The sequence below is a fragment of the Onychostruthus taczanowskii genome, unplaced genomic scaffold (genome assembly GCF_017590055.1).
Source record: "Onychostruthus taczanowskii isolate IOZ18803 unplaced genomic scaffold, ASM1759005v1 scaffold19, whole genome shotgun sequence".
Taxonomy (NCBI): Eukaryota; Metazoa; Chordata; class Aves; order Passeriformes; family Passeridae; genus Onychostruthus; species Onychostruthus taczanowskii.
In genome coordinates, this window is record NW_024499128.1 from 9,690,547 (window position 1) to 9,799,533 (window position 108,987).

At 45.9% G+C, this 108,987-nt stretch overlaps 4 protein-coding genes across 8 annotated transcripts in view; 2 read left to right on the plus strand and 2 right to left on the minus strand.

Annotated features, from left to right (window-relative positions):
• Window positions 1–5,260, minus strand: part of IQCE (IQ motif containing E) — a 27,103-nt gene extending 21,843 nt beyond the window's left edge. For all 4 annotated transcript variants that reach the window (XM_041401640.1, XM_041401639.1, XM_041401641.1 and 1 more), the window contains exons 1-5: window positions 4,728–5,260; window positions 3,011–3,058; window positions 2,366–2,408; window positions 1,285–1,425; window positions 860–991 (exon numbers count right to left, since the gene is read on the minus strand). In XM_041401640.1, coding sequence (XP_041257574.1) covers window positions 860–991; window positions 1,285–1,425; window positions 2,366–2,408; window positions 3,011–3,058; window positions 4,728–5,132 — 769 coding nt within the window. In that variant the 5' untranslated portion in view covers window positions 5,133–5,260. The remainder of the gene's footprint in view (window positions 1–859; window positions 992–1,284; window positions 1,426–2,365; window positions 2,409–3,010; window positions 3,059–4,727) is intronic.
• Window positions 5,261–5,488: 228 nt separating this feature from the next.
• Window positions 5,489–13,461, plus strand: BRAT1 (BRCA1 associated ATM activator 1). Its single transcript, XM_041401637.1, has 12 exons — window positions 5,489–5,965; window positions 6,747–6,894; window positions 7,750–8,134; window positions 8,225–8,344; window positions 8,801–8,892; window positions 9,137–9,255; window positions 9,766–9,952; window positions 10,078–10,151; window positions 10,731–10,833; window positions 11,115–11,213; window positions 12,198–12,376; window positions 12,569–13,461. The coding sequence occupies exons 1-12, from the start codon at window positions 5,756–5,758 to the stop codon at window positions 13,292–13,294; spliced, it is 2,442 nt and encodes an 813-aa protein (XP_041257571.1). The 5' UTR covers window positions 5,489–5,755; the 3' UTR covers window positions 13,295–13,461.
• Window positions 13,462–35,447: 21,986 nt separating this feature from the next.
• AMZ1 (archaelysin family metallopeptidase 1) lies at window positions 35,448–43,809 on the plus strand. Of its 2 annotated transcripts, none has more exons than XM_041401821.1 (6): window positions 35,448–35,907; window positions 36,514–36,681; window positions 37,547–37,675; window positions 38,009–38,172; window positions 39,579–39,755; window positions 43,240–43,809. In XM_041401821.1, the coding sequence occupies exons 1-6, from the start codon at window positions 35,604–35,606 to the stop codon at window positions 43,807–43,809; spliced, it is 1,512 nt and encodes a 503-aa protein (XP_041257755.1). In that variant the 5' UTR covers window positions 35,448–35,603. The 2 variants fall into 2 exon arrangements, with proteins under 2 accessions (XP_041257755.1, XP_041257756.1); XM_041401822.1 differs by having other exon boundaries at window positions 39,648–39,755.
• An 11,532-nt stretch (window positions 43,810–55,341) lies between these two features.
• Window positions 55,342–89,824, minus strand: GNA12 (G protein subunit alpha 12). The gene is made up of 4 exons (XM_041401465.1): window positions 89,325–89,824; window positions 77,524–77,739; window positions 57,187–57,237; window positions 55,342–56,190 (listed from the first exon to the last, which is right to left on the minus strand). The coding sequence occupies exons 1-4, from the start codon at window positions 89,643–89,645 to the stop codon at window positions 55,621–55,623; spliced, it is 1,158 nt and encodes a 385-aa protein (XP_041257399.1). The 5' UTR covers window positions 89,646–89,824; the 3' UTR covers window positions 55,342–55,620.
• Window positions 89,825–108,987: the final 19,163 nt, after the last annotated feature.

Consider the following 108,987-nt stretch of genomic DNA (forward strand, 5'->3'; position numbering starts at 1 on the left):
GGAAACTATTTTTTTCCCTTTCCTCAAAGAAGAAAAATCAACAAGGAAATTAATTTTAGAAATGGAGGTGAAATGGAAGTGTTACTGTATGAAAAAAATCTGCCAGATTTTGCAGCCAATTTTTTCCTAATTACTTCTCTTTTGTGGTGCTATATTAAAATAGCCATCTCAAGAAAGATACAAACATCACAGAAGACTAGAGTCTCCTCATCCAAATAAATCCATTATTTACAAAAGGTTTCTAAAAGATGCCTAGAATACATTTTTCTATTTATGCTTAACATGTACAAATATATATTGTGAAGTTGCAAGAAACTGTGAATCACCAGTAAATGTACAGGTGTCATTTAAAATGGGAGTGGAATTTAAAAGTTTACAGTTCTCGTTTAAGAAAAGCAGAATAAAACTTTTAAAGTTTGCTCTTCTCATAAAACTCATTTGATTTTAATGTCACAACCACATGATAAAACACTTTCTAGAGAAGAAGTAAAAGGAGTCAATTACACAGAATTTCAGGCAAGCAGATGGTTTCTATCAATGGTTCCTAAACTATGTTTTGAAGTCACAATAAATTGTCTACAGCTGTCCCATTGAACCATATTATATTTGCAACGTTTTCAGCTGCAAATGCATGGCAATTTGCAAAAGTTTTGAAAGCTAACAGTGACTCATTGCTCAAAAAAAATTGGAAATCCCTGCCTTAACCAATTTAGGAATCTCAAAAAGTATCTCATGGATCATATTTTCACACATGTATTTTAGTAAACTAAAATGGCTCTTGCTTTTCTTAAGCAATGTGTGTTTTTAGAGGGGAAAAAAATAAATTCACTTTTATCTACCACACCATTATAGAGCTTACCATTACTGGAAGAACGAGCATGTTTTGGCTTTTTCATTCCTAGAGCTTCCTTCAAATATTCTGGAGTGCTACTGGAAACGTTAGCTCGCACATGCCCCGTGTCAGCATCTGATTTCAGAGCATGGCTCATTCCTGCCAAGAGAAATGGAACAAAAACGCAAAAATCAGGGATAATTGTGAATTAAATTTGTGGAATTATTCTGAACAAATGCAACATGGAAAGCTCCAGATGCTGTTAATTATTCCCTCTATAAATGCCAATGCTCAAGATCAGATAATTCCAACCACCCAAATAAATAACAGTGAAATTAATTCCTATGTAACCTTTAATCAAATACAAATCTATTTTTTAATAGTTTATATGTTAAGCTGTCCACAACAACGAATTTTATCCATAAATGCAAACAACATTTCTATACTAATACCTTGTTTCAGAAATCCCAGCCACATCTGCCTTGGGTTTTCAACAGTTGCATTCTCAAAACAAGCACTGCCCGTTCCCTGCACAGATCTCCAAGCTGCAGCTTTTCTAGGATACAGTTGTGTGCTTGAGCTGTAGGGAGACTCTACAGGAAAAGAAAATATCTCAGTGCTGCCTTCAAAAGCTCAAGGTTACTAAAATTGTTGTTGTCTTGTTCTTCAAAGTTTCCAGAGTCAATCCTATTACTTGTAAAAATAAAATTTAACAGCACATTCCATACTGGCTTATACGGAGCAATGGGACAGGCACATAAAAAACCCTACAAAGCCCAAAAAACTCCACTACAAATAAAAAAATACAATTTCAAAAAATGAAGAGGCTTAGAAAAAGGCAGAGTGACAGTAGTATGATTCAACAAATGTGGAAATACTTATGTGTACAGTTTGGATAGGCATCTTTAAGATACCTGCACATCAAAATGTTGTTATTAACAACACTTTAGGGTAAAGCCTTCTTTGAAACATTCACTACAAGCCAATAAAGCAAGGTAAATGGAAAAGTATAGCAAAAAAAACATAAACCCCAGAAAAAAAAAGGACAAATCCAATATTAAAACTGCAGATCTAATAATAATAACAACATTGTACTGTGAAAAAAAACCAAAACAACCCTTCACAACAAATGAAACAGAGAACCATTAAATCTACACACAGAGATTCATGACTGGATGGTGGAGAGCTCCAGTAATTCCAGAGTCTCTCTACACAACATGTATCAGCATTTCTCCAAAAAGACAAGGAGAAACACAAATTCAGAATGGCTGCCATCAGAAGGCATAACATGAGAAAAAAGTAGATTATGCTGGAGAATCAAGATTTACAACCAACCCATACATGTCAATATTTTTGTCTATACAAGCTGGACTTCACAGGTTACAGAACAGATCTCATAGGTGTGCTCTGCACACAGCAGTGAACAATTCTGAAGAGAATAACAAGATCTTATCTCAAATAAAGCTCCCAGTTCCTGTATGCTACAAATGTATCAGGTTTTGCAACTGCAGAATAAAGTTTTGGAACACTTACTTGGTGATTTTGGAGGCTTGTGAAAAATCTTCTTCTTTAACTTCTGAAAGAGAAATGGATTTTTTTTTTTTCTGTATTGAAAATACTCAGCTCTTAAGATATCATCATATAATCTCAAAATTGCCTTCAATCTCCCATTTTCTATGAAGATCTTTTGTTCTAATAAGACAAAATCTTTTCTATAGAAAAATAGTAGCATTAAGCTTATGCAGATTTGGGCACAGCAATGGTGACCAGAATTAAGGTGGTGCCAACTGAAGTCTGATTATACAGTTCTTGCTCAGAACATGAGACCTTTCCCAGCAATATTAAATATGAGTAGCAGAAAATTCAAGATGATCCCAGGGTAGAGGCTGATCTGTAGAACCCTTTAGCTGAAGGAGTTATTAAATTCCATTAAAACTCTCTAAAAGGATTACTTAAGGTCACAACTTGATAGAACAGCAAATAAAGCCAAACATCATTTGCAGTCCCAGTGCTGAGAATGTGGGAGGCAGAATTACACCTGAAATCAGAGGTTTGTGACTCAAGCCCATTGCAGTGCCACTCTTCACTCTCCTCTCTGAGGGGTGCTTGGTGAGCAGGAGGCAGCACACGGATGAGCAGGAACTCCAGAGGGGTTTTGGGGCATTAATCCAAACTCACCATGGCTGTGTCTGACTGGCAGGTTATCACAGACAGGTTGTCATCTCCCTGGAAACACAGACAGGACATTGGCTACTGAACAACTGCTTGTAATGCACATCCAGAAAACCTCCACAGTTCAACAAAGATGGAGAGCAATAAATTCAAACAGTAAACACTGTGACCAAAGCCTCTGTTCCTCTTCCATTGCATTGCTAAAATGTCAATTGTTTAAGATAAAAATAAGCCATTTTTAAAAAACACTAAAGCCACTGAAGGATGGTGGGGCTCTTGCTGCAAAAGCCAACATCATTTGCTCTAATACAAATAGTTTTGGGATATTGTAAAAGTTACTTCAGAAATGAGCCATCATAGAATGCTTTGGGTTGGAATGGGCCTTAAAGATCACCCAGTTTCAACCCTGTGCCACAAGCAGGGACACTTTGCACTTGAGTCACAGAGACTTGGCACTGCAGTGCACAGCACTGCACCAGCTGAACCTTCAGCTGGCTCTGCATAAATTTCTCCACCATTTAAGCTGCAACTCACTCAGCTCTTCCCTTCCTCCTTCACCTGTGCTACCCCTGACATGCTATGGGATTGTTCAGTTCCTGTACTGAAATGGAGAAGTGCTCAGGGCAAGGGAAGACACCTCAAATGCAAGGAAGATGACAAGTTTCCCTCCCTCTCAAATGCAATCATATCCACAGCTGAAGGAAAATTTCCACTTAGCTTCCAAATTATCTGGATGCTGCCTGCACAGAAAGGCCTTTTCCACTTGCTGCTGGCTCTGTGGCACTCAGCACCAGCCTTTGGACAGATGCTGATCTGTGCCTGTAAGAGGCAGAGGAGGGGATGAAGTATTTTTGGAAACCCTGGCTGGCAGAAGAGGAGCAAGGAGAGCAGGTTAAAGAGCCTGCCATGCTGGCTGAGAGCAGGCAGGGATGTGTCCTCACACACCAGGCCATGCAGTTTTTCATTTCCTGAGGCAATGCTCCTCACAGCACACTGATTAATTTTGTTATTTTAAGGCGTCTCATTCTGAAATATCTCTCCCTAACTGCAGCTATCATGTTTGGAATCGATGTGAGAAGTGCCCAGCTTTGATAAATGGTAACAACAAAACCTTGGCCAGGATACAAACATGATCACTTTCAGAGCCCCTTTGCTCCTGCAAAACTGCCCCAACCAGAGCCACCTGCAGCAGGCAACAACAGAACCTGGGGGCTCCCAGAGGGGCTCAAAACCTCCAGCTGGCTGCTGAGGGGGTGGGAGACAAACACCAACACAGAAACAAAATTATCTAGATTGGAAAAGCCCTCCAAGGTCATCGAGTCCAGCCTATGACCCAACACCACTTTGCCAGACCATGGCACTGAGTGCCGCGTCCAGCTCCAGGGACGGCAAATCCACCACCTCCCTGGGCACTCCATACCAACACCTAATCGAGGAAATTCTTCCTAACGTCCAACCTAAACCTTCCTTAGCACAGCCTGAGACTTTGTCAGCTCTGTGCCGTGCTGCGGGGCACTCGGGGAGACACAGGCAGAGCCCTGAACCCCGCGGGCTGGAGAAGGCAGAAACCATCGCACTCCCCCTTCCGAGCCACCGTCCCGGTGAGGCCGGGGGTGCTCCAAGGCTCTGCCCCGGCCTCGCCTGAGCGTTTCCTGAGCCGAGCCCGGGCCGAAGCAGGCCTAGACCCGGGGCCTTCTCCTCCTCCCCGCCGCTCACTCCTTACCAGCTCCCCCTCCGCGGCCGCTTCGCCGGCCCCCCGGGCCATGGTGGGAGAGAGGTGGGAAGGCTTCAGGGGGCGGCGGGGCCGCGGGGCCCCCCTCGGGCCGTGGCTGCCGGCTCGGGGCTGGGGGCAGCCATCGCCCCCCGGCGGCACTTCCGGGTCGCGGTAACCATGGCAACCCTCAGCGGCCCGGGGTGGTGACGCATGCGCAGAGCGGGGGCACGCCTGCAGGCAGTGTCGGGGGAGGACTCGGCCTGGCCGCGGAGCGCGGGTGACACCAAGCGGCCCCGCAGGGAGCGAAACCCCGGCGGGCGGCTGAGCGGCCTCTGCGAGGGCTCCGCTCCACTTGCGGGCCGGGAGCTTCTGCCCGAGAGCGCCGGGATAGCTCCGGGCAAGGCGCAACTCCATCCCGCGCAGCGCTGCTACCGTCCCGCAGCCACCGCCTGCCCCTGGAGCGCGCCCGGGTCACGCCCCCTGACCGGCCACTGGCCACGCCCCCGCTCCACTGGGCACGCCCCCTTTGCGACACTCGCGGTGCGGCCGGGCCGGGCCGGGCCGGTGCCGGTGGTCCCGGCCATGTGCGACCCCCAGTCCCGCTTCGTGGCCCGGGCCCGCCGCCGCTTCGCCATGACCCGCGAGTGCGCCGTGCTGCTGCCCGGAGTCTGCGCCGCCCTGGCCGACCCGCGGCAGCCCGGCCTCGACGACACCTGCCTGGAGAAACTGCTGGACTGGTTCCGCAGCCTGACGTGGTTCGGTGAGCGCCGGGAGCTGGCGGGGGCTGGTCCGAGGGGAGCGGAGATTCCACACGGGATCGCAGGGTAGTTCGGGTTGGGAGGGACCTCTGGAGATCATCCAGTGCAGCCCCGTGGCAAGGCAGGGTCACCTGGAGCGGGTGACACGGGGTCCGGGTGGGATTGGAACGTCTGCACCACGACCTGAGGGGCTGCGACACCTGGAAATGCTGTGGGTGCACCCGAATTCATCCGCTCTAGCAGCCGGCAGGGCTTACCCCAGCCCAGAGAACCGCTTTAATGAGACAGCGCAGCCCTGGCAGTGAGCTGCTGTTTTCTGGCCTCTCCTGGGCAGACCCCACGCTGGAGCTGGTGCAGGACAACCCGTGTCTGACAGAGCTCCTCGCCTCCGTGCTGGCCCTGCCCGACCCCAGCCCCGCCGTCCTGTCCTTCACCCTGCAGCTGGCTGGGATCCTCGCCTCTTCCGAAAGCCGCTTCCAGCACCTGCAGGTGAGTCGGCCACCCGGGTACCTGCTGCTGTGTGTCTGTCTGCTCCTTCCGTATGGACGGTCCCTAAAAACGTGAATGTTCTGAGTAGTAAATCTATGCCTTACGTGGAACAACTCAGCAAAAGTGATTCAGCAGCAAAGACCTACCGTCACCAATCCTGTTCAATTCTTGTGTACAGCTGCTTCTCACTTCTGTCTCACCACAGCAGGACTGAATGCTGATGGGTAGTGCTTCCATTTTTACTTCAAAAGAGTGTATGGGGTAACCCAGCTCTGGGTCGGACTCGATGATCCTGAGGGTCTCTTCCAGCCTAGTAATTTTGTGAACACTGCTTCACAGCAGTCACTGTACAGTACTGTATCCCAGGACAGATCCTGCAGGTTGAAACTGCACTAACAGATGTGGTTTTGCTTCTGTAGTAGGTTGACAGGAAATTTTTGGTTCCCTGCAAAAACAAGGGAGCTTTTTAAAGCCGTGCTTTCTGCACCAGGATACATTCTAGTACAAAACCCAAAAGGCTTCATTCAGGGAAGAGATGTGTACAGGTGTATAAAGCAGTCTGATGGAACTGATACACATTATCCTTCAGCACCTGCAGACAAAGCAGATTTGGTTTTGAACACTCTAGTTTATCCACATGTTGCGTTTAAGGTGAGATTCTGAAAACTGCCCTTTTTTGATACTTGTAGCAAGAGGACGTTTCACTACAGTACTGATACTCTTGACTGGGGCCCAGCAGCCCCTTTGCTCACTGTTCACTCTGTTTTCTGCCCTGCCTCAGGAGGAGAAGCTGCTGGGGAGGCTCTTTGGCCGGGAGGGGCCGCGGGGCGGCGCGGCGTGGGCGGACGCGTCGGTGCGCAGCGCCTGGCTGAAGGGAGCGCACGGCATGCTGCACCACCTGCCCGCCCTGCGCTGCCTCTGCTCCGCGGGTGAGTGCTGCTGGGGCCGCCCGCTCCCCCTCTGCTCTGTCCCTGCCATCCCAGCCTCTTGCCCGGGTGCCAGATGAGCATTTCTTGTTTATTTAAGGTTAAAGGAAGCCGTTTGTCAAAAAAAAAAACGAAGTTGGTGAAAGGTGTTGGTTAAGTTAGCTAAGCATTAAGTTAACTTCTGTTAAGTAAGTTATGCATTTGGTTTTTTCCTCCAAACACTGAAGGTGCTGCTTTTTTCAGAGGGGAAAGAATCTTATAAAATTGCCCTTATAAAATTAAGAGCTGTCTGTATTCTTATTTGTAATTCCTACTAAAGGGTACGTTTCAGCATGATTTTAGTGCAGAAAAACTGGTCACAGGCTCATTTTTCTCTTTGTGCTTGCACACATTTGCAATCCTCTTGTTGTTATGGAGGTATGTAAATTATGCTGTTAACACCAACTTCAGATCCCATGTACAGAGGGGTCTGTATTGGTATTCAAGTGCAGCACATGCTGCACTTTTTCCATGTGATGGAAAAGTGGTGCTGATACTGCTGTTCATGTTTTTCCTGCTGGTTATGTCCAGAGATGGTACAGGCTCTGTCCATAAATACACACTGAGTGTGCTGTCAACTCTCCTAATGTCACTGATGTTATATTGGAGTCTGATCCTGAGTTATTAAACCCCTGAGGATCTGAAAACAATTTTATTTGCTTCTATTTGCTTGTTTTTAAGGACTGGCTGACTTTGAGTAGAGACTACAAAATAAAGTATAAGAAAACCCTATCACCACCATTTAAAGATGTGTGGTACCTGAATTAGAGTCATAACTTGTTGTTTGTTGCTCCAGTGACTTGTTTTGTTTTCCCACAGGAGGCATGGATGTGATCTTCACTCTGCAAGGAGATCCCAGCCTGTTTGTGGCTTCAGCTGCCAGCCAGCTCCTGGTGCACATGCTCACCTTCTCCCTAGAGTCTGAAACATCCAAAGCTCTCAGTAGCAAGGACTGTGACTGGCCAGCCTGTGCCCAGATGATTGTAAAGCACATAAAAGAGTCCCTTCAGTCCAGCTCTGCCTCTCACATCGAGCAGTCACTGAAGCTGCTGAGCAGTTTGTTTGGCAGTTGTTTTGGCAGTTGTTATGCTGCATGGACTGAAGTCCTTTGGTTAGACATAGCAAAGCAAATAGAATCCTTTCTGCTGGAGGAGACTGTTCAAGCACAGCCCCTGCTGGCAAATCTTTTGCTTAATGTGGCACGGTAAAGATCTTGTGGCACCTTGGAGCCCCTGCTGAGATAGATCTGTCTGCCACCCTGGGATAGGTTACACTTACACTTCTCTCTTCTCAGATCCCCTGCATTTTGTGGCACTGAAGGCAGCTTTTGGGCTTTAGTAACTTCTGCTCTGGAACACTTAACCCCAGTACAAGCAGGTCCTCTGGCAGTGGGACTTTTGAAGCTCTGCAAATGGTAGGACTTAATGCAATGAAATTTTGCACTGTGCAGGTGTTTCTGCTCCATATTTCCCCTTTAGGTAGTGAAAAAGCAGCAAGAAATCATCAGATGAATACAGTACATACAGATACTGATTTCCAGGCTAAATAACACTCTTGTTCTAAGATAGAAGGACACTTTTGTTAACAAGATATTCCTCTCTCCCAGCCTCCTTACACAGGATCCCACTCTCTATTTGCATGGCTTGATAAAGCTGCTTCTGAATTCCAGAGCCATTTCTCCTGTGCTTTCAGTTAGCAAGGGAACCTTGGAAGAAGGCTCAAATTGTGATACAGCTTTTACTGCTCTGTCATTGCTGACGTGTTTAAAAGCCTGCATGAAAATCATTTATCCTGCTCAGCATTTGGGGGCAAGTATTTGGGAAGGAATTGAAGTTTACTTGTGTTGGTAACTGCTGTTTCCTCCTTGAAGCCCACAAGATGTCAGGATTCAGGCACTGACTGTTCTGCTTCAGCCAATGGACTGTATTTTGAGAGCGGCCTCCCAGCCTCTGGAATGTGCAGGTACAGTTGTGACAGAAAAGTCAGAGGCCAGTCTGCTTGCCAGTATTTTAAGTGCCTCGTGCAGAAAAAACTGGAGGAAAAAGTAGAAGTCAAGGACAGTAGCAGTGTTTGTGGTAAATCCTACTGCCAGTTGCATTTGAAGGCATGTTCATACTACATTAGCTGAAAGTCTTGGTTAGCTTTAAAAATCACGGCCTTTTCTATTCATTGATGACCTGAGCTCTTCCCTTCTTTGGTCCTCTAGGTTTGCTGGATGAGTCTGTCAGTGATCCTGCCACTGTTGAAAGTCTTCTGTCTTCCAAGACATCTTGTGCTGGTCTCCTGTGTCAGACCCTCACTCACCTGGAGAAGCTGCTGTCTCTGGTAACATTCAGAGAGGGGGAAAAAAGAGGCTGAGGATCAAACTGGTCCTTGAAAGACCACCTTGAAAGTGTTCAGATGGTTGCACACTTTTTCAGTAGAGCATAACAGAATGTGGAAAGAAGTTGGCAGTGAGGGTTTCCATAGTTGAAGGAAATTTAGCACAGTAGGCTCTAAACAGGAAAACAGAGGGATACTGAGACTCTTTAAGAGAGACTGCACTTAAATTTTAAATTTTTCTTGATGAGCTTTGTTACCATACCTTACTTGTATTACAATTACTGATCCTGAGAAGAAACACAAATTGAACTGCTTTCAAGCAGTCAGAAGAATCTCCTTCCATTTGTGCAGCAGTTCTTGGAAGAGAGGAAGATCATTTATTTGTAGTTACTGATATTGTGGTACCTTAAGAACTCAGTAGAAGTTGCAATTTTTTGCTGTCTTCTGACATAAAACTGCTCTCTACTTGAGACTGTTGCTGGAATCTCTTTTCTTTTCTTTCTCACTCATTAGAAATGTTTGAGAGTGGATTTACCCTGTGTATCTTTGCTGCACTCTCTCATGACAATATTACAATTCTGCAATGGCTTCCTGAGCCCAACTTCTCCTCTGGGAAGCACAATCAGCCGGAATTTGATCAATTGCTTCAGAGTGCAAAAGTCAGCTCTTGATGTCCTTGCAGCACTCTCAGAGAAAAAAGGTGACTTAATCTTTGCTTCCTTATCCAAAGCAATTTTACAATTCTGTGTCTTTGTGTATTTCAGCAGGGATTTGGCTGCTCCATCTCTCAGTATTGGTCCTTTGGGTTTGTTTTCTCTGTTTCAGACTGTGACACTCTCATAGGAAATCTTTTTGATGTCCTCCTGGCATATCTGCAGAGTCCAAACACCAGCCCTACTGTGAGTATAGAACTAGGAGAGATCCAGGTCTATTAGCTTGCCCCAGTGGGGTGTAATTCTCATAAAGGGTCTGACTGCAGTTGTTTCTCACCACACTTTGTATTAGAATGTGTAGGACACTTGTCTTGTCCTGGATGGCTTGCAGAAAATAGCTAAAATTGCAGTGAGCAAGTAACTGACCAGTACATTGAGAGTTCTTGAGAAGACAGGAGCCATCATGTCTAAGAGTAGCACTGACATACTCACCTTGAGATGGTCATGAAGTATTGAATTCTTTTTATTAAGGGGGTGTTTTGCTTTGTTTTGTTTGAATGACTCTGATGGCAGCTGCAAATCCAAAGCTGGAGGCACTAGAACTTTGTAATCTAAGCTGAACACAGGGATTTTCTAGATGTTTGTTAGAAATGTTATTTAAACACCATTTATTTGTGGTTGGCTTCTTAATAAGGAGTCATATGCACTTGTTTACTCTGAGAGTTTCTCTGTAAGTTTGAGGCTAAAATGAATTTTACCTTTAAAGGCATAAAGGCAACACTGCCTCCTCCTGTAGTAAAGTCAATCTGCTTTACATTGCTTCAGGTTCTGAAGAAAACCTTTCAGGCTACATCCAAGTGGTTGGTGCACTTGCAGGAACCGTCCTCCTCCACCAGTCAGTGGCAACAAACTGAGAAGATTTTGGAAGGTAATGAAGCTGTTCCAGCTGGGACAAGCAGCAGCTAGTGGAACACGTGAAGTCTGCTCCTGCCTGCCTTTCCTGCTCAAAGCACTGGATTCACTTGTTCACAATTATGTTGAATTTAAGTTTAGCTGCCCAAATAGTGCTTTGCAGAACTCTGGAAGAGGCACCCAGCAGCAGCAAAAAGGATTGTATGAGATGAAATGATGTAGAGATGGTACAGTGAGTGTTTCAGTAAGGTTTGTTGCTTTTCATGTCCATTCAGGTTTGTCACTTGCCTTTTACAGATGTGTTGGTGGTGCTGCAGAAACGTTTGTGCAGTCCTTGCTGGGAAGTAAGAGATTCTTCCCTGGAGTTCCTCACTTCCATGGTTAAATGCTTGAGAGGTAGGTGCAAAGATTTACCAGTTCAGGTTTCAGGGGTATTTCTTTTAATGCTGTGAAAGTCAGTCAGGCTGGTGAAGCATCTTCTGACCTGTAACTGGAGGGCTGAGAAAAGAAAGAAGTGTCAAGATTTTTACTCTTAGATCATGATCAAAATCTGACAAAAATAGTAATAAACTTACCCTGCTTTTTCTGTTGAACTCAGATTGCTGTACCTGCCTTAATGGCAGTTTTGGTGATTCAAACTGAGGGGTGTTGAGACATGTCTGTCAAGGCAGGTGGCAGTGCTTAATGGCAGATAATACTTTCTAGTTTTCAGTTTGCTCTGCACTGGAGCCTGGTTTCTTTTAACAGGCTGGGGGCTGACCTTTAGGAGGCTAAAAGCCTAGACCTGCTTTATATGCTTGGGATTAATTACTGATTTTCTACTTTACTGATAGCTCAGGCCTTGCAGCAGGTAGCACTGAGGCAATGCTGATTTTCCTTCAGTAGCTCTGCAATGTTGGAAGGGAGGGGAATGTTATCAACTGCTGTTGTCCCCAGGTCACAAAGGAAGTATCCAACATGCTCAGCTGCATTAGCACTTCACCCTGCAGCCCCTCTCAGTGCTGCAGTTACTTTTGTTTTCTCTGCCATATGCCTGACAACAGGAAAGGAAGACTATTTTTTCTTCCTTTAAGCATAAATTTTATGAGGCTGGAACCATGTCCCCACTTGCCTGCAGAAAGTTTTTTCTTGCTGCTAAAACAACTCTAAGTGCAATTTTGCAAGTTCCAGTGTCTGTCAGGGCTTGACTAAAAGCTGCTGGGAGAGGGGGAGCCTGACACAGAACATCTGCCTGGTCCCTGCAGCAGCTCCTCTCCCTGGCAGCTGTCCCTGCAGGCAGCAGCCATCCTTGTACGAGGCAAAGGGCTGTTTGCCTTGGAAACAGCTCCATGCTCAGAGGGAATAAAGCCCCACTTCTTTGTATTGCTGTCTTGTTTACAGACCAGAAGGAGTTCAGGCAGTGTCTCCTGTCCTCAGAGGTGCTGAGGCTCACAGAAAACCTGCTGGAGGACCCGGAGAGCTACGTGCGAGCGAGCGCCGTGACTGCTGTGGGACACCTGGCCCCCTTTGCTTGCTTTGCTCCAGAGTCACCTGCCGTTGGCACTCAGTATGACAAAGAGGTAGGATAACCTTTTCTGCATGAGCAATTGCCATCAGTTTACTGCTGTACTGCTTATAACTTTCTTCACAAGTTATCTGCTCATGCAGGCAGGTTGCACAACCAGTAATGAGATTTTTCACCTCTGCTGTTTTTGTTCCTTTGCGTGTTCCTCCACTCACTGAGACTTTCTCTTCTGTCTTTTTGCATCTAGAGCATTGTAGCAAAGCTTCAGGAAATCTTGTCAACAGACTCAGAGGGCTTTCCCAGGAGGGCTGTGATCAGCATCTTCACCAAGTGGCTGAGAGAAGGCTGCACAGGTCAGCTGGAAGATACAGAGCAGTTTGTCTCTAGAGTCATCCAGACTGTGGAGCATGACTTAGACTGGGAAGTCAGACTTGGTGGTTTGGAGCTGGTTGAAGTTTTCTGTAGTCAGACCATTTGCCAGCTTTCCCAGTGTCCCTATGCTCCTGTCTCCTCTGCAGTGACAAGTTCCACCCCTCAGAACGAGCTGCTGCAGGTGTTTTGTCGAGCAAAGCTGTTTGGGTTTTTGTTTAAATCTTTGTGTGACTGTGACAAACCCGTGGGGCAGAGAGCCTGTGATGTGCTGGTTGGCTTGAGAGGTCATTTCTACCCCATGAGTACTTTGGAGAATCCACAGCAGATTGAAGATTCACCTACAGGACGTGGCATTGCCTGGTTACAGAGGACACTAAGACAGGGTTCTCTGGCTCAGAACTTCCCCATGGATGGTGATGGTGGGGTGGATTTCCAAGATCCAGAGAGCATGATGTTAGCTTTGGGTGCAATAGACTTACTGGAGCTGCATGATGAGCTAAATAAAAGTAGTGACCATGTGGAGGAAAGCCCTCAGTCCCTCTTACAGGACATCCTTGCTGCTGTGGGGACCATAGAGGATAATGAAGTTGACTGTTACTGAACCCAGCTTTTGCTCTGAGGGAACAGTGCTCAAGAAGTTTTCTTCTGGCAGAGAAGAATGGTTTTATCTGTTAAATGGGTTAGAAGAAAATCTACTTTAATACTGATGATTTTTTTTTTTGGTTAAAAAGTGTAGTTTCCAATAAACTGTTGTTTCTTTTTCCAAGTAAAAACATTAAGAATGGTATTTGTTCTTTTTTTTTTAAAGTTGTTGCCTTTTAAGAAAGCACCAGACCATGCCTACATAAGGAAGCATTTAAAAAAATGAGTGACTGAACACAGCAGAGTGACTGAAAACAAGCTGTTGCAGGCTCCTTTTAGAGCCAGAGTAGCTACAACTGATGGGGACTGGTTTTAAGGGACACTTGTTTTGACCTTTCTGTATTTATTTTATAAACAGAGCTCTCAGATTTCCTTGTGCATTTTGAGGTCTAGAGCAGAATGTGGCATTTAAGGAGTCAAAAGCTGATCATCCTTGGCATTACAAATTTTCTCCTGTAGATCACAGACTTGTTTGATCTCAGCAGTGACACCAACATGCTGACTTTGGTTTTAATTGAAGCCAGAAGCAAGTCCATTTTGCTGATTCTTTTTTCAAGTGCTCCTATTTTCCATTGCTAAAGTACTCCGTTTCTAACTTTTTGAGAGAAACTTACACTTAAAGATTTTTCAAGATAAATTTGATCTGTGATTACCTTTAGTAACAATTAGAAATCAGCAGACATAGTGTGAATGGCAACATGATTTTCTGAGAAAAAATTGCCAGGTTTTAAAAACCTATGGAAGAGTGCAGTTTGCAACTTGCTCCAGTATCTTGCCATGTGCTAAGAAGCTCTCTGCAACCTAGAAAAAACCCCAAAGCAAACAGTACCTTTAGCAGCAGATCAAACCATGGTGGGTTCTTTCCCAGCACTGAGCATCCTTTATCCTCCTGCAGCTGTGGAGAGGCAGAACATGACACTGATTTTGGGGCAGTGGAGGCTCTAAAACAGTGAAAGGACTGTACAAATCTCCCTGCAGCAGTACAGTGGACTGAGGTGTGGTTTGGATCTCTTGCTGCTGAGGCTCAGGTTTGCTCTGTGCCTTTTGAGGAAAGCAGCACACTTGCCTATTGCTCTGTGCACAGCTTTATGTGTGACAGAGCCCTTGGGTTTTGTACCAGCAGCTGTTTTTGGGAGAGAATGGCTCTGCTTCTGACACACAATTCCACCTGAGCTGGGTCTACACCTGGCAAAGGACAGAAAATACTAAAATTCAGGCCTTTTCCTGTCACTGCGTTCATCTCAGAAATGGAAAGGGTTAGTGAGAGAGAAGGGATGTGCTTTTAAAGAGGTGTGGAGTGTTTGTGGAGTTCCAGCAGTCCTGTCCAGTGAAGGCACTGCAGTTCCAAAAGCAGCATTCTGTGTTGACAGTAGGTCAGCTGTGCTCCAGGAGAGGAGAGAGCAGGTTGCTGGGTGAGCACCTCCCTCCTGTTCAGCACTGCAATCCTTGTCATTTCAGGACTCTGCTTGAGGAGACTCCAAGGAGTTACTGAGATATCAGCAAATTGAAAAAGTGAGTTGTTACAGAAGGAGAACTCGCTGCTTATTATCAAGGTCTCTCATCTCCCAGACCTATTAATTTTTCATGGAATTCCTTTTTCTTTTTAATAAGCTGGGGTGAGGGTGACACTATATTTGTAGCATTTGCCTAATTGCAGTCCAAAATTGTGTTTATACAATTGTACACTAAAAACCAAATCTACAACAAGCCGGGGGGGGGGGGGGGGGGGGGGGGTGGGCAGGATTGGGATGGGGGGATTGGGCTGGAGGATTTGGAGGGGGGCGGGGGGGGGGGGGGGGGGGCGGTGTGGTGTGGTCTCCTTACCTTTAGAAGGAGTATTAGGGACTTATTTCCTCAAAAACAGGTCTCCACCTCCAGCAGCTCTGAGACAGAGCTGACTGTGTATTTCTGTCCTGTCTGAGCCCCCTGCTTTGCCTTTTATTTTCTCTGCTGCTCCAGTGGCAGTGGGGTGCCACTGACACCGAGGTGCTGGCTCTGCCATGCTGCCCCTGAGCTGGGAGAAACAGGAAGGGTCAGGGACATCTGGGCGGAGTGTGGAACAAGTGCCCAGGGCTAGAGAGGTTAAGGGAGATGAAAGCAAGCTAAAAACTCCACAATTCTTTCTACAGAAAACAATGGGGTGGCATTTTTGAGCTGGAAATTCAGCTATCAAGTTTATGAACACACACCAACAGCTACTGATGTGGCTCATCCCTCGTCCAGGGATATCCTCTCTAGGATGTCCATCTTCACCACTTGAGGACTCATACAAGCCCTACCCCACTTGCTTACACCCACAACTTATTTTAAACCCACTTCTTACCTACCCAAGCTTATTTTGCACCTCCACAAGATCCTTATCCCAGCCACAGAGCTTCCTCCTGGGTTAAGAATTACACTCTGTGCTGAATCTTGCCAAGGAGCTGTGGTCATGCTGCACTGGGGAAAAGGCTTGGCTCCCATGGAGACAGCCCTGAGCAGCTCTGGCTGCCCTCTGGTGCATCCAGAGCATTCACTTCAGCAAGTGCCATTGGTATTTAACCCCTTCACAGCCCAACAACAGTTGTCCCTCCAGAAACTACCAGCAGCTCACTCTGTCACATAGCATAGAGAAGGAGGGGGCTGCCTGGCCTGCTCTTATGGACATTTTGGGATGGATTTCTCTGAAAACTCCAGCGTTCATCCCATCAGAGCTGTAGCTGTGTTTGGTTCTTGCAGGAGGCAGGCACCACTGAGAGTTCTTCCAACACCCACAGAGCTGATTGTGCCAGAGGCTGTGGCCACACATGGGTGTCAATGCAAGAGGACACGTGTAGAGGATTTTGTGGACAGTTGGCTAGCTGACAAAAGTCATACTGACATAATACCGTTAGTTAAGCAAGAAGGAGACAAGGTTAGGAGTCAGAAATCAGTGTCCATATGTGGCAAGGGCACTGTGCCCTTACCACAACATGAATTTGGAGGAGAGGATCATTAGCTAGAAACATGAAGAAAAGATAAGAAAAGCTACAACAGAATAGCCACAAGAATGTAGAAATAGGCGTAGTTAGCTGATAAGTAACTAACCAATAATGAGCTCTCCTTTTGCAATATGCATTAGAGTCATTAACACCAATATAACTATGTGTGCCTATCAATAAACTCTTTAGCCTCATTAACACCAATATAACTACGTTTGCCTATCAATAAACTCCCGAGATTTGCTGATCACTCCTATTGCGTGCCGCATTCCTCCCGCCGATTCTCAACAGACACGAGGCTCAGGACTGTCCTTTGTTTTTAAACAAAACAGCTGGCAAGAGAAATACAGGTGGTATTGACAAAAAAAACCATCAATCACAGCTTAAGAAAATTGTATCTCTGGTGGCTGGTGCTGTGAAAGAAGAAAATTTCAAAGCTCATTTCAGCTCTTTATCTGCACAGGGGCAACGTTGTGTTGTCTGATCTGTACACAGGTAGGAAATTCCTAGAGTTACTTTCAACACATTTCAACAAAGCTCTGAAGAGAGGATTTATCCTTTAACTGCTCAGACTCAGACACTAGAGAGAATAAGCATCTTTGGCTCAGCCCTACACTAGCAATGGCTTAATGAAAGCTGCCAAGGAAATGGCTGTTAATTTTCTGGTTTAATACACTAGACATTTAAAATACAAAGAATATTCTTTGCCTAATTACACTAATTGCACAACTTAGTCAAAAATGGTCTGTAAATGTCTAGGGCTGTTGCTTCAGCTTATATATACGTGATCTGTGATTACAGATCAATTTGTGCACATCTATGCAATTCCTTCTCTCCTCCTCTGATAAAATCTACTCTACCTTTCAATACATATTCATTAAGTCTTCTAAAAACCAGCGTGCATTAGAGAGGAACTCATCAAAAAACTTCACTGCAGATCTCAGCAATTTACAATGGAAATATATACCAGAAGCAGCAGCTCTGTGCTCTGTGTATTTCCTCTCAGAGCAGTGGGTTTTGTCTTCTGCTGAGAAATAAAGCAGCACTTCAGCAGGGCCAGACCTCTGCTGCTCCAGGGGCAGGACAGCTCCTGCCTTAAACCTTGGAGCAGCACACACAGAAATGGGGTTTGAAGGAGCAGTGTGTTCATCTGGACAAGGCAGAGCAGAGCTGAGGATGTGCAGCTGTGAGGAAACACATCCTGGGGGCTCTCCTAAAGCCCCCCGATGGAAGGGGGATGAACAGTCCTCTCCAAGGGTCCCTGCAGAGCTACAGGTGCAATTGCACAACTTCAGTTAAAGCAAAATGAAATCAAAGAAAACAATGTTTCTATCTGTGGTACCAATACTCACTCTCTGGTCAGAGCACAGCAGCTGAAAGTGCTTATTTACATAATAATGAATATATAGCAGGGCTCCAAGGATACCCTTCACACCTCTGCCTCCAAAACAAGCCCATACAAACCAAGTTACTCCCCACTCGCCTGGTTGTTAACCTCCATGCCAGGCAAAAACCCAATGTCTGGCACAGAGGGTGCACTCACCTCTTTGAGAGACATTTCTTAGTTAGGTCAGATCAGATCAGATCAGGTGTTAAACCGAGACCTTAACCAGTTCCTGCGGAGTGTTAGAGCTTGAACTGTCATAGGTCTGGCCCTTTTCCCTCATTGTCAATGCAAGATAGGTGAGAATTACCCTCAAGAGACAGAGACCTTCAATCTTCAGCTCTCCCATCTCATTGTCTTTCACTCCTCGCATGTCCAGTCTCCACTGAGCCCACATTCCCTGGGCTCTGGGGCTGGGTCAGCAGCAGGGAGCAGGATCTGGTGCACACAGACATCCAGGCTTGCCCAGGCTGGTCCCTCCCTTCTGCACTCAGGGCCTTGGCCTCGAACCAGGCTGGGCTGTGCCCAGCACGGAGGAGCTGCAGAGCCAGGGCTGGCAGATGGTGAATGCAGGCTGCACATCTTGAAACATGACTTGGCCCAGCCAAGCCAGCTCCTAAACAAACCCTTATTAAGCTGCATTAGCCATCACATGTGAAATCTTCTGATTTAGGCTGGGGCACAGGTGAGTCCTAAAACCCATCAGTCTTGATAACAAACACCCTCCATGGGACTGATCTCGTGATTGCAACTCTGATTACGTGCCAACAACAAAAAAGCTGCAGTTAAAACACAAATGGCAGTGGTTGCTAAGTGACAACATCCATCACAGCCCTGAGACAAACAGCTGTGGCTGCACAGCAATCCTGTCTTGTCCATGTAATTGAGGGTAAAAATGCTGTTTTCATTACTGTCTAGTAACCTTAACTTTGACCCAACAGAGTATTTTGTGCTTTAGGTTCTGACAAAGAGCCCTGTGAAAACAAGGCTAAATCTTCCACTGAAACGAGTTGAAGTGAATTTGATTCAAAATACCTTTAATATTGCATACTCTTTCAACATATTTTCTTCCCAGTGAAGCAGTGCATAAGACAAACATGGCTTTCTCAGTTAAATGGCCCATTTCTGAAAACAGAGAGCAGTGACAATATTTTCAGTGAGGGTCATGTGAAACAACAACAACATCAACAAAACCCCCACTTGCCAGCTTCTAAAGGGAACCTGTGGGCTTTGTTCAACACTGAAGCTTTCTGCAATATTTGGAAAAGATGATAAGATTTCAGAACGGTAAACAATATTTATCCTCATAAATAAAGTATCTAAACTGTAAATTTAAAATTACATGAAATGATGGTTGAGTTGTTCAGGAGCCTGAGATCCAGCAAGGCGCAAAGGGGTCACTTGTTCCAGGGAAAGCAGGGGTGGGAGCAAGGGGCTTAAGAACTGGGTGAAAACCCTTAGAGAGACCCTAATTAACACAACTGGCAGCTCAATGCATTTGAGGGAGATTATTTAGAAAAAAAAAAGGAGGAAAACCAGCTGTACACAGCATTTGCTCACCCTACACTCCCCTACACGCTGCAGTAAAACCATTTTGGGGCCGTGCTGGCAGCTGAGACAACGGGCTGGATCCGTCCCTGTCCTGTGAGCAGATCTGAAGTGACCAGGGCAGGGCACACCGCGTGCCCAGCGGGGCACAAACGCGGAGCAGGAGCACCCAGCCCTTCCTGCACCATGTCCCGGGCAGCAGCTCTCAGAGACTGCTCTGCTAATAGAATGATATGATAATGAATTCTCTGCTACTCTGTCCACAGAAGCCTCGGTTCCCTGTGCCAGCAGTAACAGATCTGCCCTCAGCTCCAAGAACACACGAGTTGCTGGCGCGGTCAAAGCTCAACCATGTGGATGAAGCCAACTTGACTGCTGCCCTTGGTCACTCTCTCCATGTCAGAGTAGGAAACACTTCTATTCTGCACATTACACCAGATTAAAATGTGATTTATTTTCCCCTCTATATTTTATCCATAAACAGAGCACTTTTCCCGGCTGTTCTCATTGCTTCACCACAGTCAAGAAAGCGAGTGTGCATCACACTGGTGTTAAACCCCTGTGTCTGTTCTCCCAGTCCTGCAGCACGGGGGGAATATTGCAGACAAAGGTCTGCCTCTCCAGCAGCATTAAATCAGCAGCTCCAAGGTGCAGAGTGTCTGGCTGGCTGCATGAAGGGCACGTTCTCCATGAGTGCTGGCGGGCACACAGCTCAACCTCCCTGCCACCACAGACATGGCATCGGGAGGGGATAGAGAGAAGCCTCCTGTCACCCTAATTCCTGTTGAGAACTTCTGCCCCGTAGGGATCAGCCTTGCCTTCCTTCCTAGTTTGGGAGCATCTTCTCCGCCCTTTATTTATTTCAGCGAGATCAAAGATTCATCTCCATGGAAACGTCTGAGCTCAAAGAGTTTCTGCACTACAGCTTTGCATCCTGCACGTAGGGTTTGGCACTGGTTTTTTGAAACAGAAGCTTTGAGATGATCAGCAGTCAGGTCTCTCCAGAAATGGTTTGACGAGCAATAATCAATAACATGAGCAGTGTGGGTATGTGTGTCACTAAGACACACAGCAGAGTGGAGCTGCCATTCCACTGTGGAGTCTGGGGCCCATGAAGAGCACATGAGGGACACTGACATGACTGCTCTCTAGGTGCTGGCACTGTGTCCCCATATCTGATATTTGGTAGGACTCCCAGGAGACCAGAGCCACATGGGCAGAGCTGCTGGAGCCCATCACTGCCCACCCTGTGCTGCAGCTCATGCCTCAGAGGAGGCAGCTGCAAAGCTGCTTGGATTTTCCCAAAGGAGGCAGTGAGTGGCCCAGCACCCAGCCCAGCAAAGACCTCAGGAATTCTGCATTCAAACTGCTGCCTCTGGGGCACTGGTCTGTGTCATTCCAGTGATTTCCCGCCCAGTAGCTCTGAGCTCCAATTCCTCCGGCACAGTCACTCCTACAACTAGTTCCCAGGAGAGGGAAAATTTAAAAAATTAAATAAAACAGACATGTTTAATGCTATTTTTGTTCCCTTTTCAGCTCACCACATGGCCACACAAACTGTTAAACTGTTGTTCTGGGGGGCAGGAGCAACCAGCCAGGAGGAAAACTATTCAGACATCCATGGCAGCTGCTGCTGACAGAAAGGGGCCGTAGAGCTGCAGCCTCACAGGAAATCCCGAATTCTACTTAATTCTTACATGAAGAAAAGGAGGACAAAAATGAGCGAAACAGAACTCATTTACAAGACTCACATTTTCACAGGCACGTCCTAGGAAGGGTGGGCAGGGAGTGGAGAGCACAGTGGGGCTGCATTTTCACTGGAGCAGAGCTAATAGCATCCACCTGGAGAGCATCAGAAAGCACCTGGGGCAGGAGGAAGCCCCTTCTCCCAGCACTGCTGGGGGCACAGATTCCGCTCTTGAGGAAGTCAGACCACACCTCACTGCTTGCAGCAGTGCACAGCCCCAAGTTGCACATATGCAAGCAGAATGTGATTTTTATAATCATATTTAAAAATTTCAGAATAGTAACTGTGCAGGGAGCAATCCAGCTGCCAGCATTTAGCCTTATCCTAGGGCACAAGCAGAATACGCCAGCCATGAATTAATACTGCATAAGCTGCACCATGCTGGGTTTCATGGCTTAATTATAAAAGAGAAAGCAATAATCAAGGGATCTGTAAGGCTAATAAATGTTCTGAGAACACCAAATGTGACACAAGAGCTGCAGCCAGTGTGACAGGACAAGAATGCATTTAAAAAGCACGTTAATCACACCCTGTGCATTAATTCACAGCTGGTTTCCAGTGACAGCACTTGGCCTTCAGCCGCCTTTGTAGCGTCACCAGGCGCAAGCGGATCCTCACCCAGCCCAGAGCAAATTGGGCTGTGGTCAGCTCCCCAGCCAAAAATCACAGCCATGCATCAGCCCAACGAGACACAGAGATGAGCTCTGATCGAGGCTCTGCAGCCCTGTGCTTCCCCTCTGCCTGTGCCTGAGCTCAGTTCGGTGCCCACTCCTGTCCTGGCACCCGGAGGTTTCTGGGTCAGTGCTGTGTCCCCCCGCTGCCCAGCACCAGTCACCGGGCTCAGGACAGCTCAAAGGGAAAACCAGGCAAATCCTCCAGTCACCTCTGCAACAAAATACTTGAAAATGCTTCTGTTTCTCAGTGCCTCCAACTATCTGTGCTCTGCATCTCGTGTCTCATCTCACTGCGGTGTTTTAATTACGCAGACAGAGCGTTGCAGGGCTCTGCCTCTCGGGCACAGACCTCCCTCCTTCTGTGGGGAGAGCCTGTTTCACATTACTGACCATGTGCAACCTGGTATCTCTACATCTCAGGGAAAACTGATAAACATTAAAGCTGGGGTGCCACCAAAGACCTCTCCACCTGCACTGTCACACAGCAGTCCCCAAATTCCTGTAGACTGAGATGCCACTGCAGGACACGACCCAGCCCTGAACTGTTGACATCAGCCAGACACTCCCTGAGCTGAAATGCTGCAGGACTCAGTGCCAGACAGGGCTGCATATATAGAAACTTGAAATGCTCCCAAACATCCATTTCTGCCCAATAATTTATTTGAATTAAAAAGTTTCCTATCTGCAAACGTCTCATCCTCTAGCTCTCTACAAAGGGCAGCTCTTCCCAGTTCTCTGCCCAAAGATCTATTATCAAAGATTTATTTCAAAAGAAATAGCTGCCCTTCCTCCCTTACTAATATTCCCAAATTTATCTATGTCCTACTTTACACCTCCTCTGAAACCAGGAAGCGAAAAGCTATTTCTGCTGGACTCAGTAAGTGGACTCTGCTGAATCCCAGGGAACACAGAGCAGATACCAGGCTGAGTTTAAATCCTGGGATGGATTGCTCAGGCAGCAACCTCCTCCTTCCTCAGTGTTCCTAAAGCCCAATCAGGAGCCAAGAGGAAGACAGTAATGAAAATAGATAAATAAATAATCATTCTGTATATTCCCCAGATCTTCTAAGCCAAGCCAAATTTGTACATTGAAGTTGCATTCTCCTGGCAGTAAAAATACATATCTGCCCCCTCTTCTGCCTCTGCAACCATCTGGGAACCTGAAATCATGCTTCCTCATGGGAATGAATCATGGAGCAGCCACACTGACTTCCTGCAGAGAGACACAAAATCAATGGTAAAAAGTGTAGAAGACCCCTAAATTTTCCTCAGATTGGCACAAGACAGACTTGGACCAGCTACACGTGTGGGCTGATGTCTCAAGAGTCTCCAGCTCCAGTCAAAACTCTCAGCTCTGAATAAGCCCATAGTATTAGAAGCTGCCCAGATGCACATGAAGCCTGATCTAGCAACTTATTTGCAAATAAATGGCTCCCTTTCATCCACCCACAGATCTTCTGCCCAGTGTTTTCATCTTCACTCCAGAGCTGTTTTCTTTTTCTCTCTCTTATCTTCTCCTCCAGCATCAGCTGTGGCAGCAGATTGCACTCACTAATCAAAGAGGGGCTGGGCTCTCTCTGTTTGCTCCTTGAAGTCTGTGGCACTACAGTAACACCAGCCAAACATTTGTTTTCATTAAAGCTCCTCCCCGAGCTGCCAAGGGAGCCTGGACTGTGCCAGGACACAGCAGAGAGGGACAATTTTGCTGGTGTGGCTCTGCTGCCCCCACTCCATCACCTACCAGAAGGTGCCCGCTGCTCTCAGCTTCTCTTCTGCCACCTCCTGCCGAGGGAAGGAAGCTGTCCCTCGCTGCTGCCGGCCCCTCGGGTTTCTCAAGGGGGTCATGGAAATCCTGGAATGCCACACTCAGTGCTGCTCATCCACTCCCCCAGGAGGTTTGCTGTAGGGCTTTTTGGGGAAGGATGACGGATGGGGCACGAGGCAGCATCGCAGGGCATGTCCTGGCACATGGGATGGCACTGCCCAATGCAGGGCAGCAGCTGGGCAAAGGAGGGGCCTTTCCTCAGCACCAGCACAATGCACTGCATTTTCATGGCACCAATGGAGGAGACAAGGAGCACTTCATCCCCCTTCCACACCCTCTGACGTGTGGCAGGGAGCCAAATCAACTGATTTAGTGAGGAAGCAAAAACCTCCTGTAGTCTTGTCAGATGAGGTCCCTCAGATTCCCCAGTTCAAGGTGAAATCCTATTTTAACTCCTCATCTCCTGCCTCAGACCCTCAACCAGAACCACACCACCAGAACTTGAAAAGGGAGTGAACTTGACCCCAGACAGGTCCGTGCCACATCCTCCCAGTACCTCCCAGGATGGGAACCCTCAATCTCCTGTGCAAACCAGTCAGTCCTGTGTCTCCTCCTTTCCATTGCCATTAACATGTAGGAGATCTCACCCTTTGATTTTGAGCCTGCTCCTCCTAGCAAATTTTGTACTTGACTCATTTCTGTAGAAGCAGCAATGTGAGATTAGATTCTTACTATTTTTGTGTGGGCACTCCCTAATTCTCCTCCTTGTGCACAACACAGTCCAAAAGTGGGACAGATGTGGCTGCAACTGCTTTAGGACCAACATCAAAGTAGCTGCTGGTAGCTCTACAGTTCTGCCCAAGTGCAGGTCAGGGTTTTGTAACAGACCAGCAAAGACAAAACACAACCTGAACCCACTCTGCTCTCTCTGGGCTGCTGCTGAGGCCCAAACTTTCAGAAAGTTTCCTTGTGAACATTTATGCTTTGTGGTAGCAGCACAAACTGAAATTAGGAGCTCCACAAGGGATTTAGAAATCCACTCCAAGAGCACAGCCTTCATTTCCTAAAATCAAGGTGGGGCCACAAAGTCATGTCTTCACCTCCTCAGAGCAGAGACCACCACATTTCACCCCATCCTTGCTCTGCTGAACACAGGAACATGTACTCCCCACTTGGGGAAAGGCATCTTATCTGGAATAGAAAACACTATCGCATGGGAAGACTTTCACTTTCCTCAGTAATTTGTTCCAGCAGCTAATCAACTTCATTCTTTAAAAAATTAATGCCTATTTTCTCATTTCAATTAGTCTGCCTTCAGCCTGCAGCTGTGGGTTTGGGCTGTCTCTTCTCTCTGGCTTACACAGCTCGTGGGTACCTGCCTTTTCTGCCCGTGGCGCTATTTGTGTATCTATACAACTTTCTTTGGCTAAATAGCTACAGTTGCCTAAATTCCAGTCTCAGGCAGCACTTTTGGGATTTTTTTTCATTCTGCTTCTCCCTGAGGATGTGCTGCCCCATGAAGTTTTCTGCACTCACCAGCCCAAGGCACGCACCCCTGTATTTTGCATCCTCCCGTGGGGAGGACACAGAGTGTGGCTGCTCCAGGAAACACAGCTTTGCACAAACAGCTGATTTCAGAGCAGAATGGTGACTGCTGCTGATCACTGCAGATAAAGGCCACTTGTGGTGAGCACCACGCCTGTGCTGTGACCAGCTCTAGTGGCAGCTGAGTGAATGCTGAGTGAGTGCAGCTGTCCCTGCGCCCTTCTGCTCCCTCCACAGCCCCAGATCCCCATCCCTCTCCTTCACTGATCTCTCCAGCTCCTGGTTGTCTTCTCATCTGAGTTTTGACCACCTGCTGCTTCCTTTTCCCTTCCTTTTCTACTGATGCTCTCTTAATAAAACCACTTGCCTCCTAAAAAGTCAGAGAGTGAGTGTGTGGCTGTTTCCTCATCACTCTGTTCCTGCCTCCCTCTCCCTCACTGGACAAGGGACTCTCCCAGCTCTGCTGGACAAGGACTGCCCACCTCCCCCTGTGCCCGCCCAGGATAAATGCATCACCATGAGAACATTTAACAACAACACCAGTCCTGCTTACCTATGCTGGTCAGTCAGTGGGCTGGCAGCTAAAGCAGCTACTAATTTTTAAGTTTACAATAGGTTCAACAAAGAAATAATTGTGCATTTTGGGAGCACACTGTATCAGTGCATCTGGTTTTCCAGTTCACAGCTTCCTCTTGTAGGAGCTGACTCTTTGAGGCTTGTTATGGTTCTAAACATGTTGATGGTGTACTCAGAGCAACTCATAAATACATAATTTAAGTAATTAATACAAATAAAGTCTCATTACAAGCAGCAACCAATTAAAACAGCACAGAGGGCATCTCCTGTGCTTTGGGTAGCAGCTGAAGTGGAAGAAGATATTGTTGCAAGGCCTCAGAATTCCCTTCTGCCCTTCCCACACGCTGAATCTCAGGAAGGTTTCCCACAAGGAAGATTCACGAGCAGCGTCTGCTGCCAGGAGAAGCTTCTGCTTCGCCTTGGCCTGATTATGAGAGCAGCAAATTAGGGCAATTTTTCACCAGTGATGCTGCCAGTGCCTTCAGAGCAATGCAGGTCCCAGGCACGCAGGCTGCAGCAGGGATGGTCTCATCCTGGTGCTTGCTAACCCTGCAGCATGGCATGCAGTCGTCTGGCCACGACATGTCCAGGATGTTCTGCTGGCCCTTGCAAGGCCCGTGGTTGTGCTGGGCGTGCAGATGACATTTGGGCTGCCAGCACTGCTACAGCACCTGAGGCTGTAAAATATATTTTTTTTCCCCTAATTTCAGTTTATGTCATTTAGGGACACGCTTGGATCCCAGCCAGGGTATTCCTTTTCCCTCCCATCCATGGATGGAAGAAGTGAGGGATCAAAGCACTGAAGAGAATCAAAACATGAAAGGCAGAATAAATGAAGCCATGAAGAAATGGGAACAGAGATGCACTCCTTTAATGTAATTAACCTTTCCAAGAACAGCGAATATTCCCGAATTAAAGGACATCGTGGGACACAGAAACGCATCCGGGTCATGTGGGAGCGATGCTAGGAGCGAGGCATCAAGGAAAATGCAAACACGGCTCGCAGGGCGGGGATGGCACCAGCCACCGGCACAACCGGTCCCCAGACAGCCGCTCCTCGCCCAGCTCTCATTAGAGCACAGATTAAAGGGTTTCCACCCTCCGGCACCGCCGCGCTGCTCAGCCCCGGGTTCTCTCGGGAATGCGCTTCCCCAGCCGGGGCTGCCCGCGCTCCCGCCCCGCTCCGGGCTCCGGCAGCCGAGCGGGACCCGCCGCCACCGCCGCTCCCCGGCCGTCCTGACCCCGCATCCCGTGTGCCCTCCAGGACCTCGTGTCCTTCCTGCACCCCGTGTCTCCTCCCGGACCCCTTGTCCTGTCCCCGCACCCCTGTGCCCTCCCGGACCCCGTGTCTGCCACCTGCACCCTGTGTCCTGCTCCCAATCTCCATCTGCTCCGCGCACCCCGTATCCTGTCCCTGTCCCCGTGTCGCTCCTGGACCCCGTGTCCTGTCCTTGCACTCCGTGCTCCCCGCAACACCCGTGTCCTGTCCCTGTCCCCGTGTCCCCCCTGCACCCCGTATCCTGTCCCTCCAATCCGTGTCCCTCCTGCACTCCGTGTCCCGTCCCTGTCTCCTTGTCCTGTCCCTGTCCCCCTATCCTGTCCCTGTCCCCGTGTCCTCCCCTGTCCCCTTATCCTGTCCCTCTCCCCGTGTCCTCCCCTGTCCCCCTATCCTGTCCCTGTCCCCCTATCCTGTCCCTGTCCCCCTGTCCTGTCCCTGTCCCGGTGACCCCTGCCCCGCGCGGTCCCGGCCGCTCCCCTCGGGCGCCCCCCGGCGGTTGCCCCGCGCGCGGCAGGAGGCGGCTCTGCGCGGCCGCTCGGCGAATCCCGCGGGCTCCCGGCGGCGGGGCCGAGCCCCCCTTTGCTCCCCCTTTTCTTCTTCCTCCTCCTCCTCCTCCTCCTCCTCCTGCTGCTGCTCCTCCTGCCGCCGCCGCCACTGCCGGGCTCCGCTCCGCCTCGCCAGCCCCGAGCCGGGTGCCCCGGCCCTGCCGCTCCCTCCCGGCCTCCGCAGTCCCGGCCCGGCGGGCGGTGAGTCCTGTCCTGTCCCCCCGGGCAGATCGGGGGTGTCGCGGGGCCGCCTCATCGGGGAAGAGCACGGTCAGGGGGGAAGGGGTGTCCGACCGGCCCCGGGTTGGTGATGGGCATCGCCCCCGGGGTGACGGGCACCGCTCCGCGGGTGAGGGTGGCCACGCTCGGGGCATCTTCTGGGGTGACGGGCAGCGCTTCCCTATCCTGTCCCTGTCCCCCTGTCCTGTCCCTGTCCCGGTGACCCCTGCCCCGCGCGGTCCCGGCCGCTCCCCTCGGGCGCCCCCCGGCGGTTGCCCCGCGCGCGGCAGGAGGCGGCTCTGCGCGGCCGCTCGGCGAATCCCGCGGGCTCCCGGCGGCGGGGCCGAGCCCCCCTTTGCTCCCCCTTTTCTTCTTCCTCCTCCTCCTCCTCCTCCTCCTCCTGCTGCTGCTCCTCCTGCCGCCGCCGCCACTGCCGGGCTCCGCTCCGCCTCGCCAGCCCCGAGCCGGGTGCCCCGGCCCTGCCGCTCCCTCCCGGCCTCCGCAGTCCCGGCCCGGCGGGCGGTGAGTCCTGTCCTGTCCCCCCGGGCAGATCGGGGGTGTCGCGGGGCCGCCTCATCGGGGAAGAGCACGGTCAGGGGGGAAGGGGTGTCCGACCGGCCCCGGGTTGGTGATGGGCATCGCCCCCGGGGTGACGGGCACCGCTCCGCGGGTGAGGGTGGCCACGCTCGGGGCATCTTCTGGGGTGACGGGCAGCGCTTCCCGGCGACGGTGTCGCCCCGCGGGCGATGGTGGCCGTGCTCGGGGCATCCTCTCCCTGTGGCGGCAGGTCACGCTTTAGGGTGTCCCCCTCCGGAGGCTGGTGACCGCGCTGGGGGCATCTCCCGCCGGGGATTAGGGACCGCGCTGCGGGCATCATCCCCGCGGGCTCCAGGGGTCCTGCCCGGGCACTCTTGGCGCACCCTCCGGGGGTTTGCGGTGCCGGGGGTGAGCTCGGTGTTCGTGCTTGGTGCATCGTCCCAGAGTGCTGAGAGACTTGTTCCTGCACACCCACCCGTGTGATTCCCGCACCGGGGACTAGCATCAACAGCCCCTTTTCCACACCAGCGGGGCCGGGGGGTGTTCAGGCGTCCCAGGAGCAGCACCTGCTTCTGCAGCCCTTCCAGAACATGCCTCGCCCGCAGAACCCTCCGGCTGGCAGCGCTGGCTGCTGATCAGGTACAGCCGGCCCCTACGAAACCGTGGCTTTGGGTTCTGTCGTTGTCCCCCCCAGCCATGCTGGCTGTAGTAACACCTTGGAGCCCCTTCCTTCCCCTTGGCTGTGAAATGCACACGAACATCCCCGACCTGGCGGCACCACTTAAAAAGGATGTGTTGGGAGGAGGAGGCGGCACCGCATCCCCGTGCCTTTTTACCTTTTCACCGCGGGATGAGGCACTTTCACACCGCCCGTGCTCCAGGGAATCGCCACCCTTAGCCATACCTGTTTGGGAGTTCATCCGTATGGAAAACGCAGCCGCTTTCCTGGCTAACTCCGGGGCTGTCTCGCAGAGACCATTTAGTCTGTCTAGACAAGTATGATGAAGAGCAAAGTGCCTGGAGCTGAGTGATTAGAGCTCGGCTATCTCTGCAGTGCTACGTTTGTTGTACAGCTCTGATAGATGCTGCTCCGTGGTTTTGGATCTCTGGTTAGGAAGTGCACAGCATGCAGACGTGGATTGTGGAGGATTATTTCATGTCAGAGCCAGGGAAGGAGAACACAGCCAGCCCTTCATGGCATGTGTGCATGGGAGAAGCATCACAGGCACTTGAACCAGATTAAAATGAACAAGAAAACTCTGAAAATGGTGAATAAATGGGTGATGAGGGGGAGTAGAGGGAAAGGCACATACTGCCAGCTTACTTTCTGGAGGGCAGCACAGAGAAGTTCATGAATGTTTGTGTGACACTTAGAAAGCCTCAAATGGCAGGCACTGAAAAATAGGGTAGTGCTTTGTACGAGCATAGAATAAATAAAATCTGTAGAAGAGAAGGCTGAAACGAGGGATAATGTATGTCCTCAGGACGTATTAAAATGAAGCACAGTGCATTGAGAGAGCAGACTTTAACATAAAACAAAATCAAAGGCAAAGTGGACGTGTATGTGTTCTTAAATACTTAAGAACACTTAAGTAAGAATATTTAAATAAGGACAAAAGGAAGCATCTGCCTCCATCTTAGGTATTTAATGACCTTTACAAATCTTGTCTTTCACCTTGCAAACCTTTTTTGCACATTGTTGAGTTGTCCATCTAACTTGTCCAGCAGTCCAAGTTAATTAATGAGGCAGATTCCTGGGAGGACAAACTTCCAAGGCTGAGTCTTGCAGCAATAACACATCAATCACAGCTCCAATAGGACAGGCAGATTCTCCTCCTGGTAAATGCACGTGTGAATCCCTGAAGGTTTCCACAGCACCAGGAATGACTCTTCTCAAAACCATCTGTTTCTGAGCCACAGACATGTTCTAGACACATTGCACACAAATATTATTGGGATCTAGCACTGCGTGAGGCCAGAACTCTTTATCTGAGTTTCTGGGCTGGAACACACACAGATCTGACTCCCTGCTCTGTGGCCACTTAATGCCAACTGGACAGAGGATGCCAGAGCTCCATAGGGGTGCAAGTAGAGGGCTGAGCAGGTCCAGAGTGGATTTTCTCTGTGAGCAGAGGGGATTGATGCTGAAAACTGCTGAGTATTTCAAAACCAGGTCTGAGCCTGGCCAAAGAGATTTGGTGACCCCAGGAGCTGAGCCTACTCAGCAGGCAAAGCCTGGGTCTGTGTGAGGGGCTGTGTTGAGCTCTTGAGGAAGGAGCTGGACCAGTGAGAATTTTATTTGGAGCAGAGCTTCTCAGTCAAGAAAAATCTCTTTCTCTACATGTAAACAAATAAATTGAGAAAATTGCTTCCAGGCTGTCATTGGTGCAATACTGGGAAGCACTGAAAAGGAGAGGCTGACCCTGGAGCAGCAGTAGCAGACACCAAGTGCAAATCTCAGGGAAAGAGTTATTAAGTAACTGGAGCATGTGTTGATAATTAGTTATCGCTTGTAATGTTTGCTCTGGGCTTTTCATTTCTGTTGACTGGCTATGAATTTTCTGCACTATCACTGCTTGTTTACAGTACAGCACCTAACAAAGGTGATTAATCAGAGTTAAGAGACCCTGCTAATGTCCCTCTGACATAAAAAGAGCCAGGTTAAGTCAGTTTGCCTCCAAATACTTCACAAGAGCTGAGAGGGGAAGGGAAAAGAGGGAATCTTCTTCTGTGTATCTGCAGTGCCTATGGGAGAGTCAGAACTAGAAATTACTTACAAGTTGGCTTGTAAAATAAATAATTTTAGAATGACCACCTTAAAACAAACAAACAAACAAACAAACAAACAAACATCTCCACAATGTTAGGGTCAAATTCTATGCAATACCAAATAACTTCATAAGCACTGAATGCCCTTTCTGCACCTGTACATGGAATTTCTTCACACAAGACCATCCCTGGCTTGTCAGAATATCCCAAATGAACTCACACTGTATGATATTGCCTCGGCCTTTGAGAATCACCCTGTTACTGTCAGCCCCAGGCATATCTATCCAGGAAAGCAATGTCAATATATTAGAAAATAAATGACACATCTATGAATTACAAACAGAATAATTCATAGGTAATTTTCAATTACAGAGAATAATTTATATGTGTCTGATTTGCAAAGAGAATTATTTATGAGTAACCTGAATTGCACATGAAGCACATTAACAGGTTACTGTGGGAAAGGGAGTGTACATACTGCTCAGGTGTCATGTGCTGAGCCTGGATTTTGGGGTGTTTCTTGTGAAAACACTCACCATGAAAATAAAATCTGTCAGATTCCATAGTAAACAGATTTGTGTGATGTGCCCAGTCTGGTTTGAAACCTCGGAATGGTGCTGAAATCCTCAGGGAGTGTGTTGGAGCTCCTGCCTTGTGGAGCACCATGAGCAGAAAGGCCACAACTGGGGTCATACAACATAATCCTTGGGAAAGGCTGTTGGCTGGAAAAGACAAGAGCCAAGTGCCAAAACCTTGGGTTCTTTGTGTCTCCTCTGCACTGTGTGGAGGTGATGATGGATGATATGAAATATGCAAATAACAGAGAAAAAGAGGAGGATCTCTATGGACTGGATGAGATTCCAGCACAGGCTCCTTCCCTGCTTCCCTGCCCCTGGATCCTGCACGTATTCCATCCTGCACACAGGGACATTGATTGCTCCTTCGTATCACAGAATCACTGAGGTTGAAAGAGACCTCCAGGATCATCAGGTCCAACCTTCATGGATGTCATGTGGTCCAACACAGTTGCTCCTGTTTTAGGAAAAATTATGATGCTAGCAAATGGCTGTGAGATGGAACAACAAAATGTGTGTTGGAAACAGGATGTTTTCCTAATGGTAAAGTCAAAAATGGCACAGGAGTGGATGTGGGGAGTGTCTCTACTTGCAGCAGATCTCTAGATTATTATTTTGCTTAAAGCATTTTCTTAAGTGCCACTACAAATTACTGGCCTTTTAAACAAAAGGAGTTTACTTTCTCCTCCCCAGGACTTGCTGGTCAGGTCCCACAGCTTGTCATTTAACAAGGGGCTAAATCAGCTTCTTTAGAAGCTGAACATCTTCTGAAATACCTGAAGGGCAGAAGGATGCGTTGGAGCTTCCACTTCTTCATACTCACCTTGCCATAAAAAACTGAGTTGGGAAAGAAACCATCCAGGCCAAAGTGCCATTCTCCCTCTGAGGGACTGCCTCAGGGAGTTACATCAGGCACCCTCAGCATGAAAGCTAAAAATTATAAAGCTCTGTTGCTCTGTTCCAGTTAATGAAACACCATATCCAGATATTAGACCAAGACAAATATCTACTAGGGTTAATGTGGTAAAAGAGCTTCTTTTTCAACCACTAAAGTTGGTCCATAAAATTTTTCTGAAGCATTAATTTTCTCCAGTGAAGTATTTTAGCAAAGCTTACTAAAGAGAAGTAATTGTCTTGGATTTGGAGAGTGTAATGTGTTGCTGCTGTTCTGTTGGAAGCAAAGCCAGACTCTCCAGGAGAATGAGGCACATGTAATTCCAGACTGAATTCCTGCAAATGCATCCCTGTGCCCAAGCTTTAGAACAACTAAGGCGTCGTCATGGGCACCCTTGGGCATGAGGGACATCACAAAACACCCATGGACACAGCTGGGAATGTCTGGAGCTGGGTGAATGTCCCCTTTTAGGAAGTCTAGGGGAACAAAGTATATCCCATAGCTTTGGGCTCACACTATACTCCACGAGGGACCCTGGGGGGAACACTTAGTACAAGACTGTGCACTCATTGTATTTGCTGTCGCACACATCCACTCTTTGCTGCTTCCCATTCAGCTGAGAAAAATCCATTCATTTTCTAACCAGCTCCCCCTCCCCAGACCAACGCTCCAGTTGTTGCCCAAAACGTTAATGAAAGCAGCTCATGCTTTCAGAAACTTTGAAATTTACATCCTTTAACATGACTAGTCTCAACCTGGACCAAGTGCAAAGTCTCTTTGTTGACTTGCACTAGGCAGGCAGCAGCATCACATCCTCAGGGAGCTGAATATTGCTAAGAGTTCCCCAGTGAAAGTTCTGCAATTGCCAGGAAAAGGATGCTTGTGTTTAAAGGTTGTGCAGAACAAGTGAAATCTTGTCCATTAGTAAAATGCCAGTCTTCACCCTCATCCAAGGCAAAACTCCTGATGACCTGCTGGGGTCAGACTCTCACTTTGTGCTCCCAAATCTGGAAGCAAGTCAGAAGTGTAGAGATTTGGGTCACCAAGTGCAGGGAAACCTCACACAAACTCTTGCTGCTCTATGTAAAAAACCTGCTGGAGCAATTTGGACAATTTTAGGCAGTAAGAAGAACTAAGAAAGTGTCACAGATTTTTTTTTTCCTAAACTTTCACTGGATTAGGGCCCTTGTACCGTTTCAGATCCCCCCATGCCACCTGCTGTCAGCCTTTAATGTGAGTGAAATACAAAGCTTGCAAAAATGAAAGAAAGCTGCTTTTCCACTCCCTCTCCAAGCTACACACCCTTAGAGACAAAAAAGATCACAATAAATGAGCCCTTTTAAGGACTACCACTACACACACAGCTCTTCCCAAGGGTTAGATGAGAAGGAATGCAGTGTTAATTTTAATGGGCTGCCACTTTCCTCTTACAGTGCAAACCACCTCTGCATAACTGAGGAGAGGCTTTGGCTCATGTTGGTACTACTTTTTTAAAATATTGAAATTTCTTAATTATATTGCTCTCCTCAGGGGCCACTGAATGCCACTTACCTGGCAGAACTAGGCTACAGACCTACTTAAATTATAGACTTAACCAGTTCCTCCTTAAAATATTTAATCTCTTTTTTCTTTTTTTTCCTGTGATTGAATGCTGCTGCTAGACCAGTGATGGTCAGCAGCTGATGCATTTAGTGTCCACACAGAAAACTTTTCTGGCTCCTTTTAAGTTACTATGAAATTGCCTAGAAGAAGGTAACGCTTATTCCTAGAAACCCTGGGCTTTTGTGCATATATCCCCTGAATTTCTCATTCTGCTGTGACGAGGTGGAGCATTTACCTGTGGTAGGCAAAAAGCCCAAAGCACTGCTCCAAAATGCTCCAGTTCTGCTTGGCATGGTCTCCTTACAAAAAGGAAAAATCCAGACATGGATTTTTCATGTCACAGGGGTTGTGTTTTGTTTCCTCTTCTGATTCCCTCTCCCCAAGGTGTTCACTGGCACCTCCCCAAGTGCATAAACTGCAGAGGGGAATAGGAATAGGAATAGGAATTCTGCAGCTTTGGGGAATGCTGGCCTTAGAAAGGACCCTAGAGAGGATATTTCCAGGATACTCCAAATTTGTTTCTTTGTGCTGCAGGCTTTCATTTGTTCTTTATTTACTACTTGACATCATCCCCAGCGTTGCTGATGCTAACACAGTGTGACATGAAGCTGTTCATGAAGGGACATGATGGCAATGGGCCTGAGCGTGTCCTGCTAGGGAGGCACCACCAGCCTCGCACAGCAAGTCCCTCCTTGGCTGGACAAACCTCCCCAAATCCTGCAGCCTGACAACAGCACTGGGAGCCAGCAGATGCCCTGGGATGATAGCTAGGAATAAAAGGTGTTAGAGGGAATTGTCACCAGAGAACAGCTGCTTTCACTGGTGTCAGATAAGGCAGAAGTTTAGGCTTCTGATTGATAGATAAAGACCAATATCAACCTTTTTGTTCCTGACATGGACCTGTTCCAAAGAGTGTGGTTTGTCCCAAGCAAATAGGAGCACCATCTTTCCACATCCTACAAGGTCCAGTGCAACCAGCTGCACAACACTCAGAGGTATTTCCCATCTTATTGGGACTTCAGGATAGAGCTCCAAAAACCCCCAAACCAGTCAAGCCATCTGGTTTACTCTGGATGCCCGGCAGCATTTTGGGGCTGTGCATTCTTCAGCACCATTTCCTGGCCCAGGGTCCCTGAGCCAGTGACACCCATGGGGACATGGAGAACCTGTAATAGCCTCTCCCACATGAAGTGTAGGGCCTGGAGTGCAGCGTGCAGTGTTTACAGAATCCCACCACCCCCTGCACCTGGGATATTGGTGCTCACTGCTGTGAGGCCCGAGCGTGAGGAGGTGTTCTGTCCCTTGTGAGGCCAGGCGCTGATGGCCATGTCCCTCAAGCATGAGGAGGTTTCCCATCCCTGGTGAGGCCAGGCACTGATGGCCGTGTCCCCCAAGTATGAGGAGGTTTCCCATCCTTGGTGAGGCCGGGCACTGATGGCCGTGTCCCTCAAGTGTGAGGAGGTTTCCCATCCTTGGTGAGGCCGGGCACTGATGGCCATGTCCTCCAAGTGTGAGGAGGTTTCCTGTCCCTGCCAAGGCTGGGCGCTGATGGCTGTGTCCTCCAAGTGTGAGGAGGTTTCCTGTCCCTGCCAAGGCCGGGCGCTGATGGCCGTGTCTCCCTCAGGCCGTGCCGCCGCCGAGCCCCGCGATGCTGCAGTGCAAACACGCGCAGGAGTTCAGCTTCGGGCCCCGCGCTCTGAAGGACGCGCTCATCTCCACCGACCCCGTGCTGCAGGAGCTCTACGCCAAGGCCTTCTCCAGGGCGGAGAAGCTGTTCCTGTCCGAGGCCTACAACCCCCAGCGCACGCTGTTCTGCACGCTGCTCATCCGCACGGCCTTCGACTGGCTGCTCAGCCACCCTGATGCCCCCGAGGACTTCGAGACCTTCTACCACGCCATGCTGAGGAGGAAGCAGAACTTCTGTCGAAAGCACATTTACCTGCAGCCTATAGGTAATGGGGGGATCTTCACTGGGCTGCCTGGAGAGACACAGGAGGGTGGTGGGTGGTGTTGAGTGCTGCTAACACCCTCCTCTAAGGACTCACCTGCAAATGCAATGGCCATTGCAAAGACAAGTGTAACAGGCAAGGCTCTGAATGCCCCCGGTCCAGAGTCACAGGCTGTGGTGGTAGACCTGCCATATAAATGGTATGCGTGCCCCTGGGTGAGGCTTGCTATGAATTTATGCATATATGTATATCAAAGTATGAAACCATGCTGGAAAAACCAGCATTTCTGGAGGTCTGTCTCTGATGGTTCATTAAACAGCCACCCGTTCCCACGTTAATCATTCCGCACAACTTAAACAGGAGACAACCTTCCAGCACATCTGCTCTGCTAATGAGAGCGTACTAATGCCTTGAGCAACCTCTCAGAAAGAGCTCCCTCTTCTCCTCTATATCCATAACCATCCAGAAGTGCTCACCACATCCCAGAGTAAGCAATGAACTCCAGAATGAACCAGCCCGCCCAGTTGCTGTGGCCAGTGCCACAAAACCCTGTCAGACCCTGATGTTCACCCTGGCTGTAAGGGACTGACAGAGAGCTTCTCTCCTCAGATTTAATCGAAGGCCCCGCTGGGCTCTCGCTGCTGGATTCCCTCCAGAGCTGTGTGGAGTCTTTCTTCCTGGGCCTGCGTGTGAAGTGCCTTCCCTCCATCCCAGTCTCTTCCATCCACTGCTGCTTCCGCCACAGCCGGGACTCGGACAGGGTGCAGCTCCATGCAGGTGAGGAAGGACCTGGCAGCAGGGAGCCCACCAGGACACCAGCCTGGCTCACGGGCACGAGTTCTGCCTTCGGAAATGCCTGACACAGCCCTTCATTGCCTGAGCTGGGAGGGGATGAGGAAGGGAGTGAAAAGGCAGAAATCCTGTTCCCATGGAAAGCCCAGAGCTTTGAGGCTGGAAACAGGAATAAAAAACAAAGTGACTTTCATCATATTTTCCTCTGCTGTTTGTATTTTTCAGTGCTATTATGTTTAGGTCTAGCTCTGGATCAGATCAGCTCTGTGGGAAGGCTCTGTTGATTCGGTGCAGTCTGAGTTCTCCCATCCCCTGTCCAGAGCCAAAGTAAATTATTGGCCTGGGTGGTGCAGGGGGGGAAGTCACAGGCCTTTCATGATAGGAAATTTGGGTTCAAGTGTCACACAGTTCCCCAGGGGACTGGGTTTGCCAGCTGCCAAATTTGCACTGCACAAACATCTACCTGGAATGAGATGTTTGCAGGTACCATAGGCAGCACATGCTCAGCACAGACCCAGCACTGCAGCCCTGGGGCTGTTCCAGCTCAGTTCTGAACTGCCTGTAGGAAAATTCTGCTCCCAGGTGCTCATTTCCGTGGGTTAGTACTGAATTCATCAGCATCCCTGCTTTGTTTTGACTCTGTACCCAGCACTACTTCCAAAGTCAAGTCTTCTCTGATTTGAGAGATGGGCTACACAGCCATGGTTCTCTACCTGAGATGATGAATCCAGCAGCTCTGCCTGCCTGTGGGCTTTGATTACATCCTCCTCCCCAAGAGCAGCAGAAATTCTGGCTCTGTGCCTTCCAGGGATTCTTCATTTAAATGAACATCTCTCTTGTATTTGTCCAGATGGGATCCTGAATTTCCTGAAGAATAACAAGCCCATGGATGCTCTGTGTGTCCTTGGACTTACCCTGCTGGACCTTTACCCATGTGAAACCTGGAGCTTCACATTCAGCAAATTCCTGCCAGGACAAGGTGGGATGGTGTTCCATGGTGATCTAGAACAGTGTGTGAATAAGGCAGTACTGCACCAAAAAGCCCTTCCCTGTAGACTAGAATAGCCAAATCTTATCCTTAACAAGCTATTCCCTGGTAAGAGCAACTTTCCCTCAGTGTGAAATTAGGAGGATCAGGGCTCCTGATCCAGACAGAGGTAACTGAGGTGATACCAATCTTTTGGGGAGTGGGTCTCATCACACCCTGTGTGCCCAGCTGGACCCTGCTCCCACAGCTGTATTTTCATGCTGCCTAAGGTGAGAGACAGTTGTAAAAGAACAGATGCCTGACTTTACTCCCTTCTCTTCACAGAAGTGGGAGTCTGCAGCTTTGCCAGGTTTTCTGGGGATTTCCCCCAGGCTGGTTGTAGCAGCTTGAACCTACCCACGCAGAAGGAAGAGCTCTGTGAAGTCAGCAAGGAGGGCAGAGACCGCACCTTGCAGTTCAGTGCCCAGGAGATGGTCCAGTGTTGTAAGGTAGGACCAGCAACCTCCTGCACCCCGTGTTTCTTCCTGGGTAGGGTTAAATATTTCAGACCAGGGTATAGAACAGGCCTCAGCCCAGGGAAGCAGCCATGAGACTGCTCCCAGAAACACAGGCAGTCACAGCTAAGTCCACACTGAATTCAGACATAAAGAGCTTGCATTATAGTGCACTGCATGGACAACTCCTACTCCCCTCACTACTGGAGCAAATGACAACATCAGTTATGGGGAGGCTACAGGACTTGCCTCAGAATCACAGAATGCTTTGGGTTGGCAGGGAGCTTAAAGATCAGCTTGTCCCAAACCCCTGTCATGGGCAGGGACACCTTCCACTAAACCAGGCTGTGTCATGGAGCAGGACTGAAACAGCCTTGCCCAGCTCCCAGGCTTGTGCTTGGGTAATCCTGAGTATTTTTCTTGTCAGGCACAGCAGGGCTGATAGAGTATTTGGAGGATAATCAGAATATCTAGTGTGTAACTAATGGATGGCTGCAAAGGGTGACTCTGTCCTCCTCAGACACTGGCATCTGTAAGGGGAGGGGTCCCTGTGGCATCCCTGTTACATGGATGGAGGAGAAGAATACTTCAGCCAAGTCATCTATATAAAAGCAATGCCCTTCAACCCCCCTCACTTCCAAGATATCCTCTTCGTGAGTGCTGTCCTCCCTCATCCCAACATCTGCCATATTCCAGCTCTGCTTCCAGTGTTCCTCCCAAAGCTGGCCCACACAGAGCAGTCACACCAGCACCTTTGAAGCCACTTCCCTTTGCTCAGGATTTTCTAGTTTGAGGCCTCTTCCTGTAATAATTTCAAATGATATTAAGTGGCAATGGGAGGAGGAGAGGAGTCCTCCATCCTCAGCCTTTCCACAGTTGCCAATTCCCAAGGCAGTCATGCTTGGCCAGCTGACTCCAGCTCAGTTTTCTGCTTTGGCACAAATGTTAATGGAGTCTGTTCTGGAAAGACTCAGTTCTGTTATTGCCAACAGCTTCTTGCACATTTCTCACACAGGCTGTGTTGCTCTTTTCAGGCCCCAGGGGGACTGGTTTTCCTCTTTAAAAAACCCCTCAAACAACAAAAACCACCACACTGTCCTTGGGGAAGAGCAGCAGCAGCACTGCCCCACATCTCCAAACACTCTGCCTACAAGGCTCCCCACATCTGCCTCACCCACATCCACCCCTCCTTCTTCACAACACAAACATGGATCTGGGAAGAGGCAGCCAGGTTCTCCCATCACCTTGGACAAGCCTGGGCTGGAGAAGTGCCATTGCTGGGGCAAGAGCTTGGTCAGACTGCCCGGGAGCAGGGAAGGTGCAACAGCAGAGGAGGAAGAGGAGGGGGCAGCAGAAACAGAAATGACCATGCACTGCTGTGATCTTTGCTTCCCTGAAAGGTGACCTGCCACGAGATCTGCCACCTGATGGGGCTGGGGACGTGCCGCTGGCTGCAGTGCATCATGCAGGGCGCCCTGAGCCTGGACGAGGCGCTGCTGCGGCCCCTGGAGCCGTGCCCCATCTGCCTGCGCAAGCTGCAGCACGTCGTGGGCTTCAAACTCATCGAGCGCTACAGGGTGAGCCCCGACCCCCCCGAGCCTCCTGGAGCAGGGACAGGGACAGGGACAGGGAGGCTCAGCCCAAACCCCAGCACTGAAGGTGCTGCAGCAGCGAGGGGAGGGCAGGAGATCTCAGGAGCTGAGGCAGCAGCTCACACCTGAACATGGGGGTGTTCTACACAGGCTCTGACCAACAGAGCACTTTGCACAGTTCCAGGGATTTTGGCTCTTCCCAAGGGACACTGCCACAGTCCAACCACACTTTCCTACTCCCAAAAACGAGGTGGGAAGGGCAGGCAGATTGCAAACAGAAGCAGCAGTGAATGCAGGGATTCCCAGCTACGCCCTTTCCTGTGCCACCCTGGATTTTTACCTCTCTGGAGCTGCTGGGAACAGGGAGGAAACATTATGTATGTACTTTGCTGCAATTCCTCTGTTTAAATTTATGAGAAAGGATCCCAAATTATTACCCCCAGTATGTGGAGGGTCCCAGATTGATCTTTTGTCTCTTCTCTCTCACCCATATCACAGCTAACACCACATTTAGACAAGATCAGGAAGAGTGCTAACACACCCTTAGCTCTTAAAAGGGTTTTCTACCTCTGCTGTCTAAAAAGCAGGGTTCAGTAGCCAAATGGTTGGTGGAATAGAAATAATGTCCCCATTCTCACTCAGCACCCATCTTCTCCCTGGTTGTGATTCCTGTCTGACACACATCATGTTCAGAGGCAGGATTTTCCACAGCTGCCTACTTTAAAGTTTCTAGGTTGTATTTGTAACAAGATACAAGCAGAATGAGAAAGGAGATGCCTCTGGTTTCATTCAGCACAGAATCAGATACACAGAGGCATGGCAAAGACTGTGGGGAAACACACACTTTTTTGTGGTTTTCCTAATTATCTGTGCTGCTGCCAGATCCTTCTCTGACTCTGTGGCTCTTTGGTCCCTACTCCTGTGTGAGAAGTGTCTAAATTGCCCAGACCACCAGAAGTTTCTGCTTAAATAAAGCAGATAAATTCTGCTTTATTTAAACACCCAGCCTGTCAGCATCCAGCCAGTGCTTTCTTGAACAGAACGGCCACCTGCATTAATCTTTTCTGGAAATATTTTTGCCTTTTCACCTGCAGCAAATACTGTAATTGGCTCAGCATCCTCTGGTGACAGGGAACATAAACCTTAAGGAATGATGCACTTGCCAAATGTCACATCTGCTTCCTTGAGAAGGCAAAACTCAACTAGATACAGTATAAACGGGTGTAAGAGAACTTTGATAATCCCTGTTAGAGGCTTTGCCATAGTGTTGAGAGGAGACATAAATGCCAGAGATGAATTAAATAGTTAAGGAACAGGACAGAAGAGGGCAGAAAGCATTTTGAGACAATAACAGAGAGCAAAGTTAACTTGCCAAGCATATTAAGTGCAAATCTGAAGTCACATTTCCTCTTGGAAACAATCACAGATCCCCACCTGCCACAAAACAGCTTCAGACACTCCTAATCACCACAGGAAATGCCAGAACCAAGCTGTGCCTCAGCAGCAGCAGGTAACACTGCTCAGATCTGCAACTGAGACACGGTTTGGGGCAAAGGAGCACACAGGGCAGGAAACCAGTCCTTATGCAGCAGAAAGAGCCCCTCAACTTATTTATCTGAGTTGTACTCAGAACCACACTCTATTTTTTATTCCAGCTGCTTATTCCAGCATGAGTCATGAAAACTGAAAGCAAGTTAATTGTCCTGGTGTTTCCCCACCACAATCAGCATTTCCACATTTCCACCTGTTGCTTGTGCAGCATCCCAGGCTGTCCCCACATGGTGGCTGGATGAGTTTGCAGTGGCCACACACACACAGACAGGTCTTAGTGACATCCTCGGGGTGGACATCTGCTTCAGCTGCTCTTGCCTGCAGGTAAACAAAACCCACACAGAGCTCATCCTTTCCTGGTCAAACAGGAGAACATAAGAGGCTGCAGCCCTTCAAACCCACCCAAAGTTCAAATGAAAAAGCCACCCAAAGGATGAGAGAGATTGAAGAGCTTCTGGGAATTCAGGCAGTGAGTGATCCTGAGTCGATTATCCACTTTTTTTGCCTTGAATTACCCAAATGTGCTGCTGGAAAATCCACATCTCCACAGCTTTTTTTATTCCTGGGAATTGGGCTAAGTAGTAATTGGGATTCCTTCTCAGATTCACTATTCTTGGGAATTTAGAGCCATTACAAAATCATGAGCTGTTTGCAGCTTTCCAGTAGCTTTGCTGTCCCTTTCACTAGCCCAGCTCCCATTGCAGTTTCTGGCACTGCCTTTGTTGGATAAACCCAGAGGGAGGGAAGGGCCACTGGAGGTGGGATCAGGCAGGAGAAAAGTTGTCCCTTTACAATTTTTCTTGCCCCAGAGGGAGGGGGCAGGGTGGATTAGCTAAACTGAAAGAGTCCATTTTATTCCTGTACAGAATTCTTCCCTGAGGCTCCATGCTCAGACTGAAATGAGAAGCAGGGCTGATTTCTCCCACCCACTCAATTTGAGCTCTTTATCCTTTCTGTCACTTGCCCGAAGAGACAGCAATAGAGGAGGAAAGGAGGAGGGAGCAGTGGGGGGCTGTGAGAGAAGGGAGCTCCAGAGGGCTGGGAATCTCCTGCCTGCTCCTCAAACACTGCAGCTCCCCCTGAGCTGAGCAGGGACAGATCCAGCTCCGTGCCTGGCACACCGTGGGGACAGCCCAGGCTAATCCTGTCCCTGCTGAGCAACTGGGGGCTTTGCAAATGGATCACTGGGAGCTACAGAAAGTAAAGGGGAAGAAATAGGCCACAGGAATATGAAAAACTGAAAAACACACAAAACCCCCTCAACACTGGAAAGGCAGACGAGATCACCTTTTACCCAGGGATGACTGGAGTATTGTGGTTCATTCCCTAAAGTATAAGGAACGAATGTGCCAGGAGCAACCTGTTATATGCCTCATTGTGGCATTCAATATTTAAAAGGAAATTGTCTCAGACATTTTCCTTTCATGAATTCTTTCCTAGATCCAGCCTTCTCACTTGTTCATTTCAGCTCAGGAGGGGAAGAGCTATTCTTGGGAATAAAACACACATTACCACAGCCATTAACAACATGATGAAACACAATTCTTCACCACTATCTGAGGAATTTTATAATGACACAGTTTCCTCTGGAGAGCATTGGCTTGCCTCTCCTGGAGATCACATTCACACAGCAGGGAGTGATCTGGTGCAGCTCTCTCCTACCACCTTCAACAACAGGGCAGATATAAGTCCACATCTGACTGGAGGCAGCTCTGCCACAGTTCAAGAAAATGGGACAAGAGAAAGCTCCTGCTTTGTAGGGTCAGCAGGAATTGTCTGATCTCATTGTCTGGCAGAGAGGACTGTGGCAGCTGCAGCTGAGCCACCCAAGATAAATGGGTTTACCTGGCAAACACGGGGGAAGGTGTAACGGGCATCTCTCATCCTCCACAACAAAACCTTTCTCCTCTCACCACAGAAACTCTATGCTTGGACACAGACCGTGCTGTCCACGTGGCCAAGGCAGGAGCCAGCAGAGCTGTCTGCCTCAGAGGACATCCTCCCGTTCAGCTCCGACTCCGGGATGTGCTGCGAGAACGACTCCGAGGCCGTGACCTCCCTGTCCGAGCCGCTGACCCCCGACACCTGCAGCCAGGGCCTGTCCATGGGGCCCGAGCTGGAGCAGGACGAGCAGCCGAGCTCCCTGCAGGAGGGGCAGGGCCAGCCCCGGCTCCCTGGGCACAGCAAGGCCACGGACACCATCAAGGATTACGAGCTGTGGCTGGAGATGTGCATTGCTGCCCTGGAGAGGAACGTCTCTGAGGAGGAACTGGCTCAAGTGGACAAGACCGTGGACGCCCTGGCTAAGTGGGAAATGTTTACAGGCCAGCTGCCTGCTATGAGGAAGGACCTGCCCTTTGCTAGGGACAGCACTGGGCTACGCAAAGTTCTTGGAGACAAATTTTCCTCCTTGAGGAGGAAGCTGAGTTCCAGAAAACTGTCCAAAGGGGAATCGTCCCCTCATCGCTGGCGGTGGGAGGACAATTAGGCTGGGGCTGCCTTGGGCCAGCTTTGCTCACATCACTGGCTTCAAGCCTTCCTCACCCCAAGCTGTTGCTGTCTCAGAGAAACAGCAACTCCCCCCAGGAATAAAAGGTGTTTTGTTTACTGAGATTGCTAACACAGTTTTGATGTGATTAGTTCTTCTCTAAGGGTTTTTCCTTAAATGACACCACCAGTCCACACCCACCTCAAGTCCCATGTAGGTACTCTTATTTTCTTGGTCTGAAGTTGGCCAGGAAGGTCAGCCAGGTCCCCACTAAAGACTGAACATGCTCACACAGAAGCTTGGGCCATCTGAACAAACAGATGCAAATTAAACCAGGGCAGCCCCCCCACACAGAGAGCTCGTCGCTGCTTAGCTCATCGGTCCCAGGCACAGATGAGATTTCTCCCTCTCCTCTCCCCCTCACAAACACTCAGAGTACTCCACTCGCTGTCCCATCAGCTGGAGGCTGTGCTGAGCACAGGAGCACAATCCAGGCTGATGGACTCTCATTATGAGCTGGGGAAGATGGAGGAGGTGGGCACAGAGTAAAGCAGAAAGATCCCTGGCAGCTCTGCCCCAAAGAGCAGCGTTAGCCTGACGATTGTCTCTTGGCACTCTCAAGAGGATCTCCTGAGATGCCTCAGTTCAAACAAAGCCAGGCTTGGAGCACGAGCTGGAACTATCCATATCCTCTGTAGACTGGCATAAGAGAGGAAACCTTTGGAAACATTCACAGAATCACTGATTATCAATGTAAAAGGGGGAACCACACGTGTGTTCCTCTTTCTGCCTTGGGAAGTTACCACCCTGGCCCTCCCCTCTTCCCAGTGAGCAGGACTGGGTGCTGTGCTGGCACCCGGAGAGCAGAGCCTCCCTTCCCATGGCCAGGGCATGCTGTTCCTCCCTGCTCCTCCTGGCTATTTATAGCCAGAGCTCAAGAGGCCGATGGGTTCTTTGCTCCTGCCAGGGAAGGGCTGACCCCATCTCCAGCCCTGAGCACTGATAACGCTTCCCCAGCTCACGACAACGTGGCTGAGCTCCAAATTTCTCCGGTCTAAAAATACCAGCAGGTAGGATCCGATTCAGTGCAGCTGGGAGAAAGGAGAGGGTGTTCCCTCGGAGGAGGGAGCAGCTTTGGCTTTCCGGAGCACTTGTCCTGTGCACTTTGGGGCCCTCACTCCATCAGCGCAGCTCTGCAGCAGGAAGCGGGAGGACACCTGGCAGACACTGGAAGAACGCCGGAGATTTACACACGCAGGTGAGTGGCAAAGATGGTCTTGCAGTAAATTCAGCTGGGTTCCGGAAACACAAGCGTTTCACATCCGCATGATTCATACCGGGACAGAAAGGGAGTTTGGCTTCGGGGCTGATGACGGCAATTCCTGGAAACATTTTCCAGGCTGCGCGCCTGGAGCGGGGCAGCAGATCCGCTGCTGCCGCCCTCTCCTGGCAGCCACAAAGGTGACGGCTTCTCATCCAAGACATTCTTCCCAGCAGCAGAAACTTTCCAAACAAACCCTGCTTGAATTACAAATCCCAGTTCTGCCCCCGAACTCGCTCAGTTGTTGCCTGAACACATTTACTATTTTAAGCAAGAGATTACTCTCTGTTCAGCCTTGTTTGCTCTTCCTTGATTCTGTACTGAGTTATTAGGCTGAACTTTAGAGACTTTCCAGAAAGAGGCTCAGGATGACAATCCTGCCTAAGGGAACAGAGGCAGCTTCCCATCATAAAATTCCAGAGACAGCAGAGGAGCGGGGTGGCACAGAAGGGCTGGCAGAAGTCACAGATGGAGACTTGTGACACCTGGCACATGAGTGCTGCTGTGAGAGCAGGAATTTCTGCTGAGAGCTGAGAGCTCTTGTGACTGCAACAGGGTATTTTTGACACCATCACTGCCAGCACCACCACTTACCTGCTCAGCTGGCCCACAAGTGCTCCAACTAAGACATAAATGAGATGGCAACTCAGAGTTTTTACCTGGGCAGCTCAGCAGTGCCCACAGGCAAGAGGCAGCTTCGTGGTGAGTGGCAGAAAGTGGCTGAAAACATTTGGAAGTTCTGCAGCAGCTGGAGGAGAGGGTCCCTGCAATATTCCACTGCAGGGTTTGGTCATGTTAAGACATTACTCCTCTTCACAGCAGCAAAGGTTTCCAGTGCTGAGCACGGGGTCTGTGAGCAGCACTTTGCCCCAGCCCACACCAGTGAAAGGGCTGGAGGCAGCCTGGGTCAAAGAGGAACAAAAGCACTGGCCCAGGTGAAGGTTATAACCCACTGAAAATGAAGGTTATAACCAGAACTAAAGCACAAAGGCACAGTTCCTACTCCTCTCTGCATGTACCAGAGTTGCAGGCGGGCAGAAAACAGCTGGCACAGGAATAAGTAGTAGGCCAAACGGAAGGTAAGCCCCTAAATGAGATTTCCTGCATGTTAAGCAGCAGGGTCCTGGGGAGATCCTTCTACTTGGAAAGGTGTGGGAACACAACTTGCAGCTAATAAGCTGCTGAGTAAGCTGTGAAACAGAAATCCAGATGAGATAATTAGGAGTCACTATAGAAGGTCAAGCTGTGGATCAACCATCAGCAAGGAGCAGGGTGTTCTATATATAAATCCAACATGCAGAAGTCACTTGCAATGCAGCAGCCAAGATTTGGGCTGGTTACAGAAGGCCCAGAACAGTTCCTGTGTGTGGCAGGCAGTGGGCAGAAGACCTGGGTGCTCCCTGTGCAGCACCTCAGCCACAGCCTGGAGAGCCTTGGGCAGAAGAGAGGCAGGGGAAGGAACGGGGCACTCAGGTGGGCAGGGACAGCAGGTCCCAGAGGGACAGCAGGTACCAAAATGCCCATGCCAGCAGCCTGCCATGGCCCAGGGCTCTGGCTGGCAGCCCTGGAAAGCACTGCTTGTGCTCCTCTGGCTCGAGGTGACAAGCAGACCGTGAATCCTGCACCTGACCCACCTTGAGGAGATCCCCCAGCAGAACCAGCACCTCCTTCCTGCAGCTGCTGTTGGTTCCCATGTAAAACCCCTAAAGCCCAACACAGATCCATGTTGGACTCCTCTGGCTCAGAGCATCTCCCAAACCACACCATCCCGTGGCTACCTGCAGCCCCCTGCCCCACCAAGGCAGCTCAGCCACACCCTTTCTGCCCCAAGCTCAAGGACACTTGTTTTGAAGCAACTTTTAAAGTCTAATCCTGAACATAGTAAAAAACAGTCTTTTAATAGCTTTACGAGCTCATAAAGACAAATATCTTCTCCCAAGAATAAACAGGCAGAACATTCCACTGCTACTCCGAAAACAAGGACTTGCTGTAGCTGAAGGGAGAGGGGAGACAAAGCCACTGTCCAGAGGGGGAAAAAAACCCCAACACAATAAAAAATTCCATGCTCTTTACTAGTTAGGGGTGCAATTGGCTAGAACAGCTTGCAAGGGTGGGAGAGGAAAAAGCAGCTCCTTTGACAGACATTTCATTAACATGACCCAGCACTTTGTGATTTAACAGTGGCTGTGACCACCTCTCCCCTAAAAATGGAACTTCTCACTGAAATCTCCTTCTGCTGTGCAAAACTGAGGCTTTAAGGGAAAGCTACTTTTGGTAAAAATCCCTGAACACTTGTCCTAATTAACTCTTCCTGCCTTAACACCACGCAGCTCCCCAAGATGCCAGTCAGTCCTGGGAAGAGTGGCAAGAAATTTGGGATTAATAACTGTGTAAACTTCCTCCCAGGTCTTTAAGGATAATGAGATACCAGGCTGGAGCTAGAAACCACAAGGATTTATTTAGCTTCTCTCCTCAAAGAGTTCTAACAAATACTTTAATATTACTGTAACCACCCCAAACGTTACACCTGGTACACTTGAGCAAAAATACAAGCTTTGCATTTCAGAGCAGCCTCTCCCTGGGGAAACAGACATGTTTTCCTTTTATCTTCAGTGTTGGATTACTGAAATTGCAGAAGAGATATTCTGGTTCTGAACAGGGAGTTGTGCTGCTCCTGGGAAGGTAATTCCAAGTTAATATTTGGAATTAGGCTCTCCCTGGGGCACAAGCACTCACTGGCACTGAACAGACAAAGCCACCTGTAGAACCAAGTGCTGCAGTTCTGCTCTTATGGAGCAACATCTGCACAGCTGAGCTAGGAAAGGGCATCTCACAGCAACACCTGGGCCCCAAAAGGGCCACTCTGCTCCACAGAGCTCACCAAAGAGATCCCCTGGAGCTGCTGCTGTTGTTGAGAGCTTTTCAGATTTCAGGGATCACACCTGGGCACCGTGTACAGGAGCATACTGAATTTGCAATTGCTGTTCAGCAGAGATGGCAGTACATCTCACCTGAAAGTGCCCAGCAGCTCCAGGGACAGCGCCAAACATTCCCAAAGGCCTGATGAGCTGAAGTGCTGCATTTCCAGTTGTTAGTAGAAAGGACCAAAAATGCTCCATGAATTGTTTCAAGTTGTGCACTGGCAGTGCAATTGACTTGGCACTAATAGGTTACACAAGAAACAATCAAGACTTGCCACAAAAATCTGCCAGATGTGACCTTTGGAAGTGAGGGAATGTGAGGTAAGGTTAATGGCATTCCCAAGCACTGGAGCCTGATTCTGGCAGCACAGGAGGGCAATGCTGTGTGACAAGGACACTGGTGACCCTCCAAAGGTTCTGCTGTGCTCCCAGACCCTTGGGAAAGGCCAGGCACAGCCCTATGGCTATTTATTATCAGATCCTACACAGCACTGAGGAATCTCCAACAGGTGCTCCCATCTCCACAGACCCAATTATCTTCCCTCGCTGAGCCCAAAATCCATCAGCAAATTCCAGCTGTGCCTCCCCTCCCACTTCCCAGCAGTGCTAATGCCCCAGCCAGCCCCAGAATGCCCCAGATGAACGAGTTCCAAGTTTCACACAGGTTAATGTGTCACCAGCCTGAGCTCCTGAACACACTCAGGAACAATGATTCCAACCAGGACTGGAGGAGTGGGAGATACCTAAAGGTTACAGACTGAGATTTTGTGGCATGACAGCTGCACTTCCATCCAGTCCATGCTGCTTTTTGTTCAAAAGGCAACTCTCTCATAGAAAAAAAATGTAATAAATAAAAAAAGTCACCTCAAGCTCTGTTGAAAGATAAAACCCATAAAGAACAGTATAACAAGTCAAGTTTTAATAGATTTATAAAATTCATATATACAAAACAGTAAACTAAGTCACCAAAGCTATAAAATACACTTTTTACACATCACAATATAATTTTATCTAGTACACAGTTTTCATAAGTTGAAACTATTACAGCAAGTAGCTGCTTCTATCACGGATGCTGTTTTGGTGCTAGAAAGACACTTATGTGAGCAGTCTGGGACTGTGCTTTTATTTTATGCATTTTCCACCTTATTTTAGTTTGTCACTGTTTTTAAAGTACTTTCCTGTGAATTGTTAAGAAAATTAAGGCTAAACTCAGGCCTTTCTTGCCCAATGTAGTGAACTGGTTTAAAAAAAGACGGATATTGCATAGTATGTGTGTTAATGCATAGGCACCAGAGAGCAAGTACATTGCAGAATAAAAGATAACATCACTTGGCTTCCTAAGCTATGTGGTTGTGCCACAGATAACCTGGTGCTTTGTCAGTTTGTTTTGTACATTTTGATTCCACAAACAAGACAACTCCTCACTAGAGCGAGAAACACCAGCACTGTTGTTCAGTGGAGTCTCCAGAAACACCTTTTAATCTGTGTCATCAATTCAAGCCCATTCCACATTCCAGACAACACAACTGGAGGAACTCTCCCTATCCCACAGAGGGTTAATGGCTCCAGTGCAAACAGGACTCTGAACACATCTCTCCAAACCTAAGTCCACCAACACCTTCCCAAGTCTCATGAGCTCCCAGCAGATCCTTTCTCCCCCACAGCCCCTGCTCCTTGCCACCTCCTCTCAGCCTTTGTGCCAACCACCTGCACAAGAGATCGGTGGCAAGTGACAGCAGAGAAGTTGTGCTACTCAAAACCTGCCACTTCCCTCAAAAGATGCTCTCTCAGGTCCTACTTATTAAAAAAAAACGTTGCTCTCCATCAGTTGTAGTTGTTACACAAAGAATGGAAACAGCCTCTTACCTTCTCGTGCTCTGGTATCTTGAAGAAAGTTTAAGCAGCTGTCAGGAAGGAGTAAGATGCACTGTCTGGCCAGAGATCTGCATACTGTATTTTATCAAAATTGAGTTTTAGCACCCAGTGATGAACAGATGAAGAGAGAGATTTACAATGGCAGGGCCAGCCTTGCCGGCCTGCTGCTCTTAATTCACAGCCAATGGCTCTCTGGAGTCACTCAAAGCTTTTGGGTCAGTGCAGATGGCATTTCACTTCAACACAGCCTTCAAGCACCACCAGCTTTTGGCATCTGTTTAGACACTAGCTCCCCTCTCCTGCTCCCCTCCAACATACTTTGGCTTTTTCTTTTTTTTTTTTTTTACCAAAATGCCCACCTTGGAAGTTAGTGCTGCTCTTTCTCCCCCTCTGACTATTTTCACACCAGACAGAAGATCCGACCTTCAGTCACAGGCCACGAGCTGGGCTGGGACAGCCCCTCAAGCCAGGCACAGAACCACCAGCACTGACAATCTAGAACCTCCACACTCCCCACCCAGTAAGAACACAAGCATATCAACACACAGACAAACTTTAACACCGCTTTCCAAATGCCACTGTCAAGATAAAAATGTCAAGGATCGAGCTGAACTGCCCAACCACCAAGGTGAGCAAAGAGGCAGTCTCAGCTCCAAATCTCCTGGCTTTACTCATTTCCATCTATGCAAAAAAAGATTAGTGTTAAAACAAAGAAGTGCCCACGTCACAGCACAAAGCAGAGATCACCCCAGCTAATTACAAAACAGGTATTATTAAAAAGCACTAGGTCTTGCATTACCAATTATTTCTCACTAGGCTAGACAGTCCTCACCTAGAACTGTGTGGAGTCAGCACTAACTCAGGCCAAGGCTGGCCCAGACCACGCCAGTCTTCCTGATCCATAATGGATGCTCCCTAAAAAACTGTTAAAAGCTCATTTACAAAAGTAGGCACAGATGTTTTATAGTTGCTACTGAAACACCCCACCCACCACTTTGTGTTACAGAATTACAGAGTATGAGGTAAAGAGTTGGCAGTGCTATATTAAACCCCTGACTACACCATGTGATTTTATACTAGAAAGAGAACACAGAAAAGAGGGTACTGCTAAACTTACAGTTCTCATCATGAGCTCAGTGTTGGGTTTACATGACAAACTGCACTGTGTGGAGGTGTTGTTAAATACTGTGTTTGTCTCTCAAGCTGGCACACATCAAATCATCCATCAATGCAGCAGGTACTCCTGAAAATTTGATGACAGAAGCCAAACTAAGACAGGTGTCAAAACTCACTGCCTGAAAATCAGAGGGGCCTTTTAGAGAAATCCCCTAGGTCCATGCACAAAAGGATTTTTTCCCCCTAGAAATAAAGAAGTATACACATAGAAAAGACTCCAAAATATAAGTTAATATAAGTTAAAACATAGTTAATACAAAGACAGCCATCTAAAGGCAGCAGAGGACCTGTTTTCTAAAATGCTGTTCTGTGGAAGGCAGCTGTCGGTCACTAAAGAAAGCTGCTGGTTTCCTCAGTGGTACCACATCTGTTCTTTTAACTGCTTTACTTCTACATTTCTCTGCAGATCACAGTAACCAGGATGGGTGAATTCCCAGAGGGAATGAGGCCATGGGAATGGGGGGCAACACACGGACAGGATGGGACACACTCCAAATGCACCACTTTTCACACCAAATGCCACTTCAGCTGTCCTAGGGGAATTATATTTTTGTCTCCAGTGCCATGTACAAATGAGCTCTTCCTACTCCATTTCCTTATGGTTTATTTGCCATTACTTTCTCTACTCTGCCTGCTTGGCTGCAGCTCAGCTTTACCTGCCTCAGAAGGCCTGGGAATGGTCACCTTCAGGAGCTTCATTCTTGTAACATGCCTAGTTCTACATTTTACACAGCAGCAATTAAAAAAATGAAATATATTATCAAGTTAATAAGTCAAATAATCTAGGCTGCCATATTAAATAAGATCCATTCTCTGCATGAAACTGAAAGCATCTCTGAGCTGTAAAACTGAGTGGCCAGTAATTTCAATTCCATAACCATTAGTTATTTTTCAACCTTAAGAACTATTTCATTCCTTCAAAGTGACAAGTGCCTATTGAATATGTCACTTGCAGAAAACCACTCATCCTTTTTAACTCCACCAAGTCACCTTGCAATGCATCTAAGGGCTGCTCAGAGCCTGCCAGCACTGCAATCTGCACAAGTGCTACTGACACACTCTGTTAGCTTAACACTTGTTTTGAGGACAACAAACACAAAACAGTGTTGGAAAAATGACTCCCATTTAGTTTTTCTACTTAAACTCCAGATTTACGTCTCTGCCCCAAGCACAGGCTGCAAGAGTTTCCTCTCTTTGTCCTCAGGAGAGACAATCCCCCTGCAACACTGACACTGACCCCGGGTGTCAGAGGAGGGACAGCAAAAAGCTGCTTTTTTCTTTAAAAAAAAAGTACTTGTTCAAGGTCTCCATCTGATCATCATCCTGCCTGTGACCCATTTCCTGAACAGCCAAATGAACAATAAGCCTATAAAACTAACAAAAAAAGATGTTCTCTCCAGCTGTGTTTACCTGCAAAGTTCTTCAGGATGTCACTTAAAATAAAGTTTTCTATTTGTTTCTGGTGAAAGGACTAAGCAACCGACCAGGTCTGTCCCTAGAAGTGTGAACAACCTCATCTACCTAAGCTCTGCTTTAGTAATTCACTGATTTACCACAACATGACTTTGTGGCTTTATTATACTACAACTTTCCTTGAAAAAAACCCCAAGCCCCCTCAGCTGTAGCAAGACAAGTATTTTGCAGAGAAAGCTGACAATTAAAAAAGACCCCCACGTCCTTTTTTTCTCACAGGTCAGTTCCTCTGCAAACTTGGGAAGTGCTTGACTTTTGCAAGGAGAGTTTCCTGACCTGGGGTTCCTGGTGTGATCCATCACTATCCCAGCCTGACAGAACTCTGAGCCCACAGAGCCAAAACATGGATTTTCACCTGCAGCCCCACACTCAGGCCCATTTCATCAATTCAAACAAGAAAGGCAATAATGGGCCCAAGGTGGGCAAATTGGTTCCCTAAAACTGACTTAGTGTGCAAAACTGCCATATCATACAAAAAAAAAAAAAAAAAAGCAGCTTGAGAGCTCAGTGTGAGATCTCTCATGCTGTTTCTTTTCCAGGTGCAGATTTTAAGTTACTTAAAATATAAGTTGCATCATTAGCTCTGTTGAGGGTTAATCCATAAGGTGACTAAGGATACAAAACCATGGATGAGTGTCAAGAGAAAAACAGAACAGAAATTCCATGCTATGCCTCCCAGGTAAAACTACAGTAGATTCAGACACCAAACTGAGGTAATTCTTGAGAAAAAATACAGTTGAAAGGGAATGTTTAACTAATTTGAGAAAACAAGCATGATATTAACTCATCTGGAAAATTCAGTGAGAGAATAAAGCTCACAGCAAACTAAGAACTAAAGTCAAGTCAACCTAGAAGTCAGGTGAGCCTACAGCTGCCTCCTCTTTCCCAGTGTCTTGTGTGAAGTGAAAACCACTACCAAGAGCTCAGAAAACATCTGAAAGCTTTGAAAGCAGCCTTAGTCTTCAGCCAAACAAATGGGCTCAGAGAAACCAGCCTTATGTGAAAAATAAACTTGTTTGCATCACGCTGTGGTGAAACATTTTCCTTTTCAAATGTAATAATCTTAAGATTTTTTTCCCCCATCTGAATATTAGTCACCTAACATTCTTCTCCTTCAAGGCTAAAAATTAATAAATATTTAAAAGACGGAGTTGGTCCTGGCAAAATAAGACTTGTTACAAGGAAGCTAATTCCTGTTTAAGTTTGCTGAAATTTAAGTTAGGTTTTCCCATCTGCAACTTCTCAGTTGCTTCTTACGTCGACTCTGTGCCTGAAACAGCCACAGCTTTTCCACTCTGGAGCCTGCACAAGGAAAGCCAGGAGGCTGCTACATCAGGAAACTACACAAAAATACTGATATGAACATCTGCAAGCTTCAGAGGGGAAGAAAATATTCCAGATTTTATCCAAATTAACATGAAAGGACAACGGAACAGGACTTTTCTTTGACCACATTTCCCATGGGATTACCAGCTGAAGTAAAACTTTGCTTGTTTTGACATGCCATTACAGGCTCAAAGGGGATCAGAACTCCAGGGAATCTGCTGACTTTTTATGGGTACAAACAGCCCTTCAGGTTTTATCCTTGGATAAAAACTATGACAAAAATTGCACAGTAAGCTATGGTTGAGTTACCTAAAGGATAGCACTACAATATCTTCGGTTTGTCCATGCACCCCACTGCAGTAGAAAAGATTCAATGTCTGTACACAGAAAAGGCACCTGGCAGAGATTGAGAGCACAAGGAAATTTGGAGTTCACACCCCAGTTATTCAAGCCTCTTGCCATTTTACACCCAAACCACTGCCCAAAAGGGGCAAATCCAAACCCAGCTGTGCTCTGAGTTCCATGTGCATCACTACAGGCTGAAGATCCCATTAAGACACAGATTAAAGGCTAATTTTACAGCAAGGTCTTGCTGTCCAAATCCATCAGTGCAGCTGGAAAGCTGGGATCTCCAGGGTGTTCAGGCTTCCTACAAGGTCAGCTGTTGGGAACTAATCAAGCAGCTGCTGTGCTACCAAAACCTTTGCTTAAAGAGTTTAATCAGCTTCCAAACTTTTGAGTTCAGATGAAGCCCTGTCACGTGAGATACTGAACCTTCACAAATGCTGCCCCACCGTGGGTGTGAGGACAGTGCTAGCTGGCCATGGAGCACATCTCCCTTGAGCAGCCACTGTGCAGATTCATGGCTGGGTGCTCCAGCACAGGCTGCTGCACCAAGGAAATCACTTTTCCCATGATGTAACACCCTCCAAGCATAGTGCAAAATAAACCCTTCTCCAAATCAGCGAGGCCTCAAGTCCCCATCCCATTTACTCCAACATGAGTTTCCTTACACAGTTTTAGGCTTCTCCTTCAGGAGACTCATGCAAAACCTTCAGACAATTCTAGATTCTAGACCCCTGGCAAAGCTGAACACACACACAAGACCTGGTTATACTCCTAAGGGTTAAGAATGGAACTTCCATTAACATTCTCCAATACGAGCTGTGCGTCCACCTTGGGAGGTGGATTCTAGACCCCTGGCAAAGCTGAACACACACACAAGACCTGGTTATACTCCTAAGGGTTAAGAATGGAACTTCCATTAACATTCTCCAATACAGCTGCCAATCTCATCATGTTTAGATTAGTTTGATCGATTCAGCACCTCCAAACTACAAAAAAAAAAAAGGCAGTTTGTACAATTAGTGTCTCTGAAAAATGAGCGTGTTCATTTGAAACGTGTCTTCCATCCATGGTTTGTCAGAGATTTCTGTTCTGAAGAAGGCAGACGGTGGTTGTGTCATTCGGCGTTCCAAACTCGGTACAGAACCTCCCATGGCCAGGTTTCAGTAGTGTTTTAGTCCAAATGATTCAGTAGCTAACATCAACACGACTCCTCCGGCCTAGAGCTCCTCTGTTTGGACTGGCTAGTGTACAGCATTCCTGAGCCAAGGAATTCGCACGGGTCCCACGCCGCATGCAAGGGCCATAAAGAAAGGATAAAAACGTCGATGGAACCCTCCAGCGAAATTTCAACGGAGCAGGGGCTGCTCTCCTTCACTGCAGCATGATGTCCTTGAGGTTCTCCTGCAGGATGGTGTCCTTGACGGCATGGAACACGAAGCGGATGTTCTCCGTGTCGATGGCCGTGGTGAAGTGGTGGAAGAGGGGCTTGCTGCGGTTCCGCCTCTTCCTGTCGAAGCACTGCACCAGGTAACGCTGCACGTCCTCCAGACGGTGAGGGTCGCCCTTGAAGTCCGAGAAATACTTCTTAATGCTGACATTCTTGACCTTCTCCACGAGAAGGTCCATCTTGTTGAGGAATAGGATAATGGAAACGTTAAAGAAAAGCTTGTTATTGACTATTGTCTCAAAGATATTCATGGACTCCACGAGTCTGTTTGTGCGCCTGTCTTCCATGAGGACCTGGTCGTATTCACTGGAGGAGACCATGAACAAAATTGAAGTTATTCCATCAAAGCACTGGAACCATTTTTGACGCTGAGATCTCTGTCCCCCTACATCCACCATCTTGAAAGGAATTTTTTTAATGATGAAATCATGTTCTACTATCCCCTTCGTGGCTTTTCTGGCCAGCAAAATATCTTGTTTGCTGGGGAAATAGTTCTGCAAAAGAAAGGAGAGAAGTGTCAAAAAAAGTCCTGCAAAAATTCTGGCTAATGCCTGAATACTGAAGGAATGGGTAAAATCACCAAGAGCTGCTTTTAAATTTAAATATTATCACATGAAGAATGAATACTCAACTTTACAACACTGGCCTGTTGACCATTTAGCTCAACACTTTGGTAAACAGCTACAGAAGATCTTGAGACATATGAGAACAAAAATAAAGGACTAATAATACACGTCTTCACACTTTCATCCATCAAGCCTCTTTGTTTAAGGCTGAAGTGTATTTTTTCTCCATTAAATTCTTAGCTACAGCGTTACTGCCACTTAGGTAGCATTCAATAAAGCAGGTCAAATCACCACTAAAAGGTGCTTTTTTTTTTTTTTTTTAAATCTAGCTTTTCCACAGTTCATTACTCTTACAAGAACCATCTTGAAAGCTTCAGTGGAAACTCTTTTTCCAGGTTCACACCCTATGACCAGCCAGTACAGTAACAGATTCTACCACAGGCTGTGGCCCAGTCTACTGCTGTAGAGAAATCTGTCCTTCAGAACCTTATCATTATTACTGTTTAGGAAAATCATCTCAATTCTTTCTCCTCCAAGTGTCCTGACAGATGTTTTCATTACAGATTTTGAATCCTACAAGAGCTAGGAATGGTTTTTATTTTGCTAAGGTTTCATTCTGCTACCTTAAGTAGCAGCAGCCATCAGAACATCAGGAAAAGCGATCCAGACACTGCATAGAAGGGCTGATAAAATATGTGCACAAATACAACTTCCATTTGTTATCTGTCAAAAAAGATTAAACAAATGCTAAGCTTCAGTTTCAAAAAGCAGGAGTTTACTGTTTGTACAGAAAGAACACTGAATTTAATGCATTATTATTTCATAAACAAACCAAAAACCCCAAGCAAAGCTCATTAATCACAGCGCACTCAGGCTCTCCTTGTCTCCTGGAGCTCTGTGGTTCAGAAGGAGAAGGTTTCTTACCAGCTGACCGATCCGATCCAGGTTATCCAGGAAGTATTTCACTGATTCACCCTGTGGAAAAGGAAAGACATGGGAACTGAGCTTGTTTCTAGCACAGCAAATCCAACAGAACCAAGGCCTCCTTCCCAACGTGCACTGAGGTCTAACAGAGCATTATCACCAGGTCTGGAAAAGTAAAAGCTGTGAAGAGATTTGCACAAATGCTCAGATCTATCCAGGAAATCTCTACAATAAAAGAGTAGTGTCATTAAAGTCAGTTCTTTGACTTAAAAGAATTTGGCTTTTTTTCCCCTTGTAAGATAAACACAGTTAACTGACACTGAGTGGGAGTAAAAAATGAAACACATTTATAAGAAACCAGTGTATTTTTAAAAAAATTCATAACAGTGAACAAAAGCATATCCTAGAAAAGTGGAAGATTCAAGTTCCCCACAATTTATGATGATTTAAGCTAGACTTGCTTGTCACAAACAAAGGGAAAAAGGAGCATTTTCAAGGACTTGCTCTTCTACAGACAGCTCCCCTTCTGGGCTCAAGACTTTTAATAACAGATTTGCTCATCTTTTAAAAAGTCTTTTAGCAATTATATCGAGAAGAAAACAGGAATGTTTACAAGGAAAATTCATTCTTGTGTGAAAATTTACTCTTGTGGAAGAGGATTTGGTCTTTTATCAAACAAGCTTGCCTGTGTGTCCCACCCAAATCAAGGGCCCCTCTGCATTAAGGGGGGACAAGAAGCCCTGCACAGACTTTTAAAGAAGTAACAATATTGTTTCCATACAGATGCAGACTACTCTGGAGTGAAACTCTCCAGCAAAAGCTTCCCTTCATGAAGAAGTAATTCAGTATGTGTTTCTTTATTCTTGGAGTTGCAGCCATGTCATGAGAACAATAAAATGGAAAATCCCGCTGCCTTTTAGTGATTTTAGCCAAGAAAACCCATTTCTTATCACAGAGCAGGGCTGTCAGTCATGACCAAATGACAGTAGATGCCCTCACCAAGCCACTAATTCAGAATGGAACTTCCTCCAAGTACTCCAGCTGCAATACAAACTCTTAAACCACACATCCTCCTCTACAGCACAGGCCTGAGACAGCAGAACAGAATTACTGCCCCCAGTACAACTCTAAACAGATGAACACAACAGTTCATTGTGAGGAATCAGACTGGAGGTCAGAGGATTCAGTGCTGGACAAGTACAGGCTCCCAGCATAAAGCACACACAAAAGGAGCTGGAGTTTATTATTTCCTAACATTTAAAACTGGAAGTGTCTTTTAATAAAGGAGAGAGAACACACGGATTTGCAAAAGACTACCATGTATCAACAAAAGATTTACAATGGATTGCTGGCAGAAAAAAAAACACTTCTTTTTTTTGGGGGGTGGGGTGGGGGAGAGGGGAAGTTTCCAAAGAACAATTGCTCTAAGAGCTTCCTTACAATCATGAATTTTCATAAGGTGAAAGTAATTTCCTGTATTTTTTGGCACTCTGTGGATCAGAAGAGATATCACAGACTGCATGAATAAGAGAAAAGGGCTTCCTGTACAGCATTAGTCATATTCAGGAGATGGGAGAGCCCAGAAAGAAAAGATCACTGAAGCTACCAAAAAACCCCTTCTCTGTCTGTTGTGCTCCATCCCACACAGCTCTTCAGATGTGCAAAAAATACTGCAAAGGGGCCATTTCTGATGGAGATTCTTCCAATTTTCTACCCAGTTGCTTCAATAGTCCCTGTCTGTCTGTTCCCCTCCCTGGCTGGAGCAGGGAACAGCCATGTGCCTGTGAAATGCAGGGACACACAGGCAGGATCACCTGATTTACAGCTTCTGCATCCCCTAATTCCCACCCCACACACCCATCACTGACATTCTGCACATTGATAGGGAGGTAAGAAAATCAACTGATTAATGGAAAAAAATTCACGTTCATTTCTGCGGTGATTTAAGGAAAACAGACTTCTCTAGATTCTCTTATTAACGTCGCAATTAAGCCACGTAATTTGTTCAGGGAAATTATAATCAGCAATGGCAAAGCACTGGGAGAGCTGGGTAACCAAGTCAGGTGGCTGGAACAGGTGTGAGCACCACATGCATGGTCTGACAGATCTGAAGGAATCTCAATATTCTCTTCTAGCACAGAATCCAAAGGCAGCCAGTACTTAAGTCAAAATATCTGTTTCCAGCCAAAACAACAAATCCTCGACAAACTCCAGAGAGTTTGAAGTTAAAAAACCCTCAGAACATTAAAGCACACAAACATGAAGGGAGGAAAAACACCCACCAAAAACGTGCCAGAGTAATAAGCCCAAACCCAGCGCACACACTCAAAACCTCCTGCTTTAATGATTCCCTGATTAATGATTCTTCATTAAGTCCTGGGGAAGTGTGAACTCAGTTCCTGCTCCAAAGGCTTCTGGAATAACCTTGTTCTACATCTTAGTCAGATTTACAGCAAACTGGGATGTTCTGGGAAGCACATTCAGTTCCTCCAGGCAGCAGCACACACATGCACTGGGCATTAACTGACTTGGTGAGTAACACGTAACGTATTAAATGAGGAAAATATGGAAACTCCAGGTTTCACAACTGTTTGCTGTTAGTGTTTTTAATTAGAGCAATTATGCTGACTGAACATTCCTTTCTATATTCATTTTTCCTAGTCATTCAGACAGCAATATTAATTATATCTTGAAGTCAAATTCACTGAGTTTTATATCAAGCTGCACTTCAATGGATTTTTGAATTCCACTAATGAATTACTATTTATGCAAAGCTGTCTCATGCTTTGGGTATTATACACTCATACAAACAAATGCTTATGTATACAAATGTATGTATATAAAAATACACACACAGTTTCCAAATCAAAGTATATTTTTCATTCAAAGCAAGTAATTATCAAAACAAATATCAGCTGCCCCCCCTTTTGTGTTGAATTATTTTTTCTCTTCATTACACTGGGCATAAATAAGCTGGTTTGGCTTTTTCAGTGCAAATATTTAGTGTTTCTCCAGTATTCATCTGGCCATTCAGCTCCATTCAAAGCTGGCTTAGCAGTTCAAGTGCTCTCCTCCTCCAGATCTTAGCCAGTTATTTCAGGTCCATGACCATGACTTCCTATAAAAGTGTCAGCAAATATTTGCAATTGATTCATCAGATACTAAAAATATCTTTATGCAGATTGATGACTTCAATTTCAGTATTTTAATGGTTCTATTGGGGAAAAAAGCTTATTTTAACATCACAATCTATTTCAAGCTATGCTTGCAAAGTAGAAATGAAAGCTGAAGTTATTTATAATATATGTATATTTATACTCCCTATGTGTATTTATACTACGTGTAACTACCTAAATATAATCACATCGTGGTGTGTTCACTTAGAAAATAAACAAAAAAGATCCAGATCAGATCTTTTACAGGCTGATGTTGCAAGAAAAACTGTGGCAGCTCCAGAAACTTCCTCCGATCAATGGTGTTCATAGAAGGTTGTTGAGCTTCTGCCTTTCAGATTTAAAGACTCATGTCTTGCATTACCCTAATAGTACACAATTTCCTTTAAAGTATCCTAACAAGATTCATAAATAATGCTCTCAAGATATGAAAGACTTTAATTTCAACCAGCACAATAGTGCGATAGGAAGTCCCGTTCTGTCACAGTCCCAGCAGAGTCTGCCAGTGAAACATTTATGCACTGACATTTATTTATTTAATTTTTAACTGGTGCTCGATTAGCACATTTCACATTGGAAAGTTACAAACCAGTTCACTATTTTTATGGATTTTCATCCTCCTTGCTAATAAATCAAGATGTTTCAGTGGCGTCTCCTGCACCCACACCCCGTGTTTTACGGGACAGCTGTGGGGGAGGGAACAGTGACCTCTGAGTTATGAATTTTATGTAGCTCAGATGATCCTTTTTTAGTACCCCAGAGTACAGCAGTGACCATTGGTGTTCCACTCCTTGCTCCCCACACAAGAGTGACCACAAAGCTGGGGTGACTCATTCTGTCACTGCTGAGCTCCCCTCCCTTGCAGTCCAGACCCTCTGAGTAACAGTTCTGTGACTGGGACCGAGAGAAGGACTTTGAGATGCTGTTCCCATTGTTCAGGAGGATGAGTCACTGCACATCTGGGAACTGGGGGAATCAAGAAACACAAACAGAAGGCCTCAAATGAGCCCACAATGCAGTATCGCTATTGGATTATTTAAAAAAACAATTGTTATTCTTTTAAACTGGCCTATCTGCAGTATAAAGTTTGGTGAAGCCAGAGAAAATAGTGCAATTTGTTTAAAAAGTGACTGGTGGAAGAGAAAGGGAGGAAAGTTGAAATGTAAACATATACTCCTGCTTCCTGAAATAGTCCTCTAAAACTCTTTTTATATGCTAGATTATTTTGACCACAGCATTCTCAAGGGGCAAAAGCCATGAAATAAAAAAATTCTAATCTACATACTTTGTGCAATGTGAATGCCATGTTAACATGATCTCCAAGTAAGTCACCATGAAAATAATGATTGAACTCAACATCCCTGCCCCTTCAGGCTATGTTCAGAGCACATAGGAAATCTCCACACAGAAATATTATAACTAATCTGGCATCACTTCCTTTGCCATTGATAGCCTCATTTTGGGCAGAGTTCCCAAAGAGTATTTACTGCATGAAAATAATGCACAACAATCATATGCAGATTACTTTAAAATACCCCCAGAAACATAGCAGACATGTTCTGGAAAGCCAGAATTTATCAACCTGTCACTGTAACCCCCAGTTATTCAGAGTGAGCCTTGGTCAGATCATAAAGGACAGTGACACATCCCATTGTCCAGCTCCCTAAAATACTGGCTCATTTCAAACTTTTCCTGCTGAAAAGCAGTTCCTCTAAATTCTGCTCCGAACTAGAAGACTTGAAAGGGGACTCTCTGTTCCAAATTGGCTTTTTTCCTTTCCTTGTCCCAAGGCCTTTTTGACATAATATTAATTTAGCCCTTCCTGATCATTCTGTCTCTGGCTGCTAAATTTAGAGTGCACAATTTAAGGTAGACCTGTCAGTCTTAGCTTGTTTCAGATGATGGATTAAATCACAGAGGAAGGAAATGCTGTACTTCAAGGAAGCATCTAGCACAGATCAAACAGAAACACAAAATACAGATCTAACAGAATTCCCACACTACAGAGAAACAGATACTGCAAATAACTGCAGCAGAGTCTGCAAGGTGAGAGAACACTGATCCAGATGAAACACCAGTGCTGGGCACCCACCCTCTGCTCAGGAGCTGGGAAACATTCAGCAGCAGGGCTGAGAAATACAGAGGGAATCCAGGAGACCCTTGGAAGATGTTTGGGAATCTCCCAGCTCTGAGGTCTTGGATACATAAATGGCATGGACTGAAAGCATTGACACAATTTCATCCAAAGCTGGCCTTCATTTAAGGAACTGTTCCATGAGGGCTGCTTGAGATATGTACAGAAAAAAAAAGCAAATTTGTAATCAAAATCTCTGTTTGCAAACCCTGAGATCTCCCCTTTTCCAGGTTTCCTGGGATGTCAATCACCTCTTGACTCTAAGGGCTCTGAATGTCACCACTTCAGATGTTTTATAAAAGCAAGAGGTCCAAGGCAGAAGCTAGGTTACAAAAGAACCGTGAGCCCAGTACTTGAAAATGTTCAGGAGTTAGATCAGCCCTGTTTTTGGGTACTGAAATTAGAACCAAAACCCTTACCATCAACAAGTGACACAGAAAATGCTTTCCTCAGTGAGAGGTACTGGACACAAGCAGCAGGATGACACCCTGCCACCACAACACAAATCCTTTGGAAGTGAAGGGGCTCAGGCTCTGCACCTTGCCTCTGCCCAAGGGCTAAAACTCTCCCGAGGGACAACTACAAACAAACAACTCCCCCTCCCCAAGCCCACTGGCTCCTTCAAGAGATTACTGCTAAATCTGCACTTCCATTCAGCCTCTCTGCTAACAGGGCATGGATTTACTGCAGCCAGAAATATGTTCTCTCCTCTCTGACAGCTGATGAATTCAGTATTATTGTTCAAGGAGGTGAGCAACTCTGTGCTTGTTAAGAATTCCCCCAGAGGATGCTGAAGTAACCTAAATTGCCCTGAAATGCTGATGCCCACTGGACACTACAATTCTGTTCTACAGATATTCTACATCCTGTCTGGGCATCGAAATTTATTGACACAAGACAAACATTAATTTTTCATTCAATCACCAGCTCCAGTGCAGAGACCAACCACTTCTTATTTAAGCTGTACAGAATTCCAGCTATCAAATCTCTCCAGTGTTATTTAACTTCCTCCTTAACAACAGACTGAGCTCCTGGCTCCCATCCAGCAACTCCAGTGCTTATCCAAGTTGCTTCTATCTGGACCCTACAAACATACCAACTACAAAAAAAGTACCATATGGTTCCAAACTTCTAAAAATTACCTCTCCTTTCTCTTGCCTGCTCACACTTGGTAGGTATCAGATGTTAAGGTCTGAAAATATCAAAAAAATTCATTATCTGTCAGCTCAGTCCAAACAGGCAATGAAACAATTTGTTTGTACACATCAGGGTGGGTTTACATTAACTCATCCTCCATGATACATCACCTTTGCAGTGTATGGAAACTAATAGGTGATAAATATTTATTTAATTCTCAAGAAAAACTTCAGGTTAATCAGAGCTTCCACATCAGTATTACGATTTGTGGAATCCTGTGACTGAAATTCCAGCCTTGCAGCTAAGAAACACTCAGGAGCAGGGTTCTTTGCTGAAGGGCAACTCTTAACATGTGTTAGCTTTTTCCAGCAATCAAACACAGCCATTCTTTCTCCCAAGTGCTGCAAGGGAAAACTAGAGTTACATTTTTCCCTGAAATTCTAGGTATTTCTACATCAACAGGATGTAGATGAGATAAATTACTTTTGGACTAGGTTAACAATTCTGTCCATTTGTCTCAAATATGCACACCAGCAGCACTGCCTCCAGGAAGAAAGGAATTTTCTGTTAATAGACTAAGGCAGGCTCCAACCTACACTAAAAACTTCAAGAAACATTAACAAAAAATCCCTGTAATTTTGATTTTACTCATACTTACTGTCTTAATCACTGCTGTTTCTGCTTCATAGATTTGCAGTGGCTGGAAGAAAAACAGGTGCAAACAGCAGAGAAAACAGTACCGGCCACAAACAAAACATAAAGTGTAACACAAACATGCTAAATGTTAGCTTTCAAAAAAATAAATCTAAAAAAATCCTTAACCAGACAGACCTGCACATCAGGGATTCAGCATGCTCTACCCTTGACTGACCAGCAGCTAGCAAGAGTTGAGGAGTGGATGCAAAGGGATACAGACCAAATTCATGTGGAAGAATCACAGCTATGTTTGAACAACTAAAATAGTCCAACTACTGCATCCAACATCAGCAGCGAGCCCGGCTCAGACCTGGCACGAGTGGCTGCCAGACCTACTCCTAAGCATCCCATGCAAGGATTCCTTCCTGTTTCCCTGCCAACTGTCCACGGGAATTCATTGTCTGCAAGTGCTGCCAGAGCCCTTTCATCTCCGCTCCGGAGGTTCTCCGTGGAGCCGAGCGCGCGCGCGCCAGGCTCAGCTGCTCACTCCGGGCACAGCCAGCTCAACACCCCAAAAGCAACTGAACCAGCACTGCTGCCACAGCTAGAACAAAGTCCTGAGCTGCAGAAGGAGGGATGGATCCAAGATTCTGGCCCATGACCAGCAAATTATCCCATTTATTCTCAGTGGGCAGCTGCAATGGAAAAATGGGCATTTTCAACCAACAGGGCAGAATTTAGAAGCAACTGGATGTTTTTGCATCCCCTGGAATGATGCACAGTCCCGTTATTCCCTGACCCCTAGGCCCATGCTTTGTTCCCAGCAGGTCAGAATGCAAACCTGAAACTTGCTTTGTTTACAGGAGACATCTGCAGAACTAGAACATCCAGTGACAAAAAAAAAAAAGTACCTCCTGAATTAATCTAGTCAGCAGTACTGACTATCTGATCAAGACTAAATCACAAGTTTACCAGTGAGTTTCCCTTTCAAATCTTATCAGATCAAGGGATAGGAAATAAATATCTTAGATCTTGTGGGCTGAAAAAGCAGCTAACACCAGCCATGAGAGAATGTTGAGCTTGGACTTTTCCATGGCAGGTGGCCAGCTGGAAAGCTCAGCAACTTGGATGCACTTTCAAGAGGCATAACCTTGAGTATCTTGCAGAACGATGCTTCCTGCTCCACTTACACACCAAAGATTTGCTGCAGTGTCCTAATGCTCCACTTTCTGGGGAATATCAGCTCAGACATGTCATACTGAAATTTGTCTGTTGTTAAATGGTGACTATAAGGATTGCCAAGTGCCATTCACCCCTCATATTTCTTTAAAAGTTTGTTCTAAATAAGAGTCTAATTTTGTCTGTATGCATACAACTGATATGTTTTTAGGTGGGCAGAATAAAATGATAGCCTTGCAAAACTCAGAAAGCTGCTCAGAATCTGAAAGTAAGGTTTGAGGTAAAACTCAACTAAAATGCAACCTAAGTCTTAGCTGCACTGAGGTGTACTATTTAACAGTTTGATTCCTATAAAATCAAGCCTGTAGAGAATAGAGTGCAGAAAGAAATTAAATTCCACCTTGCTTACATTACTCTGAAGTTGTGCCCCATGCCCATTACCTCAGTGCTTGGCAGGGTCAACCACAGACAACACAAGGCTTGCAGGTCTGAGGGACTCCTCAAGGCAGCTTCACAGCTGATTCTCAAAAATAATTTGCCCCAGAAACAAAAACCTCCTTTTTCAATAAGAAGTTTGGTATTTGTTAATTCTAACAGACTTAAAACTGACCAGCCCTAAGGTGCGGTTTCTGCCTGTTTTTACCCTGCCTGCCTCCCCAGTGCCTTTCCAATCAGTGGGAATTCTCATCCTGCATTACTTTGCATGGTTTTTCATCTATTCACATCAAAACATCAGCTATTCTAAATATTCTCTCCCTTTGTGATGTCTGTTTTGGCATGAGGAGGAGGAATTCTTCAAATCTGCACTTAAACCTTCACCCTATTGATACTTCAGGATGAAGATTTCATGCAACCTGGACTACTTTCAACGTAACTTCAGAATTTGTTCTCTTTCAGGTCTGAAAACAAATTTAAAGATAAAATCTGTGATTAGAAATAGGTGACAGCTTCTATCCTTAAGGCCTCAGCTACACATAGAAATGAATCAAGCCACAGTGGAAAATGAAGTGAGTTTAACAAACTTTTCCAAGCTGTTGAGCAGACTAGCCTATTAAAAAAATCCTAATTAAAGCCTCGGTCACATCCTACTGAACTGGAGAGAGGGCAGCAGTCCAGCCACGTGGATGGCCAGCTGAACTCCCTGCAACCAGGAATGCATGTGCTGGGCTGGAAGAAAGGACAGAAAAAGAGAATACAGTAGGTATTCTTTTGTCTCCTGCCCACATCTAACACCGTTACTGATTTACCACTGTACTCTGACCAGACTGAAACCACATGGATCAAAGCCTTGAATCCAGAGGAGGAATTAAATGGAAAAGAGTTCCATCAATAAACCAGTGCTTTTTCAGTTTGAGATTCTACTGAGTTTTCCAAAGTAGAATTAAGGGAGTATCAAGGAAAGCAAGTCAAATTAAGAGCTTTGGGGGTGGGGTGGAGAGCAGACCTTCTAAGGACAAACAGCAACAGTTTGTTCAGGAGCAAAGCCAAGTGAAGCACAAGTCTGCCTCAGTCTGACTGCAGGAATCTGTGTTGTATACAGAGGAGACATTCGAAAGGTGTCAATAAATTACTTCTCAGAGCAACATGTTTTCCACTTTCTCAAACAGAAAATCTTGCATGATGTTTCCAAGAAGTTTTCCTGCCCTCCCCCAAATCCTGAGTCAATGATAGAGAGAAACAGGTTTACTCCTCAGAGCTGCTTTAGGTACAGCTGCAGACTAGAGAAGGTGGGGACCACGCTGCCTTCTGCCTTTGTGACAGAAGCTTTTCCAGCAGTGCAGCTGAGAAAGGAGAAGTGAAACACTGAGCTAACCTCACCCTTCTCCTTTGGGAAGGGCACTCAACAGCTCTGCTCCCTCCACTAGTGTTTGCTTATCAGCTGCTTGGTTTGTAGCACTTTGGAGCACTGGGATATTTCCTGGAACAGCATCACATTCAGATGCATCTTAAGTCATCTGAAACTCTCCCCTGCTGCACAGCTACCACTGCACATAAACCCAAAGTCAAGAGTCAAACACTGTTTCTTCCCTCCCTCTGCTCACCTCCTCTTCCTCCTCCACACTCAAAACCTGTGAAACAGAGCCTGGATTTGAACAGTCTGTGAACACTGCAGATACTCCAGTAACTCAGAACACAAACACTGAAAAAACTACTCTTTGATGCACAGGGGTACAGACATCTTATTTTGGCACCAGGAAAGGAGCCATTGCTTGGGAGAAGGATCAGTGAGATAAAGACACTGCCATCACTCCTTGGCAAGCACCAGGTTAAGGCAATTTGTACCCACTTGTGATGCCCATGGCTTGTTCCTTCCCCAGCAGCACAGCGTGTCACCCCCTCAGCTGTGCTCAGTCACCCCCAGGCTGCATCTGCCCCTTCTCCAAGAGCAGCTTCCAAAAAACCCAACATAACCAAGAGCTCAGAGCAAAGCAGAACTCCCCAAACCACCATTTCCTATTGCTCACTGCATTACTCTGTCCAGAGTTACAGCCCAAGGTAAGCTGAAGCCAAAAGTGGTTTGCATTCAGTGAAATTCTCCATGTTTTAAGGCAAATCAGGCTTGTTTGGGAGACAGCAGGAGCAGGGGGAAAAACAGAAGAAAAGTAGCTTAAAGACATTACAATCTTTTTGAGAAGTCATTGCAAAAAGGTCAAGATTTGGATAGGTACCAAGGGTACAACATCACCACCTGAGCAGGTTACTGCTGCATAACCATCCTACCTACATTTTCCTTTTCAGCTTTCTGCCAGGTCCCATCTTTTCAAGAATATGGGCTCATTAAACATAATTCTCTCTCACTGTGATAAGTAAAGAACATCTTCAAATATCTGCTAAGTATAAAAATACAGAAGATATGCCAATAAGACTTTCTCATAAAAACAGACCTAGTTTTTAATGATTTGCTTATTTGTTCATCTGTTATGTTACTTGTTCTTGATCCTACATAGCTTACAATAAACTAGGATATTCAGGAAAGCCTGAAAGCATTCATTACCCATTATCCTATTAAATTCAGTGGCCCCTTTGAAAAATCCAAGCCTTAACCTCTTACTCTTTTTTTTCAAGGGACCTTTTAGAACATTTTTAAAGGCACTGAAAACACCCTTGCTTGCTGTCCCAGTTCTAGGTGAAAAGTGCAAGGTTTGGTACCAATAAAAAGCTGAATGGGTACCAAAAGAAAGCTGAATCACTACAAAGAACATATAAATGAGGTACAAAAGGCTGACTTGTAAAACTGGAACTTTCTGAAGTGCACTGTCAGCACTGCTGCTCTGAGCAGAGAGAGCCATGTCAGGGAGACAGGCTTAACAAAACCAGTCACCTCTTCTTGGGCAGTAGCTGTTTTCCCCCCCCCAATTTCCTGAAACCAACCACAGGGTCAGAAAACTGCTAATACAGCACACAGCAAGTAGCAGGAGTTCTCTTTTCCTTCACACAGTTAAGCCAGTCCTTGCTGATCTTCAAGTAGTGCATGTAGCTTTCATACAACAAGAACTCTGAACTCCCATATCATGGGAACAAAAATATAAATGTCTCCTTTTCCATTGTATCTTTGAGACTGAATAGATAAGACCAGTCTGACAAGTGGAGCCCTTCCACTAGAAACAGTATTCTTTGTTTTTAGGCAGATAAACATTAACATATATGTCTCTGCATAATGAAGTATTTTTGTAGCAACTCAAATAAAAGTTTTCCTTGTGCTGCCATGGCTTTAACCATGCAGATGCTCATTACTGAATATGAGTTCTCTCCTGCTTCCATCAAATTTCAGAAGGAATGCTTCATTAGACTCCCTCTGTCATCCAAAGGGTGCACCTTTAAATGTGCCTAACTTCTCAGATTTCTGGAACACATTTTCATGAGTGGGAATCTCTAAGGTGATAACAGTTGCCAATTTAAAGTCTCCTGAATGATTGAGGTCCATTAGAAACTTTCTGAGTATGAAATTAAAGAGCATAATCAAAGCTACAGGCTGCTCACTGGGCTGGATTTGTCTCTGCCCAGACCTTTCCTGCACACTAGAAAGGGATAAAGAGATTACTCCAGTGGTTTGTAGCTGCACTTGGGTACTGGCTCAGACAGCCTGAACTGAAAGTTTCCTTCCTTGTTTCTCACAGCATGTGCCAGCATTTCTTGATGGGAATGCAAAGATTAATTACAGCTGTACTTGCTCTGAACAAATCCTCATATTCAATACAGTCCTGCAAGATTTAGAGTAGCACTAATTAGGGCTTAGAACAACAATTCTGCAAAGACAAACGTACAGAGTCTTTTTTCTAATTATTTTATGCATAATAAAATTAAAGCTTCTTTCCAGAACCAAGGTGGCATTTATTCTCCAGAGCTGGGAGCCAAAAGGACTTTTCCAGGCTAAGAACAACAGATTTAGTGTTTCAGTGCTGTTGTTGAAGGTAAGACAGCAAACAACAGCCACTTCCATATGCACACAGACAGGTAAGGATGAGTAAAAAACCTTTTGGGACACCCAGACAGTTCTCTAAGGGGCTCAATTACTAAGAGGTATAGACAAAAAAATGTCTGTACTTAGTAAAATGCACATAAGGAAAAAGAAATCTTTCAACCAGAAAAATGGCAATCATTAGGCAAGAGGCAAATGCTTGCAATGAATTTTCACCATGGGGGCTGTAAATATGAAGTTGTTTTTCTTATTTATCTTAACCACACCAAAAACATAGTCAGTATGTATTGGCTTCCAAGGGCCAGCAGCAAAAAGCTCCTACAGGAAGCCCTACATAGTACCAGACTTTTTAATCTGCCTTCAAGAATCTGTAAATTAAAGGTAGGTCCACACTAAGTCTGAATTTCAGCCTTTGGTACCCACAGAGAGCAGAGCATTAATGAAGTGCATTAACTGCACATCTTACAGACCTTGGAGGTGATTTTGCCAAAAGTTTTTGATCTTTAAATAATGAAAAAATTAAAAAATGGTTGTGTGCTGGGAATTCACTATACAGAATAGCAGGACAGCCAGTAGCAAAGCTCCTTTTATTCAGATCCATCTCAGCTCCCATATGGTAGGCATATCAATTTCTTGTTATCCACTTATTTATTATGTATGATCTGCTCATTACTTTCCAACTTATCCTCCCAATTCCATGCAGGCCACATTTCACCCAGCTGTTGCACTTTGTCATAACCTAAGGTCAGGAAAAATTCATGGCAAGAATCCTTCTATTTTCCCACACAGCATTTAGCACTCAATGCTTGGTTGAGGTTTCAGGTAGGTACAGTCACAAATTGCTGTTCTCCAAGACTTTTCCACTTGCACTGTTTTAAAAAAGTCTTAATTCATGACCTTTCTGGTTCTTCTTATTTCTCTCCAATAGCAGAAAGTATTTAAGAATGGCTAATAAGTATATTACCAATCACAGCTTTCTTAGGTTGGTTCTGGCCTCAGAGAACAGCTCTTGTTACTGAGAAAAGATTTTGGAAGAGCAGATTTCGCTAGAATTCAAAATGATTTGCAGTAATTCCCTAAATGGCTGTGAATCCAGCCTACTTTAAATACAAGTTCTTCTCACCTCTTGCTCAATGGCACTTAAAGCAAAACTGAGAGTACCAAGGGGAGCATTCCTTGCTGTGGGTGACAGCCAACATCTCCAACTCTGCCTCCTGCTCAGGCTGAATCCCTGACTGTCAAGACAAACTGGCCCAGCCAAACCCTGCACTGCTACAGGAGCACTCTGCTGGCAGCAGGCCCATTAACATATCTCATTTAAACATTCATTTTTAGAATATTGCAAATTTAAGACTGAGGATTGAACTGCAGATGCAAATTGGCAAACTCTACAGTAGCCAGCATCCACAGAATTCTGCATGAAGGTTTCCAGCTGTATCTTTTGCTTTGCTATCTCTCAATTTTTAATAAAAACTAAACTATAGCTCACTAACTTTCACCTCCTTTAACAAAATACCACTTCTGTTTGAGGGTTCTTACTTGAGACCTTGCTCTGAAAAAAAATTTTCCTATTTGGTCATAGAGACAGGATTAGAAGCCAGGGACTCCAGCTGCTAATCCTTCCTGCTGCAGAGCAGCCACCAGGCTTTGCAGTATTACACTTAAACAAGCAATTAACTTCCCCTGCTGTACAAAGATGAGTCAGACTCCATAACCTGACCATAAACTTTGGAGGTCTTAGGATTGGAAACAGAACTAGAACTTAAATCTGGATCTCTGGCACTTAATTGCTGTGATACTGGCCCAAAACCTTGCTCAGATATTTAACTGAGAAACGCCTTCATAACTCTCCCTTCCATATGAGTCCAGAGCAAGTCAGTGATCTTTTGGTAAAGTCTGTAAGACAGTGATCTTTTGAGTTAATATCACATCTTGTGTCAGATAAGGCCACTCTTTCAGAATTCTAACATAACAAAACTAGATTATCATTGACTATTATTGTGTTTTATATATAAATTACAGCATTATCATTCCTTGCACGTACTAGCTATGATTGAGACAAGCTGATTTACCATCCACAGCTTCACAATTAGCTTCAAAAAGAAAGAAAGAATATAATATTGTTAGATACGGATGCACTTGACTTTCAGCACTAATAGTGTGTAAATACAAAAAATTAAGGCTCAGCAACAGCAAACATGAGTTTCTGCTTTGCAGCTTTACTGTCAATCCCTTGTTTTGTAAAAAATTTTGTGGGTTAGAGTGGTATGTCCCATCCAGATCTAGAAAAGAAAACAAAAAACCATGTAACTTCCCAGAAATAATTTAGTTTCACAGGAGTTCTGCAAGCTAGGAAATACCCATGCAGAGCTCAAAAGCAATTTGGCAGAGTTGCTGCCTAGTCCCAATTACATGCATTAAATTGTAACAAGATTTCCCAGGCTGGCACTTTGAACAGTGTGGTTATTGCCTTTGTACGTCTCACCAGCATTGGTCAAGCCTCAATGGATTTCACTGATGAAATATGAGAATTTCACAGCTCTGGGAAAAAAAAAATCATCCTTGCAGAATGGGCAACATTCAGAGTCTCTTGTGTAAGCTCATATTCAAACAGTAGTTTGCAAAGAGAAGAGCTCATTTTTGTGTTACAGCCAATTGTATAAGCTGAGCTTGATTTGACACTCGGTATTTCCTCAAGTGATTTACAGCGATGCCAGGCACAAGTATCCCTGCATTTCAGGGCTCTGCCATATGTGCTGAGAGAGCAAATAGCCTAGAAACATGCTTTTAGGGCTGCCTCTGCTCTGCCATTGCATCTTCAAGAGAAATCATCAGTTGGAAACTTTGTGTTTCAGGATTCAGGAAATCTCTGTTGAAGTGCACTGAAGAATTCTGACAAAATACAGCCCATTGCTGTAGATTTTGTTGAATATGTCACTTCAAAGTCACCTACTTCTCACATTAAGTCAGTTTTCTGCTGCCCCATCTCTCAATTCACTTGGCTTCAGCCGGCTTCAGCCAAAAAATCTCCCAGTGCCTCAGGGGCCAATGTACAGCCCGACTCCTGATTACATCACTGCTGTACTGAGCATTTCTGTACAAAAATAAAGACATTTAAGCCACAGTTTGTCTACCCTGAACTGAGAATTAGTGTGAATAACTGGTGCCTCTCCTGCACACTACCAAGCACACAGCTGACTGCCTGTGAGGCTCTGAAGCCATCAGCTCCTTGCCTGGGGAGAATGCAGCAACAAAGCTCTCCTACCCCAAGGAGCAGGCTGTCCCTCTGCAGTGTTCCAGCACACTGCCTGTCCTGGCAGGCAGAATTTAACCAGTTCCAGGGGCTGCTTAAAAGAAAAACAGCAAACCCCACAGTTAATTCTCAGAGGGGTGACCCACGTCCTATTGCAAATATCTCCCAATTCCCCCTCACTCTCACCCAGAGAATGGTGAATGAGTATAAAAGAAAGGGTCTTTAAAACATTTTCCAGAGTCTTCCCACAAGCAAGGCTTCAGAGGCTCTCAGTATTTGAAGTATTAATGGAAGTGTTCCATACAATTCCCTGTGCACACAGCTAAAAATAGCTATGGACACAGTACTAAGGTTTTTGTCTATATTTGCAAGAGCCTTACTTCCCTCTCAGGAACCACAACTTCCCATTAATGCTGACATTTATTTTTTTCTTTTTGAAAGACCTAATAAAACACCAGAAAGTCTTTTAACACTGCAGGGAACATTAATAATAATATGAATACATCAATAACAACAATCTCAATTGATATTCTGGTGATGGACCAGGAACATATTTTCTATAACAACAATGTCAATTTTGCTCTAAGAACTGATAAAGCCACATGATGGCCTTGGCAGATCTGCTCATCACTATCCATCTGTTCTGCCCGTGACAAAAATATAATTTTTTTCCCTGACAAGCCCTATTTGTCCCATCTTTACCCACAATGACATCAAGCATGCCAAGCTGCAAGAAGTCAAAAGAATATCTAACCTTGTGTCAGACTTTTTGTTCTGGGCACATTAAAGAGAAGTGAATGGCTTCTCACATTCTCACAGTAGAGACCTGAGAGGATGGAAAAAACCAAAAAACCCCCAAACCACAAAACAAAACAGAAACCACATGACCAAAGCAATTCCTATCTTGGCCTTGGTCACCACAGTTTATAGCATAAAAGGAAATGTCACTACTGGGTGAAAAAGAGCCTGCAGATACACGCACCCAAACTCCCAAATACACCCAAGAGCTGCCATTAGGCTCCAACTGCAGAAGCTCCCAGCCCTGCAGCTGAATCCTGCAGGAAACCCCACTGCCTGCTCTCCAGGAACATTCCCAGTGGGATTTGTCTCCTCCTGCTGGTACTCAGCCCCTTGCCCAAACTACCACGGGCACTCTCCAAGGAACAAACATCCCAGGACATTTGGAGACTGGTGACCAATGTATTCCTGTCTAACACACAGACAGAAAATGGGTGGGGGGATAATGAGGGCAGGGAGAAGGGAGAAGAATCCCATTCTGATTACAAAGGAATTCCTATTCCAGTAGTTAAAAAAACGAGGACAGACGTGACAATGGAAGCAAACATACAATGGAGCTTTTGTCCCCAAACTACTTGGCTCCCATACAAGGAACAGAGGAACTTGGGTTGGTGGGGACTGGCTGGGGTAGGGGAAGAGAGAGAGGCTGATGTTTGTAAAAAGAAAGCAAAATTGGTTCGTCTGCTTTAAGAAAGGCTGGGAAGACAAAAGAAAAAAAAAATAAAAAAGCAGCCTGCTATTGTAGAATCCACCCACTCACTTCTGAAATGCTCAAAGACCCAGACAGGGATTTACAACCAGCACTTGTAGGCACTGAGTATGAAGCAGAAAACACTCAAATGCCCAGAGGCAGCTTCTGCAGTGCCAGAGAAGCAGCTTTTAGATTGCACAGGGTTATGGTCAGAGCTGTTTTCTTTCAACAAGTTTGGTACTGCTGAGTCAGTCACTGAGCTGGGCATTGCAGGCCATAGGAAGGCACCTGCACACTGCAATTTTCAGCTCCAGTCAATCAACCACTGTGTTTTACTTTTTAACAGTCCCACAGCTTCCTGGAGAAACAGAGCATTCACAAGCAGAGCAATAATCCTGCAGCTTTGAAGCCAAAATAACAACAATGATTTAAAAAAAGCTGGTGTTCAGTTGACTGCAAGACGAGGGTGAAGAAAATGCCAGTGTTGAGTGGAGTTGTTTTTTCAAACAGTGTCAAGGCACATTCAGAAAGATCACAGTAATGTAAAGCTGCAAAATTTTGGTGATGATTTAAGAACTATTTTAAAGATAATAAATTCAGTTTAAACCAAGCATATTCCATTTAATAGCCAGCTTATATTAGGGAAGAAAGAGAGTGCTGATGCAGGGGTTTTCTTAGCCTGAGTTAAAATCAGTTCAGAAAAGATTTATTTTCTCAGAGTCCACTATATCTGGCTTCTATTTATTTACACAAGTCTATATACAGCAAGGGTTTAAACTAAATGAAGGTATGGGTTTATACATATCATATGCAATTACAAATTAGGCATCTCCTTAAACCACCTCATTCTTTAAAACATTATGGAGTTATAAATTTTTTTAAAGGAATTGTACGGTTGCTTATTCCCATATATTGAGGGCATGAGACTTCTGCTGAACTTAGAAGCAAGATATGGAAACTTGTTCCAAGTGTTAAGGTGTTAATAATTTGTTTAATCCAGTACATTTAAAAACCTTTTCTGCAGCCAAGTGCTTTTTTTTTAGTTACAAGTGAGGCACTTCCTAATCCCCTGGTGCAGTCTGCACAAGAAAATAACAGCACCCAGATTTTCCTGCTGTCAGTGCCACAGGTGCAGGACTGGGATGGAGTTACAGTTTTTGTGACAGTGGCTGCAGTATTGACAGGGTAACAGCCCTGGTGCCTGCAGCAGGTCCAGGTGCCCCAGTAACATCACCCAGGTGACACCAGTGGCATCCAAAAGGATGCACCATGGAACTGCAGCATGATGTTGAAGATGACAGCCTATCCAATGATCACTTGCATGTCTCTCTGCTTTGTTTCTGTGGGGCTTTTTTATTTTTTTGGTATTTCCTGTTTAATCCTCTAAGCCAGGGAATGCAGAGGTAGGCCGGCTATTTTTGGAACACAATTGATTGAACAAATGGGACTTTTTTCCCCCAGTTTGATACTATTTTATTGCTAAACAGCACAGGAATGAACCTCCCACATGATCCCCATCTGAATCTTCCTCTACAAACAAAATCCATGCTTGACCATAGCATTTCCCAGGGAAAAAACCAAACAATCTTAGCAGGCTGCTGATGCAACTGTTGCTTACTATACTGGATTCTCTTAGTTGTTTCATGGCAAATTCAAGTTCCCTGTGGCATGAGCCATCTTTTTATTCCACATTTGAACAGTGCTTAGAACAGCAAAGCCTGTGTCTACAGATGCTAGGAATAATAGAACAATCAATCCATCCTCTCTCCCCCTGCACATCCTTCCCCCCACTCCCAGTGCTGTAACATGGAAACAGTTTTATTTTTAGCCTAAGGAAGTGAGGTTTATCCCATCATCCTGTGACAGCTGTACTTCATTTCATTTATTCTTTACCTATTTGGCAGTCTCATGATATTTCAGAGACAGATTTACAAGATATGCAACAAGAAGACTCAAACAGGCATCTTATTAGTGGAGACAGATGAGTAGCAAAGGGCTGCAGCATGAGTTTAACTACAGTACCAGACACCAGAGAACCCACACAGAGAAGCAGCATGAGGGAACAATCAAAATTTCACTATTCAATTTCTCTAGTTTTCCTTCTCCTTTGTAAAAGAACCTAAAGGAAACTACACAAAGCCCTGTTTCTGTCCTTGAACCCCTCTAATTCAACAATGATAACACAGCAGTTGAGGTACCAGGTTTTCTGGATCAGTACCTTGCTCCACAGAACAGGGAAGTAAAAGAGAAGAAAAAAGATCTTCTACATCTTGTACATATGAAGAAAAAAGGAGTGGATTATGAACAGCTGTCAGAAACATATCCCATACCAGAAGTGCAGCTATTTTGGCACAAGAGCATGAAGACCTAACAACAAGAAAGCAGGGAAGAGAGCACATTTTTATGCTCACTGTCATCTTTCAGTTGCTTATCCAAGTTTCACTTGCAGACGTCAGGATGAAAAGAAACAGTCAGGGAGCAGCAGCCTGAATGGGTGTTGCATTCACTTCAAAAGAGCTGCATGCAGGAAGAGTTTGCCAGTATCAATACAGTGCAAGCTGGCAGGACTGGAAAGTTACAAATTAAGTGTGCCTTCATCAGTGACCTACTATGAACAGACCTACTGAGCTGCTAAAATATTTTTAGTTCGACCAATTCCTGCCTTTTTTGGTTCCTCTTGCTCTTCCAGTTTATCCAGTCATGTGCACTTTTCCACTCCCTCTTACTGCCATGCAGTTTTTCAAGTTTGGCTCCAATTACCACTTGTTTCTGCTGCTGAAGCGCTCAGATTTACAGCACTCCTACAAACAGCTAACAGGGTGGCTCCATCTTGCACGTAGCAAGCTGTGTTTGAGCTGAAGAGAGATTTATAGTGCAGCACTTTTCTCCTCCCACCGAGGAGCTGGATGTACTCACCAGCTGGTACTCGCTGCGGCGGCTGAAGGCTTCCTTGATTCCCGAATCCCTCCAGAGCGCGCCCAGGGCGGGGACGTAGAGCTGGAAGGTGGCAGGCTCGATGGGCATCCCAGCTTTGTTCTCAAAGGCCATCAGGAACATCCCATGCTTCTCATTCTCTGTGTACTGCCAAGGGATCCCCAGCTTGTCCCGTGCATCAACCAGAACCCTGCAGCCCTAAAGAATGATTGAGAGAAGAAAGTCAGTGAGTAACAACTAAAGTATAAAAGAAGGACTTGACATGGACTTGTAGATTATTTTTTTGACACTGTTCTGGTGAGACTGAACTCAGGAGAGAAGCAAAAACATTGTTTATTGCAACATCTCCAACAGAAGTAAGATAGAGCCTGCTTCTGTAAGCAATTTAGCCACAAAATATTTCCCCAGGTGGAAAAAGTATTAGCGGCAACAGCTAATGGCAACAAGCACTGCTACCAACAGATAATGAAAGTAAACATCAGTGAGAGTATGAGAAGTGTCTGGGAATTAAGAAAAGTGTCTGGGAACTAATGAGTGATCATCATAGCTGTAGTTTTAAAAGTAACACCACGCCTGAAACCATATTCTTCCATCTTTTTCTTTGCATTTGGGTTTCTGACACCAAAAAGGACAGACCAGCCTTCTCAAGCATTAGGGAGATCAGAAGAGCATCACAGGACTGAAGACATTGCACAGATTCCAAGCTACCAGGCTCAGGAAAGCAGATCCAGTTTTCCCTGAGAATCAGCTTACTTTTTGAACTTGCCACACTTGCTAAGCAATGTGTGAGAGGAAAAGGAATCTAGAAGCAAAGAGATCTAGTTCTCAAACTCAATTCAGGATTACTGAGCTGGTTATTTTCACATTTTGCAGTTTTTAAGGAAACCTAATTTCATATTCATGGCAATAAGCCAAACACATAAGGTTGAAGAAATTTGAAACTTCAGTGTTGACTCTAACTTCACCTGCAGTAAATAGCTTCCAATGGCCAATATTTATTTCTCAATAGTGAGCCCCATTTTAATGTAATGGACAGATCTGCTAATGGTGACTCAGCATCTCAAGTACCACTGAATTCACAAGTAAAATGTCTGGGTTATACTGGATCACTTTTCTCATTATGTTGATCTTTGGCTCTAGAGATGCAAAAATAAATAAAACAAAAAAATGTCCAAAAGTGAAGTTCTGTTTCCACAGCTACTCACAAGAGCCTCCACATTACTGAACTGATCCCTTTTTTTGCACACTTTAAGCTATCAAGACTGCATATATGTTTTATTAACACTTGAACTTTTCTACCCTCCAGTCCTTCAGCAGCACCACACAACAACAGTAACTTCCCAACAGCAACCAAGATTAGAGAGGGAAGTGAGAAGCAATTTAGTGGAATGTCACAGAACAGCAACTCAAAGTGAAGTGTTGTGGTTGTCATTATCCAGCAGTGCTCCTGAAGAGCAGCTTCCCAAAACTGTAAATATTTATGATTCTTTACTGATAGTTACTTCTTCGCATAGAGTAGATAATATATCCCCACAATACCATGAAAATACTAAAATCAAATATATTTGCCAACTGATGCTTTAAATTCCATACAACTATTTAGTAACTGTTATACAGACTAAAAGCCAACTCTCATTCCCAGTTGCAGAGTTTATCCTTTTACTAACAGAAGCCTTTCAATGGTTATTTGAATGGCACCAGCCAACAGAAGCATGAAAAACCCACTTATAAGGCTCGGTCTCTGAACTGCAGATGTCTCCATGACATCTCACAGCTTCACACACTTTTGCAAACCATCCCTTGCACACACACCCACCTTGGCTGCAACTGGAAGGCAGGGTCAGCTCCCCACTATGCCCAGTTAAGAACTTGGGAGATTTTTCCAGAGGATTGTGGTGACTGGGACAAGCAGGACACGGTTATTTCTATGTGTCTCATGCCAGATTTGTCTCTGTTGTGAGAACTGTTGTGTATGAAATGGTTAACCAGCACTGTGTGTGGGACAGTGATCACCATCTCCCCAAGGGCCACCATCTCCCCAGCCACTTCCATCCCCCGTGGGTCACCACGTCCCCTCGCTGTCCTGGGCCCTGCACAGAGCTCCCAGCCCACGCAGCTCTGACCTTTCTCCTGCCTGGGCCCTGCAGGATCTCCCCTGGCTCCAGCTCCAGCTCTGGGGCTGGTTTAACCCTTCTCCACCTCACAGCCACTGCACAGCATCTCAAAGGAATGGCTGCAGGTGTGCACAATTCCTGCTTGGATAGAAGAGGGGACAAGGACCTCAGTCCCAGTGCATTTCCCCACACTGTTGCTCTGACTTTCCCTGCACACACTGGAGACACAGAGGTTCTCAAGAGGCTGTTTGTTGTTAGGGAAAGTTTCATTATTTGTGTGGAGAAAACCACAGAACAGTTTCAATCAAGGGCACACAGACTGCTCCAGTCCTGGAATAGTCACTTATCTGCTGGCTGCTGCTTGTTGGAAATGCAGGTTTGACCCTCCCTGAGAAAAAAAAAGGAACTAAAGTTAAGTCCCCCAGAGCCTGTGGGAGTGGATTAACCACTGTAAGGTCACCCACGGGCAGCACGTGGCATCAGCATTGCTCTGACTGTTCCAGACACAGATGCTGCCACCAAGTCACACGTAGAGCCTGATCTGGGACAAAGTGGCTCAGTAGTGGGACACCAGCATCAGCAGCGACAAACAGACACACACTGCATGACAAACATAAAAACACAGCACAGAGACTAGCAGGAATGCTGTCCTATGCACACCCACAGCACCTCTCAAAATTTTTAGAACACATCTGCTTCAACATGTGTCTCTAAACCACATGAGAATGAAAGTTTTACATAATGAGCAAAACAGTCAATACTTCTTCCACCCAACTCTTAGCAGTTAAAAGTGTGACTCAGCAAAATCCCCAGTAAAGTGAATCTAAACTTAACATTTCTCCATCTCCACAAAACAGTTCCATAAATGCTACAAACAGATGTCAGAAAGATGAGGAGAAACAGAGAAAACACTAAATTTAGATCCTGTGTACTTCTTTTCTCACATCTCAGACTTACTGGTAACACTGAATTTTGCAACCTCACTGAGCATTTGATAATCCCTGCCTCATTAATCTGCAGAGCAAGTCACCATAGGAAACTTTTCCACTTACTGGAAACACAAGCAAGACACTTTTCCTACCCCTTTCCCGACAGTTTTTCTGATTTTCTGTGGCTGTAGAAAATGTCAATTCACCTTTAATTTATGAGGCTGAACACCATAAATTATGATTCTGTTTTCAAATTTGGACTACAGAAAAAAAATGAAGCAACAAGTTTAGATGGGAAATAAACTTCTGAACACTTCAACTGATTTAAAGCTTTTGTGCTGCAGTTAAAGCAGGACCCAGAATAAGCATAGATGGAAAGAATTAAAATTCACAGATAAGGATAGTGTGAGGCATTAGAAAATAGAAAACCAGCAGCATAATGAAAGCACCAGCTAGGGAGGAAAAAAATAGGAAATTCTCTGTTCCATTCCTTTCTTAATAATTTTTAATATATTTAAGTCACTGCATAAATCCCTGGCATGCACAAAACCTGAACGAAATCAGGGTAGAAGGAGAAAAAGGTATAACAAGAGTGTGATGAGACCTACCTCATAAAGCAGCATATCTTATACAGAAGAAAATGCTAAATATAGAAATCCATACATGTGAAAAGACAGCTAAGGCATAACACACAAGAAATCTAAAGAAATTACAAACCACTTGCAGAAAGAAATAGACAAAGACTATTTTTCTCCTTCCCCCTGCTAGACAAATATGAATTATCAAACAGTTCAAACTCAAAATCCACACACCCCCAGCCAGCCAAATGCATTCACACAGGATGTTGGCCAAAAGCATAAATGGACTCCAAAAGCCATGGAGAAGAATAGATGGAAGCAAAGTCCAGAGAGGACTATACGATTACATTCCAGATGCAAATCCTGGCTCGAGGAGTTTCCAAAACCAAAGGCTGCCAATAACTGGAGGAGCACACCAAAGGATCACGTTGCCTCGTGCTCGTACCCGATTTTGGTCGTGGGTTGTTTTTTCATGTCACAGACAAAGGCTGAGCTCCTCAGCCTGACACAGCACAGCTGTTTGGAGCACGTTTGCTACTCACCAGCAGGAAGGTTTTATGAGCATTTACACAAATGCTCATTACTAAGACTGGCTCAAAAACAGTTTTTCTCCTTTATTTTTGAAAGCATTCTAGCTTTGAAAAAAATCCAGGTTGTCTTGTATTTTTAAATAATAATTAAATGAATTTGTGGGAATTATTAGAAAGGTTATCATGAGCTAATGCCACTTGAAGCCAGAGATGTTTGCAGTATTTAAAGAGCAGCGTGATTTAAGCACATCTTACATCTGTAGTAACACTGCTACATAAAACACAACACTCTTTTAAAATTATTCATATGCTCCAGTACTTGAAGGATTCATTATCCCTAAAACCTCACACCTTTCACCAGATGGACCAACTCAGAGGCCAAGTGAACACTCCTCAATTAAGCACCAAACATAAAATTGGCACAACAGGTTTGGGGAGCACTTGCTCATAGGCAAGGCCAGGCTCTTCCATGCACACACCAGCAGTTAAGTGATCAAAAAACATGATTCAGTGTCTAGAGAGAACCTGCAAACCTGCTCAGAGTTCGTATACAAACAGAAGAGTCTCCTACAGTGCATTTTCTCGATTTTAGAGAACTTACTACTGAGTAAGAGAGCACAGACGACAGAGCAACTGTTACACATGAAATACTACAGCAGCTACTTTTTACACTTTTACCATTAATACACTATTCAACCTCCAGCAATGCACGAAATCTCTGTTATCTACATATCAGTTATGGACCTTACTGTCCTGAGAGAAGTGCTCAACCTCCAGCAATGCACGAAATCTGTTATCTACATATCAGTTATGGACCTTACTGTCCTGAGAGAAGTGCTGAGCCCTCCCTGGGGACTCCAGGCCACAGCTAACAGGCACTGCTGTCTTCTCCTAGGGCTGCAAACCAGCAGGAACACTGCAGGCACAGGGAGATCCCAGCGTGTTTCCTACTGCGTGTTTTTCCTCACTGCTGTTGACAAGGAACTGGCAGAAGTCTGGGGATCTCATCTCACAGAGACCAATCTATATCAGAGCTACTGCCAACAGGATTGCTCCCACCTCGGCCCACAGATATTCTTTGGAGCCAGAGGAACAATGCAAGGTGATGAGGAACACAGGTCCAGCTGCACAGTTTTTAAAAATAAAGTTGTCAGTGTTAGCAAATATAATCATATGCACCGTTTGTAAATTGCTGTCTGAACACTGCAGAGAAGGTGACCTACTACAGAGTGACAACAAGACAATCGGATTTTTACAGCACACTATCATAAAAGCCTTAACAGAGTTTTTCTTTGATCTATGTCCTTGGAGCATTAGGCCAAGCAGCAGCAGAGAATCCAATGTCATTCAGGATAAGGTTTCACATTACAGAACAGCAAAAAAATGAGGTACCATCAAAAGGGGCATCTTTCCTGGCAGAGGAGTTCCACCCTCTTCCGTTTGACAGGTCTGTCATTTGCCTGAGCCCACAATCCAGCGAGCAAACATCACCAAGAACCTGGCTATTCATATAAAAAGTGATTTCCACTGGCTGTATTAGTTTACTGTGAGGCGAGACACACACAAGGGTAGAGGTGGGAGCAGCACCAGTTGGCCCAGTTAGACAACAAAAAGGCTCCCCAGTTCTGCATGTCCTTTCACCACTCACATATTCCAGTACCACCCAGGTGAGAGCAAGGTAAACAGCAAAGACGACCTACCTTCCAGGCCAGCATACAAATAAAAAATGGCAACAAAGGGGAAGTGTCATTTACCTAGTCCACAGGAACACAAATATTAAAAAACATTTGGATTAGCCACCGAGTCTCTGGATTGGGAGCAGCAGTGATGTCTGCTTGTCTGGAAACTCTGAAAAGAGTCCTTGTCTCTGAGTGAACCCAGCGAAATGACGATAAATGCAGCAGAAGGAAAATACTCACTGCAAACTTTACTTGTAACTCAGCACAGGGTAGAGAGATGATGACCTCAGAGATGACGTTCAGAACCTCACAAAAAGTTCTCAGTTAACGCTTTCAGACTTTATTAGCAGCTTTCTCCTTGCCCTGAGACCATCCCACCAATATCAGTTCACAGTTAGTTCATGCTTTCGATGCAGGAGACACAGCATCTGCAGCCCCAAAGGTATCCCTGCCAGGCTGCCCTCAGGGATTCAGTACCCAGCACATGTGCTCAGACAGGGCTTTCAATGCCAGGCTGGACCAGCTCCTGACCTTCACTACGCTGAAAAATCCCAGGCAAGGGGTGGAAACTCATTTGGAAACTCTGCAGCCTCCAATTCCTTTCAGCTTTTTCCTTGTTGGAATTTGCATTGAACTTATTTTTCCAGACAATGTAAACTAGAGCTTACTCCAAAGTTTTCCTGTACACATTTTTTACAGGACAATTTGCTAATTTTTTTTGCCAATACCGTTTCCAAGCTAATTATAAAACTACATGTATAGTTAACCAAGTGAATAAGTTGGGAGTAAGCTCCCAAATTTAGTCACTTCAGTGACTAAACTTTTGTCTGGAAGACATCAAAGTATGTGCCTGCAGTCTCCAGGGACTAAGTCATGTTCTGCAATACTAATGACTACATCACAAGAGCATTGTGAGCTCCATTTTGGAACTACTATGAATATTTATCATTTACCACTGACCATTACTCCTCTTCCAGTATCTGCCATGATGAAGAGAGATTGCTGTCTCCCAGCCCAACCAAGAGACACCCCAAATGCAAAGGGACAAGCAGAGTTGATAGAATTTAGATTTAAGACATAGAAAATATACCAACTGGAAGTCAGTAAGAGATCCATTGATGAAATAAACCTGGAAGGACAAGATCAGCAAGACTCATCAGGGTTTTTTGTCTTTTCTACTAAACTAGTGAATATTATTTTTCTTAATAAAATAAGCTCAGAGTAAGGATAATCAGAATTAAAAGATTGTTCTAGTACAGAACTTTAGCACTTCTATTAAATTTCAAGATTCTAATTAACCACAGTTCCTATACTCTCCTTGTCATTCCTCTGAAAAGAAGCTGTTCCAGCAGAAAGGAGATTGACACTGTCCTGAGACCAACTACTCAAACAGCTGGACCCCAGCTCTGAAGCAACAGATGGAGTGTGACCATCATCACCTCCTAATGGGTTTCCAAATTCATTTGCATGTAAACCCAGGGAAGTGTGGAGTCAAGACAATTTAAAGAGTAACTAACTAGGGCTTACCTGATGTATTCCCCCTGAGTTTGCAGGCCACTGGAACAAACATGCTCACATTATAAATGAGTAGTCACTTGGTCACTTGCAAGTGACAAACAAACTGAGGAATAATCTGTTTCCACATGCCAGAGTTTGTATCTGTATCTGGCTGCAACTTGAAAGTTGCAAAAGAGTTTTCTTGGTTTGTTTGTTGATGACAAGAGGTACAAGCAACTTACTTCAGCCACCACAAACACAATTTAGGTACATTCAAGGTACACAGAGTCCCAGCAACAGTCCAGGTTTAGTATTAATTGCAGAAGTCTAAAGTTCTTAGAGCTGCCTTCAGCAGAAGCCACTGATTTTGTTTAACTGCCACTCATATTCCTGCTATCAAGGAGAAATGCTCTCAGGCATCCCCTCGTGTACTGCAGCTGCACTCTAAAGTCCCAAAGGACTGCTCCTCAAAGATTTTATATGTTCAGAATCTTTCCTTGTTTTTTCCCCCACTCAGAGCTCACAAATGAACACACAATTTCCTGTGTAGTCCTTCCCTCTGCAATTCCAGGCTTTTCAATTCCTTAGTCAATCATTACACTTCAGGCCACAAACAAAAAGAAAACACTCATGGATGTAGTGAAACCTTGAGCTGGTATTTCCATTCTCAACAGGAAAACTAACATAACCAAAAGAGCTCAACAGATTATACTTCAGGCTTCTAAAAGCTGAACTTTTTCTCTCTTCAGATCAAAATCTCCTAAACAAGCTGGTGCAAGTACCACTCTGGTGCTTGTAGATTGCTGTAATTATTTTCTTATGCAACTAAACCGGGTTTTTTTAAGCAGCATGATATTCACATACTTGAAACAAAAAAACATTTAGACAAGGAACATCAGAGTTGTGACCCGTTGAGTGTCTGAGCTCTTTAACTTTTATCAAAGGAAGCAAATCGAGTAGCAAGGCCAACCCATCTGTTTTGGATGGAAGGTATCAGAAAATCCCTGTAGCTACAGTTGAAAAGCATCAAAATACTCTGTAATGCCACTACACATTGCTTAGATTTGAAACTTAAGGTACATGACAGTTTTCCACCATAGCCAGGAGTCACCTTAAAATTCAGGCCTCAGCAGCCAGACAGCCCTGTCCTGTGCACTTTCCTTTTCCAGGTGGGTGTGCTGAAGTCCTGAAGCCTGTGTACTCATACCAGAACATTAACACTACTGCTTTTCACTTCAATCATCAAAAAGTTCCAAAAAGTTACTTTGAAACTTAGCCCCGATTAACAAGCAAAACCCGAGTTAACCGATGACTATTTACCTTAAACCAAAGCAAAACTCCTGTATTTGAATACCATCCCACAAATGCCAGAAAAAGCTAGCAAGGCCCTGAACCATCACCTGTACTAAATGGAAAAGTAAATTCTGCATCATAGGTTTATTTTGCTTCAGCATTTTGTTTCTCACTAGGGTTTCCCCAAAATGGGAGATGAGAACCAGAGAGAACAGGGTAAGCAAAGAACTCAGCATTAAGAAGATATCAGAAAGGCAAGAAGGTGAAAACTCAAAATAAAGTGGAAGCTGACACTAACGTCAATTCATACTTAGCACTGTTATTTTCAGAGAGGTTTCACATTGTGTTCTCTGAAGCAGTTTCTTCATTCTCAATAAGCTGTACAGTTGCCTAAACACTACTGCAATAAGCATTTCAGAAATATCCAGCACTGTTACAAGAGTAGGAATGCTTCTCCTTCAGAGAGGAGTTTAGTCATGGCTGGAAAATGAAAATTGACCATTTAATCTCAGAGATTTACACTGCATTTCTAACTCTGATCTCAGTGTTGCAGAAGCTTAGGAGGACCATTGTCTGCCCAGGCTGAGGACTGTGTGGAAAAACGGGCTAAGGTTGCTGCAGCTGTACTTGACAATGTCACACAGATTTAAATGCTATTTGATAGGATCATTTCCACTTCACATTGTCCACATATAGTACTAAAAATTCATCTGAGAACTTTTATTGCCAGTTAAACACATGGTGATCTTGGCTTCATTAAGCCTTAGCTGGTGATCATTGAACTTCCTGAAAAAGTGACAAGAACGTGTAGTCCAAACACTGTTACAGAAAGAGCAGCAATCACGTGCACTTGACAACTTGCACTGTCAAAGAAGCTAAATAAGTTTACTTTAAACACTGGATGTTTATTCACAGAACAAAGTTTAATGCAAGAGAGTACAACACAATTACCCTAAAATAAAAGCACTGACAATCACTCTGTTTTGAAAGCCATTATTCTGTCCTGCTATTTGATTTCTTCCTGAGGATTATGGCAGAATATCAAGGTGTTATCAGGTTTCTCTCTGATGAGCAAAAATGCAAACAAAATATCTACTGCCTTCCCACCAGAAAACTCTTCCAGTTTTCTTTGTTTGCTCTTCCTCCTTCTGCCTACTTTTTCCAGAGTGACTATTCCCAAGCCATTCCCCAAAAAACTTATGGGGGGAGTCTAAATTGTATTCTTGTACACAAGAGCCACCTGTGTCATCTGGAGAAGCAAGGGAAGGAAGAGTTTTACACATACCCAAAAGAGAACCCTAACCTAACCTTAACACTCCCAAATCACCATCTGCAAGGCCAAAAGGGCAATCAATCTGCTGAACCATATTAACCCACTTTAAAGCTACTTCCAAATTTTATTTTCAGGATCAGAAGAGTTTAAAAGGTTCAACTGACATAGTCCAAGAAGTGCTGTTAACTATCAGAACACCTGACTGCTATCTTGAGGACCAGGATTCTACTCTGAATTCTGCAAATCTACCCAGAGCCACCCAGCAAACAAGTGTTTCAAGTGTGTGACTCTACCTCCTCTGCTACAAGGAGGAGACACTTTTCTTTCCAAAGCACACCAAGTTCTGCTGTTGAAAGCTCTACACCTTCTGCATACATAAAATATTACATCATTTCACCATAACTGCTACTGCTTAGACAACTTAAAGAGGAAGGAATCTCAGATTTTTCCATTTTCACAAATTGCTTCCCTAAAAGCTTCTCCTACTACTTGAAATTAGCAGCAGCAAAAAAATAAATCACTGACGGAACCACAATAAGAATTAAGATGTAAAATAAGACTCCTTATTTCTAGGCATACATATTTAAAAAATCATAACACTCTCTTTGCTCACATAACTACAGAGAGAAGCTTCTGAATTTCAACTTTCTTGCAGTTAATGGGCTCCAGCCTGAAAATGGACAAAAAAAAGGAAAAGAAAATTAGACAACAATTTTCCTGTTCATTAACAGAAGTGAAAGCCCTTTATGGAATAGCAGCATTCTTAAAAACAAGAGTCATTGTATGTCTGCACTTATTAAATGCACATAAAGCTTCTATTTAAACACAAATCTGGAAACTCAAAAGTAACTCGTTATCTTCAACTTGCACAGTTCCCTTTCCTTTAACTTTCTATGAAATCTCACAGAGCCTCAGAAATCCATGCCCACAAAAGAATGGTGACGGTCCCACAGAAAAATATAGGCAGGAAAGCAGCATTTCTTTCAGGGAAAGATTATGAAGATGAAGAAACACTCCTGAGTGAGCTTTTTATGTATCTTTAGGTATTTTCTAAAATGTGATCACTTCTACCTGCACAGGGCATCCAGGCTTGTATCCCTGAAAGGAACAGTATTAGTCAAGGTTGGTTTTCCCTAGTTAGGGAAATACTGGTCTGTAGACCCAAGGTTCTACCAGCAGCTTTTACAGTCTCCAGTCAGTAGAGAAACACACGGCCAACACTATAAAACCTGCACACACACCGAGAGAAAACTTTCCCACAAAGGCACTAAACAGGAGTTATTTCCATTTCAGCTCCAGGTTTGATAACACTTCACAATTCCCAACTCTGCGGGCCTACACTCCCACATTTCTAAAGATGCACCAAGTAACAACCACTTGCAGCATCTGTACGAGGACCCTTTCTTGTCCCATCTCGAGGTGCACAGACGGGGATATTTTGCAAAAGCAGAGAAATTCCTCCTCATTTCTTCAAGCCTTGAAGTTTCTCCAATTCCGACTTCGAGGATGCTCTCATAATGTTTTTTCCAGAAGGCAGGCCACACCTATATCCTCTTTCCTCTGCGTTTCCACAAAGCTTTTCTCAATCCCCTTTGCAGGGAAATTTCCTTTGAGCCTTTTTCACGGAAGCCTTCAGCGGGGTAACGCCGGAACCCACACTCCCCGGGCCCCAGCAGCACAAAGGTGCCCGCCCTCCCAAACACCTGCACCGAGACCCTTTCCCGGGAGCGGCGAGCACCGAGAGCCGCGGCGGGACAAGCGGGGGGCGCAGCCGCCGCCCCGGCCGGGCTCTCCCGTCCTTTCCCGACAGCGACTCCGGGCACGGCCCAAGCTCCCGGCGCTGCGGGATGTGCCGGCGCCGGCCTCCCACCCCCCTCCGCCGCCCCTCACCTTGAGGATGTTCTCGTAGATGGTGGCCCGGAACTCCAGCAGCGCCTTCTGGTCGAACTCGCGGCCGTGGATGATCCGCATCTGCTTGAGGAAGGTGGACTTGCCGCTCTCGCCGGCGCCCAGCAGCAGGATCTTGACGAGGCGGCGCACGGCGCGCCGCTCCCGGGCCAGCATCGCGTCGATCTCCCGGCTGCGCCGCCGCGCCTCCCGCTCGGCATCGCGGCTCCGCTCCTTGCCGTCCCTCCGCGGCTGCTCCCCGGCGCGGCCCGCGGCCTCGGCCGGCAGCAGGCAGCGGCTCAGGGTGCGCACCACGCCGGACATGGCGGCGGCGGCCCGGCCGGAGCGCTCACAACGCCGCCGCCGAGACCCCGAGCTCCGCCAGCATCGGGCGGAGGCCGCCGAGACGCTGCGACCGGGAGGAGGAGCAGCCGCAGCCGGGGGCTACGGGCCGGGACCGCCCATTCCTCGCTCCGGCTCGGCGGAGGGAGGGAGCGGCCGGCCGGGGGAGGGGGTGCGGGCGGCGGGGCGCGGCCCGCAGGCCCNCGGGCGGGGGACACGCGGCCCCGGCCCCTTGCCCTGAGCGCCGCCGCCCGCGCGGGGAGGCGCCCGCGCCACCCTCATTGGGCGGCAGCGCTGTCGCTCAAAGAGTCCATTCTCCAATTGGATGAACCGGCATGTGGGGCGGGACTAAGCAGGCGACGCGGCTCAGGGCAAGGCAGGGCGGGCAGTGCCGGGAGGGGGCGGGGACAGGTGCGCGAGCACCAATCAGCAGCGAGAGGGCGTGGTCTCGCTGTCGGGGGCGGGGCCTGGTGGCATAACGAGAAGGAGGGCGCGCCGCCCGTGGCGTGACGTCACGCCAACAAACGGGACACAATGTGACGTCACTGTTCGGCTGGGATGACGTCAGGGGAGCCGGTGCGGCGGGGCCTGGGCGGGCCCTTGGGGTTCTAGCCGGCGATACCGGGCGCTGTTTGTAACGTGTGGGTCAGAACCCAGCGGGGTTTGTTCTCACCAGACAACGTGCGGTGACGTAAAGAAACGTGCCATTGCTGACGTCATCAGGGACCACACGTCCATGACACTGCAGCATCCGCAGATCCTTGCTCAGCCAGGTTAAACCGCGCAGGGATTTGTCTCCCCAGCCCCGGCTGCCCTCAGGAGCTGATCCTGGGTGGATCCAGCCTCCTGTGACACCCAAATCCAGCAGCCAGGGTGAGCCGCTGCCGTGGGGCGCTTCAGTCCCTGCTGACATCGGTGTCATCCCTCACAAACCCTGCACCAATCCACTGCCGGGCTGGTGGCGAGCTGGGATTAAAGTATCAAAGTACACGTTGGAAAGAAAATCCCCTTTGGTCTCGTGATTAGGTGGTGGAGGGAAAAAACCATTTTGGGAAGCAGCTGGTGTGTGATCACCGAGCAGTGGCTGGGATCCCAGACCTTCTGGCTGCAGAATGAAATCATAAAAGACAGGCACATGTCCTCAGCTCTATGAGATTATTTGTCCTTTCTGCATTGCTTCTGTCTGTGCTTCCAAGTATTTACGGCATAAACATCTATTCCAGTTTAAGTTTCAGATTGTTTATCCTCCCCAGGCCTGTTCCAAACATGGCACACAAGTATGGAGAGCTGAGGGAAACTACTAGAAGACTGGGATTTCATAGAATATTAAGGATGCTAAGAGTCCCAGGCTGGTTTGGGTTGGAAAGGACCTTAAAGGTCATCTTGTTCCACCCCCTGCCATGGAGGGACACCTTCCACTATCCCAGGTTGCTCCAAGCCTGGTCTAATCTGTCCTTGGACACTTCCAGGGATGGGACAGCCACAGCTTCTCTGAGCAACCTGTGCCAGGGCCTCCCCACCCACACAGGGAACAATTTCTTCCTAATATCCAATTTAAATCCACCTCTCTTCAGCTTAAGGGCATTCCCCTTTGTCCTGTCACCACCCTGTCAAAAGTTCCTCTCCAGTCCCCTTGTAGGCATTGAGACATCTTAGAAGGTCAGGGCGTCACAGATTTAAAACAAAAATAATTAAATAAAACCTTCCATGGAGGTGAGAATCCTGTGTGAAGATTAATCCCACTGAGATGTCAACTCTTCCCCAAAGTCTGAGTGTTTTTCTCCTCGGCAAGAGACATTTCAAACCACATTTAGATATTGCAGATTTCAGGAGACCAGCACGAAACTCTCAGTCCTGAGCCATTCACCACAGAAGCTTTCTTGAACAATTTCCCTTCCATGGTCTTACCCTTCGGTTGCAGTTTGAGCCTCAGGAGCGGCTCATTCCCCCACAAGAAGCTGCTGTAGTTCAGGAGTTTCCCACTGGATGTCATGATTGCCCCGCCAGAGCCCGGCCTGGTGGGATGGAGACAACCCAAGGCCGAACCCCCGCTCTGTGATTTTCCCTGAGCACTCAGGGCCCCCGCTGGCATCCACAGATGTTCAACTGCAAATCAGGAGCTGTGCAGTGCCCAGATTGGCCTTTTCTGATGAGCTCGGTTTCTCCTGCCCCCCTGGCTTTGTCTGTGCCCTACTTGAGGTCCTCTTCAGACTTCTGAGGTGCTGAGGGGTTTTGGCAGAGAGTTCAGTAACTGTGAAGTCCCACTCCAGTGACAGACCTGCTTCATCTGGGAGAGGAAATTGTGGTGTACAATAAACTAATCAAACAAATCAGTTGCCAGCCGTCCTTAGTTCTCCATGCATTCATCCATGAAAGCAGCTTTCAACAGCTCCCATCTAATTGTGAAAAGGAAAAGGTCCAGCCCTGCCTCCATCCCCCGCAGCCCTGTGGTTCCCCATGGACTCCCTGGGACGCTGCTCCTGGAGCAGCACAAAGCAGAATTCTGTCTGCTCCTGCAGCTGGGGCTGTGCCCAGGGCCGGGCAGGGCTCACAGCCATGTGACAATCACTACTGACAGCCCTGCAGAGGCTTGGTCATGAGCCTGAGCAGGAGGGGAAGGTGTCCCTGCTGAGAGTCAGCTTTGTTCTCAGCCTCAGAGAATTCCCTTTCCCCTTTTCCTTATTACCTGTCCAGCTCCATGCTTCAGGATTTCCGGTTTGTCTCTTTTCTTTGGGCTTAGACTGAAATTAAAACAACTTGTATTGACACAAAGTAAAATAAAGCAATATCAATTACTTCATTTTTCTATTATTTTGCCTTCTCAGTTTTCTTTTATTTACTTTTTTTTTCTATTTCTACTCTGTTTTCCTCTTTCCCATCTCTGTTCCTATAACTCCTGTTCTCTTTCTGCTGATTGTGCAGCTGCTTCTATTCCTTCCTTAATCTCCCACAGAGTGAAAAGACTAAAAGATGGAAGAGAACAGAGAACTGGAGGATAGAAAGAAAGGGCCAATGAAGGAAGCATTATTTCCTCTCCCCTCTAGGCTACGAAGCAACTGCATTATGAGCAGAAAGATGGGGGCTCTTGGGGGAAAGGCTGAGGAATAAACTTTGGGGCTCTGGCCCTGAGAACATCTGCAGATGAAAGCTGGAAAGGTGTCTGGCAGCTGGAGGAGTCTGCCTGTGCAGGAGACCTGACTGCAGACGGGAGTGACAGCAGGAGACCCAGGGGGAAGGAGCTGCTGCCACTCGAGCTGAGGGTGCAGCTGATGGACCTGCATTAAAAATGGACTGTTTGCCACACCTGGGACATGGCTGCTGTTCCCCTGAGTGCCACCAGACACCGGCACTGCCACAAAGAGCATTTTGCTCAGTGAAACTGAGAAGCAAATAAGCCACAAGGAGGATTTGCTCCTGCTGCAGTAGCAGCACCTTGCAGCAATGCCAGAGCTACTGCAAATGCAATCAAAACTCCAGAGTTTAGGAACAAAACTGAAGATCTTAACAGGATGGCAAGGAAAGGTGTGCAGTGATGGAATCATCCAAAGTGATAAATCACCTACCCCGTGCTGGTGAGCAAACTGAGTCAGAATATTGAACTGTAGCTCCCACAGGGCAGGTGCGCTCCTGGCTTAGCCTGGGTGATTTGAAGATATCTGGGCCCTTGAATTGCTCATTGTGCATTCAGGCAGCAAAGCCTGTAGTTCTGAAGAGCATTTATGATCTAAACTCCTTTTGCTGCTTCTCTGTTGAGACTGTGACTCTCTTTGCCTGAGGAGGTGCTGGAGTTTATGTGCACTTCAAGCCTTACCTAAGCTGGTAGTTTTGTCGTGTTAAAAGTGCCATGTTCTGCTTATTGCATTCTCGAGGTTTTATATGGCTTTTTCAATGGCCTTCTCTCTGCACACTCCCCATGGCAGAATGAAAAAGTGCAGAGAGGCAAAGGGAATAACATTCTCCTGCACAGGAATGAACAAGAGCAGTTCAAACAGATCAACCATTTTCTAGCAACATCATTAAGTATATGGGAACCTTCTGGTACTAAAGTATTAGTTTTTTTGCTGTAGGTATTGAACCCTTGGCTGGTTGTTATCTGCAGGACTTTATGATCCCTATTCTATTTTCTTTCTGAGAGATCCTAATTTTTTGAAGTGCTTGCAGTCTTAACACTCGTGCAGCCAAAGAAAACTGAAGTAGTTTGGCATCTCTCAAGAAAAAATCCACTTATTAGTGAACTTGTGTCTCAGTATTTGCCCTGTCCCTTTTAATGCCACTGGAAGGGCTGAGAGAATGGGGTTTGTTCAGCCTGGAGAAAAGGCTGAGGGGAGACCTTATCTATCACCACGTCCCAGTATTTAAAGGGTGGCTACAAAGAAGATGGAGTCTCCCTCTTTACCAGGAAAGGACTGGAGAAATGGGTACAAGTTATCCCTGGGGAGATTCTGACTGGACAGAAGAGGAAAAATTTTCAAAAGAAGAACAATCTGTCATTGGAATAATCTCCCCAGAGAAGTGATGGATTCCCCAGTATTGGACACTTTTAAGGTTCAGCTGGTGAACCTTAAATCAGTGCTGGAACGTCTTGTCTAGACCAGTTTTTTTGCCAAGAAAGGCTTGACTGGATGATCCTTGAGATCCCTTCCAACCTGGGGAGGAACTCTATGATTTCAGTGTGTTCTGATTTTTAATCATATTTTCTTTCCTCTTTGATAGCTCTGTGAATACAGAGGCTGCAGAACCTTTGGTTCCTACTGTTTGTGAGTTCTCCTGCAGTGGATTCTCTTGCAGTGGCCCAGTCCAGCTGCCACCAAGTAGTCAAAACTCTAAATTATGTCAAAGCAATTATTCCTGCTTTTCTTATTAAATTGGCAGACACTATTTTTTCTTTTCCATGTGGTATTTTCATCTTCTGTCCCACAGAAGACACATTACTCATATACATAAAATATGTGAGTCGTGACACTTCATGGAGTTAATTTTCACTATTTTCAGACTGCTTGACAGCAGCCTGTTCTCCTTCATTAAACACCAGCCAGTGAGTGGATTAGTTTACTTTCAAAACACAAAACCTCATATTAATCCACAAACAATTAATTATTGAGAGAAGACAAGCATATTTTGAACCCAGCCTGTGACTTTCCTACTTATTTCATACAACAAGGCATGATCTGTGTAATTCCAGGCATGTCCTGCCAAGCATCCTGCAGTGCTTGGTGAAGATTGGATATTAGGAAAAAATCCTTTCCTGTGAGGCCCTGGCACAGTTTCCCAGAGAAGCTGTGGCTGCCCCATCCCTGGAAGTGTCCAAGGCCAGGCTGGGCAGGACTTGGACCCTTGGCATAGGGGAAGGTGTCCCTGCCCAGGGCAGGGGGTTGGAACCCAACAGTGTTTTAGGTCCCTTCCATTCAGAGATTCTGTGAAGTTACTGTGATTATCCCTCAGGATGATGAACCTTGGTTCTGAGAGTGAAATAAGATCAGAAGTTGAGGTTTTGCTCCAAGGTGTTTCCTCAGAGGGCACAGAACCTGGGGCTGTGGGACCTGAGTGGGGCTTTCTCAAGTTCGGAGTTTGAAATCTGGGGACACATTCCTGCAGCAAAAGGGACAGAACAGGCTCGTGCTGGCTCAAGTGCTCTTGGGGTCCAGAAAAACTTGGCATTGAAGAACAAGTTAAAAGCAGACCTAAGTCCTGAAAGCATTTGGACCTCTGATTTTGAGTACAAAAGGCTCCAGCAATAAGTAGCTTTGTCACTTTAGGTGCATTTTGTTTAGTCATCTATGTCATAAAAAGTCATTAGAAAACAAGATGAGTGACATTAAGAGGGGAAAAAATGGGCACAAATCTGTAAATTGCATAAACAAAGCCAAAGCCCTGGGAGCAGAACCTTACATATTTGCTGCCAAGCTATGTCCATTTTTTCTGCATTGTTTTTAAAATGACTTTTCATCTGGTGATGCAAAGCCAAATATCTGCACTGATAGCATGTATCTCCCCAAACTCGTCAGAAATTAGCAAGCCTTAATAAAATTTATGCATGGCTTGCTATTGCAGTTCCACATCTAAAGGGAAAACAGATGTTCTCTTTAGTTATTCTCTTCATGTCCAAAGGAAAGCTGTTGGTTACAGTTTGTGTTTAAAAAAACTGGTGCTGAAAAGGTTACAAATGATGCAATTTTTGCAATCCTGCTCCAAGACTCTCTGTGAACCTGAATTGCTGAGGTGACACTTGCAGATGCCTGTCACCCACTTACCAGCCTCATGTTTCTTAACACCTCCACTTCAGGATGAATAAATGGAACAGAGTTCCCAGTATTTGCCTGAGATCACTAACAGGGTGGCTGGCCAGGCTCCAAGCCCCTGGGCTGCATCCATGGGGAGGTTCCTCAGCCTGGGCTGGTTTCAGAGGTGAGGCAGAAGGGATGGATGCTGCATCTGAAAGGTGTCATTAGACATGTCACTGAATGGGCCTCTCAAGGCTTCAGCAGGAAGAAGGGAAGCCTTGATTCTTCACCTCCCTCAGCTGGCTCCCTTCACTGAGCACACGTGCACGCTGCCCACAGCGTTCCCCACTCACATTGCAGATGGGCAGTCTTTGCTCTTTCTCTTTGTACACAAATATTTCCAAGATGTGCAAAAAATGTTGGCACTTACAGTGAGTGTTTGCCATCTGAAGGAGTTTGCCCCTGCAAACATGGATGCATGTGTGCACATCTATCTGAAATTCATATTTTACTTTGCAGATGCGTGTCAAACACGGAGCCTTTCAAAATGCTAACGTTTGTTTGTTTCTACAATGTATTTATTCACTGCTCCCTGAACGAAGGATCCCAAGCCTTCTTTATTCCTCTGCAGCTACCAAGTGGACATTGGTATAAAAAACTGCTCCCTATCCACAAAAAAATATCCCAAAAGAACAGCAAATGCAGTAAATTGTAGACATTGGTTTAATACCCTTTCTAAGCATTTATTCAAACAATCCTTTTTAGCCTGTGAATATTCATGATCTTACAATTAATATGAAAGATAAACACACCACACCTAAAAGCAATAACCAGCTAATTTAGGAATTATTGCTCTCCCAAAAATGGAGAAGGAATAGGCTCTGTCACTTAAAGAAATGATAGCAAATGATGCAAAACCCAGGTGGCAGGAATGCAGAGAAGAGCTGGCAGGAGCTAACCAGATGAGTGATCAGCATTTTATTCAGACAGTGTTTCAGCGTCCACCCAGAGGAGATTAAGTATCCTGTCCTCTCAGTGCAGAGAAGGAAAAATAAATCAGGTTTTACCACAAGTAGGGTGGCAGGGAGTTAATTAGGAATGGAAAAAATATATTTCAGTTTGAAAAGGAATAAAAAAATGGACAAAAGAAGGAACTAAAATACACTGAAAACATGTTGGAACCCACCTGGGAGGCTGACTGAGAATCCTGCCCAGGGATCTGCAGCCACAGGGGACTGACACAACAGGTGATGCCGACAGCTCTCTGAAAGCTGCAGCCCAGCAGCCAAATGCTGCTGCTCTGAGATGTTATATGAAAGCAGACATTTCCCATAGCATGTCTCATGTCAGAGTCTCTCCAACCACAAAGTGTATAAAAAAGGCAAGGTTGCATAAAGAAATAATAGAACGTTCATTTTCTTCTTAATGTAGTTTTTAAAAACCACAACTCTCATTAAAGTCAACAGGAATTTGCTCCACATCTCTTCTAATTTGCCTCCCAGGATTTGTGCGAAACTAGAAGATGACAGATTCTGCTATTAGAGCAAGCAAAACTACACCAGAATTAGCAGAAGCCACAAGCAGCAGAACAGTGGTGAAACCACCTTATTGCCCCACGTTCAGTGATTTCCATTAATGATTTAACAGCAAAGGTCAATTAAATGAGTGGTGGGTACTGATACCCGCGGGCTGGGGCTCTGCTCTGTGCTGTTGGAGCACATGGACACAGATATGCCAAAGCAGGAGAAGCTTCCAAAGGCAGTGCACCATTCCCCCCCAGCCTGATCCAAGGTTAGATGTGCCTGGGGAATTTCCTCTGCTCCTAACGAGGATCAGTTCCAAACAAGGCTGCCAGTCCCTCTCTGTCAGCTGAAGGACAATGTTTCTAGGAGAGGTAAAGGCTTCTGTATCCCTCTGGGATTAAACCTGGCTGTCTGGGGGTTTGGGGAATGATGCCTTGCAGGAGGCCAAGTCCTGGCTGCCAGCTGAGGGGTGCCACTCACCTCTGTGGAAAATGGCACAGGGCCTGCTCTGTGCCAGAGCCCTTCATGCCAGGAATGCTGTGGGCTGCAGGTCACTGCTCAAGAGTGAATTCACTCATGCATGTGAATGAATGCATGAACATGGCTTCTGGCTGAAATATTTAATCAATGTGCAAGTGACTTTGTGCCACCAGTGAATATCAACATTCCTCATTTTGGGTAAAAGCTGGGAGTCACATTCCAACAATATATTCAGAAAGCATCAATATATTCAGATTGCATCCGCTGATGCAGGAGCACAGGCTGTGGTCAATCACCATCCTGGTAATTTAGGAGAGTGCAGAAGAAGGAGTGCTGCCTTTTGAGTGTCTCCATGTTTGTTATTTATACACCATGTCATCTGGAGCTGGTTGTTTGCTTGTAGCTTTGGGCTGACAGTTCCCTGATTCCAAAGGCAATTCAGCCCCTGACATAAAGCAGAGGAACAATGCAGAGTTCCTGTAAAACAACAGTGCTCCCCCCACTGCTGTCAGAATGCAGGGATTAGATGCAGAATAATGCAGTCCCTGATCAAACCTGCAGCTGTAATTCAACCTCTGGACAGTGCTGATGCCATAAATTTGGGAAGAAAGTGCAGCTCAAGCGATTTGTGAACAAGAGCTGATGAGTCCAATTGAATTACAGTTGTGGGAGCAGCCGGGATCCCCCTGCACCGAATCATTACTAATGAGAGCCAGAGAGTGATTACTTACAACTTTAATGGAATTGAATTTCAATTTATACCCTTGGCTAGAAGAAGGAAGAAACATACACTGAATATTTGGGGGTGACAGGGCAAAAGTACAAACAGAAACTCAAACTGTACACATGGACAATGCATTCTCCTGGAAGAGATAAGATAAAATTTTATCTTCAAAAAAAATATTCATATTTAAGGATACAGTGAAGACTGAATCAAGCTATTCTATAACACAGTTCTGATGATGAAAGAGCTCAGAAAGCAAATGTTCATATGGGTTTTCTCTAAACCATTTACCATGTTCAGAACTGTTTAGCTGATTTTCAAGCCATCACTTCCCATTCTGTTGGCATGAAATCAGGAGAATGGTAACCACAAGCACCACTGACATATTCCAATCAAATAATCCCATGGAACCCTTTCTGAGCAAGTCTTCTAATTTCAGCACAGAGTGGTTATTCACCACTGGAAGGGAAAACATAATTATCATTAAATACTGGTTTCAGTAGAATTTCTCGGCGCTTCCCATCACTCTGGAGGTATCACTCTGTTATTTTAATACCTTTTTTAATATTGCACCTTTTCTGCTGGTGCTGCAGTAAGGCCTAGGGAGGTTAAGAAAAGTCGTTTATGAAGTTTGCTTCAGATATGGAAATGTGAGGGGAGAGAGAGGAAAAACAGAGAACTTGAATGAGGAACACAAAATGGATGAATAAGGGAGCATTTGTGGCTTACAACACAGACCACACAAGTTTTGCAACTCAAAATATGAATCTGCAATTGGAGGATGATTAGGAAGGTGTGGGATGTGCAGTGGAAGCTCTGAGCCATGGGGCTTGCAGCCAGGGTCACACCAATCAGGCAGAGTATGGAAAGGTGCTGAAAAATGCTCAGACTTTTGACTTTACATTCATTTTACAGAAGGTAAATCAATATCTCTTCACCCCAGTGCACTTGTGTCATATGGCTTTCTGTTACAAGGTGACCAGGGCTCGGACATGTCTCTTCTGAACTGAAAACAGCTTAATCCAAAGGGATTTTTTTTCTGCAAAATGTCTAAAGCACTGTATTACCTCATGCCATGGGGTGATGGGATCCAAGCCAGTATTTCATGTACAACTTGACAATCAGCAATAGGAACTATTACTACTGCAACAGTAAAAGAGGCAAATTGAGTGGGAATTCAGTGCTATTTGCACAGATTAAACTATTTTGTTAAAAGGGGTAGTATTAAAAGGAGGTTTTCCAGACAAGAGAAGATTTTCAGACAGCGGGGGTTCTACTGGGAGCAATGTTACAAGAAGAGGTGAAGGGTCTTCAAAAATACTTCAAAAAATTATTCCCCATCGAAGTGTATTGTGCACACTCATTTTCTCAGCCTCACATGCCCTCATTGATTTAGGGAGTCAAAGCTGTTTCCTGCCACCACTGGAGGGAGACCTTATTCCTTCAAAAAGCTGTAAAACTTCTGCTGCCAGACTGCACTTCAGCTAGGAAGAGTGCAAAATAATCTGGAGAAATACAGCTGCTGAATTTGATCCAAGCTGGACACGGTAAATCACAGGTTCTAATAACAATAATAATGCAGCACAAATGAAACAGTGCCAGATTAAGAGTTTAATGTTTCCACTCTGATCAATAGTGCTCAAGTGAATCTGCTCCAGGTGTCTGAACTCAGTCCTGGTTAAATCCACCACCAGTGTCTGTACATTCCTCTCCCTCCATCCTCACCCCCTCCCCTCTCTCTCAGGATGTGCTGGCAGAAGCCACTGGTGATGTTAAATTCTCAGGCTGATATTTCCTAACCCTTTATCTCACTGTGACCTTAAATGTGACCAAAAAAATGTTCCCATCAATGGCATTATTTTCGTTTCCACTTAACCCCTACTGGCCCAGTGGCCTATTTTACAATCATTCAATTACCCTCACTGCTGCTGAAAAAAAAAAAAAAACCAAAACCAGGGAGAAAATAATTATTTGGTGCAGCTCAAGGTCATTGACAGCAGGAGGACAGGGAGCCATCAAGCTAGGTCCAAGTCACTGGGGCACTGTTGGCCTAGTGACAAGTGCAGGGATGTACTTCAGAGAGGGGCCAGGACATACAGCTCAGCTCTAAAACCCCAAGACTTCTGCTGGTGGAACAAAAGAAACAGTTCTTCTAGAAAAAAAAAAAAAGAAAAAGAAGAAAAAAAAAAAGGAGCAATTCTCCCCAATGTCATGTGGCGTGTTCCCACAAAGGATGATGTTGCACATGTCTGCACAGACTCATTCTGCTGGGTGGTGACACAGGCACGTGTTTGCACATGCACACAATCACCCACTCTGCCTAAGTTACAAAACAGCTTCTCAGCAAGATAAAACTCGTGGTAAGAAAGAAATTCCTGTCTGAAGGACTCTCACGTTTCCAGTAACAGTGAAGAGCCCACGGAAGCTTTCAGCTCAGCTGACTGTCTGTGGTTTGTGTTTTGAACTTTATTAATGACACGTGCTACCACCTGAGAGCTGCCTCCTCAGTCCTCAACTAGGCTCATTCTAAAATTAGTGTAGAAAACAAAGCCTTTGTTAAACATATATTCTCATCACCTCCCCACGCAACTGCATCTGACACCTACAGTTGCAGCCAACCATGAGTTTCCTGTGGTACTCACTGAATGGGGCAATTTCAGAGTAAATATAGTTCAAGCACTTATAAATCTCTAGAGTGAAATCCCTGCTGTGCTGAAAATAGGAGCTTTGCCACAGATTTTTATAGTTTTCAGTCAGTTTTTAAGTTGCTTTTGGTTCTCAGTGAGCCCTGTTAGTGGCAAGGGGACGATTAATGTGATCTTACAGCGTGTGCCACCCTGTGTCTTCCTGCTGACCCACACGTCAGCTTCCATAAAGCACCACGCACCTCCTGACAGGAATCATCTGCTCAGCCCTCATGGCTTGGATGTGCTGGCTGGACTCTGCAAGATCCAGCTTGTGAACAGTGACCTAAGACAGAGAAGAGAGGAAGGAGCAGGGAACAAAACCATCATCACCACCAGCTCCATTAATTTTACTGCAGGACAAAAGCTCCCTCTGGTACAAGCTGCTCATCCCAGCCTAAGCACAGGTGCCTGTTCTGTACCTTCCAGCTGCTTCAGCTCCAGCAGAGCTTCTGGCCAGTGCTGAGCATTTGTAAGGTGTCATCTTGGAGAGATAATTTGTGTTCAGTATCCATGACTCTCATGGATTTCCCTAGGACTCCACCTGCAGGACTTCACACACTGGTGGAGTCTCATTATCACAGAATTTCCATATGCCATTTTATAGCAGAGAAGGTCATGGCTTAGTTGCTGGAAGAACCCACTGTTCTGACTATCACCACAGAAATAGAGCTAAAGAGAAGAGAAATTCAAATCCCTACCCCTACTGCACAGTGCAGTTCAATCTTCCTGAGGCATACAAAGTAAATAGTAGTAATAAAATGTGATAGGAAAATCAATTGGAACAAATGAAGCACTGGCTGTGCTGTATTCCAGCTCCTCTGTCCCATTGTTACCGCTCTGATTAATAAACAGCAATCTGATAATGAGCAAATCACCTCAGCACCAGGAAATGGGGAAGCAAATGCTGCAGACAGGCTACAATGACAAAGCTGAATATTCCCAGTGTGTTTGGAAGGTGCTGGGCTGGTCCAGGAGGCTGGGTCAGAGACACCACGAGCACCACAGGGCAGGCTCAGAGGGCAGGGCTCTTTGGGAGAGGAGCTGTTGTAAACCACTGGATGTGATGTTATATTTATAAATGTGCACTTAGAACCAGGCATCAATTTTTCACATTCATTTAATAGAAGTTTACCCCAGTGGCTTTCTCTAGGGTGCAAAAATGGAGGCAACAGCCCCAAATTGGCTCTTAAAACAGTATTTTAACAATACTGTTTTAAGTATTGTAATGTTAGTATAAAGAGCTCCAACTAGGTCAGAGTCAATATCCAGCTTAGTTTCTTTCTGATGTGTATTTAGATGGAACTGAAAGTTAATGGAATTGTGTCCATTTCTGCCAGGAGTAAATCAGTTTAATTATGAGTTATTCTTTATTTCTTACTGTGTTTATTTCTTTCCTGCTCTTTCCAAATGTTCCCATCACCACGGTTGGAGAGTGCCTTGTGCAGCCCTTCCTGAGCAGTGTCCTGATGTGCCCTGGTGCCTCCCTAAGCTCTCTGTTAGGAATTCTCTGACTGCAGCTGTTTGAGCAGGGGGCTGAACTTCAGCAAGTGTCAGTGCCCGTTTCTGTCTCCTTGCTGTTTTGCTAATGCCTCGGTAGATGCAATCACTGCAGGCTGTGCCAGAGATCCTTGTTGGTTCTCCACCTCTGTGAGCAAAAATTATCAGATTCACTGACATTTCAGACACAGAGATGAGGAGCAGTGTACATAATTGATGTGAGACCACTGGTTGCAGGGAGTTTAAAGCAGAAGTAGGAGCTGTTGTCCAAAGAACTGGATAAACCAAACTCTTGTCATCAAGAAATAGTTCCAAAAGCCAACTGCTGACCATGAGGAGGTTTTTCTACCAATGTGTGAAAAAGAAATTAATGGGTCAAGGGATAAAGGAGAAATCTTAGTTCTAAAGTGGAATTTTTCCAGATGCTAAGGTGTTAAAATGGCTATTTTGGCAGCACCCTGGAAAGTCAGGATGGCTACTGTATCCAAGGGAGAGACAGAAGGACTGGTAGCTATTACTGCTCAGATTACTTTGCAGCAATTAGTTCACATATCCTCTGAAAACAAGGGAAGCAAGCTACATCCCACGTCTCTTCCACATTCCATCCCAGCTCCACTACTTTGCTCTACTTCCCATTCTCCCTGGTGGGAGCAGCCTGGTCCTGGCCCCAGCCCCAGTTCCTCATCCCTGGGAGGTGCCTCTCCATTCTGCACAGGCTCCTGGCAAGGCTGCAGTGGATCTCTCCCGTGGTTCCCTCCAGAACCTCTCACTTGCAGGCTGCTCCTGCCCTGCTGATGGGACTGGGGGCTGCAGGTCCTTTCCTGCCTTGTCTTTGCCAGGCATAATGGGGATCCTCTGAAAAAGCCACCTCTCCATCTTTGTCTTTCTGCATCTGCACTTTGGAAGAAAATCAATATTGCTGTTTGTTGCTAAATTATCAGACAGCTTTTGATGCTAATATCTGATGAAGCAGACACGCTGTTGTAGATAGTTACTCTCAAGCAGGTTCTCTATCATCTACCATCTGCTTTTAAAAGGCCTTTTTTTCCCTTTTTCCCAGTGACTAATGGTGCATTTAACCCCGGAGAGCCTCTGATCTGAACATCAGACATTTTCTGCAGCAGAGGAACAGAAAAAAGGAGGTGGGGGAGGGAGGGTGGATGAGCTTCCTGTTGTTCTAACTTGGCTTACTGGTAGGGTTCTCAAATCAAACTAGAAATCTCACCACTTAAGGCAAGCCCCACTCAAACCCTTGATCCAGCTGCCAGCTGGCACCACCCCTCATGCAGAGCCTTGAGACAGAGCAGGGCAGCCCAGGGGCAGCCAGGCTGTGCCACTGGCCCGTGTGGACAGGTGCCCTCAGCTCTCTGTCACCTCCTGCATCCGAACAGAGACAGTGACAGCACCTTCTTAAGGAAGCATCAGTTCTACAGGTGAAATCTGCAGGGATGCTTCTGCAGCCTCAACATTTACAAGGAATCAATGAAAAGTCTGTAAGAACGACACAGATTCCTCAGAGTTTGGGTCTGGGATTGTCCCTGAGGGTCAGACAGAGTTTTACAGAGATATCAAGTGTGATTTCTGGGAGCATGGCAGAATTCTGCAGTGCCTGAAATACATGGATGAAATCTCATGCCACGGTCTTTCAGCACTGCTTTGACTGGATTAGGTTTTCTTCCCAGGAAAGAGCTGGGCAGAATGGTCACCTCAGTAACTGCAGGTGTGGCACAGCAGGGTCACTGTCACTCCTGCTATACCTGGAGGCTGTCCCAGACAACGACTGTACTGCCACCCAAGCTGCCAGCGCTCAAGAGCCCCTATTCACTGAACCAAAATTCACTGGATTTGGTCTCCAAAACCAAAGGCACATGGCCTTGATCCATGGGAGAGCCTTAGTTTTCTTCTACAGATGAGTCTGGAAAAGCAGGTTTTCCTGTAATTACTGCTTCAAGTGACAGCCATCCCTGAATCTGGTGGTGCCCTGGTGAGGGATCTCAGGGCTGCACACTCAGAATCAGCCCCTGTGGGACACAGTGTGCAGAGCAAGCAACTCTGGAAACTGAGCAAGCAGGAGGAAGGGGGGAGACAAAGTCACTTACAAGCAGTGAATCACAATCTCCTGTTTGATATTGTGTCCCTTTGTGAGGTACTGTTCAATTCTCAGAGCTGAACAAGAGCAAAGGAGATGGAAATGGCACCAAAGGGGAACACATTGTCATGGTCTAAGCTGATTAAGGCTGAATGACTCGGAATACACAATACAAATAACTGCAAAATCCTAGGATGTTGCTCTCCCAGAAGCCCTAAACTCCTGTGTCTTGCTTTTCCAGTCTCCAGGGAACAGTTTAACAAGTGCTGCTGAGACAGCCCAGCCCAGGCAGGGCTGAAGGAGCTGCGAGCATCTCCAGGGCTCAGCGGTGCCCGACTGCAGCCTTGTACTGAGCTCTCAAACCCTGGGCCATGAAAATAGCTTGGCACAAAGAATACAGAAACCTCTAACAGGTTTACAGGCATTTTTCCAGCTTTGGCATCTATCTTCACTTCAAGTTTGTAGGCACAAGTCTGCTTTGTGTGTGTTCCTACCCCCCTGCAAATTGTGCTGCCAGAGCTGTCTGTGCTGCAGCCGGACCGATTGACAGCTTTGCCTCCAGCCAGAATTCTGATTCAAAGGAATATCCAATTCTGTGTAATAAAGTTTGCATGAAATTTTTACCTGCAACAATTCCCCAATGTGCTGAACTGCATGATACTGACTTATACAATACATCATTTTAGCAGCAGAGTTAAACAAAACACAAAGCCAGACTCAGTTGGATTTTTCTCTTGTGATCACAGGTATTATACCACATGTGAGAGCTGTAAGCCATTACTTCCATTATTTTGTACTATGTAAACATCAAATACAACAAGTGTTTCAATCAAATCAAATGTTTAAATGTAGATTTTAAAAAATATTTTATCTAAAAAATTTAAAAATTAACCACAAAAATGTTTTCAGATAAAACATTAAAAGTAAATATTGAAAATTACTGTTTCAGTATTATTGAAATACTTTACGTTTTTTAAAAATGAAATGAAATGTTAGAACGAAAGAATTTCCATAGACATTTGATTTAAATGAAAACATATTTTCTAACAGAACAATATTCCATTGAAAAAATTTCCAATTGCATTTTCTAGTGGGCAATTTTTCAATGACATTTTCAGAAGAACAATTTGCATGTGAAAAATTTTCCAGCAAGCTCTTGTGAGCTCTTAAAGGCAAGAAGTAGTTTTCAAATAATCCATTTTGAAAGGCAGTTATTATTCTATGTTTTCCACCTCTTACAGTAAAAGCAGCAGACCAAACATAGGGCAATTTCCAGGCTTTCTGTTACCTCCTTTCTAACTTAAAGTACAAATTGCTGAGAAATGTTCCCAGACTTCAATTAAAAACCATGAGTGATTTTAAAACAGGTTGTGCTGTGAATGTTGCTTACCTTAGGTAGGGATCCACACCTGGGATTCACACACAGCAGCTGGTGAGCTCTGGTGTCCAAGCACAGGCTCCAGTTCCAAATCAGGTCTGCAGCTTGAATTTCCCTCTTTAGACTGATTTAGAGAATGTATCTGAATTTTGGTGGTACCTGCAAGTCCAGTTATTGACCCCAAATCTCATATCAAGTGCTGTCTAAAATACAGAAACAACCAAAGAATAAACCAACATTAAACTTTTCCCATTTTCTAACCATTTGATGAGATCAGGTGGAGAATCCGCTTGAGATTCCATTGTGACACTATTTTCAGGGAACATTTACAACATTTCCAATTCCCTTTTGTTTTCTTAATTGTTGTTCCCAGTTTTTTGACCACACAACCCCTACCGAAGCTGGCTGTGCCTGCTGGGCTTTTGTGCGTGTGCTGAGCCCAGGTTTGTGTAACTGGCATGTGCATGTGAGGAGGGATGTGGCCTAAGGTGATACCTCACAGGGAGATTTAGCAGAATGGAAATTACCACAATGATCTACAGCCCAAATTCCAAGTCTGCACTTCAAATCTGCTGGTTCAGAACTTGGAATCCACACTGATTCAAGCACTCTGACGTTCAGGGGAAATCATGGCCTCTTTTCAAGATCTGAATGTGTTTCAAAAGGTGCAGGGGTTAATTTCCATCAGTTGAGAGGGACAGCTCTTGGCTCCAGAGCAGAGGCACCTCCCAGCCAGTGTAAATGACAGTGGCCCCTTTTGCTCCGTGGCTGCTTTGCAGCTCCACTCCAGCTACAGATCTGCTCTTGGAGTTCACACCCAGAAGTCAAGAGGGAACAGAGTTTTCAGTCCTCCTCCACCAAGTCACAGAGAGATGAGGCTTGTGCAGGGTACAGCACACAGCTGTGCCATGAAAGGCACTGGACAGGGTCTGGTTGTTTTGCATCACATGAGCACACAACCACAATGAGTCTGCAGAGCTGGGAATTTACAGATGCACTTGGATATGAGAAGAAAGGTTTGATCCATGTATCCATTCCTCTCTTGTTTCACAGAAATAATTAATCTCTTGTTCTCAATCTCTACTTCCACTTTTCCCATAAGGTGGTTTAGCTGCCCTAAATTACAGATCAAAGAGCTAAATGCTAAAGGCCAGGCTAATTCTCTCGTTTCTTGCTGTAGTCTATGAAAACCCCAGACAGTTCAGAGGGCAATTCATCTCACCCTTAGATAGCCATCTCCAGTAAGTCAGGGAAACAGCTCTTTGGAGGTGAATCTCTGCTCACTGCAAAGGAACCTCCTCCAGCATTTTGCATATGCCTTTCCTGTGCTGAAAGTGGAGTGGGACAAATCACATCTGCAGCTTTGTCCATGCAAAGAGACATAAAGCTGTGGGGAGAGGAGATCACTGCAGAAAGAAGCATGGCATTCTGAGACAGTCCATCCCCTCTGCCCCACCTGCCATCTGCTGCAGCCATTCCAGCAGATGGCAGCGATCCCTGTGGCACAGCCGGTGGCACACGGACATCCTCAGCACGCTGGCTGCTGAGCAGTCAGCTGGTGGCTCCTGGAGGCATTTGACACTGACCTGGCTGAACTTTTTGCTGAAGCAGCTGAGAAATGTTCCTGCAGTCCCTCCCATTGCTCAGCTGTGGACTCAAAAGCTTTCGCAAGAGGGGCAGGAACAAACCACAGGCAGCTGTTACACGAGGCTGCATTATCAGGACATTAGGAATGAATGCAAAACGCTCCTGGAAGGCTTAGTTCTTCCAACTGATGCTTTCTTATTTCTGCTTGAGCTACAGAGGATCTCTGAAGAATCATCCAATTTGTTCTATATATACCCCAACTGGTTGTTATTCTTTGCCCTGGAGGGAGTTGCAAATTGTGTGTGCAGTCTGTCCTTTCTGTAAAGAGATTGCACATGGAAGTATCCCCCTGCTTGCACAGTCCAAGCAGATGGCACTGGGCAGGTAAAGAGCTATTCTCTGAGAAGTGCTAGCTCTGAACATTCTTTCAAACATTAATAACTTGAGAAACACAGCAGCAGCAATTAGATGTAAAGTGACATAAATTACTTCTCGAAGAGTCCATTAGTTAAAAAATGATGTGCATAAAAGAGAAGAACATAAAAGAAAAGCATAATCCCACAAGCCAACGTGAGCTGACCCAGTCCACCTGAGAGACACCCACAGCAGAAGTTTGTTACAAAGACAAGGGAGCAGCTAATCTAGTGAAGGCAACCAGGCCAGATGTTCTGTTTAGATTCTGATTGTTTTTTTATTGCCTGCTATTGTGCATCAGTCCACAGCACCAAGATGGGGGACTGAGGATGAATGCAGAAGGAACGGAAATTTGTTATTAAATGCATCTTAAAAGGGAGAGATATGGCAAGGAATGAAGGATCTAAGGACAATGGGATGGACCACTCTTCATCTGTAGGTCAATTTTTATTGCATTTCAGATCAGCAATTGCGTGAGTCATTATTATCGGGTCAGTTTTATTGGATCAATTTGGCAATCTCAGTACAGCATCTAATGTCGAGAGGAAAGATTTCAAAGGCTGAAGAGATTTAGGAGTATAAGTCACACTCATGAGCAGTGGAACTTAAACACTCTGAGGACTTAAGTGCTTTTGAAAATGGGACATGTTCTCCTCAGCCCTACACACACTTCTGGAAGCATTATCCCACTTGGCCACAGCACAGTGTGGTGCCCGCCGGGCTC

Coding starts and splice junctions, on each gene's coding strand:
- BRAT1 (XM_041401637.1), top strand. CDS start 5,756: ATGAGACAGCGCAGCCCTGGCAGTGAGCTGCTGTTTTCTGGCCTCTCC. Junction 9,256..9,765: donor TGGAGAAGCTGCTGTCTCTG/GTAACATTCAGA, acceptor CTCACTCATTAG/AAATGTTTGAGAGTGGATTT. Junction 10,152..10,730: donor GTCCAAACACCAGCCCTACT/GTGAGTATAGAA, acceptor ACATTGCTTCAG/GTTCTGAAGAAAACCTTTCA.
- GNA12 (XM_041401465.1), bottom strand. CDS start 89,645: ATGTCCGGCGTGGTGCGCACCCTGAGCCGCTGCCTGCTGCCGGCCGAG. Junction 77,740..89,324: donor TCTACGAGAACATCCTCAAG/GTGAGGGGCGGC, acceptor ATCATTCTTTAG/GGCTGCAGGGTTCTGGTTGA. Junction 56,191..57,186: donor TGGATCGGATCGGTCAGCTG/GTAAGAAACCTT, acceptor TTTCTTTTGCAG/AACTATTTCCCCAGCAAACA.
- AMZ1 (XM_041401821.1), top strand. CDS start 35,604: ATGCTGCAGTGCAAACACGCGCAGGAGTTCAGCTTCGGGCCCCGCGCT. Junction 38,173..39,578: donor AGATGGTCCAGTGTTGTAAG/GTAGGACCAGCA, acceptor CTTCCCTGAAAG/GTGACCTGCCACGAGATCTG. Junction 39,756..43,239: donor AACTCATCGAGCGCTACAGG/GTGAGCCCCGAC, acceptor CTCTCACCACAG/AAACTCTATGCTTGGACACA.